The sequence below is a fragment of the Paroedura picta genome, chromosome 4, assembly GCF_049243985.1.
Source record: "Paroedura picta isolate Pp20150507F chromosome 4, Ppicta_v3.0, whole genome shotgun sequence".
NCBI classification, from domain to species: domain Eukaryota; kingdom Metazoa; phylum Chordata; class Lepidosauria; order Squamata; family Gekkonidae; genus Paroedura; species Paroedura picta.
Genome location: NC_135372.1, coordinates 36295487 through 36429105, shown reverse-complemented (window position 1 = coordinate 36429105; position 133619 = coordinate 36295487). Strand labels below are relative to the sequence as shown.

The following is a 133619-nucleotide window of genomic DNA, read 5'->3' as shown; positions in this document are numbered from 1 at the left end:
ATAGAGAATATTACTATTGCTGCCTACCTTTCACTTATATTACATAACATTGTAAAGAGTACACCTTGAACATTTGTTGGAAGTATGGAGAGGCAAAGGGATCTTTTTCTCACCTATCGTAGACCCATCCAGTACTTAAAAAAAATATGCATCATGCATCAGTATCCATAATGAAACTGAAGTTATTCTGCAACATACATCCAATTGTCCACCTCAGATCTTCTTGTCGAACAACTGCTCCACTTGTCAAAAGTGTTTATTATCGCAGTTGACTGTAGCAGCAACAATGGTATTGACACAGATGTGGAAGGACCTGCTGGTGCCATCTTTGTGCTTACATGAAGTTTGGATCATATGGACAATGAGCAAGACACCACGGTACATGTGGACGTGGGAAGGTTGGTCTGCTCCGAAGTTTGCAGATTTTTTGAAATTTCAAATATTGGTATTGGCAGAAAAAAAGGATGGTGCTTACATGAAGTCTGATTTGCATACACAATAAAGATGACATCATTGTATAGGTCTACATGGATGCGGAAATGATCATCTGTTCCTGAAATTTCAGGTATTTGGAAATTATATGTGTTGTATCGAAATAGCCTTAAAGACTATCAGGATGTACAACTATAACTTCCAAAATATGTATAAAAGAGAATATAGTATAGCATTGCGAAACTTCAGAATAAAGCATTGCAAAAGTATAGCATTGCGAAACTTCAGTTTAGGGGTATAGTTTGGTGCTGGAGATGTAGAAATTAGATAGGGGGCTAAAAACAGTGGTTGTTAGTCCTATTTATGTCTACTGTTAGTGGTTGTTAGTACTATTTATGTTTCTTGATGTATAAAAGACATCAAGACATTAAAAAGACATTAGGTTTTCTAGTTGAATTTTTAAAATATTCAGTCTCTAGTCATTTTTAGCGCCTGTATGACAACCTGCAGTGAACTGAAATTTGAAGATGCAGAGATATTCAAAAATTTAGGTTCCTGTTTTTCTTGTTCCTTAGGAGGTGATCTCTGCTATTGAGATGAGGCCTCAGAAAAATTATGTAGCACTTGGGAAGAAAGATGCAGCCCAGGAGACCAGCACCAGAGGCCAGGATGGAGAAGATCTCCACGGCCACCATAGCCTTCCCTTGAGTGCTCAGGTAGGTGGGCAGGAAGGAAACCCACACGCTGCAGAAGACCAGCATGCTAAAGGTGATGAACTTGGCTTCATTAAAGCTGTCAGGCAGTTTCCTGGCTAGGAAAGCCACCACAAAGCTGACCAGGGCCAGAAATCCCATGTATCCCAGGACTGTGTAAAACAAGATGACTGACCCCTCTTTACATTCCACTATTATCTCCTTGGCCAAGGAATGGAAGTCCAAGTTGGAGAATGGGGGAGAGGTTCCTAACCAAATTGCACAGGTGATAACTTGGAAGAGAGGACAGGCCAGGAGAATGGAGTTTGCCCCTTGTCTCCCCAGCATTTCCCTTGCCCTGTTTCCTGGCTTAGTGGCCATGAAGGCCACAACCACCAGGATCGTTTTGGCCAAGATGGACGAAATGGCAACAGAGAAGCAGACAGTGAAAGCAATGTGTCTCAGAAGGCAGGTGACCCTCGTAGGTCGACCAATGAAGAGGAAGGAGGAGAGGAAGGAGAGCAGGAGGGAGATGAGGAGGATGTAGGTGAGTTCTCTGTTGTTGGCTTTGACGATTGGTGTGTCTCGATATTTAATGACAGTTGCCAGGACTAGGACTGTGATCAGAGACAGGAAAAGAGTAAGAGAAGCCAAAACAATCCCCAGAATGTCTTCATAGGAAAAGAAGTTTATGTTCTTGGGGAGACAGTGGTCTTTGTTCTTGTTTGGATATTGATCTTCTGAACATGGGACACAACACTCAGCATCTAGAACATACAACCAGATTAATTCCAGCATAACAAAAATAATATTATTGTAGTAATTAATTGAGCCTTTATCCAAGGAGACTGAATGATGCAGGGCCAAGGTAGTGGCTCTCATGCTGTGGGTCAGAGACTGCAAGTAGATCACAGATCTCTCAGAAGTGGGTCACAAGGCCAGGAGTGAGAAGGAGAAACATGGGCTGATTCTGCACTTACTTTGTTTATTCTGATGCGGATCCTGCTGAATTCAGATTGATTTGAACTTGGATCTTCCTCTATCCCCCACCCTCAATTGAAAAAGAAAGTGTTCTACACGTGATTGGGGAAATTGAGAATGGGGAAAGAATGCAAGCACAGCAGGAGGCTCTTTCTTTCTTTTCTTGAATGAAGGTGGGGGAAAGGATTGGAGACAGCAGAGGAATAAGTCCAAGAGGCATATCTCTGACTAGCAAAGTTAGGGCTGCGGGAGTGAAGTCACTAAGGGAAGCCTTGCAACCGGGAACGAGGAAGTCCTTGAACTGACGCCCTGGCCAATCAGGGAAGACTGCTTTGCTCCCAGCCACGAAGCAGTAAGAGCTGTTTATACATTTACTCATGGCGGTCTTTCAAATATCGAGGCTTACATCTGCTCCAGGATATCACACGGGAAAGGTAGGGTCACTACGAATCAATCATGCATGTTGCAGAGAGAAAATTTAAAGTGCCCAAAATCAAATTGGAAATTGAATTCAGTATAGACTGCAAGGATTCATTCGAACTGGGAGTGGGTAAGAAGGCCCGTGCATATTTCACCAATGAATCCAGAATAGAACACTCAGTGATAGGATTGCATTTCTTGCTGTGAAATATAGCTTGTTGCACAATAACACCCTTATCTGTTCCACTATATATTTCTCGTAAGGCCTTGGAGCAGGAGTGTGTTTCATGTCTTAAGTGCCACAAAGCGCTTATCACCCACTCATTGTGGCTTTCCCACCCCTGAGTGCCTCCTCCTCCAACTGGCTTGCCTGTCTGTCAAGCAGCCAGCCAATTGCCTTCTGTCCCCCACCCCTGACCACCCCTCCTCCTTACACTTCCCTCCGAGGCTGCAGATCCCTGCTGGATGAGAGCTGCTCCTGCCCATGAGTTCCCTAACAGCTGCCTGCAGCCTTTCCAGGTCCTGGAGGGAGGGGAAGGCTGTCTGCAGAGGTCTTCCACTCCACCCCCGTAATCTAGCCCTCACTGTATTCCTGAATGCAATGGGCTTGGCCCCTAGTATATTTATAAATACAGAAACAGTGACCTAGAATACACACTGGTTCACTGCTAACTTGCAATCATTCTAACATTCTAACTTCAGGAGGGGCAAAGTATCATGAAGTCATAGAATCATAGAATCATAGAGTTGGAAGGGGTCATACAGGCCATGTAGTCCAACCCCCTGCTCAATGCAGGATCAGCCCTAAGCATCCTAAAGCATCCAAGAAAAGTGTGCATCCAACCTTTGCTTGAAGACTGCCAGTGAGGGGGAGCTCACCACCTCCTTAGGCAGCCTATTCCACTGCTGAACTACTCTGACTGTGAAAAAATTTTTTTTTCCTGACTGTGAAAAATGTTTTCCTTATACTTCATTTGTTTTCCGATAATGACTAGAAGAGAGCATTTGGCTCAGTTTAGATTGGGGGAAATGTTAAAAAGGCCAATGAAATCTGGAGATTGGTACAGCTGCCCCAAAACAAAACTGATTTTTTTTCCAGCTTTTATTTGGAAACGACAGCTACACAGATCAATTTAGAACTCCCTCTCAGGAAAATGGTGAAAAATCTTTCAGGGTTTGTACTAGAGTGTCATGTTTTCATTATACAGATTATGGTGGGTTATCAGTGGTGATGTCAGGGCTGAGCATTGCATGGGCCCCAAATCAAAGCTGTACCTCCTTATCTAAGGTATACATTACTATCTTAAAAAAATGACAATTACTCTGGAATCTAAACCAAAACAGTATTTGCAGCCACTGTGAATCAATCAGCATCTAGCAACTTTGACCCTTTCACTTGGGGGTTCAAAATATGTTGAACTACCTGTATGGTTAGAAATTGTCCCTTCTGGACAAAGTTGACATTCATAACAACAAGGTGGCTTTTCTTCTATAACTTTTCTGCTGTACCCAGGCAAGCAGCTCTCCACACACTTGGAAGAGGGCAGCTTCTAAGGGGAAGAAAGAAGAACTGGTGAGATTTTCCAAATGAATGGGGTTCCTTCTACACCCTGATGATTTTCCACAGAATTCTCTAGGGATGGGCACAAACCAGAAAAATGTAATGGCTTTGTGGCATGCCTTGTTGGTGAACCATGGGATGTGAAAATATCTTAATCACCTCAGGAACGTTTTCAGTTTGTGAGGCTCCTGAGGTGGTAGAATGGGCCCCTGGCATCTGGAGACACCAGATATGTATAGGATTTCTCTTCTACTTGCCCTCCAAGTTGGGTGAAGATTACATTTGTGGGGTTTGAAGATTAGGTTTGTGGGGCCCCAAAAGTAAGTAGCAGCAGTATTGTCTTTTCAGGAGAAATAACAGCCTGTGCTTACCACATTAGAAATTTTCTTGGGGACAACCTTTGGGGGGAGGCTTTACTTTTGACTGGGTAAATCAAATCCTCACCAAACTAGGAGGGGCAAGTAGAAGAGAGTCATCTGGTGAACCTCTGAGAGATTTGTGCCTCTGGATTGAATGCAATCTGTTTTATAGACTTCTGAACCTTAACCTGCAAAGCTGGCCTTTAGTCTATTCTATAAATGCAACCTTGTTCTCCCAAAAATCCTATTAGCAATTTCTCTACAATTACCCAAGAATGCTGACTTCTTCCCCACCTGGGTAGCCCAAACAACTGCATCTGTGTGAATGATGAAGTCTTTGCCTGGGGGGGCCCGGGGATCCATCCTTCCAACTTTCACTTGAGCGGAAGATTGATTTGGGAAGAAAGCCAAGTTCAGGATATCATAGCCTGCTGATATCTCATCATTTTCACTGAAAAAGACTTCCTCACCAGCAGTGTTGTTGAACTGGGTGCTCCTCAAAGAGGCCAGGATCTGAAAGGAAAGAAATTCTATTAAGATGATGCATCTACAATAGAGGACTGGCTGTTAAGGATGTTGGAACTTGCAGAGATCACTAAATTCACTTTTTTGGTTAAAGAATAGACAATAACTTCATTCCTGATCTTTATTGACTTTTTCCATATAAGGGAAATATGATTTGATGATTTTTATTTGTGATTTTGAGGATCATGGAATGGGGAGGGTAGAATATTTCATAGATTGGATTTGATGATGAGGGATTGTTAGAGATTTAAAATGCAAGAAGATTTTCTGTTATAACTTTGCAATAATAGAATAAATAAGAAATAAAATGGAAAAATAGAGGCAAAGCCACTGTGTATAAATATTAAACACCAAGAATAATATTCAGAAAATCAATGAATATATTACGTATGAACAAACAGTAGGCAATTGAATAACAAAATCCAAATATGTATAAAACTACAAACAATATTAAACAGTAACTGATTAGAAAGAAGGAGCGGGAAAATACAACACACATCCTGAAATCCTCAGTAAATGAAGTACTATCTCATTAAATTAATCCCATTCAAAATTATAGTCTGTTCTAGAGATGCTATAAAATGATTGCCAACATTGAGGGCTACAACACAGCCCACTGAAATGCCATAAGTCTGTCTTAAAAATTGTTTGTTGAAATGAAAAAAAAACATTGGGTTCAAAAATAATGTCTAACATCCAAAAGGAAATGCATTGATGGTAGAGGATCTGGATGGGAGTCTGGAGAAACTTTATTAATGGTATGAGCCTCTTCTAAGGGAATATTGGGATAAAGAGATGGGACATCTAAACTAAGTAGAATTGATTGAGCTGGAACATGGATGCCCTTCGTTTTATGAATGAAGTTCTTAAAATACTTAAGAAAGGCTGGGGTAGAAATGACCTGTTAGACATGATTTTTGAACACAATTTCTTTCATTTCAACAATTTGTAATTCAGATCCATGAGGTTTCAATGGGCTTTGCTGCAGCCCCCAGTGTTGCCAATCTTTGTACGGCATCTCTAGAACAGACAATTTTTTGGAACAGCATTCATCAAATGTGATGGTACTTCATTCAATGAGGATTTCAGGATTCAACCAGTGCTGACTCAACCAGCTCTCTCTCCAGCATTCACTCAAGGACGCTGATAAGATGGGTTTAATGGGAAAGAAATCCAGTGGGACTTCAGGATGGGTTGATACATCTTGCTACAACCTAACAAACCCTAGATGGCGGAAACACTATTTGCAGTTCACACAATTAAAAAAAAATAGAGTAGATTAACAGAGCTACATCACAGTTTTATGATATCACTTCCCTCACCATGCCAGGGAATTCCTTTTTCTCCTGGTCATTTCCCCTCCTCCTGTCCCCTGTTGATTTTCAGGGGGACCTGGGGAACTTACAAGGTTCAGAAAGGGCTGTTTAAGAGATCGGAGAGGTTTCCTTGCTTAGGAGAATGTGGGTCCTGGGTTGTCTCTGGCATTGGATAAAGAAATAGCTATAACAGCAACTGATGCTACTTTTTCCTCACAAAGAACACAACCCTGAGGCAGCTGTTCCTCCTTCTCTATGCCTGAAGAACTACCAGGCCATTTGATGGCTTAGTTTGTTTTGGATGGGTCAGTAGCACATTGACACTTCTTGGCTGACATGGTCTAGATTGTCAAACCCTTGACACAAGACCCATATAGCATAGGTAGGGCATTACCTGCCATGGCTGAACATCCAGAAGATTCTTGCCATTCCTCATCGTTCCACGACTTGGTCCAAATGGAAAGATGGCATGTAGGGCATGTGCCATCAGATAGACAGCATTGTAAACATTATAGCTGTTTCCAGTCATGCTCATTTCAAATAGAAAGGGTGGGAGTTTCCCAATGTCCTCCTTCCCTACACAGGGCTTAAGTATTCCAGGAATATCAAAAAAGGAACAAGTGAATACAAGTTTCCACCAGTCTTTAAGAAAGACATCTTCTTGGGGGTGGTGTGGATCTAAAGTCCGGAGAAAACTCTGGAATCCTGGAATGATACTTGCATGGCCTCTGAAGGACAGGGCACCATGAAAGGCCTCCACAGCTCTCCATTCAAATAGGTTTCCCACTGCAGCAAATTCCCACTGACTTGTTATAATCCAGACCTTCTCAAGAGATGTTTTAGTCCTTATTTTGTATAGTAGTAGGTGCATCATTAAATTCCGTATGGCATTTGAGTCACCAGAAACAACCACAACTTTAGCCTCACTCTCCTTGACAGCTACTGCTAAACTGATATCATTATATATACTTGTATAGTACACTAAGATTTCAGACAAGGTCCGTTTAGTGAATGCAACACAGATGTCGTTCTGGTCAAGCATTGGAGTTAGGGCTTGGATGAAGTTTTCACCGCTGTCATCATCTGGAGCAACAATCCCAATCCAGTTCCAGTGGAAATGAAGCAGCAAGCGGATTATCCCCAAATTCTGTGGGACTTCACTGGGGTCAATCCGGTAGAAGGAAGGAAATAGTGTCCTCTCTTTCAAAACAGGATTGAATGAGCTGTAACCAAGCTGGGGGAAGAAGGAAGACTTTTAATTCAAATACAGATTTCTCAGTGTTCTAGCTATCCTCAGGGCTGCACAAAATCAGGGCTGTGGAGGGAATCGTTCTGGTGACTGGATTTTCCTCCTCTTTCTCAAGAAATAATTTCTGTTGCTGTTTCAGGATCCAGTCAACTGATCTGTCTGGGCTGAAATGGGTGAGGGAAAGAAGGTTCTGGATAGAGCAATGCAGCCAACTGAATTGCTTTGAGAATGAGAAATGATGAATTTGACCGGAGACACACTGTGTGTATATGTATATTTGCCACTTCCAAAATCTTACCTGGCACTCACCAGTTCCTCTCTTTTGTATTTAGCCCACCGGCATCTAAACGCCATCCACTTTCTTTCAAGAAATAAATCTTTAAATGAATGAGCTTGGGTGGTGGTGTTGGTAGGGCTTCTAACCCTTGATGAGCATTTTGATGAGCATTATGCCATCTCGTTTCCAACATTTAAGACCTCCTCCAGGAGGTCTTCCAAGGGAAGTCACTCAGGCAAATGTTTCCACAGAAACACCTCACTGCTAAGAGAACACGTCAGTGGTTTAAAAGAAGTTTGGTGAAGTGTTCATGTTCAAATGGACCCTATCCAAGCAAAAACATGCTCCAGTAGTGGATCAAGATGGGTGGCCATGTTAGTCTTCCAATAACAGTAGAAAACTACAAGAGCAGTAGCCCCTTTAAGGTGAATCCATTTTTGGCAAGGCTGTTAGGTCCCCAGGACTTCCTTGGTAACCCTGTTCCTTCCCTACTTCTGAGGGAAAACTCTTTTGTCAGTCAATCCATCAAGCTGAGCTTCATCCTCCCCTTCATCCTAAGTGCTCAGGGCAGTTTACATGGTGCTTCCCATTCCCGGTTCCTCCTCAAAGTAATAACCCTGCAAGGAAGGTCAGGCTGGGATGAACTGGCCTTAAATCAGCCAGCGTGCCTTATGCCAGAGTGGGGATTGGAGCCCACATCACTCAGATCCCCATCTGATATTCTAACAATGACTGATTATAAATTTAAATCATTATCAAAGCAAATATAGTAGTGAAGGTCCTGCTTCTCCACTCTCACGTTTCCTTGGGCAAGTCCTCTGGCTTCCCCTACCTGTTCACACCACTCCCCAAGCACCCACTTTCATCCCCATGAAAATGTCCTCTTACCTGTGGGATCTTGAAGAGGCCCAAGAGGGAGGCCATTTGCATGGAGATCCTGGAGTAGAGACTTCCAATGACTGAGAGCAGCTTCTGCTGTCTGCTGCACCTGTAGTTAGGGACCATCTGACCCCCCGTGGACAGAAAGGACAGACCTGCCTGGTAGGTCATCCTGGCAAAGTTAGTGTCCTCAACGATTCGGAAGCCCAGCGTGATGTTGGGGAGGAGGGCCGGATCCTTGTTGATCTCTTGGATGGCAAACACGAGGGCCAGGATTTGCTGATAGTTTTTGGCCACTGGGCTGCAATAAGAGGTACATACAATGGACCAGTGGAAAACAAAGACTGTCATGGGAAACCTTCTGGTTGCCCTCAACATCTACTACAACATGCAATTTCTCAGAGAGCCTCCAGGGTTCCCACATGGAAGTTGTAAAGACAATCATCCTTTCCTGCCAACGCCCTCCCTAGCATTAGTCCTTCAGGGATAGATGGTCTCCAACCATGGAAGGTTAGGGTTTAGAAGTTGATAGATCATTCTGTTTACAGCTCCCACGTTTGCAATGGGGTCCTAATAAATAAATAGTTCCAGTGTTAAAATCTGTGGCTTTCTTATTCCACAAAAAAAGCATTTGAACCCAGGAAGATTCAATAACAATGTCAATAAAACCAATTTTATGTGCAATCTAACAATCCATGCCAACTAACAATCCAGTACATTATATGCTTCAGTTTTGGGGGGGGGGGTCATCTTTTTATGATGGCACTTATTTTGAGCAGTAACCCAATTTCCTCTGGAGCTCCAGTTAAAAGGATTCAACAGACTTCACTATTCTTTTGGTGTTTTGTCTGGAATCACTACATATGTAGATGATTATAGACTGGAAAGTTGTCAAAAACATCATGTTCACCTCATTCCCATGCCTGAGTCCTTTCCAGATTCTCATAATCAAACCCAAACTATTCTGCAGGTCAGCCTCAATGGGACTTCAATGAGACATTTGATTGATGTAAGAATCAGATTGATTGCTATATCAGACCAGTGGCCTATCTAGTCCAGCATCCTGTCTTACAGAGTGGCCAACCAGTTCCTCTGAAGTGCCAACAACAGGGCATAGAGGCCGAGGCCTTTCCCTGGTGCCACCTCCTGGCACTGAGGTTAAGAAGTTGACTGAATGTGGAGGTTGCCCTCATTTGACATGGCTAGTAGCCATTAATAGATGTATCCTCTTTTAATCTTTCTAACCCACTTGTAAAGCTGTCTGTGTCTGTTGCCATTACTACATTCTCTGGCAGCAAATTCAACATTATATTCACTTTCTGTGTGAACAAATATTTTGTTTTGGTCATCAGCTGCTTAACATAGGTGACTGTAGAAGTTCTGGTGGAATTTGCTGCCCGGAATTTGCACACCAACCCGGAGCCCTCCTGGCAAAACTTACCGTGCAGGATGGGTGTTCCAGGGAGGTTTTTTAAAGGACGCATGTATAACTGTAGTCTTGAGGTGGGGCAAAATCCCACCAACCAGGTAGTCTCCTGGCCTGTAATATTCTTCTTGGAGCTCAAAGGGTCTGGTCAGGAGGCACCTGGTCCTCAGTGTCCTGTGGACAGCCTGAGGCAGGAACCAAAAGAAGAGAAGCAGCCACATCAGTACCATTTTTGTGCAAAATTCCCTCCTGGATGAGCAATCAAATGACTGCACAAACCTTGAATCGCAGGCAATGGTGTGGACTTTTGATGGTAGGGAGGAAGCATATGGTGTCAATGTGCTCCTTGCCCACCTCAACCCCCTTGGAAACACCTGGACTATATGAAATACTTAATACAAACATGTTTTGATCTGATCTGGAGGTTGTTTGTTTTGAGTTTGGTAGATAGAAAGCATGTGAGGCTCCACAAGAATTACTGAGATTTAGCTAATTTCAGAGGAGAGAGAGAAGTACATCTCAATAGCCCCGGGCTGTATTTGCACCTCAAGCAGAGACAAATGTGTTTGTGTGACTCTTTTTCTCTATGGGGAAGACAGACTTGGTGCTGAACTTAGGCTGCCAGATTCTGAACTTAGTTCTGGGTGAAGAAGAAGAAGAAGAAGAGTTGGTTCTTATATGCCACTTTTCTCTACCCGAAGGGGTCTCAAAGCGGGTTACAATCACCTTCCCTTTCCTCTACCTACAACAGACACCCTGTGAGGCGGGTGAGGCTGAGAGAGCCCTGATATTACTGCTCGCTCAGAACAGCTTTCTCAGTGCTGTGGTGAGCCCAAGGTCACCCAGTTGGCTGCATGTGGAGGAGGAGTGGGGAATCAAACCCAGCTCACTAGATAAGAAGTCCACACTCCTACCCACTACACCAAGCTGTCTCTCAGATCAAAAAGGCATCCAGGGATGGTCCAAAGTGTTTATATGAATTTGACAGCCCTAGGATAATGTGTTACAGGAGGTGAGAAAAGCATGAGACCCTGGATTGATTGAATTGTGGATGGTGTAGGGAAGAGGGGGAACCACAGAAGGCTTGCCCTCTAAGGCAGGGTGCTGACTATCAGAAAAAGGGACATGAACCCTTGTGTTTTTCACTTCCCAAGAATTTTTACTCCCTTGCTGGAATTTGTTCTGATCCCTGCTGCTCCATTTCACGTCAGCCTATAAGTATTCATTTTTCATTTTAGTATTCATTCATTCATTTTACATGACACCACACCAGGAAGCTGACTCAGAGCAGTTAACAATGACAATTTATTTATTTATTTTATTACTCAGCTCTCCCCGAAGGCTCAAGCCGAATTACAATATTAAAACCCCCCAATAAAAATAAAATTACATAAATTTAGAAATATAAGAGTTATACAGTTAATCTGCAATAAAACCAGTTAAGCCATTTCTTTAAAATTCTGTCACCAACCAGTATTTAACAATTGTCAATCAATATTCTTGTCACCAAGGGGAATTTGTCACAGGAGGGGGCCAGTGCAGATGTTACTAGATTATTGGCCCCAACCGAATGTCTGGTGGAAGAGCTCCATCTTGCAGACCCTTTGAAATGGAGCTAACTCTTGAAGGGCCTGTAGCTCTGCTGGGAGTTCAAATGTACCTCTCAAGGGCCAGGGATCACCCGCCTGTTTGTATTGGCTAACCACAGTGCCCTTTGGGGGTATATTCAGTCTTGTGGTCTCTCAGGTATGTGAGGATCAGGTCACATATGGCCTTAAAGGTTTAAACAAGGACGTTTCTGCTGATTTTATTGGTTTACTATTATTATTATGGATATTGTAAGTTTTGTATGCTTTTTAAATGTTGCAAACTGCCCCAAGCCGACTATGCCAGGAGGAGCAGTTATAGAAATCAAATCTATCAGTAAATAAGAACCTCAAAAATCACTGAGTCAAATGGACCATAAATAGCAAGGGGCTCAATAATCCACACACAATAAACTGTGAGTAAGAAAATCTCTTTGAAATTTCTACCTTCACCCCCCCCCTCAAAAAAAAGGGAAGGAAATTTTATCAAAATCTTCCCCAAAGACAGGCCTTGCTGCAGCTTTAAGAAATAGACCTCATTCACCATTCTCTCTGGAAAGATCTCCTCTGACTTGCTGAACCCCCCTCACTTTGCCCCAAAGGCCCTCAACCATGTCTCCAATTGCTATGTTAGCACATAGGAACAGCTTTCCAAGACTCCAGCATCTTCCTTCTCCTGGAAAAACAGTCTGCAGTCAGTTTTTGGTGGTAGATCATTTTCAGCCCACTGAATTATCTAAATGTCACACCACTGCTTATGCCCAAACTGCTGGCAGACAGCAGGCAGTAACTGGCTTCATCTCATCCCTCGAAGCCCTTTCCATGTCCACAAGTCCTAACCCCTACAAACCCCATGCATTCTGCTAAGCTCTGCCAGGATAATCAGTAAGTTGCAGCCCCTTTGCCCTCCTGCTCCATTCAGGGGAAGGGGGGTTGGGGGGAAGGAGGAAAGCCAGGTCTCCCCTTCACCAGCAGCCTCCACTCTCAAATCACCCTTTGGGTAGAGTTTAATGGAGAGTTTTCTTGAAACTGTTTCAAAAAAACTTTATTGTTCATATTGGACATCCCCTCTCCTCAAATAGATAAAGGAGAGTCAGTTTGGTATAGTGGTTAGGAGTACGGACTTCTAATCTGGCATGCCGGGTTCGATTCTGCGCTCCCCCACATGCAACCAGCTGGGTGACCTTGGGCTCGCCACGGCACTGATAAAACTGTTCTGACCGAGCAGTGATATCAGCGTTCTCTCAGCCTCACCCACCCCACAGGGTGTCTGTTGTGGGGAGAGGAATGGGAAGGTGATTGTAAGCCGCTTTGAGCCTCCTTCAGGTAGGGAAAAGTGGCATATAAGAACCAGCTCTTCTTCTTCTTCTTCTAAAGTCTCAGGAGGTCTTGACATTTTTTGAAAGTATGGGAAGGCAAAGGGATCCTTTCCACACCTCTAGTGGATCTCTCCAGTTGCTTAAAAAATACCGGACTACTGTATAGAATGAAACTGAAATGATTTTGCAACATACATATAGTTGTCCACCAAGTGTCTACTTCTTGAATGACTGCCCCATGAGCTTAAGTATGGCTCAAAAGTGTTTATTATCTTAGAGGATTAGAGCAGCAACAATGGTATTCCACAAAAATAGGCCGGTGGTTACATGAGGTTCATAAGGACAATAAAGAAAACTTCACTGAATAGCATAGGGAAACTTCAATTGAAGGTTATAGGGTGGTGCTGGAGATGCAGAAATGAGTGGGAGGGTTAGAAACAGTGGTCATTAGTGCTATCTATGTTTGTTTAATTAAGGTTTCTTTATGTATGAAAAATTCTCTTCAGGTTTTTTAGTTCAGTTTTAAAAATATAAATTCTTTCGGCATTTTAAGCATTTGCATGATAAGCTGTAAAGAATTGAAACAGGAACAAGCAGGGAATATTCAAACGTTTGTGTTCCTGTTTTGCTTGTTCCTTAGGAGGTGATCTCTGCTATTGAGATCAGGCCTCAGAAAAATTATGTAGCATTTGGGAAGAAAGATGCAGCCCAGGAGACCAGCACCAGAGGCCAGGATGGAGAAGACCTCCACGGCCACCATAGCCTTCCCTTGAGTGCTCAGGTAGGTGGGCATGAAGGAGACCCACACGCTGCAGAAGACCAGCATGCTGAAGGTGATGAACTTGGCTTCGTTAAAGCTGTCAGGTAATTTCCTGGCTAGGAAAGCCACCACGAAGCTAACCAGGGCCAGAAATCCCATGTATCCCAGGACTGTGTAAAACAGGACAACTGACCCTTCATTACACTCCACTATGATCTCCTTGGCCGAGGAATGGAAGTCCAAGTTGGGGAATGGGGGAGAGGTTCCTAGCCAAATTGTGCAGGTGATAACTTGGAGGAGGGGGCCTGCCAGGACAATGGAGTTGACCCCTTGTCTCCCTAACAGTTCTCTTGCCCTGTTTCCTGGCTTAGTGGCCATGAAGGCCACAACCACCAGGATCGTTTTGGCCAAGATGGACGAAATGGCAACAGTGAAGATTACAGTAAAAGCAATTTGCCTCAGAAGGCAGGTGACCCGCGTAGGTCGACCAATGAAGAGGAAGGAGGAGAGGAAGCAGAGCAAGAGGGAGATGAGGAGGACGTAGGTGAATTCTCTGTTGTTGGCTTTGACGATTGGTGTGTTTTGATGTTTAAAGACAGCTGTCAGGATCAGGGTTGTGATGAGTGAGAGTAAAAGAGCAAGAGAAGTCAGAACAATCCCTAGAATCTCTTGATAAGAGAGGAAGCTTATGCTCTTTGAGATACACTGGTCTTTGTTCTGGTTCGGATATTGATCTTTTGAACACGGGACACAGGACTCAGCATCTGGAACAAACAACCACTAATTAATTCCAGCATAACACACATAATATTTCAGTGGTACACAGTTGATCCTTTATCTAAGGAGGTGGAATGATACAGGGTTCAGCTAGTGGTTCTCATGCTTTGGGTCAAAGGCTGCAGGTAGATCACAGCTCTCTCAGAGGTGGTTCACAAGGCCAGGGTCGAGAAGGAGACAGGGAATCTGAGATAGGACCCTCAGTGGTAGGATTGAATTTCCTGCTGGGAAATAAAGCTTGTTACACAATAATGCTGTTATCAAATACATAGTGTGGTTTGCTGTTAACTTATGAACATGTTAATTTGAGGAGGGGGGGGGGAAAGCAGCATGAAGTGACACTCCATGTGAGTCCCAAAAATGAGTAGGAGTTAGCATTCAGCTTGGCTTAGGTGGAAAAATATTTTTTAAACCCAAAGAAATGGCCCCAAAAGAAAACAACTTTTTCAGCTTTTGTTTGGGAATAACAGCTACACAGATCAGCTGATAGTTCCCTTTGCATGTAGCTGCTAGAGGTGTCTCCCAGCTTTGTACAGAGTCTGGAGGAGGCTTCTCTGGGGGGGGGGGTTAAACTCCCATCTAGTAAAAGCTCTCCCATTTGGATCTTCAAGTGGTGGGAAGATCCTTCTCAGCCCAATGTACAACTAGTAGATTGATTATTTTTTGTGGGAGGGGGAGAGTATTAAATTTCCCTCTCCAACAAAAGAACATTTCATGGGCCCCGAATGAAAGCTGTATCTCCTTGTCTGGGATACACATTATAATCTGAAAAGCCAGGAAAGACAATTACTCCAGAGTGTAAACCTAAGCAGTATTTAAAGCCCTTGTGAGTCAATCAGTGTCCAGCAAATTTGACCCTTTAACTTGGGGTTTCAAGATGTGTTGAACTACCTGTATGGTTAGAAATTGTCCCTTCTGGACAAAGTTCACAGTCATAACAACAAGGTGGCTCTTGTTCTACGACTTTTCTGCTGTACCCTGGCGAGCAGCTCTCCACGCATCTGGAAGAGGGCAGCTTCTAAGGGAAAGAAAGATGACATGGTGAGATTCTCCAAATGAGTGGAGCTCTTTCCACATCCAGATGATTCTCCATGGAATTCTCTAGAGATGGACACAAACCAGGAAAATGCAGTGCGATTGATGGTTCATGGAGTACCCTGTTTGCAAACCACGGACCAATTTTAATCACCACAGGAACTTGCTCAGTTTGTGAGGTTCATGAGGTGGTTGAATAGCCCTCTGGAGACACCAAACATGTAGGGAATCTCTGGTTGACTCTCTTCTACTTGCCCTCCAGGTTTGGTGAGGATTAGATTCATGGGGTCTGAATTATGGCCCCTAAAGTATGTAGCCCCAGGATAGTGCTTTCTGGAGAAATTATTGCCTAACTTCCCCCAGAAAAAACTTTCCCTGGGGAACTTTTGTGAGGGAGCTGTAGTTTTGTCTCTGTAAATCAAATCCCCACAAAACTGGGTGGGTGAGCAGAAGAGAATTCTCTGGTGATCCTCTTTGAGATTAGTGCCTTCACAGGATCCATTTTGTAGGCCTGTCAGCCTTCTTAACCTGCACCTGCCAAAATAATTCAGAAGTGTAGAGAATGGGTCATGTGTAACCGTAGAGGCATAAAACTAAAAGTGGATGTCCAAATGATTCTCCCCTACCTGCTCCCCAAGATTGGTGCCTCTAGCTTTCCCATGCTCTGTTCTATACACTCCTGAACCTACACCTATCAAAATGACCACAACAATCATTTTAACTGGTGCAGGTTCAGAAGGTTCAGGAGTATATAGAATGGATTCTGTCAAATAGATTCTGTCAAGAATGGATTCTGTCAAGTATATAGAATGGATTCTGTCAAGTATATAGAATGGATTCTGTCATATCCAAGTTGCAGGGGATCTCCCCCGGATGCTCCTCTACATGCCCTCTAAGTTTTTGCTTGGAAATCAAGTAAATATTTTGAGTGAGAGGAGACAGTCTCTCTGGAAATGTCTCTGATTACAAACCTTGATGAACAGCTTGAAGGTTTATGGAATGTTCATGCCACTTGTACTGTCAAGAACATTTCTTTGCAAACTATGAAACGGACAAAATTCATCACGAACGTTAGTTCATGAGCCAGTTTGTGTCCATCCTTTGAGCTTTCATTGATGCTGTGAATATTGATACACTCATATTGCAACAGATCCTCCACAAAGTAGCTTTCTCCTGAGGTTCAGAAGAAAGACAGTTACCTTGACTTAGCCTGGAATGTTTTTCTTGCATTAAAGAATTATTGAAAAGGGTTTACCTTGGCATAGTGAAATGGCATAGTGGCTTTGTTGGATGGGAACTATATGCTTCTGGAGATCAATATCTTAATGTACCTTGCCTTTCATCTGTTCTACAAATGCAGTGTTGTTCTCCCAAAGAATAGTCTGTTCCATAAACCCAATCTTATTCTCCCAGTCTTATTCCTATCAGCAATTTCTCTACCATTGCCCAAGAATGTTGACTTCTTCCCCACCTGGGTAGCCCAAACAATCGCATCTGTGTGAATGGTGAAATCTTTGCCTGAGGGGGCCCGAGGATCCATCCTTCCAACTTTCACTTGAGCGGAAGATTGATTTGGGAAGAAAACCAAGTTCAGGATATCATAGCCAGCAGATCTCTCATAATTTTCACTGAAAAAGACTTCCTCGCCAGCAGTGTTGTTGAACTGGGTGCTCCTCAAAGAGGCCAGGATCTGAAATGAGAGAAATGCTAGGAAGGTGATGCGTCTACAATAGAGGATTCGCTGTTGAAGATGGTGGAACTTGCAGAGACGACTCAACTCACTTCTTTGGTTACAGAAAAGACAGTAACTTCATTGACAACCTTTACTGACATTTTGGATGAAAGGGAAAAACTACTGGATGATTTTGATAACTGGATCAAGGGAGGTGGAAAGACTATTTCATAGATTGGATTTGAGGATAGAGTGATTGCTTGAAAAAGCAAGAATATTTTCTGTTATAGCTTTTCAATAATCTTAGTGTGATCAAGTAATTTTACTATAAGTTTGTTTGAGCTGATTGTTAACTATATGCTTTGGAGAAAGCAGGCCGTACATGCAAAACAGACACCCCATAGCAAGTGTGACTCCTCCCTTACTTTCGTCAGCCTCACCTGGATTCTCTCTTCTGCAAAACTCTCACCTTGAGGAAACAATTGTGATTAGTTACCAAGGGAAACTCCGAGCTTCTGACTCCACTATCTCTCTCTCTCTCCAGCATTCACTCAAGGATGCTGATAAGCTGGATTTCATGGTGATGGGAAAGAAATCCTGTGGGAATGGTGGATGGGTTGATATGCCTTCTATACTAAAGTTCACTTGGTGATCTTACCTCATAGGGTTGTTGTGAGGAAAGCACACAGGGAGTGGTCTAGGGTTACCAGATCTAGGTTGGGAAACTCCTGGAGTTTGGGGGATTGAGCCTGCTGAGGACAGGGTACTTAGTGGGGTACCATGCTAAAGAGTCCACATTTTAAAACATCATTTTCTCCAGGGGAGATGATCTCAGTCTGGAGATGAGCCGTCAGGTGGGGGATTCCCAGGTCCTACCTGGAGGCTAGCATCCTTATGCCCAGGTCTGCTTTCTTCAGGAATGGCAAAATAAGAAATGAAAACCTGTAGAAAGGACCTGCATTGTAATATAAATGAGAACAATAAACATGAAATGATGCTTCTCAAACTTAGTCTTGGTGCTTGAGTATTCTCAACAGAATTCTTGCCAGAATGCAGTCCAGTATAATGATGTTTTCAAATTACTTTCCTCGGTGAGCAAGAATACAACTAACTTTAAGTTATTAACATATGTTCCAAATGTCCAAAAGGCAGTATCTATCTATCATATTTATTTATTTATTTATTTATTTATTTATTTATTTATTTATTTATTTATTTATTTATTTATTTATTTATTTTATTTAGATTTCTATACTGCCCATTTCTTTGCAGCTTTCAGGTAGAACCTTTTTATTCAGTTCTGTAGAAATGTCATTAGGACTGAGAAAACCTCTCCACTGGGGACCAAGCCTTGGCAGATCTTTGTGATCTCTTTGGAATATTTGGATCATATCTTAATGACTTAAAGTTAATTGTATCCTTCCTCACTGAAGAAAGCAATTTGGAAAAAAATCATTGCACTGAATTGTGTTCTGGCAAGAATGTTTCTCCCTCTCTATAGCTGAAGAAATGGCAAACCATGAAAGGAAGCTTAGTTTGTTTTGGATGGGTTAGCAGAACAACAACACTACTTAGATGACCTGCTCTGGGCTTTACGCAAGAGCTACATATCATAGGGAGTGTGTTACCTGCCATGGCTGAACATCCAGAAGCCTCTTGCCATTCCTTATCATTGCACATCTTGATCCAAATGGGTAGATGGCATGTAGGGCATATGCCATCAAATAGACAGCATTGTAAACACTATAGCTGTTTCCAGTCATGCTCATTTCGAATAGAGAAGGTGGGAGGTTCTCAATGTCCTCCTTCTCTATACAGTTATTAAGAATTGCTGGAATATCTTCTGTTGGTTTAAAGGAACATCTGAATACGAGCTTCCACCAGTCTTTAAGAAAGACATCACCCTGTGGGCGAAGTGGATCTAACGTCCGGAGAAAACTCTGGAATCCTGGCACATCACTTGTGTGGCCTCTGAAGGACAGGGCACCATGGAATGCTTCCACAGCCCTCCAGAAAAAGGAGGTGCCCACTGCAGCAAATTCCCACTGGCTTGTCACAATCCAGACCTTCTCAAGAGATGCTTTAGTCCTTATTCTGTATACTAAAAGGGGTCTCATTAAATTCCGTACGGCATTTGGGTCACCAGAGACAACTACAACTTTTGCCTTACTCTCCCTGACAGCTACTGCTAGACTGATATCATTATGTATACTTGTATAGAACACTGAGATTTCAGACAAGGTCCGTTTAGTGAATGCAACACAGATGTTGTTCTGGTCAAGCATTGGAGTTAGGGCTTGGAGGAAGTTTTCACCACTGTCATCATCTGGAGCAATAATCCCAATCCAGTTCCAGTGGAAATGAAGCAGCAAGCGGATTATCCCCAAATACTGGGATGCTTCACTGGGATCAATCCGGCAGAAGGAAGGAAATACGGTCCTCTCTTTCAAAAAAGGATAGAATGAGCCATAACCAAGCTGTTTGGAGGAAGGAAGACTTTTAGTTGAAATACAGATTTCTCATTGTTCTACAGTTATGTTCGGAGCTTCACAAAAATCAGGGCTGTAAAAATCATTTTTCTAAATCATTTTGATTACTTTCAGAGACTGCCTCTGCCTGAGATCTCTGGTCAAGATCCTCTGCCCATATATACAGGTGAGATACTCTCACTCACGCATGGGGTGCCACCGTAATATTTGCTGTGGTGATCAGTGCAGTTCTCAATTCCTTGGTTCAAAAATTTTGAAAAGAAGGGATATGGTAAGGTGGGGATTTAGAGGCACTGGAGTTCACTGCACAGTAGTATTTGGGCAGCTCTGCAGCTATCACTGAAGGTGCCACATCAAAGGATATCTAAAAACAAGAGGCTGCAGTGACTTTCTCCAAAAGAGTACAGACTGGCTTGACTGAAAAGTAAGAGAAGTATATTCAAGTATTGCTCTGAAGCAACAGAACAAAGTTTGAGTCTAGTAGTACTGTTAACATAAAGGTGGTAACAGTACCTTTAAAACCAACAAAGTTTAATTTTGAGTATAAGTTTTCATGTGCAGACTGACTAGATTGAAGAGCCACAGAAGTACATCTAAACTTCCATGTCAAAATCATAAGGCCATTCTCATCAAGCAAATTCTACAGACCAGTATAGTCCAGGATAACTCAAGGTCATCAAATTGAGGAAACTAAGTTGGATCAGCCTTGGCTAGAACTTGGATAGCAGACCAATACCGAGGACCAGGGTCACCGCACTGAAGAAGGCAATGGCAAACCACTTCTGCTGGTCTCTCACCTAGAAATCGCCACTAGGTTGCCAGAATTCAGCTGTGACTTTATGGCACTTTCTATCACCCATGTTGGTGGGAATCAGATGTGCACTATGAGTAGTTCTTGTGTTATTTTTTGTTGTTGCCTGATCCAGGTTCTCTGTGGCTGTTTTGGGGCTGTCATGGGGAAGTTTGGTGGTCTATAGAAGGCAGCCATAATGGATGCCAGGAATTTGAGCATCCAGTTCCAGGGCCCTAATCTTAGCCCTGCTGCTTCCCTCATCCTGACAGAAAATTCCTTTCTCAGTCAATCTATAGAAGTCAGCTTGATCCTCCCCTTCATCCTAAGTGCTCAGGGCAGCTTACGTGGTTCTTCCCATTCTTGGTTCCTCCTCACAGTAAGAACCCTGCAAGGTAAGTGAGGCTGAGAGGAACTGGCCCTAAATCAACCAGTGTGCCTCACGGCAGAGTGGGGACTGGAACCCACATCACATGGATCTTCATCTGACATTCAAATGACCACAAAGTATACATTTATATAAATACATTTATATAATCAAAGCCAATAAATTACTGAAGGTCCTACTTCTCCATTTTCACCTGTTCTCTGTCAAACCCTATGGCCTCCCCTACATGTCCCTGCCATTCCCTGCCAGACACACAAACCTTTATCCCCATCAAAACGTCCTCTTACTTGTGGGATCTTGAAGAGGCCTAGGAGGGAGGCCATCTGCATGGAGATCGTGGGGTAGAGACTTCCAATGATGGGGAACAGCTTCTCCTGCCTGCTGCACCTGTAGTTAGGGACCATCTGACCCCCTGTGGACAAAAAGGACAGGCCTGCCTGGTAGGTCATCCTGGCAAAGTTAGTGTCCTCAAAGATTCGGAAGCCCAAGGTGATATTGGGGAGGAGGGATGGGTCCTTGTTGATCTCATTGATAGCAAACACAAGGGCCAGGATGTGTTGATAGTTTTTGGCCACCTGGCTGCAATAAGAAGTATAGGACACTGGCCAGTGGCAAATAAAGACTGTCATGGAAAACCTTCTGGTTACACTCACCATCTACTACAGCATCCTGCTTCTGAGAGAGCCTTCAGGAAGGATACCCACATGGAAGACAAAGACAATACCTCTTTCCTTCTATTGCCCACCCCACCATCTGTCATTCAGGGTTCTACTTAGCCATCATGGTCTAGAATTTTATAGAACATTATATTTAGACCTCCCATGTTTGCAATGGGGCACTAATAAATAAATTGTCCCAGTGATAAACTCTGTACCAGATTTCTGAATCCATAAAAAGGCATTTAAACCAAGGAGTATTCAATAACAATGTTAATAAAATCGGTTTTATGTGTGGTCTGTCTCACAATTCATGTCAATTTATCTGCTACATTACATAGTTTGATTTGGGGGGATTTCCATCTTTTTATAACTCCACTTATCTGGAGCAGTAACTCAATTTCTTCTGAGTGTCCACTTAAAAGTACTTCACTGATCTTCTGGTGTTTTGTCCAGAATCACTACACATGGATTAGATGATAAATGACTGAAAAGCTGTCCATATCATCATGTTCATCTCATTCACATATCATAGTCCTTTCCAGATTCTCAGAATCAAGCCCAAACCATTGTGCAGTTCTGCCTCCTTGGACCTGACATCATCAAACACTAAATGTACATAAGAAGACTAAAGAAGCCCTGCTGGATAAGACTACTGGTTCATCTAATCCAGCATCTGGTCTCACAGAGTGACCAACCAGATTCTCCAACAGAGCATAGAGGCCAAGGCCTTCCCCTGATGTTGCCTCTTGGCGCTGGATTTGGAGGTTGCACTCAGCCACCATAGTTAGAAACTACAGATAGATATATCTTCTGTTAATCTGTCTAATCTCCTTTTACAGCTGTCTATGCTTACAGCGCACCCTGATTCTGGCAGCAAATTCAACATTTTAATCACTTTCTGTGTAAAGTATTTCATTTTGCTCTTCCACTGCTTGAAACAGGTGCCTGTAGAAGTTTCAGTGGAATTTGTTGCTCTGATTGAAAGCACACCAATGCAGACCCTTCCTGACAAAACCTACCGTCCAGGATGGGTAGTCCAGGGGAGTTTTTCAAAAGATGCATGTATAATTGTAGTCTTGAGGTGGGGCAAAATCCCACCAACCAGGAGGTCTCCTGGCCTGTGATATTCTTCTTGGAGCTCAAAGGGTCTGGTCATGAGGCACTTGGTCCTCAGAGTCCTGTTTACAGCCTGAGGCAAGAGCCAAGAGAAGAGCAGCACCCACATCAGTACCATTTTCATGCAATCCTCTCTCCTAGATCAGGAACAACTGCAGCAGAACTTGAATCGAAGTCAACCATGTGGACTTTCAGTGGTTGGGAGGAAGCATGTGATATCATTGCTCACTCCAAACCCCTTTGAAACACCCGGTCTATATGAAATGCTTAATACAAAATATGTTTTGAGCCGATCTGGATGTTGTTTATTTTGAGCTTGGTAGATAGAAAGCACGAGCAGTTCCATAAGAATTACTGAGATTTTGCTAATTTCAGAGGAGAGAGATAATCACCTAAATAGCCCTGGGCTGTATTTGCACTTCAGTCAAAGACAAATGTGTTTGTGTAACTCTGTTTCTCCATGGGGCAGACAGAGGGATGGATTTAGGCTGCCAGATTCTGAACTTGGCCCTGCAAAAACAAAAATGACAAAGTGTTTGTCCAAATTTGATGGTTAGATTCAAGCCTAATACTTAAAGACTAACACGATCATTGAGCCAGGAACTAGGGTTGCAAGTTTCCCATTGGGGGTGGCTCATCTGGAAGTAATGTCTGTCTTCTCTAAGGATTGTCAGAAACTCTATGCTTTTATCATAAACATTCCAGTGATTACAAGAGAGATCTCTGTATCTGTCTCCACCCGTTCCCATTTCCCTCTTCTCCTACTGATTGCACAGTTGGACTTGTCTCCTAAATATTGTTGGAAGAGCATTTAACACTGCAATGATGCACAACCTATTAAAAAGTGGCTAAATGTTCATTTAGGAACTAATATACTTGATAGGAAAGTGGGAAGAGAAAGATACGTCCCTCAGGTCATCTTTAATTGAGAAAGGATAAGACTGAATGTTGGGGAAGGCACTGGCAAACCACCTCATATTGAGTCTGCCATGAAAACGCTAGAGGGCATCACCCCAAGGGTCAGACATGACCCGTTGCTTGCACAGGGGATATCTTTACCTTAAGACTGAATGTGGCAGTTCTGAGAAGAGAGAAATTGCCCTAAGAGTAGCAATCTGGAGACAGACCATGAATGACCCTTAACAGGAAAGAAGGTGCTGTCCTTGCTATCCTAAATCATTGTCTTCTTGCTGCTCCCTTCAAAGTCTTCTTCTTTGTGCACCTCGTCTTTTCTAAGACTTGTTCTCAAAATCTAGTGTACAAAGTCCACAAGATACATCTTTCAAACCTTTCTCGAGAAAATGTTTTGGTGGGGTCTACAAACCAGCTCACAGGCCTTTGTTCATAATGTGTTGGCATTCATTATTCATGAACTGAAATGTCCACTATAGTTTGTGAACTGGAGTCTGGCCATGAGCATCCACGAAGTTTTAAGGTAGGATCATGAGGAGCAAGATCCACCAAACTCCTGCCCACAAAACCACCAAAATATAAGAAAGCCATCACAAGATTGATACAGCTGAGTCACAGGGGCAGGCTGCTCCAATGGCTCAGAAGTTTGGGAAACAAAACCATTGAATCTGCTCCCATTACTTCTGGTTAAAGGGGCCATCCTGGCTACCCATTTCTTGGAGTGACAGAATTAAAACTGAATATTCTGTCCTGGACTCACATAAGAAATCAAACTTCTATAATAAAAATTGTTGAGGCACTAATTAAGGCACTTAACTCCTCTAATAGTCAAATATTCTGGAAACACTTAAAGCCCTGAGCAACAACATAAATAATTCAGCACATTTAACTGAGGCCTCCAAATAGGTAGACCATTTTTCGATTGTAGGCAAACTCTATGCCTAATATTTGGCTACTAAACTTTAAAAAATGGACTGTAGACAATAACATCATAGGGCCTGAGCATGCTGGTTTTAGAAAGTGGTGTTTGATGCTATGGCGGTATCCTTTCTCATTAAGAAATGTATAAAACTTAAGAGGGGCAAATTATTCGCCGCATTAATTGACTTAAAAACAGCATTTGACAATATTCCAAGGGAGAGGCTCTGGTCCAAATTAACCAACCTGGGAATCTACCATCTTCTGTATAATTTAAAACAACTACATAGGACAGGCAGTTATAGAAACTTGTGGTACACTTCTAGAAAATCTCTGCATGTCTTTCTGCTTCAACATTCCAGTATGACCTCCTTGGCCCAGGAATGGAAATCTAAGTTGGAGAGTGGGAGAGAGTTTCAGGCCAACTCTCTGCATTTCAAGATCTTCAACTGAGACATGGGATGCTCTTATTATGGCTATGAATGTCTTTTGGGCATTAAACAGTAGTGAGAAAATATTGGGCAAGCACTGTCATTCTAAAGAGTTTTTATCTTTCATATTTGATTCCCCAACAAAAATTGGCTGAAGTTTCAGGAGGTCCTGACATTTGTTGAAAGTGTGGAAGGCAAAGGGATCCTTCACTCAGCTATAGTGGGAAGCTGCTTAAATAATGCTGGACTGCTGTTTATAATGAAACTGATGTTATTTTGCAACGTACTTTTAATTGTCCACCAAATATCGACTTACTGAATGACTACCCCAGTCATCTGAATTTGGCTCAAAAGTGTTTATTCTCTCAGGGGGTTAGAACAGTGACAATGGTATCAGCATGGAAACAGGAAGGTGCTTACATTAAGTATGGACTGCATGGACAAATGACTTGTGTGCATGTGGAATGGTTGGTCTGCTCCTAAATTTGCAGGCATTTGGAAATTACATGAGTTGTATTGGAATAGCCTTAAAGGCTATCAGAATGTGCAGCTATAGCTTCCAAAATCTGTATAAAAGATAGTTCTCTTTATTGAGAATTTGGAAAAGTATAGCATTGTGAAACTTTCCTTCAGTGTGGTAGGGTGGTGCTAGAGATACAGAAATTAAGTTAGAGGGCTAGAGACAGTAGTGGTTTATGATTATGTTTGTAAGGTTTCTTTATATATACAATGAACCTATAGCTATATAGTTGTAATGTTTACCTTTTTGAGTTGAATTAAGCAAAGTATATATATAAGATTCCCTTTCGAGATCTCTAGTTGAATTTCTGAACATTTAGACATTTTAACCACCTCCATGTGGAACTATAATGAATTGAAACTTTGAACAAGTAGAGAATATTCAAAAATTTAGGTTCCTAGTTTTCTTTTTCCTTAGGAGGTGATCTCTGCTATTGAGATCAGGCCTCAGAAAAATTATGTAGCATTTGGGAACAAAGATGCAGCCCAGGAGACCAGCACCAGAGGCCAGGATGGAGAAGACCTCCACGGCCACCATAGCCTTCCCTTTAGTACTCATGTAGGTAGGCATGAAGGAGACCCACACGCTGCAGAAGACCAGCATGCTGAAGGTGATAAACTTAGCTTCGTTAAAACTGTCAGGCAGTTTCCTGGCTAGGAAAGCCACCACGACGCTGACCAGGGCCAGAAATCCCATGTATCCCAGGACTGTGTAAAACAAGATGACTGACCCCTCCTTACACTCCACTATGATCTCCTTGGCTAAGGAATGGAAGTCCAAGTTGGGGAAGGGGGGAGAGGTTCCAAGCCAAATTGCGCAGGTGATAACTTGGAGGAGGGGGCCTGCCAGGACAATGGAGTTGACCCCTTGTCTCCCCAACAGTTCCCTTGCCTTATTTCCTGGCTTAGTGGCCATGAAAGCCACAACCACCATGACAGTTTTTGCCAGGATGGATGAAATGGCAACAGAAAAGCTTACAGTAAAAGCAATTTGTCTCAGAAAGCAGGTAACCCTCGTAGGTTGACCAATAAAGAGGAAGGAGGAGAGGAAGGAGAGTAGGATGGAGATGAGCAGGACATAGGTGAGTTCTCTGTTGTTGGCTTTGACGATTGGTGTGTCTCTGTGTTTTATGACTGCTGCCAGAACCAGAGTTGTGATGAGAGAGTGTAAAAGAGTAAAAGAAGCCAAAACAATTCCCAGACATTCTTGATAGGAAAGGAAGCTTATGCTTTTGGAGATACATTGGCCTTTCTTCTTGTTTGGATATTGATCTTCTGAACATGGGACACAGCACTCAGCATCTGGAACAAACAACCCCTAATTAATTCATTCCAGCACAGTTCAACAATGTGTATTATTCAGTTGAGCCTTTATCCAAGAATATGGAATGATACAGGGTCCAGCTAGTGGTTCTCATGCTCTGGGTCAGAGGCTGTAGGTAGATTACAGCTTTCTCACAAGTGGGTCACAAGGCCAATATATAAAATTTATTGTACCAATTGCCTTGGAAAGGTTCTGCTTTTCTCAGGAGTGAGAAGGGGCAGGAAGATCCGTTCCAGCTCCTAGCATAGCCTGATTGATTGATTATTTATTACGGTCATTGACCAGCATCAAAGGATCTACAGACTACATACATTATCACAGCATTTTAACAGGACACTCGGCATCAGGGAGTTAACAAAGGCACAAAACATTAATACAGCCTTTTGACAGTCAGGTCACCTAGCATAGCCTGCAGATGCCTTCTGCTGCCTGAAGGTTTAAAGAACCCCCAGGCAGCAGAAGAATTTGTAGCCAGGTGTTAATTATTCAATTTGATGAGCTACAAGTAACAGGCCTGGGCAGGGGAAATGGACACCTGGGGCTGGGAAATGCCTTCTCCACTCCAAGCCAGCAACTTGCCTGGCTTGAACTGGCTCCAAGGCATTAAAATGGATCGGTCCCTTTAACTGCCTAGGAGCCTTGGACTCAGACTTAATTGGAGTGGAAAAGGGAAAATGCCCTCTCCACTCCAATAAAGTATGATTGGCCCCTTTAACTGAATTTCAGTTCACTCCAAGTTGCATGACATTCCTGTTAAACTGAGAAGTCAAGTGGAATTGAGTGAACTAGGACTCTCAGACATGAAGTTATCTTGGTCCTTATAAATGCCCCAGAATCAAAAAATCGGGGCATTCCTGAACATTTTCTTAATCCCTAGAGTCAATCTAAAAGTGCAAATTGCCTTTGATGTCCCTTTGTTTCTACTTTTGCAACTTTGTTGAGAAATCTACATAAGAAATGTATGATAAAGACAAACAATTCATACCTCAAAGGTTCAAAACTAAACATAACAGAAAGAAGTTCTAGAAAAGAATTATCCAGATTATCTCCCCAAACTGAACTGAGTACTCAAAAAAGAAATTTCCCTCCCAAAATAATCATTTTTTTCTTTATATGTATTGTGGGGGGTCATCAGTGGTCATGTCAGGGATGAACATTGTATGAACCCCTTAAGAAAGCTGTACCTCCTTATCTAAGTATACATTATCATCTGAAACGGAGGGCATAAGTTGATTCCACCTGAGTCTAAACCTAAGTGGGGTTTACAGCCCATGTGAGTCAATCAGTGACCCATTATGCACGGGACAGAATGCCCAAAGTGGTGGCGACAAGGATTTGGAGAAAATCCCCGATTATGCCTGATGTCGCCGCCATCCAGGGCCCAGCCTGGCCCAGGGCCACGGAAGGCCCGCGTTCCTGATACTGTGGACACCTGCAAGGGCTGGGGTGGGCCGGCGCTGTGCATAATTACTAGCACTGGGCCTTTTGGCCCGCCTGGCCCAGACCTACGGTGTCCCTTTAGGGACACCACATGCCCCTGTGTGCTCTGCGGAGCCACGGAGCCGGCAGAGGCATTCCCCTGCCCCCATCAATGCATGTGCAGGGGGCCCGGGAGCCCCACTCCCCCTGGCCCCTCCCCACCTCCCCCCTCCCGGCCGCTGCTTACCCCTCTGGCCACGGCGCAAAGCACATGTTTGCGTACTATGCTGGGCAGCCCCACATGTCCCACCCCCTGTGCGTTCACGGGGAACGGTGGGGCATCGTGCCCCACTGCAATGGCAGCATAAAGGATCAGTGTCAAGCAACTTTGATCTGTTAAATTAGGGTTTCAAGATATGTTGAACTACCTGTATGGTTAGAAATTGTCCCTTCTGGACAAAGTCCACAGTCATAACAGCAAGGTGGCTCTTCTTCTATAACTTTCCTGCTGTACCCTGGCAAGCAGCTCTCCACGCACCTGGAAGAGGGCAGCTTCTAAGGGGAAGAAAGAAGAGCTAGTGAGAATTTCCAAACGAGCGAGGCCATTTCCACATCGTGATGATTCTCTATGGTTCTCTATCAATGTGTACAATGTGTACAGACCAAAAGAATGCACTTTGGTTGATGGTTCATGGCCTGCCTTATTTGAAAACCATAGACAGTCAAACTGTCTTAATCACCTCAGGATCTAGTTCATTTTGTGAGATTCATGAAGTGATAGAATGGCCCCCTGGTGTTCTGGGGACACCAAAAATGTAGGGGATTGCTGGCTGACTCTCTTCTACTTGCCCTCCACGTTTGGTGACGATTAGATTTGTGGGAGAAAGCGAAGAGGAACTAAAGAGCCTGTTGATGCGGGTGAAGGAGGAGAGTGCAAAAGTTGGCTTGAAACTCAACATCAAGAAAACAAAGATCATGGCATCCGGCCCTCTCAATTCCTGGCAAATAGAGGGGGAAGAAATGGAGGTAGTAACAGATTTTTGTTTTCCTGGGCTCCAAGATCACTGCAGATGGGGACTGCAGCAAAGAAATTAAAAGACGCTTGCTCCTGGGGAGGAAAGCTATGGCAAATCCAGACAGCATCCTAAAAAGCAGAGACATCACCCTGCCAACTAAAGTGCGTCTAGTCAAGGCTACGGTATTCCCAGTTGCAATGTATGGCTGTGAAAGATGGAACGTAAGGAAGGCCAAGCATCAAAGAATTGAGGCTTTTGAACTCTGGTGCTGGAGAAGACTCTTGCGAGTCCCTTGGACTGCAAGGCGAACAACCCGGTGAGTCCTAGAGGAGATCAGACCTGACTGAACCTTAGAAGGCCAGATCCTGAAGATGAAACTGAAATACTTTGGCCACCTTATGAGAAGGATGGACTCCCTGGAGAAGAGCCTAATGCTGGGAGCGATTGAGGGCAAAAGGAGAAGGGGATGACAGAGAATGAGGTTGCTGGATGGAGTCACTGAAGCAGTAGGTGCAAACTTAAATGGACTCCGGGGAATGGTACAGGACAGGAAGGCCTGTAGGATCATTGTCCATGGAGTCGCGATGGGTCATACACGACTTCGCACCTAACAACAACAGATTTGTGGGGTATGAATTATGTCCCCCAAAGCAGGTAGCCCCAGTATAGTGTTTTCTGGAGAAATTACTGTCTGTGCTTACTCTTAAAAAAATTCTTGGGGGCAACTTTGGGAGGGGACTTTAACCAATAAATTGACTCCACACCAAACTAGGTGGCCAAGTAGAAGAGAGTTCTCTGACAGACCTTTGAGAGATTGGTGCCTCTGGATTACATGGAATTCATTTTATAGACTTCTGAACCTGTAGCTGCCAATATGATTCAGGAGATTCAGAAGTTTAGAATGAGTCATGTGCACACTAGAGGCACGAAACTTCCAGGAGAACTTGAGATGATTCTTTTCTACCATCCCTCCAGGAATGGTATCTCTAGCTTGCATACAATTGTTCAATGTACTCCTGACTCAAAATGACACAGCAATCATTTTAACAGGTGCCGGTTTGGAAGGTGAGATTTCCAAATAAGTATGGTTCCATCTGCACCTTCATTATTCTCCCTGGATTTCCTAATGATGGGCACAAATTGGAGAAATGTAGTTGGCTTCATGGTTCATGGCACACCATGATCACAAACAAATGACCATCACCAACTTTTAAATTGCCTCAGGAATTGGATCCGTTCTTGAGGTTCATGAAGTGGTAGAATGGACCCCCAGTGTGCTGGAAGTACCAATCTCTCAGTGGATCATGGGTACCTTACTTCTACTTTTTCAACTTTGGTGAGGTTTAGATTAATGGGGGCTGAATTCTATCTCCCAAAGTAGGTAACCCTGGTAAATTGCATTCTGGGGGAACTTCTATGGGGAGCTGTAAGTCAGATTTTCTAAATCCAATCGTTACCACACTGGGAGTGTAGGGCAGAGTGAGCTGCAGATCTCATACAAGTTTGGTCTCTCTAGTTTTCACAGACTCCATTCTATTCACTACTGAACGTACACCTGTCAAAATGATTCAGGGAGTTAAGGAATTTAGAGAACGGATCATGTGCAAGCTAGAGGCACCAAACCTCCAGGGGATTTTCAGATAACTCTCCTCTATCTGGTCTTCAAGATTTGTGTTTCTAGCTTGCACAGGATCTGCTCAATAAACCCCTGAACCTGCACTTGTTAAAATGCCCACAACAATCATTCTAACAGGTGCAGATTCAGAAAGTTCAGGAGTATATAGAATGATTCTGTCAAGCTAGAGGCATCAAAGCTGCAGGTTACCTCCCCTGGATGCTTCTCTATATGCCCTCCAAGTTGTTGCTTGGAAATTAGATATATATATTTTGAGAGACAATCTGTCTGGAAATGTCTCTGCTCACAAACTGGTACAAACCTTGATGAACAGCTTGAAAGTTTGTGGAAAGCTCATGCCATTTGACCTGCCAAGAACTTAACTTTGCACACCATGAACCTATCAAAAGTCAACATGAACCTTACTTCAGGAGCTGATTCCTGCCCAGCCCTCAAGCTCTCATTGCTGCTGTAAATGAAAATGCACTCATATTGCACCAAAGTCTTCACAATGTAGTTTTCCCCACCGTTTTTTAAAATGTATTTATATTGATTTTTATACCACCCCTCACCACAGACCATCTCATGGCGGTTTACAGTATAAAATCAATAAAAATACAATATAAAACACCATAAAACCTCTTAATCATACAAATAAAAAATGGAAGCCAATCAACAGTTATCTTGACTCAGCCTGGAATGACTTTCTTGCATTAAAGTACTACTGAAAAGGGTTTTCTTTGGCATGGTCCAATGGATTGCGAGTTTAGCAGGATCACATCTTTCTAGGAAATGTGTATGTTTTACTACAATCACTAGAATAGAACTTCAGGTGGTGGAACTATGCCATTCTGGAGACCAACATCTGCACAAAGTTGGCCTTTCATCTTTTTTATAAAAGCAATCATATTCTCCAAAAGGTTCTATCAGCAAATTTCCCTACCATTACCCAAGAATGTTGACTTCTTCCCCACCTGGGTAGCCCAAACAACTGCATCTGTGTGAATGGTGAAATCTTTGCCTGGGGGGGCCCGGGGATCCATCCTTCCAACTTTCACTTGAGCTGAAGATTGATTTGGGAAGAAAATCACGTTCAGGATATCATAGCCAGCTGATCTCTCATCATTTTCACTGAAAAAGACTTCCTCGCCAGCAGTGTTGTTGAACTGGATGCTCTTCAAAGAGGCCAGGATCTGAAAGGAAAGAAATGCGAAAAAGATGATGGATCTACAATAGAGAACTGGCTGTTGAAGATGTTGAACTTGCAGAGATGGATAAATTTACTTCTTTGGTTAAAGGAAATACAAAAACTTTATTCCTAACCTTTATTGATTTTTTTAAATAAAAAGGAATGATGATTTGAAGGGTTTGATTTGTGGTTTTGGGGATGAAGGAAGGAGAAAGACTATTTCATAGATAGGATCTGATGGTAAAACGAGAGACTGCTAAGAGATTTAAAAAGCAAAAATTTCAGTTATAACTTTGCAATAATCTTATAATAAATCTGCAATTTATTATACGTTTTTTTGGGCTACCTGGTTATTACCACTAGCAAGGCTTGTTGTATGTTTTGGTGACTGTGGTTATAGAGCTCCCATTCCCTCCATCATCAGGCCCCCTCCTTATACCCTCCTCCCTCCTCCAACTGCATGTCTTGCCCCTACCCACTTGTAAAACCTTCTATCGCCTAAGCTCACAGCAGTCTGACCACCTGCAGCCTTTTCCCTGGCAATGACAGTGTGTGTAGCTGGGAAAATTGCTAGCAAGAGAGTGGTCAAGGGGAGGGGTTGAGAGCAATGGGTCTCTGCTGGAGCCCTAGCAGCTGCCCTTCCTCAGGTTCTGCTTACACCAGCACCCACTATTAGGTGCCCTTCCTCAAGGGTGGTTAAGGACTCAACTACCCTAGACAATTATGCTGGGCATGAGCTAGCGGATGCAACAGCATAGAATTCTTGCTTCACAGATTTCACTGCCATCTCATAGACTTTCATAAGCATCCTATAAGATGTTCTTGAAGCTTCATCGAAAATCTTCCTCCAAACTTGCTCTATATATCTCAGTTCCCATTTTCTCTTGTGAAGCTCCTCTGAGTACCAGGGAGCCCATTTCGGGAAGGGGTGGAGAAGTTGTCAGGTAGTGATCCCATTGATGGCGGCCAACCCCCAGTTATTCCAGTCATTAACCAGCTCATCTAGTGAAGGTATCAGGTCCCTCAGAGCATTCAGGAATCCATCTAGATCTATATGTCTCCACAGGCAGATCCAAATATGCCCACCGCCCACATGGGGAGGAGATGGTATACCAAGTCAGGACTTCAGGGCATTGTGATCTTACTGTGGCACAACATTCGTCTCTATCAGATCTACATTCACTTCAACCCAAAGATCAAGTCCAGGGTTTGACCTGCCTCACTGACATGACCGAAAATCTAGGAACGATGATGGCTGTATAATGAAAGTTTATTCAAAGTTCAATAAGTTTTCTGTGTATAAAGTAACAGTAAGGCTTCATCAGAATGGGGTCCAGATTCTCACTCTTGTTTTCTGTGATAATTTCCTTTTCACCAGTGACAAAGCTCCTGTAACTCGCTCTACACTGGCCTGCCTTTGGGCTTGATCACGGCTACACCTTGGAGGGCACATATCCAGCCAGTGCTGAGGCAGCTGCATTGGCTACCGGTTATCTTCCGGATCAGGTTCAAGGTTTGGGTTTTGACCTTCATGGCCATCCGTGGTCTCGGCCCAGTGTATATGAGGGACCGCCTATCGCCCTACACCCCCCGCAGGGCCTTACGCTCTGCGGGGGCTAACCTATTGGTCATTCCCGGTCCCAAGGAAGCTCGCCTGGCCTGTACCAGGGCCAGGGCCTTTTCAGTCCTGGCCCCAACCTGGTAGAATGAGCTCCCGGAAGAGCTGCGGGCCCTGCGGGAATTGTCATCATTCCACAGGGCCTGCAAGACCCTCATGGTCTTCCGCCAGGCTTTCGGTTGAGGCTGGGCTGCAAGAAGATCTAGCCCCCCTCACAAATGTGACGGTTGCGCCTGTCACCTTCCCCCTCCCTTTCCTTTCTTAGTGGGTGTGAAATTGGGTTAGCTATATTGAATTTTGCCGCCATTCTTGTCTTAACTTTTGTATTAATTGTACTATGTTTTATTGTGCTTCTATTGTTTTAGGGGATTGGTTTTTATGCGACCCACCTTGAGCCTCCGGGGGGAGGCGGGATATAAATTAAATAATAATAATAATAATAATAATAATAATAATAATGATGATGATGATGATGATGATGATGATGATGATACAGAATTTTACATATTATAATGGGACCAGCAACAAACTGTGAAAGGAACTAGTGCTGCCATGGATGACATTGGGTCTGGGCCAATTCTGGAGGGTGGCAGCTCTATGTGGACATTAAAGCCCCCCAGAGCTAACACTCTGGGGTACTAAAGTGCCCAAGTGGCCACCACCAACTCCCCCTCCTCTTCAGATATTCCCTATGCTTGCTGCATAAGATGACTTCACATACATCTTATGCAACAATTCGATTCGCACAATTTTCCCCAATAGTTTTTGCCAAGACAACACAGCATTGTACCTACATCACAACTTTATAACATCACTTCCTCCACAACACCAGGGAATTCATAGCCTGGGCATTCCTTTCTCTCCAGGTAAGTTCCTCCCCCCAGTCCTGTACTCTCCTAGAAAGGAGAGCTTAAGAGAAGGGAGAGATTGCCTAGCTTGGGAGAATGAGGGCCCTGGGTTGTCTCTGGCATTGGACAAAGAAATAGTTATAACAGCAACTGATGCCACTTTTTCCTCCCAAGGAAAACAACCTGTAGCGGCTGTTCCTTCTTTTCTATGGCTGAAGAAATGGTAGGTCATGAAAGGCAAGATTAGTTTGTTTTGGAGGGGTCAGTAGTAGACTGACACTTCTTGACTGATATGCTCTAGGCTGGCCATCTCTTGACACAAAAGCTACGTAGCATAGCGAGGATATTACCTCCCATGGCTGGACATCCAGAAGCCTCTTGCCATTCCCCATCATTGCACGTCTTGATCCAAAAGGGTAGATGGCATGTAGAGCATGTGCCATCAAATAGACAGCATTGTAAACGTTATAGCTGTTTCCGGTCATGCTCATTTCAAACAAAGAGGCTGGGAGATTCTCAAGGTCCTCATTCACTGTACACTTCTTAATGATCCTAGGAATAGCATTCAGTTTTTTAAAGGAACATTGGAATACAAGTTCCCACCACGCTTTAAGAAAGATGTCTCCCTGGGGGTGAAGTGGATCTAAAGTCTGGAGAAAACTCTTGAATCCTGGCACGTCACCTGCATGGCCTCTGAAGGACAGGGCACCATGGAAGAACTCCACAGATCTCTGGAGAAAGGCGGTGCCTGCTGCAGCAAATTCCCACTGGCTTGTCACAATCCAGACCTTCTCGAGAGATGTCTTAGTCTTTTTTTTGTATCTAAGAAGCAGCAGCATTAAATTCCGTATGGCATTTGAGTCGCCAGAAACAACTACAACTTTGGCCTTACTTGCCTTGACAGCTGTCGTTAGACTGTCATCATTATACATATCGGTATAGAACACTGAGATTTCAGACAAGGTCCGTTTAGTGAATGCAACACAGATGTCGTTCTGGTCAAGCATTGGCGTTAGGGCTTGGAGGAAGTTTTCACCACTGTCATCATCCGGAGCAACAATCCCAATCCAGTTCCAGTGGAAATGAAGCAGCAAGCGGATTATCCACAAATACTGGGGGACTTCACTGGGATCAATCCGGTAGAATGACGTAAATAGGGTCCTCTCTTTTAAAACAGGATTGAATGAGCTGTAACCAAGCTGGTGGAAGGAAAGAAGAGTTTTAGCTGAAATACAGATTTTTTCCAGTGTTCTACAGTTATCTTCAGAAAAAAATCAGAGTCCAATAGCACCTTTGTTGGTCTTAAAGGTGCTTTGTTGTTGTTAGGTGCGAAGTCGTGTCCGATCCATTGCTACCCCATGGACAATGATCCTCCAGGCCTTCCTGCCCTCTACCATTCCTCAAAGTCCATTTAAGTTTGCACCAACTTAAAGAAGCTACTGGATTCTGATTTTATTGTGCTACTTAAGACCAATACGGCTACCAAATTGAAGTTATCTTCAGAGTTTCACAACATTTAGGGCTGTGGAGGGAATCCCTTGTCCTGGTGACTGGATTTTCCTTTTCTTCTTCAAGAAATAATTTCTGTTGCTATATCTTGCTGTTTCTGGGCCCATTCAGAAGGCTCTGGGCTCAGCAATGCAGCCAACTGGGCCATAAACTGCTCCCGAGAAAGAGAAATAAAGAAACACTGTGTGTTGACATGTATGTGTCCATATCTGCCACTTCAAAAATCTTACCCAGAACTCAACAATTCCTCTCCTTTGTATATAGCCCACCAGCATCTAAACAATGCATTTGCTATCTTTCCAGACAGAAGTCAATGTATGGCTGAGCTAGTGTAGAAGTGGTGATAGTGCCTCTGAGCATTGATGAGAATTTGAATGAGCCTGTTGCAATCTCCTTCCTGACATTTAAGCCCTCCTGGAGGACTCTTCCCAAAAAAAGTGCTTCTATAGAAATAGCTCATTGCTCAGAGAACAATCTCATTGGCTTGAAGGAACTTCAGTGAACTGGTTAGGTTCAAATGGAACCCATCCCAGGCAATAACATATTCCAATTGTAGATCAAGATGTTCGTCTTCCAGTAGCAGTAGAAAAAGGCAAGAGAAGTAGCTTGTTGTGGCAAGGTTGTTAGGACCTCCTTTGGTGTGCACTAGAAGGACTGTGTCTGCAAACCTCCACTTGTTATTTCTGGTACTCTTTAAGCAAGGATGGTTAGACCAGGGACCCTGCCCAGAAATCTTTGCATATCAGAAATAGGTCAGCCTCATCCAAGGGAATTACTGACTATCACAGGAGTGTTGCAATTTGTCTGCACAAATAAAAGGTCCAGGCCATTAACTGTTCCCTCATCCTGAGGCAATGTGGACCAAGGAGGCATCAGTAACTGACCGTTAGCTAATCCCTCTCAATGATGCTCCCATTGACAAGGTGGCTCTGCCACACCCAGAGCACCCATTCAGATCAGAATATTGCAGGCCTGAGAAATTTCCCTTTTTATTACCTTAAACTGGAGGTTTCCCAGTAATACAATCAAAGGTTCTATGTTAAAGACTAGCTCACTCACAAGGTCTCAATTACTTTGTCTCATGCCAGTAACTAATCACCCAAACCTGGCCCCAGAATACATTTTGGCTGTTTGTACCAATGTTCCATCCCCTGTCTGTGTGTGTAGATTTGATCTGATGCTCAGCTGGCATAATTCGCTGGTATGCATCATAGAAGAGTGGAGATTGGAACCCAGAACACTCTGATCCTTGTCTGACATTCTAACTAGCTTTGGCTTTAAATTTAAATCGTTCTCAAAGCAAATATATAACTGATGAAGGTCCTGTTTCTCTACTCTCACATGTCCTTCAGCAAGCTCCATGGACTCCCCTACCTGTTCATGCCACTCCTCAACCTCAAACACACACTTCTATGCCCATCAGAAGTGTCCTCTTACTTGTGGGATCTTGAAGAGGCCCAAGAGGGAGGCCATCTGCATGGAGATCCTGGAGTTGAGACTTCCAATGACTGAGAGCAACTTCTCCTGTCTGCTGCACCTGTAGTTAGGGACCATCTGACCCCTTGTGGACAGAAAGGACAGGCCTGCCTGGTAGGTCATTCTGGCAAACTTAGTGTCCTCAACGATTCGGAAGCCCAGGGTGATGTTGGGGAGAAGGGACGGGTCTTTGTTGATCTCATTGACAGCAAAAACAAGGGCCAGAATTTGCTGGTAGTTTTTGGCCACTGGGCTGCAATAAGAGGTACAAGAGATAGACCAGGGGCAATATAAGGAGTGAAATGGAAGACCTTCTGGTTGTACTCACCATCTACTACAGCACCCTGTTTCTGAGAGAGCTTTCAGGATACCCACATGGAAGATGTAAAGACAATACCCCTTTCTAGTCTTCACCCTTCTCAGCATCTGTCAATCAGGGATAGACTGTCTCCAACCACAGCAGTTCTATTAAAGTATCATGGCTTAGAAGTTGATTCAACATTCTTTTTATAGCTCCAATGGTTTCCTTGGGGCCATAATAACTAAACTGTCCCAAAGATAATCTCTGTGGCTATCACATTTCTTAATCCATTAAAAGGCATTTGAACCAAGGATTATTCAAGAACAATGTCAGTAAACTCAGTTTTTTGTGCGATCTGTCTCACAATCCATGTCAATTTATCTGCTACATTACACACTTTGATTGGGGGGGGGTTCCATCTTTTTATAGTTCCGCTTATCTTGAGTAGTAACCCAATTTTCTCTCGGTGTCCAAATATAAGTAATTAACAGCCTCGCTGATCTTTTGGGGCTTTAGCCAGGATCACTACACATGAATCAAATGATCAACTAATTGAAAGTTGTCATCAACTTCATGTTAATCCCATTCACATGTCAAAGTCCTTTCCAGATTCTCATAATCAAACCCATGCTATTGTGTAATTCTGTCTCCTTCGACCTGACCTCATTGAACACTAGATGCACATAAGAACATAAAAAGAGCCCTGCCAAATAAAATTAGTGGTCCATCTAGCCCAGCATTTGGTCTCACAGAGTGACCAACAAGTTTCTTTGGAGGACCAACAACAGGATATAGAGGCCAAGGCCTTCCTGATGATGCCTCCTGGCACTGGGGTTAAGAGACTGACTGCCTCTGAACGTGGAGGTTGCCCTCAGTCACCAGTAACCACTGATAGACGTATCTTCTGCAAATCTAACCAACCCACTTTTAAAGCTGTCTATGCCTGTGTCCATCACTGCATCCTCTGGCAGCAATTCCACAATTTAATCACTTTCTGTGTAAAGTATTTCCTTTTGCCCTTTTGCTGCTTAACGCAGGTGACTGTAGAAGTTCCGGTGGAATTTCCTGTCTGGATTGAAAGCACACCAACCCAGAGCCCTCCTGGCAAAACTTACCGTGCAGGATGGGTGTTCCAGGGAGGTTTTTCAAAAGACCCATGTATAACTGTAGTCTTGAGATGAGGCAACATCCCACCAACAATGCAGTCTCCTGGCCTGTAATATTCTTCTTGGAGCTCAAAGGGCCTGGTCAGGAGGCACTTGGTCCTCAGTGTCCTGTGGACAGCCTGAGGCAAGAGCCAAGAGAAGAGAAGCACCCACATCAGTACCATTTTCATGCAATTTTCCCTCGGGATAAGCAACCAAATGACTGCACAGAACCTGAATCACAGTCACCTGTGTGGACTTTTGGATGGGAGGGAAGAGCATACGGTGTTAATGTACTCCTTGCCCACCCCAAACTCTTTGGAAGCACTCAGTCTAATAGAAACCAACATGTTTTGATCTGATCTGGATGGTGTTTATTTTGAGCTTGGTAGATTGGTAGATAGATAGTACCAGGAGCTCCCTAAGAATTACTGAGATTTCGCTAATTTCAGAGGAGATAATCACCTCTCAATAGCCCTGGGCTTTATTTGTACCTCACGCAGAGATAAATGTGTTTGTGTAACTCTGTGTTTCTCAGTGGGGCAGACTGACTCAGGGGGTTGGACTCAGACTGCAAGATTCTGAACTTGGGCCTGTGTGAAGCTTACTAGCAAAATCCAAAATGGCATCCAGGGATGGTCCAAAGCATTTATCCCAATTTGATGGCTAAATTAGAGCCTAATACTTTAAAAAAACCCAACTAGATCATTGTAGTATAAGCTGACGAAAGTCAACACCCCTTCTTGAGATCTAATGTATAAAGGTCACCAGATATATTTTGTTATGTAGACTTTCAAACTGTTCTCGAGAAAATGGCTTGGGGAGTGTACCAACCTTCTCACAAGTCTTTGTTTATGATGAACTTAAATGTTCATGAATTTAAGTGTCCACTGTAGTTTCTGAACTGCGGCCTTTCAATTACATCTCACAATTTTAATTCCCTTCAGCAGTAGCAACAGAAGAAGAAGAGTTGGTTTTTATATGCTACTTAACCACGAGTCTCAAAACAGCTTAACAATTGCCTTCCCTTTCCTCTTCCCACAACAGACACCCTGGGTGGTATGTGAGGCTGAGAGAGCCCTGATGTTACTGCTTGGTCAAAGCAGTTTTCTCAGTGCTGTGGCGAGCCCAAGGTCACCCAGGCTGGCTGCATGTGGGGGAGCAGGGAATCAAACCCGGCTCACCAGATTAGAATCTGCTGCTCTTAACCATTATACCAAGCTGGTATAGTTTGTTGTTCTGCTTTATTGTTGGTATTTGACCCTCATAAGATTGACTGAAGTTTCAAAAGGTCTTGACATTTGTTGAAAGCATGGGAAGGTAAAGGGATCTTTTCCTCACCTATAGTGGACCTGTCTAGTTGCTTAAAAAATACAGACTAGTGTCCTGAAAATTATTTTGCAATATACTTTTCATGGTCCACCAAAGATCTACTTCTTGAATGACTTTCCTGCTATTCTGAATTTGGCTCAAAACTGTTTATTATCTCAGCTGGTTAGAGTACTGACAAAGATATTGACACAAACATGAAAGGTCCTGTTGGTGCCATCTTTGGGACTGTGTTTACATGAAGTATGGTTCCCATGGACATTGAACAGCAGCTACCTGTGGATCTGGAAAGGATGGTCTATTACTTAAATGTGTGGATATCTGGAAATTATATGCCTTGCAGCAGAATAACATTACAGGCTAACTGGAAGTGCAACAACAACACTGGAATTTGTATGGATAATGGTTGTATTGATGAAAAGTTTGGAAAAGCATGACAATGTGAAATTTCAGTTTAGGGTTATAGTGTGATAATGAAGACACAGAAATTAATTAGAGGGCTAAAGACAGTCATCGGTAGTGTTATTCAGGAACATTTAAGTAAACTTTCTATATGTTAGGCAATGACCTCGGTATAGTTGTGATGTTTACCTTTCTTATGTTTTTAATGCTCAAACTTTAGTCATTTTAACAGCCTGTATGTGAAGCAATAATGAACTGAAACAAGAACAAGCAGATTACATTCAAAAATTCAGGTTCCTGTTTTTCTTGTTCCTTAGGAGGTGATCTCTGCTGTTGAGATCAGGCCTCAGAAAAATTATGTAGCATTTGGGAAGAAAGATGAAGCCCAGGAGACCAGCACCAGAGGCCAGGATGGAGAAGACTTCCACGGCCACCATAACCTTCCCTTGCGTGCTCAGGTAGGTGGGCAGGAAGGAGATCCACACACTGCAGAAGACCAGCATGCTGAAGGTGATAAACTTGGCTTCGTTAAAGCTGTCGGGCAGTTTCCTGGCTAGGAAAGCCACCACAAAGCTGACCAGGGCCAGAAATCCCATGTATCCCAGGACTGTGTAAAACAGGACAACTGACCCTTCATTACATTCCACTATGATCTCCTTGGCCAAGGAATGGAAGTCCAAGTTGGGGAATGGGGGAGAGGTTCCTAGCCAAATTGCACAGATGACAACTTGGATTAGGGGACACACCAGGACTATGGAGTTGACCCCTTGTTTCCCCAACAGTTCCCATGCCCTGTTTCCTGGCTTAGTGGCCATGAAGGCCACAACCACCATGATAGTTTTTGCCAGGATGGACGAAATGGCAACAGAGTAGTTTACAGTAAAAGCAATTTGTCTCAGAAGGCAGGCGACCCTCGTAGGCCGACCAATGAATAGGAAGGGGGAGAGGAAGCAGAGCAGGAGGGAAGTGAGGAGGACATAGGTGAGTTTTTTATTGTTGGCTTTGACGATTGGTGTGTCTCTGTGTTTAATGAAAGCTGCTAGGACTAGGGCTGTGATGAGGAAGAGTAAAAGAGCAAGAGAAGCCAAAACAATCCCCTTAATTTCTTGATAGGAAAGGAAGCTTATACTCTTGGAGAGACACTGGTCTCTCTTCTGGTTTGGATATTGATCTTCTGAACATCGGACACAACGCACAGCATCTGGAACAAACAACCACTAATTAATTCATTCCAGCACAATACAGCCATGTTTTGAATTATTCAATTGAGTCTTTATCCAAGAAGATGGAAAGATACTTGTCAAGCTAGTACTTGTCAAGCTGCAAGTGGATCACAACTCTGTCAGATGCAGTTCACAACATCCAGAGAGAGGAGGGGATCTAGGACAGGACACTCAATGGTAGGAGTGAGTTGCACAATAATGCCGTCAAATATTTATGAATACTGAAATTTTGACAAAGAATAGAAACTGATTTGGTTTTAACGTATGAACATTCTAACTTAAGGAGGGCAGAAAATAGCATGAAGTTATACTCAAAGTGGGTTTCAAAAAATAACTAGGGATGAGCATTCAGCTCAGTTTAGCTGGAAAAAAAATATAGGGAAAAGTCCAAAATATTTTTGGGTATTAGGACAGCTGCCTTGAAATAAAAATGTTGCTATAGTGCTAAACTCCAGAATAGATTTTAAGGTACATAGGGTCCTAACAGATCCAAATGGCAGTTTTGTTTTTGTTAAAGGGAGGTTGGGTATTTCCCAGTTAGTCACATTGGTTTCAGTTTATTCCCCTAATACAAGACAAATTCAATTTGCTCATAATTTTTTTTAGAGGATTGGACATATTTTCATCATCTATTAAAATTAAAGGGGGAGATAGGAATATTAATGTATAGGATGTGTCTTCACACACATTTTGAAAGGGTAACGAAACAGGAAAAAAGAGGAAAAAGGAATTTAAACCCAACCTTCATAAAACATAATCTCCTAACTATAATAGATCAATACGTGTCATATGAAGTACAGTCAGATTTACATTACATCCTTATGATAATTATGGTACCTTCTTAAGGTTAGATGCAATTATTATATCTAAGGAACCCGTGCAAGGGGTTAGAGATGTGTCAACTGGATTGCTTAAAATAACTGATCATGCCCCCATCACAGCTAAAATTGCTACAATGCAAAAATAATTGTAAAAATACATTGTGTTTTAACTCAATTCTCTTAACAGATTATGGCAGTAAACAAAATTTGAAAATTACTTTCAAAAGATATTTTTTGAGAAAATGTGATAGCTCTATATCTAATTCAACAAGACGGGAAGCAAAGAAATCTGTAATTAAGTGTGCATGCATTAAAAAGGTATCAATAATAAACAAAAAATTAGCAAATTAAAAATATTGAATCAGAAATTAATAACAATGGAAAGATATAAAACATCCAAGTCCATTAGGGATAAAATTAGATTAAAAACTGAAGAATTATAAATATTAGATATAAATAGAACAATGTAAAATTATGGTATATAAAACCAAAATATCTGTGAAATAGAAGAAAAATATACCAAACTACTGGCAAATGGGATTAAAGGAATTCATAAAAGTAGGTGGAACACAGTAATAAATAAAATTCTTAATTCAATCATTAAGAATTCTGAAGGGAGGTTAATTAATAAACTTAAGGAGATATTAGATTTTGGAATTTTATAAGAATATATATATATATGGAGGAAAGGGTATGAATTCCAAGATGATTGATGAATATGTTCATAATGAAATATTTCCCAACTAGTTTCTGAGGACAGAGATAGATTAGATAGCCAAACAACAATGGAATTGACACATAAAAAATAGGAGCAGTCCTAGGATGGATAGAGGTACTGGTACCTTATCTGTATAGAATACTAGAGACTAAGCCTGTTGCACCCAGGAATACAACGGGTGCTAGCACATACACCTGCAGGGCCCCCTCCTTCCCACCCTCCACATCTCCCGAAGGCCAGGCTGCATGGGGAAGGCTGTGGGGGGTGGGCTGCCTTCTTCTTATCCACTGCATCTCCTAAAGGACAGGCCTGGCAGGGAAGGCTGTGGGGGGCTGACTCCTTCATGCCCCTACCCCACATCTCCCAAAGGCCAAGCTTGTTGGAGAAGGCCACAGGGGGCCTCATTCCCACACATACACCCACATCTCCCAAAGGCCAGGCTATATAGGGAAGTCCATGGGGGGGATTCCTCCTTCCCACCCAACCCACATCTCTCAAAGGCCAGGCTGCTTAGCCAAGCCAGATGGTCAACAGGCCGAGAGCTCTGAGTGAGGACTGAGAGGCTGCTGACAGCCTATAAACTTGAAGCTGGGAGGCCTGGTTGTGGATCTGTTCCTGATACCCTTGGACTGCTGGAACAAAACCTTGACTCCCTGGACTAAGTTAAGATGCTCATTGCATTCTGACTGTCCCTTGTCATTCTGTTTTTGAATATGGATTCTCTCTGCCTTCCTGTGTCAGCTCATCTATGCTTCTGTCCAGCAGAGAGCTGAAATCTGGGACCAACACAGGAGGAAAAAGAAGCAGCTGGTTCCCTTCACTTGCCTGGGTGAGATGGAGGGTGGGAAGAGGCTGAGAACAAAAAACTTACCAGCAGCAGAACCTTTCAGAGAGGCCAGCACCTCTTACACCCAACAAGCAGCAGGAAGAGGAAGAAGAGGACAGATAACTCCCACAATTGGTCCTAACTGGGAGAGTGCTCTCATCCTATTGGCAGCACCCCCAGGGAGGGCCAATCAGGTAGGGAGTGAGGTGCCTGCATACAATTTGAGCTGATTAGCCCTGAATGGGACAGTGCTCTCTCCTTATTTGCCTGCAGTTTGAACTGATTGGCCATAATTGGGTCAGTGCTTTCTATCTGAATCCAATTTGAACTTATTGGCCCTCATTGGCACAGTGCTCTCTCCCTATGAACAGCACAGGGAGGGCCAATCAGGTAGGGAGTGAGTTCTCTGTATGCAACTTCAACATTATAATGTTTAGTTTATATGTGTGCATATGTATATATGTGTGTGTATATATGTATATATGCAATGGTCATCTCTCTCTCCTACATGTTAATACTTATTCCAAAACCACACAAGAGCCTGACATCTAGGAGACCATATAACTCAAAATCTATAATGAATATAGATTATAAAATCTTTACAAAAATTCTGGCCTTGATATTAAAATCATGTGTCTCCAGTTTAATGAATAATGATCAATATGGTTTTGTCCCTTAATGATATATTACTGATGCAGTTCAGAAAGTAATTCTATAATGAGAATTCTCCTCTTACACCTAGTTTTTTACCCTGACTTTTATGTGCTATGGACTTTAAAGAATATCCCCGCAAACAATTATGCCGTAACGTAAAAATATTTAAAAGACACTGGGAAATGATGAAAAAAGAACGTTATTATATATAGGAAGATTTCCCTCCTGAGTATGTTGTTTCTGAAATATCAATTACATACATTAAAAAGGTTAGATAAGGGACAGCCAATCTCTCTATCCTTAAAGAAGGTATTGGAATATGAATATTAAAGATGAGGAATGAGATAAAATATTTGAGCAAGTTCCCTTTAACTCAATATATAGGAATGTTCAGGAATATGGCATACATCAATTTAATTATCTTATTTAAATCACTCTTGAGGTAAAAATGGTTGGAGAGGATTTCCAGAGAGCTAAATATGGGAAATAATTTATGTATTAAGCATTTTTTCTGTTTGTTCTAATCATCACTGGTTATGTTATATTGCATTATCTGTCTTCCTTTATTTGTTAATAAAATTTTAAAAATTAAATAAAGTGGTCTTGGGCCTTTAAATGCCATGGAGTCAAAAGAAATTTGGCATTCCTAATTATTATGGGCTATGTTGTTTTATTCTGTAAGCCGTCTCAAGGTGACAATGTCAAGAGAGGCGAGATATAAATCCAAAAATAAATAAAATAAAATAAAATAAAATAAAATAAAATAAAATAAAATAAAATAAAATAAAATAAAATAAAATAAAATAAAATAAAATAAAATAAAATAAAATATTTCCTGAATCCCAACAACATACTGGTATTGGAATTCAGGTATATCAGGTAATATCAAGACCTAAAAATACCATTTTTTTTGCATATGCCTAAAACAACACCTGAGTATAAGCAGGCCCACTTCAAAATTTTCCAGGATGACTAGTGTCAATCTAAAGGTGCAAATTCCCTTCGATGTCCCTCTGTTTCTACAGATAAAGACAAAATGCATATCTTTTGCAGAATTCTCAACTGAGTTGCAAAACCATTTTTGGAATTTATATCTCAGCAGTTCAAAGCTAAATATGATAGAAAGAAGTTCTAGAAAAGAAAGAATTATCCGGATTATATCTCAAAACTGAATTTAGTGAAGAGAGGAAATCTTTTAAGGTATATTCTAGAAAATTAGGTATTTCATTATACAGACTGTGGGTGGTTAACAGTGGTAGGGTTAGGACTGAACACTGCATGGGCCTAACAGAAAGCTGTAGATCCATTTCTGTTCTAGAAAGGTGGTCATAAGTCCATTAGTCCAGAGCTTTAAATCTAAGCAGTGATTTCAACCCATGCAAACCAATCACCGTTCAGCAATTTCAACCCTATAACTTGGGGTTTCAGGATCTTAAACAACCTAAATTAGGCTTAATCAACCAAGGTTTTGTCATGTCAACCCACCCACTCAAGGGCCCATGTTGGGCCTGCAGGAGGAAGGATGGGGAGAGGGCCCTGGGTGAGTGTATACACAGCTATGCTTCTCCACCATATTTAATACAGCTGCCACTTCTGGGGTTTCTCGAAGCCTGAAGATTGTTTCAGGGGTTTCTCAATGGAAAAAAAAATTGAGAACAACTGACCTATATGGCCAGAAATCATCCCTTCTGGACAAAGTGCACATTCATAACAACAAGGTGGCTCTTGTTCTATAACTTTTTTGCTGTACCCTGGCAAGCAGTTGTCCACACACCTGGAAGAGGGCATTTTCTAAAGGAAAGAAAGAACTGATGAGATTTTCTGAATGCATGACATTGTTTCCAAACCCTGATGATTCTCCAAGGAGTTCTCTTGGGATAGGTACAAAACAGAAAAATGAGGTTTGGATGATTGTCCATGGTGCACCCTGTTTGCAGACCACGGACCATCACCAAGTCTTAATTGCCACAGGAACAGGTTCAGTTTGTGAGGTTCATGAGGTGGTTGAATAGCCCCCGGGAGAAACCAAACATGTAGGGAATCTCTGGTTGACTCTCTTCTACTTGACTTCCAAGTTTGGTGAGCATTAAATTCATGGGTTCTGAATTATGCCCCCCAAAGTAGGTAGACCCTTTATAGTTTTCTGGATAAATGAGTGCCTGTGCTTATCCCAGAAGGAACTTTCTTGGGAGTAATTTTTTAGGAAATGTATTTTTGACCTTGTAAAGTTAATCCTCACCAAATATGGGGAGCAAGTAGAAGAGAGTACTCTTGTGATCTTATGCTAAATCGGTGCCTCTGGATTTTAAGGGATCTGTCCTATATGTTCCTGAACCTCCTGAACTTGCACCTGTCAAAGACCGTTTACGCACTGGAAACTTCACTGCCCCAGCTCCTGTGCAGGAGCACAGATTGGGGGCAGATGAGGTGCACCAGGCCAAATGCTCCCCCGTGTGGGTGCAGGAAGAGGTGGGGCAACCTGCCACGACTAAAACTCAATCCTGCAGCCCAGCATGAAACCTCCAATGCATAAACAGTCAATCTGATACAATCTTTGATAAACTGCTTTATGGAATGTTCAAGCCAGTTGACCTGCCAAGAATTTGACTTTGCAAACCATAAGCACATCAAAATTAACCATGAACCTGACTTCATGAGATGGTTCATGCCCAGCCCTCAAGCTCTCATTGCTACTGTAAATGTTGATGTATTCACATTGCTACAGAGCCTGCACAAATTAGTTTTCCCCACAGTTATCTTGATTCAGCCTGGTATTACTTTCTTTCATTAAAGAACTACTGAAAGGGGTTCTCCTTAGCATGACAAAAATTATCACAAGTTTAGCAAGAGCATATCTTTCTAGGAAATGCATATGTTTTACTACAACCAATAAAATAGAGCTTTTTTTGGGGGGGGAGAACTATGCCACTCAGGAGGCCAACATCTGAATGAAGATGGCCTTCAGTCTTTTCTGAAAATGCAATTCTCTCCCAAAGGTTCTATCAGCAAATTTCTCTCCCATTTCCCAAGAGTATGGATTTCTTCCCCACCTGAGTAGCCCAAACAATTGCATCTGTGTGAATGATGAAATCTTTGCCTGGGGGTCCCCGAGGATCTATATTTCCAACTTTCATTTGAGCGGAAGTTTGATTTGGGAAGAAAGCCACGTTCAGGATATCATAGCCAGCTGATCTGTCATCATTTTCACTGAAAAAGACTTCCTCGCCAGCAGTGTTGTTGAACTGGGTGCTTCTCAAGGAGGCAGGGATCTGAAATGAAACAAATGCTAAAAATGTGATGGATCTACATTTGAAGAGTAGCTTAAGAAGATGTTGGAATTTACACGGATGGCTCAACTCTTGGTTAAAAAATAGACAATAACTTCATTGCAAACCTTTACTGACATGTTGCATGAAAGGGAAAAAATGGCGTGATGATTTTGATTTGTGGTTTTGAGGATTAAGGGGGGAGAATATTTCATAGATTTGATGATAATTGGATTGTTAGAGATTTAAGTAGTTAGATGTTCAGTTATAACTATGCAATAATCTTAGAATGCGTAAGTAATTTCTGTCTAAATTTGTTTCATCTAATTGTTAACTAGTATGTTTTTTGTCACAAAGAAACTCAAAAGATTGTTATTCTTTTTTCTTTTATTCATTTATCTTTTTCATCCTACTGATCTTTCAAAAGTGTTTATCTTATGTTTTTTGCTTTAAATTCGCAATAAAAATATAAAGAGAAAATGATGCACTTGGTTATGACCACTTAGCAGGGCTGGTTGTAGGTATTAGTGACTGTGGGTCCCCATTCCCCCCACCCAGGGTCCCCATTCCCCCCACCATCAGCCCCCCAATGCCATCCTATCCTGACCATCTGCATATCACTCACCTAGTGGTATATCTTGCCCCTGCCCACTTACTAACAATTCTATCACCTACTTCTCAGCTGCCTGACCACTTGCAGCCTTTTGCTTGGAAATGGCAGCATGTGTACCTGGGAATCTGGGCTGCTAGCAAGAGAGTGGTCAAGGGGAAGGACTGAGAGCAGTGGATGCCAGCAGAAACCCAGCGTCCTGGCAGCTGCCACTCCTCAGGTTATACTGATGGCAGCCCCCACCATTAGGGGACTGGTGCTTTGGACTTTGTGACAGGGGGGTCAAATGAACATAGATTGGTTTCTGTAGTGGTTTCCATAATGGAAAAGCCAAGCGTGAATTCTCAGTGGGCACTTATGACCAGGTGACTTCTTTATGTCTCTGCACTAGGAGGCTTCTCATGGCAGACACTCCATATGCTTGGAGGGAGGCTGGAAGCCACTGGATTAGAGATTGACCAGAAGTTTAAGATGGTGGGTCTGGCGATCGAGAGAGAACTTGGGGGAATCTGGATGCATGCCCTTTGCATCTGGGTGACTTTCCAGATTGTCCAGCAATGTCCCCTCTTCATTTTCTATATGTGAATGGCTGCAGTTCTCTAGCTGTGGTACGAAAGACGAGAAGGCAAGAAGGCATCCCAGTGCAGATAGCGCTTCACCCAAAGTATGACCTTGCTAACACAGGCCCAGACAAATCCATGGAAGGGTGTCCATTGTTGACACTGGGCAATCAAGTCAGCCCATGAAAATGACGTACTTCTAATTGTGTGATCTGGTTTTATTGCATAGTTGATTGGATCTATTGCATACTCTTATAAATGCATTCTTTTCATTTGTGTGGTCTGCTTTGGGTCCCAGCAGAAAAATCATAAATAACAGAAATAAATCCCATACAAAAGGCCCAGAAGGAGAGCTGGCCATACAAACTCAGCAATAGTCAGCACTGATGTCAGGACTTACCAGGATAAAGAGGAAGGCCCAAACTAAATTATGGCATCACACAGCAAGTGACGTCACCATGTAATGATTTCTGTATTTGGCAAAAATTACCAAATAAAAGGGAGCTGCCAGGAGTTTGGTTGAGGCTGGATCTTGGGGTATAAGATTGGGTCCCCCCCTTTGGGCCCCCAGGCTCCAGTGCACAGTATTAGACAGTGCCAGGTGTCGTTGGAGGATGGCCCCCTATTATTCATTCATTTTATTGTTATCTATTGTGTTATTCTGAACGATTCCAATGATTTGTTGCATGGAGATGAATTCTTACAGTATACTGCCATTTTTATCTGTTGTTGGGGATTGTTTAGTTGTTCTTAATGGTGTTGTATAGTTTTATATTGTATATTGTTTTTATGATATTGTTGTAACCCACTTCAAGCCAGCTTGCTGGGAGTGGCGGTATACAAATTCCAAATAGACAAATAAATAAAGTTTTTATCCAAATAACAGGGAGTTGTAGCTACATCACAGCTTAATGATGTCACTTCCCTCACCATGCCTGCCATGTGGCCTGGGCATTCTCTTTCTCCTGATAACCCCCCCTCCCCATTCCCTACCAATTGACAGGGGGGACCTGGGAACATCACAAGGCTCAGAAAGAAGAACTTAAGAGATGGAGAGCATTGTCCTACTTTGGAGCACAGGCGCTGTGGATTGTCTCTGGCATTGGCAAAGTACTTATAACAGGAACTGATGCTACATTTTCCTCACAAAGAAAGCAAGCCTGTTGTAGCTGTTCTTCCTTCTTTATGGGAGAAGAAGTGGCAAGCCATGAAAGACAAGCACATTGCATGGTTTGGTTTATTTCCAAAGGGTAGCACACTGACCCTTCTTGGGTGGCATGCTCTGGACTGTCAATCCCTTGACACAAGATCCAATAGCATAGGAAGGACATTACCTGCCATGGCTGGAAGTCCAGATGCCTCTTGCCATTCCCCATCATTGCATGTCTTGATCCAAAAGGGTAGATGGCATGTAGAGCATGTGCCATCAAATAGACAGCATTGTAAACATTATAGCTGTTTCCAGTCATGCTCATTTCGAATAGAGTGGGTGGGAGTTTCTCAATGTCCTCCTTCTCTGTACAGTTCTTAAAGCCTTCAGGAAAATCACTTGGTTTTTTAAAGATACATATGAAGACAATTTTCCACCAGTCTTTAAGAAAGACATCTCCGTTGGGCTGGCGTGGGTCTAAAGACCGGAGAAAACTCCGGAATCCTGGCACATCAGCTGTGTGGCCTCTGAAGGACAGGGCACCATGGAAGACCTCTACAGCACTCCAGTCAAAGAAGTATCCCATTGCAGCAAATTCCCACTGGCTCGTCACAATCCAGACCTTGTCAGGAAATGTTTTAGTCTTTGATTTATATAGAAAAAGAGGTATCATTAAATTCCGTATGACATTTGAGTCACCAGAGACAACTACAACTTTGGCCTTACCCTCCATGACAGCTAGTTTTAGAATGATATTGTGATACGAACTCGTATAGTACTTTGAGATTTCAGACAAGGTCCATAGGGTGAACTCAACACAGATGTCGTTCTGGTCAAGCATTGACGTTAGGGCCTGGATGAAGTTTTCACCACTGTCATCATCTGGAGCAACAATCCCAATCCAGTTCCAGTGGAAATGAAGAAGCAAGCGGATTATCCCCAAATACTGGGGGACTTCAGAGGGGTCAATCCGGTAGAAGGAAGGAAATACGGTCCTCTCTTTTAGATCAGGCTTGAATGAGCCATAACCAAGCTAGTAGAAGGAAGGAAGACTTTTAGTTGAAAAACAGATTTCTCAGTGTTCTATTGTTATCTTCAGGGCAACACAAAACTCAGGACTGTGGAGGGAATCATACGTCCTGGTAACTGGCTCTTTCTCAAAAAATATTTCCTGTTGACAGACCAACAAAGATTTATTCAAGGCATGAGCTTTCGAGTGCAAGCACTCTTCCTCACTAAGAACTCCCTACATGACAGTGGGAATATATAGCAAGAATTCTGTTAAAATAAAGTTAACTTAAATTAGTAAACACAGTTAAATTAGTAAACACAGTTTACTAATGTAACAGAATTAATTTTTGCTATATATTCCCTCTGTCATGTAGGGAGTTCTTAGTGTGAGGAAGAGTGCTTGCACTCGAAAGGTTACGCCCTGAATAAATCTTTGTTGGTCTTAAAGATGCTCCTGGGCTCTGATTTTATTGTGCTACTTCAGACCAACACAGCTACCCATCTGAATCCAATCAACTGACCTGTGTGGGTTGAAATGGCTGCAGCAAAGACAGCCCTGGGTTCAGCAGTGCAGCCAGGTGGGCCATGAACGTCTTCCGAGAAATGAAGAAAGTGCTCTGGGATATGCTGTGTGTGTAGGTTTACGTGGGAGTGCATCTCTGCCGCTTCTGAAATCTTATCCAGAAACTATCAGTTTCTGAAAGAAATTATATGCTCTGTTGAGATGCTGGTGTCCAAAATACAAAGGATTTTGGACACCAGCATCTCAACAGAGCATGTAATTTCCTTCAAGAGAAGAAATCATTATGCGGTTGAGCTGGGGTGGGGGCAGTGGTTGTTCCTCTCAGCCTTGATGAGCATTTTCACAAGCATTCATCATCATCATCATTATTAACATTTCTAGTTCACCTTCCTCCTTGGACTTGAGGCAGATTACATAATAGAACCCTATAAAACCCCTGTAGAAACCCCATTCTTAAAACCAAGAACCTCAGATGGCAGAAAAACCCTCCAGTCCTCCCCACAGTCATCCACAAATGTTTTGTCTGATGATGTAATGTAGCCTGAGGGGGGCCCAATGATCTAAAAAGACTCGGCCTCAACAAAAAAGACCTGATAGAAGAGCTCCATTTTACAGGTCCTGTGGAACTTTGGGACCTTTTCCACATGAGGAATCTGCCTCTGGACAGCCTTCAGATATTGGAGCCCCCTCCACATGAAGTCACCTGCATCCCAAGGCTGTCAAGGAGCAGTCATAATAGGTCTAAGGGCCCCCACTATTTTGGCTGTCCAACTTTCATGTTCTAAGATAGCATTCCTAGTTCAGTTTACCTTTTTGCCCAAGTTGAAGGGTTCTGACTTTAACCTGTTGACTCATGGAAGGGAATAAAGACAAGACTTAATCAAAGGTTGTACTCCACACCTCAGAACAGTTGGAAGTAGAGAGGACTTAGATTTCAGAAATGTTGTTTGTGAAAATGGGGTGGGTGGGGGGAGCAATAAGAATCTGGAAGTTGAGGGGATGTGTAAAGGAAGCTATGATTCCTCCAGTAATATCTGCTGTGATGTAAAGTGCAGTTCTCAATTCTTTGATTCAATAATTTTGAGGGGAAAGGAGAAGGTGGAGATTTAAAGGCACTAGAATTCAGTACATAATATAATTTGTGAGACTACAAAGCTATCACTGAAGGTGCTACATCAAATAAGAGCTAGAAACAATACCTCAGTGACTTCTCCAAAGAGAGTACAGACTGGCTAGACTGAAGAGTAATAGAAGTATATTCAAGTGCTGGTTGGAAGAAAATACACATAGTTTGTGTCTAATGATTCCTTTAAAACCAACACATTTTGAAGGATCCAGGTCACAGAATTACAGAATCATAGAGTTGAAAGGGGCCATACAGGCCATCTAGTCCAACTCCCTGCTCAACGCAGAATCAATGCAGGTCCTCTATAGCTATTTTGGGGTAAGTTGGTGATCCTCTGGAAAGAATCCATAAAAGACAGCCAGGCGGCCAGGAATATCAGTATCCAGTTCCAGGGTCCTAATAGCAGCCCTGATGCTTCCCCTGTCCTGATGGAATCCTCTTTTCCCAGGCAATCTATTAAAATCACATTCATCCTCACCTTCAGTCTCCCGAGCCTGTCGGGAGAGGCGGGAAATAATAATAATAATAATAATAATAATAATAATAATAATAATAATAATAATAATAATAATAATAATAATAATAATAATAATAATAATAATAATAATAATAATAAGTGGTCAGGGCAGCTTACATGGTTCTTCCCATTCCCAGTTCCTTCTCACAGTAAGAATCCTGCGAGGTAGGCAAGGTCAAGAGAAACTGGCCCTAAGTCAGCCAGCATGTGTCTTCGCAGAGCAAGGACTGGAACCTGCATCATTCAAGTCAACTGACATTCCAACCATCATGGCCTATAAATTTAAATCATTATCAAAGCAAATATAATACTAGTCCTGTTTGTGCACTCTCACCTCCCGTTCAGCAAGTGTTATGGCCTCCCCTTCCCTTTCATGCCACTTCCCAAACACACAATTCTATCCTCTTACCTGTGGGATCTTGAAGAGGCCCAAGAGGGAGGCCATCTGCATGGAGATCCTGGAGTAGAGACTTCCAATAACAGAGAGCAGTTTCTGCTGTCTGCTGCACCTGTAGTTAGGGACCATCTGACCCCCAGTAGACAGAAAGGACAGGCCTGCCTGGTAGGTCATCCTCGCAAAGTAAGTGTCCTCAAAGATTCGGAAGCCCAGAGTGATGTTGGGGAGGAGGGCCGGGTCCTTGTTGATCTCATTGACAGCAAACACAAGGGCCAGGATTTGTTGATAGTTTTTAGCCACTGGGCTGCAATAAGAGATACAAGAGATGGGCCAGGGGCAAAATAAGGAGGGAAATGGAATAATTTCTGGTTGCTTTCACCATCTACTACAGCATCCTCTTTCTGAGGGAACTTCCCTTGTCTCTGGCCTGGAAATTACAGCTGGCGCAGAATGCAGCTGCTAGGGTCCTCATCTTGGCTATGCTGCATTGGTTGCCGATCAGGTTCAAGGTCTTGGTACTTACCTTTAAGGCCATCCACAGCCTGGGGCCCACTTATTTGAGGGACGACTTGTCTCCTTATGCCCCTAGCTCTTTGTTCTGCAGGTAGATATTAGCCCCTGGAACATAGCTGTAGCTGCTCCCTGGGGGACTTGCGACTGTTAGATGTGGGGGCTGGGGGTGGGTACGGTTGTTGTGTTTTTACCATCATCTTGTGTTTTTATTGGCATCTTGTTGTTCTATGGGTTTTTAGATTTATGTAAACTGACATGAGCCAGTGTCAGCAACATCAGTATTATGGGTCTAACTATCCAGGTCAACGTGGCTGTGACTTTATATATACTTTATTTGTATATATGTTTTCTATGCTTTTACGACTCCACTTATCATAAGCAATAGCCCTATTGCCTCTGGGTGATAAGATAAAAGTCTTGACTTTACTGTTCTTTTGGTGTTTTGTACATAATCACTACACATTAATTAGATGATCAATGAGTGAAATTTTTGTGCATATCATTATGGTCAGACATGCAACACCAAAATACTGTGTAGTTCTGTCTTCATGAGACCTGACTTCATCAAATATAAGATTCACATAAGAACAGAAGAAGAGCCTTGCTGGATCAGACCAGTAGTCCATCTAGCCCAGCATCTGGTCTCATAGAGTGGCAAACCAGTTGGTCCCATAGAGTGCTAAGGCCTTCTCCCAGCACTGGGGTTCAGAGGTTTACTGACTCTGGATACGGACGTTGCCCTCAGTAACCATGGCTAGTAGTCTCTAAGAGATGTATCTTCTGTGAATCTATCTAATCCCCCTTTAAAAGTGTCTATGCCTATAGCCAACATTGCATCTTCTGGCAGCAAATTCAACATTGTAATCACTCTCTATAAAGAAGCATTTCCTTTTGACCTTCTGCTGCTTAACAGAGGTGACTGTTTCCAGGAGTAACAAGTGGAATTTGCTGTCTAGACTGAAAGCACGTCAACCTAATGCCCTCCTTGCAAAACTTACCATTCAAGATGACTGTTCCAAGGAGGTCTATTAAAAAATGCATGTTCAATTGAAGTCTTGAGGTGGGGCAAAATCCCACCTATGACATGGTCTCCTGGACTGTAGTATTCTTCTTGGAGCTGAAAGGGCCTGGTCAAGAGGCACTTAGTCCTCTGTGTCCCCTGAACAGGCTGAGCCAAGAGCCAAGAGAAGAGCATCAGCACCATTTTGATGCAATCTTCCCTTTGAGAACATTTGGTAATGACTGCACAAAACCTGAATCGCAGTCTACTCTGTAGACTTTCAGATGGTAGGGAGGCAGCATATGAGGTCAATGTGCTCATTGCTCACCTCAGACCCCTTGGAAATACCCACTCTAAAGCACATGCTTAATGCAAACATGTTTTGTTCAGATCTGGATGTTGTTCATTTTGAACTTGGCAGATAGAAAACATCTGGGGCTAAGAATTACTGTGATTTTGCTAATTTCTCAAGAGAGAGATAACAGCATCTCTATAGCCCTGAGCTTAACTTGCACCTCAAGCACAAACAAATGTTTCTGTGTAACTCTGCTTCTTCACGGGGCAGAAAGACTCAGGGGGCTGGACTTAGGTTGCTGGACTCAGAAGTTAGGCCTGAGTGAAACTGATATGCAGAAACCAAATGGCATCTGGAGGTGGTCCAAATTTGATCCAAATTTGATGGCCAGATTGGATTCCAGTACTTAAAGACCACTGAACTCTTCAGGGTATAAGCTTTTGAGAGTCAACACTCCCTTCATTGGAAAACAATTTCATGGTTGAATCAGGAACTAGGGTGGCAAGTTCCCCAGCGGGGGTGGGTGAGCCCCCATCCCAGCTCCTGTTTCCCCAACACCACTCAGATGGCAGCAGGAGAAAAGAATATAAGAAATGGCTGTCAAGCCTATGGAATCATCTGAAAAGGATGTTTGCTTTAAGTATTCTCAGAAACTCTGGGGTTTCACCATAAAATTTCTAGCTATTACTTGAGAGGACTGACAATCCTTCCAGTGGTTTTCTGGAAGTGATGTTGCACTATAACTGCCTTTCCATTCCCCTTGTCCCCGTTTGTTGCATAGCTGGAATTGCATCCTACATATTATTGGCAGAGCAATTAACAAAGCAACGGTGCACAACCTGATTTGTTGTTGTTGTTGATGTTGTTAGGTGAGAAGTCATGTCCGACCCATCGCAACCCCATGGACAATGATCCTCCAGGCCTTCCTGACCTCTACCATTCCCCGGAATCCATTTAAGTTTGCACCTACTCTTTCAGTGACTCCATCCAGCCACCTCATTCTCTGTCATCCCCTTCTTCTTTTGCCCTCGATCGCTCCCAGCATTAGGCTCTTCTCCAGGGAGTCCTTCCTTCTCATGAGGTGGCCAAAGTATTTGAGTTTCATCTTCAGGATCTGGCCTTCTAAGGAGCAGTCAGGGCTGATCTCCTCTAGGACTGACCAGTTTGTTCGCCTTGCAGTCCAATGGACTCGCAAGAGTCTTCTCCAGCACCAGAGTTCAAAAGCCTCAGTTCTTTGATGCTCGGCCTGATTAAAGAGTAGACAACCTGATTAAAGAGTAGATAAAAGTTTAATTGGTAATTAATATACTTGATAGGAAAGAGAAGATAGGTTCCTAACTACATCTTTAGGTGAGAAAGAGAGTCAAACTGAATGTGGCACTTCTCACTCAAAGGGGGAAATTGCCCTAAGAGTAGCCCTGGTTGCCCAAGAAAGCCCCTTTAAACAGTTGAGCCACTGGGTAAACCTGATTCCATTGTTCAGCTTTTGAGAGGCTGTAACGAGTTAGCCCAGGGAACATTCTGCCCACCCACCTCAGCATTTTGGGGTATGAACCTCAAAAAAACATTTCAGTTTATATGTGAGCTGGTTGGTGTGTTTCGCTCACAAATCACAAATCGAATTGCATTATTTGTGGTGCGTGCCCATCCCTCATCATAACTTCGGCCTATCCTGCTCACTTCAAATACAAAGCCTGGGAATTTCTCACTGTTCTCATACAGTTTGTTAAACCTTGAATGAATCTAATTTGAGAATCACACAGTTCAACGGAAGTTTCCACAAGCTGCTGAGAAAGACATCTCCCTGTGGCTGGTATCGATCGAAAGTCTGGAGAAAACTGAAATCCTGACACATCCCTTGTGTAACTTGGGAACAACAAAGCAGCATGGAAGACCTGTATGTCTCCATGTTGAATTATGTATCTGATGGCCACAAACTCCCATGGATTTGTCAAAATTTAGATCTTCTCAAATTTGATCTTGGTCTGTTTCTGGTAAGCAAAAAGTGGGTTCATTAAGTTTTGTATTGCACTCAGGGATAAACACCAATTTGGCCTTACTTCACAAAACTTTTAAAGCTAGTCTAAATAAGCTGACTTCTCGGTAGAACAGAAAGGGCGAGTTATTTGATGAAGTCCTTTTAATGAACACAGCCTAGTCATTGTTCTGGTCAAACACTAAGCTACAAAGAATGATTTCAACCTGTCCCCAAATACAGAATGTGAAACAAGTCATTGACCGTTTATGCACTTGGAACTCCACTGCCCCAGCTCTCATACAGGAGCAAAAATTGGGGGCAGATGAGGCGTACCAGGCCAAATGCTCCCCTGTGTGGGTACAGGAAGAGGTGGGGCAACCTGCCATGACTAAAATTCCAGCCTGCAGCCCAGCATAAAATCTCCAGTGCATAAACGGTCATTGTGAGGCAGAACCTCCTTGGGTACTCCTGGCAGAGAAAGGCTCATTACGTCTAGTTCCAGATTGCTTCTGGCCTCTGTTGGAAAAGGACCTAGTAGAGGTAGGCTGAAAGGACTGTTTAGGGTCAGTATATTTAAATGACCTGTAACCACAATATCTATGTTGGGATCGACCATACTTTGGTTTGGATTGTTGGGAAGAACCTGAATTACTCCCCAGTGTTTTAGCAGGCAGGGTGCACTTTCTCATGGTATGTAAGGTGTCATCAGTTTGGGAACTCCAGTTCCATCCCCTCAAATGGGAGGTCTTCTACTCATGCTCTGGTATTGTTTTGGAGCATGGAAGATCTAAGCCAAGCATGGCGGAAGAAGACTATTGCTGATGACATCACCCTAGTATGGCAGTCCGCCGGTTGATGTGCTGCATTTAACTGATGCTTTGTCAACCCCATGCCTTTGTTAATCATGGCCTTAGCTTGCAGTTTGTGAATGGAAGGCAACATGTCCAATAATGGCGTCATTCTCTACCATAACTATGTATGTTATCGGCTCATTGTAGCCTCATAGTTTGCTACCTGAAGCCCCATAGCCGTAGAGGAATAAAGCTTTTTTGCTATCAAATCTATTTTCCTCCCCTCTTTATCCAGAGGTGAGGAGTGTACTGGTCTCCGTCCTCTAGAGGGAAGGACTGCTGGAATAATAGAATTTGCCTTCAGATGGCACAACAAATACAGGCAATCACAATCTTGAACTTCATACATTACCTCGAAATTTCTAGGAGATACAGGCACAGAGGCCACTCTATTAGCCATGCAGAGAAGATGTTTAGTTATGCAGATTAGTGACTGCATTAGAGAACAAAGCAGAATTGGCAAAACTACAGGGGGCAGGGCTATGAATTGTTTCATGCAGAGAGCATTGCAACGTAGTTTTTCAATAGATTATATTCAGTGCAGAACAACAATTTTAATATAATAAAGCGGTCTAAACTGGTTGTGTTTTAAACTGTTTTATTTGGCTCCATGCAGAATGCCTCCAGATTGAAGTCTCTATCCTCCAAAACACCCAGCTCTGAAGGAGCATTTGAATCCCTGGGGTCGTACTGACACTGACGGCGATCAGAGTCAAGGGCTGATGTTTCCAATGGCAGATGAGGTGTCGACCCTCAATGGCTATGATGCCAGTCATTACAGTCAGAAGTTATCATCATCGATATTGACACCCATGATGACGAGCATCTTTCTGACACCTCTGAGGATGAGCGTCGCGGTCTCTTTCTTGAAGGACCTTCAGGTACGATAAGTACTTCGTCCTCTGACATGAATCAACATGCTGACTCAGCGACGTGATTTGTTCTGTGTCAAGGCTGTCCTTGGTCTTGTTTCACTGCTGAAGTCAAGGTCATTGCCATCTGTGTATGGTGTTGAGGTGGAGGACAGGGCAACTGTCGACATCAAGACATCTTGCAGGCCCGCAGAAGTTTTTCAGTCTTCGCCTCTGAGGAAGACTTAGTCTTTTTTTTAGCCTTTTCGGAGGCAGCTTTAAGGTAGTTCTTTTTTCATGAGCTGGTTCTTCTTGCCCTGATCCTTGTGGGGGAGGCAGGGATGAGATCAAGGGGATATGAGGGTACTGAGAAATGGCCTTATTCCCCTCAGGAGTTCTCGGTGAGACTGCTTTAAGGTGCTGTGATCTTCCATCCTTAGTCTTGCAAGTCATATTCTTACATGCTGTAAAGGCCCCAGTAATATAGCCTTCACCAAAACTAAACTCGACAACTCGACAACTCGAATGACTGTCATTCTGGGCCATGTTGGCACCGCATTTTCCACATTTCTAAAAAAGTGCCATTTTAAGTGATTTGAAGAGAAAAATTAACTCAGAAACCTATACTACTCGCCTGAGGTAGCTATAATGAAGCAGCTCGCTGTATAATGTTCTCTCTCACGGTGGCAAGAGAAGTACTAAGGAAGGAGTGCTAGCTCTCCAATGTCACATGACTTTGGGGTGGGTAGCACTCATGGGAGTGTAATACACTTCTAAATAGCTCACTAGGTCCTCTCTGTGGCAGGCCTGCTTCAATGCAGATTCCATGTGGGACTGCATTGAAGCCACAAAGATTATTGATATATTGATACATACACACACAGAAACTTGTTTATGCAGACAATATTCAAGAATTGAGCTTCATATTTTTCTTGTTCCTTAGGAGATGATCCCTGCAATTAAGAGCAGGCCTCAGGAAAATTATGTAGCACTTGGGAAGAAAGATACAACCCAGGAGACCAGCACCGGAGGCTAGGATGGAGAAGACCTCCACGGCCACCATAGCCTTCCCTTGAGTGCTCAGGTAGGTGGGCAGGAAGGAGACCCACACGCTGCAGAAGACCAGCATGCTGAAGGTGATGAACTTGGCTTCGTTAAAGCTGTCGGGGAGTTTCCTGGCTAAGAAAGCCACCACGAAGTTGACCAGGGCCAGAAATCCCATGTATCCCAGGACTGTGTAAAACAGGACAACTGACCCTTCATTACATTCCACTATGATCTCCTTGGCCGAGGAATGGAAGTCCAAGCTAGGGAATGGGGGAGAGGTTCCTAGCCAAATTGCACAGGTGATAACTTGGAGGAGGGGACAAACAAGGACAATGGAGTTGACTTGTTGTCTCCCCAATAATTCCCTTGCCCTGTTTCCTGGCTTAGTGGCCATAAAGGCCACAACCACCATTATTGTTTTGGCCAAGATGGATGAAATGGCAACAGAGAAACTTACGGTAAAAGCAATTTGTCTCAGAATGCAGGTGACCCTCGTTGGTCGACCAATGAAGAGGAAGGAGGAGAGAAAGCAGAGCAGGAGGGAGATGAGGAGGACGTAGGTAAGTTCTCTGTTGTTGGCTCTGATTATTGGTGTGTCTCGATATTTAATGACAGTTGCCAAGACTAGGACTGTGACCAGAGACAGGAAAAGAGCAAGAGAAGCCAAAACAATCCCCAAAATCTCTTGATAGGAAAGGAAGGTTAGGTTCTTGGAGAGACATTGGTCTTTGTTCTTGTTTGGAGATTGATGTTCTGAACATGGGACACAACGCTCAGCATCTGGAAAAACCAACCATTAATTAATTAATCCCAGCACAACACAAATAATATTTCTATAGTACCCAGTTGAGCCTTTATTCAAGGAGATGGAATTACACATCATCCAGCTAATAGTGATATTATTGTGGACCAGAAGTTACAAGGTCTCTCACAGATGGATCACAAGGCCAGGAACAAGAAGGAGTGAAGTCTGACTCTGAGGTGTTTAAAGGAGTCTCAGTCCCTTCGAATGCCTTGAAGTGAGAGAAAAAAAATAGCATTCCCGAATATTGTCTGAATCTTTATACCCTACCAGTATTTAGTTACAGGTATATCAGGAAGCATTGATATCTTTTGGCTTCATTATATCCACGTGCTTTAAAACAACACCATTTCAAAATCTTTCAGAATGACTAGTGCCAATTTCATGGTGCAAATTCCCTTTGATGTCCCTCTTTTTCTACTTCTTTGCCTCAGTTGAAGAGGAAACCTAAAAGAAGTTATTCTATTACAAAGGATTTTCAAGAAGAGACTGGAAAGAGAAATTGCTGAATTGCAAGTTATTACAGCACTCAAAACAAGGGAATCAGTTGGGGGAAGGGGATCCATGTAGATGTTAAATGTCATTGGGAGGAAAACAGCTCCCTCTACGACACTCCACATAACAGATACATCTCTCCTCTAGTGTTATCCTGTCACCATTTAAAGGCCAACGTATTGAGCTAAATGCCCGTGGTCAACTGTATCGAATACTGCTATGAGGTCTAGTAACAACAGTAGCGCTTGTCTTTGGAGATTGTCTGTGAGGGAAGCCAGAGCCATCTGCACCAGGTCAGAAGCCAGGCTGGAATGTATTAAGAGCTGATGCTTCCTACAGAAAACTCTGTAGCTGTTTAACCATCTTATCCAGAAACAGCAGATGCGAAACTGGGCAGTAGCTGGCAAGGTCATAGGGATCCCTTGATGGTTCCCCCACCCCTTTCGAAATTGACCTCACCACTGCCTCCTTCAGCCTTTCCAGGTACATCCATGAAGAAAAGTAAATGTTGATGATTTCCCAAAGGGGGACCCAGGCACGAGGGCCACGTGTTAGGCCGAAGAGATGTCAGAGTTCTGTCCACATTGGCTAAGGACAGCAGTCTGCAGTGGTCCAAAATAGGACCCCGAGAAAGCAAAAGGGCCTCCGGTTCGATTACTGCACTAAATCAGCAGTTAAGTTTAGGGTTATGTGCGTTAGCATCCAAATAGGCCATTTCAGACCTACGCAGCCTGCACCTCACTGCAGGGGGGAGGGAAGGCACGGGTGCTGGTGTGCAGCTCAGCACGCACACGCATGCATGGAGCTCCACGCCTGCATGTGTGCGCAGACTGATGCACCGGTACTCGCACCTCCCCTCCCCCTGCAGCGCGACACTGGCTGCGTCGGCCTGGAACAGCCGATTCGGACACCACTGCGCACAACCCTGGTAAGGCATGGTGGAGTAACAAGATTTTCTCTGAAAAAAAGCTTGCAAATGCCTTACTTTAATGCCCAGTTGCATAATTTTGGAGTGTCCTGTAGTTAAGGATGTCAAAGAATGGACTGTTTTGAATAATTGCTTTGGGCAAGAGCTAGTGGGTGCAATATTAGCCACAAGATAATCCCTTTTTCTGGTTTTATTGCTGTCATAAGTTTTCATAAACATTTAAATGTTGTTTGTTTGTTTGTTTGTTGACACATTTCCATACTACCCTCACCCCTTTCAATAATACCGACTCAGGGCAGTCCACGTCATATAAAAGCAAGATAAAACAGATAAAAGTTATTACCGTATATACTCAAGTATAAGCCGAGTTTTTAAGCACATTTTTTCACACTGAAAAGCCTCCCGCGGCTTATACTTGGGTATATATGGTAATTGAAATAAATTCTTTTAAGCAGCCTACTCAGGCTGTGGAATGCCAGCCAATTGTTGCTTTGCGTTTTGCAAATGTCATGCAAGCTGAGCTTGCTCTGGCAGGATTAACTGAGAAACTCTGATCTTTTTTTCCTCTTGCCTTCATTTTTCTTCTTCCTCTTCTTAATCACTTCTTCCAAACTATTCTTTTGGTTTCTGTGGATGGGGTGGGGTGGGTTTTGGTGGTGCTTTGGGATTTACTATTTCTTCCTCCTAGTGTTTCTTTCTTCTTTTATCTGAGGGGCAGCATCGTTTGGCTTTTCTTCTTGGGGTTGTGTTCCTTTTAAAAGTTGATTTTTACTGTTCTTTCTTTCAGTTTTCAGTTTTACAGTTCTTTATTTCAGTGTCTTGGTCTGGCGGGGGTAATGTTGTAGTCTATTCTCCCAGTTTGGTAGCTGTTGTACTTGTTGTAGTAGGTTGCCAACTTTGGGTACTGTTGTTCTGCTCTGGTTTGCTGGCCTAGGGGGCACTGTTTGGTTCTCCTGCCAGAGCTGTTCTCACAGAGCAGTTCTGTCAGAGCTCTCTCAGGGTGTCTGGCATGAAGAGAGGAAGGAAAGGCGATTGTAAGACACTTTGAGACTCCTTTGGTTAGTGAAAAGCGGGGTACAAAAATCAGCAGCTATTCATCTTGTAAAGGTAAAGGTAAAGGTATCCCCTGTGCAAGCACCGAGTCATGTCTGACCCTTGGGGTGACGCCCTCCAGCGTTTTCATGGCAGACTCAATACGGGGTGGTTTGCCAGTGCCTTCCCCAGTCATTACCATTTACCCCCCAGTAAGCTGGGTACTCATTTTACCGACCTCGGAAGGATGGAAGGCTGAGTCAACCTTGAGCCGGCTGCTGGGATTGAACTCCCAGCCTCATGGGCAAAGCTTTCAGACGGCTGCCTTACCACTCTGCGCCACAAGAGGCTTCATCTTGACTTTTCTGTATTTGTTGGAGGGGAGGCTGGATAGGAGAGCCTGTGATGATGGAGCATGGATTAAGCGCTTAGGCCAGCCTGAGCTCCTTCACTGGAGGTCAGTAGGGTAAGTTCACATGATAATCCTGCTGAGGAGGAGGAAGGTGTCCATGTGACACTCTCCCTTGCTTTCTGATGCTATGGATGGCAGTAAAGACAGCGCTTTGTATGAGAACTCCAGCAATGGTGTTGATCAGTGGTCCCCAACCTTTTTTCGGCTGGGGACCGGCAGACGATGGCCACGCCCGCGCAGCGTATAATATAAAATTATACTTGGTAAGAGCTTATTACTAAGGATTAATATTTTCAAACAATATTTTCAAATGATAATAGATTTATAAATCTATAAATTTTAAAACAGTGTTATTTTATTTTAGATCCTTTTGAAGGACTTCATTAACAATACAATAAGTTGGTAAAACTTGGCCCTTTAGTATAATTTTTATAATTTTTACAATAATAGCCAAAAAGCTGGCTTTTGATTTATATATATATATATATATATATATATGATACTTAAAGAAACAAGGACTGTATGTTTATAAAAATTATAGGAGGTATGCACTATTGCAGACTGGAATAATGACTGTGTTCAGTTAAATATGTTCTCTTCTGTTTTGTAAAAATGGTTGATAAGCCTGTATTAATTGTATGCTTTTATATTTTAGAAAAACAACCACTGAGGAAAACCCACTTGAAAACGGTTCAATCTAGAGGCCGTTCTGGTTGTTCTAATATACATATATCTTTAAACCGCCCGTGGCGCCACGGGCGCCACGGACTAAATAATTCAGTAAGGGGTGTGGAGGTGGGATTAGTCCGTGATGAAGAAGGGTCCGGATTGGACCCTTCCTCACGACAGACAATCGGAGGGACCAATCGGCAGGCGCTTCGCGCCTGCCGATTGGTCCCTCCGATTCCCAGCTCCAGCAACTGCGAGCCGCGCACAGCGCGGCTCACAGTTCCTCCCAGCCTGACGCGGCGAGAGGCGCGAAGCGCCTCTTGCCGCATCAGGCCAACCGACCCAGGGAGCCCCCGGCAGTCGCGCAAAGCGCGGCTGCCGGGGGTTCCCTGCCTGGCGCCCTGACGTGGTGAGAGGCGCAAAGCGCCTCTCACCGCGTCAGCCCACCCCCGCCGACGAAGGAGCCGCAGACCAGCCCGCCGACGACTAATGTAAGGACCTAGCGCCCGCTGCATTCCCCTGCAGCGGGCTTGATTACTAGTATACATATAAGATCCCCCTTCAAGGATCGCTGCCTTGTTGTGGCAAGGGGGCTTGCGTAGCTCAGTGAAGCTATGAGCTATGCCGTGCAGGGCCACCCAAGATGGACAGGTCATAGCTGAGAGCTCTGACAAAAGGTGATCCACTGGAGAAGGCAATGGCAAACCACTCCAGTATCTTTGCCATGAAAACTCTATGGACAGTTCCAATAGGCATAACGATATGACGCTGGAAGATGAGCCCCTCAGGTCGGAAGGTGTCCAATATGCTACTGGGGATGAGCAGACAGCTAGTACGAGTAGCGCCAGAATGAATGAAGCGACTGGGCCAAAGCCAAAAGGACGCTCAGTTGTGGAAGTAACTGGTGGCGAAAAGACAGTCCGATGCTGTAAAGATTTTTATTCCATAGGAACCTGGAACATCAGATCCATGAATCAAGGCAAGCTAAACGTGGTTAAACAAGAAATGACAAGACTGAACATCGACATTTTAGGAATCAGTGAACTAAAATGGACAGGAATGGGTGAATTTAATTCAGATGACCATCAGGTATACTACTGTGGACAAGAATCTCGCAGAAGAAATGGAGTAGCCTTCATAATCAATAAGAGAGTAGGAAAAGCAGTCTTGGGATACAATCCCCCAAATGACAGAATGATCTCAGTTCGAATCCAAGGCAAACCATTCAACATCACAGTGATCCAGGTCTATGCCCCAACCACTGCTGCTGAAGAGGATGAAGTTGATCAGTTCTATGAAGCCTTACAACACCTTCTAGAAGCAACGCCAAAAAATGATGTGCTTATCATCATGGGGGATTGGAATGCTAAAGTAGGAAGCCAAAAGATAACCGGGATAACAGGCAAGTTTGGCCTTGGAGTACAAAATGGAGCAGGGCACAGGCTGGTAGAATTTTGTCAAGAGAATACAATGGTCATAGCAAACACTCTTTTCCAACAACCCAAGAGACGACTCTACACATGGACATCACCAGACGGTCAACACAGAAATCAGATTGACTATGTGCTTTGCAGCCAAAGATGGAAAATTCTATCCAGTCAATAAAAACAAGACCAGGAGCTGATTGTGGTTCAGATCACGAGCTTCTTGTTGCAAAATTTAGGCTTAAATTGAAGAAAGTAGGGAAAACCACTAGGCCACTCAGGTATGAACTAAATCATATCCCCAACGAATACACAGTAGAGGTGACAAATAGATTTAAGGAATTAGATCTGATAGACAGAGTGCCTGAAGAACTAAGGACGGAGGTTCGCGACATTGTACAAGAGGTAGCAACTAAAACCATCCCAAAGAAAAAGAAATGCAAGAAATCAAAATGGCTGTCTGAGGAAGCTTTACAAATAGCTAAGGAGAGAAGGGAAGTGAAAGGCAAGGGAGAAAGAGAAAGATACACCCAACTGAATGCAGAATTCCAGAGAAAAGCTAGAAGAGATAAGAATGCCTTCTTAAATGAACAGTGCAAACAAATAGAAGAAAACAATAGAATGGGGAGGACCAGAGATCTTTTCAAGAAAATTGGAGATATGAAGAGAATGTTTCATGCAAAGATGGGTATGATAAGGAACCAAAATGGTAGGGACCTCACAGAAGCAGAAGAGATTAAACAAAGGTGACAAAATTATACAGAAGAACTATACAAGAGCGAGCTTAACATCCCTGATGACTACAGTGGGGTAGTTACTGACCTGGAGCCAGACATCCTGGAATGTGAAGTCAAATGGGCCTTAGGAAGTCTGAGCAACAATAAAGCTAGTGGTGGTGACAGCATTCCAGTTGAACTATTCAAAATCTTAAAGGACGATGCAGTAAAAGTGCTACACTCAATATGCCAGCAAATTTGGAAAACACAACAATGGCCACAGGATTGGAAAAGGTCAGTTTACATTCCAATCCCAAAGAAGGGCAATGCCAAAGAATGTTCAAACTACCGCACCATTGCACTAATTTCTCATGCTAGCAAAGTTATGCTCAAAATCCTACAAGCTAGGCTCCAGCAATATGTGGACCGAGAACTTCCAGAAGTACAGGCAGGATTTTGAAGAGGCAGAGGAACTAGAGATCAAATTGCCAACATACGCTGGATCATGGAGAAAGCTATGGAGTACCAGAAGAACATCTACTTCTGCTTCATTGACTATGCTTGTGGCAAGTTCTTAAAGAGATGGGAATACCAGAGCATCTTATTTGTCTCTTGAGAAATTTATATGCAGGTCAAGAAGCAACAGTGAGAACTGAACATGGAATCATTAACTGGTTCAAAATTGAGAAAGGAGTTCGGCAAGGCTGTATACTGTCGCCTTGACTATTTAACTTGTATGCAGAGCACATCATGAGAAATGCGGGATTAGAGGAGTCACAAATTGGGATCAAGATTGCAGGGAGAAATATCAACAACCTCAGATATGCAGATGATACCACTCTAATGGCAGAAAGTGAAGAGGAACTAAAGAGCCTGTCGATGCGGGTGAAGGAGGAGAGTGCAAAAGTTGGCTTGAAACTCAACATCAAGAAAACAAAGATCATGGCATCCGGCCCTCTCAATTCCTGGCAAATAGATGGGGAAGAAATGGAGATAGTGACAGATTTTATTTTCCTGGGCTCCAAGATCACTGCAGATGGGGACTGCAGCAAAGAAATTAAAAGACGCTTGCTCCTGGGGAGGAAAGCTATGGCAAATCTAGACAGCATCCTAAAAAGCAGAGACATCACCCTGCCAACAAAAGTGCGTTTAGTCAAGGCTATGGTATTCCCAGTTGCAATGTATGGCTGCGAAAGTTGGACCATAAGGAAGGCCGAGCGTCAAAGAATTGAGGCTTTTGAACTCTGGTGCTGGAGAAGACTCTTGCGAGTCCCTTGGACTGCAAGGCGAACAAACTGGTCAGTCCTAGAGGAGATCAGTCCTGACTGCTTTTTAGAAGGCCAGATCCTGAAGATGAAACTCAAATACTTTGGCCACCTCATGAGAAGGAAGGACTCCCTGGAGAAGAGCCTAATGCTGGGAGCGATTGAAGGCAAAAGAAGAAGGGGACGACAGAGAATGAGGTGGCTGGATGGAGTCACTGAAGCAGTAGGTGCAAACTTAAATGGACTCCGGGGAATGGTAGAGGACAGGAAGGCCTGGAGGATCATTGTCCATGGGGTCATGATGGGTCGGACACGACTTCGCACATAACAACAACAAATATATACCTTCCCTTTACAAACTGCTATTGTATAGTAGTGCTTCAAAAATTTTGGTCTAAATGACCGTAAATAAATAAAGTAAGTATAAGAAGAGATAAGAAACGTTTATTTATATTTATTGTGAAATTGTTTAGTATAGCCCGGGATAGGTTCTGTTTTCTATCAAAAAGAGGCTCAGCAGGGCATCTCCATGTTAGGTGATCAACACACCAGCAAAATGGCCAGACTCTCTTCTGGACCACACATTCAATACCTGGGATTGTGAACGAGAATGACTCATAGATGAATAGTGATTGTAATGTAACAATGTATAGTAGGACACAATGTAATTTAGAATGGGAGATGGAAATTTAATTCTCACATCTGGGGACAGAACTCTCCATGCTTGGATGGAGACAGATTCAGCATAGTGACAGGTTCTCTTTCAATTACTCCCCGGTTCCACAACTGGGTCCAAGAATCTTTAATCTTGACATTTTCATTCCCTTACAAAAGTTTTTCCCAGAGTTGAACCCAAATGAAAGATGACCTTAGTCTGTTATTCCTGTAAGGCCTGTGTATCCGGTAAACATCTTCATGATTCTGTGTACTCATCCATGACCAACTTTCTCCTTATAAATGTGGTCTGGTGATTTCCATTTCATTGTCTGATGATGTGTGCTATGCACACAAACGCTTACAACTTGAATAAAACTTTACTGGTCTTAAAGGTGCCAAGGGTCTCAATATTTGTTCTGCTACTTCAGACCAACTTAGCTATCTACTCTACTCGGCTGAAAATAATTCTACATAAGAAAAGCATGATAAAGACAAATAAGTTTTTGAAATTCACACCTCAAAGGTTCATTGCTAAACATAAGAGAAGGAATTTGTATAAGAAAAAGATTTATCCAGATTGTATCCCAAAGCTGAAGAGAAAAAAAAATATCAAGGTTTGTTCTAGACTAGAGAATCAGTTTTTCCATTATACAGACTGTGGGTAGTGCCAGGGCTGAACATTGCATGGGCCCCAAAAGAAAGGTCTAGCTTCTAATCTGAGTTATACATTATTATCTAAATTGGCAAGCATAACTCCATATCCTCCAAAGTCTAAACTTAAACAATTTTTATAATCCTTGAGAGCCAATCAGCATCCAACAAGTTTGACCCTTTAACTTGGGGTTTCAAGATGCCTTGAAACTACCTGTATGGTTAGTAATCGTCCCTTCCGGACAAAATTCACAGTCATAACAACAAGGTGGCTCTTGTTCTACGACTTTTCTGCTGTACCCTGGTGAGCAGCTCTCCACGCATCTGGAAGAGGGCAGCTTCTAAGGGGAAGAAAGAAGACATGGTGAGATTCTCCGAATGAGTAGGGATGCTTCCATATCCTGATGATTCTCCATGGAGTTCTCTAGGGATGGGCACAAAAGTAGTTTTTTGAGGTTCATGAGGTGGTAGAATGACCCCCTCCCCTCGGTGTGCTACAGATACCCAACTTATAGGGACCTCTGGTGACTCTCTTCTACTAGTCCTCCAAGTTTGGTGAGGATTGGATTCATGGGCATTAGTATGTAGCTCCCCAGTAAAGAGCTTTCTGAGAGAATGGCGACCTATGCTTACCCCAGAAAGCACCTTATTTGGATGATCTTCTTTGGGGAGCTGTAACTTAGACCCTGTGAATCCTCAACAAACCTGGAGGGCAGGTAGAGGAGAGTCAGATAGTGATCCCTTGCAAGATTGACGCTTCTAGCTTTCACAAGCTTCTTTCTATAGTATATGAACCTCCTGAATCTGGACCTGTCAATATGATTCAGGTGCAGGCTCAGGAGTGTAGAGAATGGATCTTGAGCAAACCACAGACATCATAGTGCCTCTTGCTTCCATAAGATCCATTCTCTACATTTCTGAGCCTGCACCTGTCAAAATGACCACAGCAATCATTATAACAAGTTCAATAGATTCAAGAGTGTATAGAACAGTTTCTCTGCAAGCTGGAGACATGATGGTTGCAGGGAACCTCCCCTGGATGCTCTACTACATGTCCTCCAAATTGTTGCTTTGAAGTTATGTAAGTATTTTGAGTGAGAGGAGACAGTCTACCTGGAAATCTCTTTGCTCAAAAACTGGCACAAACCTAGACAAAAATATGAAAGTTTATGGAAAGTTCATGCCGGTTGATCTGCCACAAACATCTTTGCAAACAATGAACCGGACAAAATGAACTATAGTTCAAGAGCCGGTTCATGACCATCTCTCAAGCTCTCTGCTGTGAAGGTGGATGTAGTTACAACGCAACAAAGCATCCACAAATTAGTTTTCCGCACAGTTATCTTACCTCACCCTGGAATGACTTCCTTGCACTGAAAAACTATTGAAAGGAGTTTTCTTTGGCATACTGAAATAAATCACAAGTTTAGCAGGATCACATCTTTTTAGGAAACGTGCATGTTTTACTACAAACACTAAAACAGAGCTTCAGGATGGGGGAGGGGGGCTATCCCATTCTGGAGACCAACATCTCAACAAAGTTGGCCTTTAGTCGGTTCTGTAAATTATCCCAAAGGTTCCATCAGCAAATTTATCTACCATTACCTAAGAATGTGGACTTCTTCCCTACCTGGGTAGCCCATACAATTGCATCTGCGTGAATGGTGAAATCTTTGCCTGGGGGCGCCCGAGGATCCATCCTTCCAACTTTCACTTGAGCTGAAGATTGATTTGGGAAGAAAATCACATTCAGGATATCATAGCCAGCTGATCTCTCACCATTTTCACTGAAAAAGACCTCCTCGCCAGCAGTGTTGTTGAACTTGGTGCTCCTCAACGAGGTCAGGATCTGAAAGGAAAGAAATCCTAAGAAAATATTTATGATACTAGTTATGACCACTCACAGGGTCGGTTGTAGGTTTTGGTGGGCTGTGAGCATAAGAGGGTGAATTCTCAGTGGACATGAATGACCAGAAGACTTTTTAATTTTCCGGTTTGGGGGGCATCTCTCATGGTAGCTACTTCCTAGGAAACACACTCCATTTGCTTGGATGAAGGCTGGAAGCAATTGAAGGAGAGACAGCAAAGAAGTTTAAGATGGCTGATCGGGTTATCGAGAGACAATGGATGAATGCTCTTTGCACCTGAGTGACTTTCCAGATTGTCCAATCATGTCCTCTCCTTATTTTGTGTATGTGAATGGGCAGAATTCTCTTGCTATGGTGAGAAAATCTAAGGAATGAGAAGTCAACTCAAGGCAGATAGCACTTCAGCAAAATATGACCTTGCTAACACAGGCTCACTAGCCGTAATGGGGGTCCAGAAGGCAGCCCATCACTGACACTGAGCAATCAAGTCTGCCCATGAAAACAACGTACTAAATGTGTAATCTGGTTTTATTGCATAGTTGGTTGGCTGCATTGCCTACTGTTCTAATATCAATCTTTTCACTTATCTAGTTTGCTTTGAGTCTCCATGAAGAAAAGTGGATCGTAAATAGAGGAAATAAATTTCCATGCGAGAGATCCAGAGGGTCGGCTGGCCTTGCAGATTCAATCTTGGTGTGGAGACATACCAGGGTAAAGAGTAAGGACTAGGCCACATGACCAGCATCACACAGGAAGTAATGTCATCATGCCACAAATGTCTGGATAACACTATGGTATTTCAGCAAAAACTTTATGGTAGAAGCTGTTTTTACTGTAGAGTTTTTGCCCAAGTACCAGAGCACTGTAACAACATCACAGCTTGATGGCATTACTTCCTACCTGCCAGTCATGTGGCCTGGGCCTTCCTCCTTCTCCTGGTAGGTCTCCCCATCTCCTGCCGATTGGCTGGAGGGACTTGATGAGAACTTCACCAGACAATATTAAGAGATGGGGGAGTTTGCGTTGCACAGGAGAACATGGTCCCTGGGATGTTTCTGGCATTGCACAAAGAAATAGCAATAGAGATGCGACTTTTGTTACTTTTTCCTCACAACAAAAACAACCATGTAGCAGCTGTTCTTTGTTCTCTGTGGCCATAGAAATGGCAAGCCATGAAATGGAAGCATATTAGATTGCTTAGTTTATTTTGAATGGGTCAGTAGCATGTTGACACTTCTTGGCTAACATGCTCTGGACTGTCCATCGTTTGACACAAGAGCCACACAGCATAGCGAGGATATTACCTGCCATGGCTGGATGTCTAGAAGCCTTTTGCCATTTCTCATCACTGCATGTCTTGATCCAAAAGGGTAGATCGCATGGAGAGCATGTGCCATCAAATAAACAGCATTGTAAACATTATAGCTGTTTCCAGTCATGCCCATTTCAAATGCGAAATGCGGGAGGTTCTCAAGATCTTCCTTCTCTGTACAGTTCTTAAAGCCTTCAGGGATAGCACTTGGTTTTTTAAAGATACATAAGAATACATGTTCCCACCACTCTTTAAGAAAGATATCTCCCTGTGGGTAGCGTGGATCTAAAGTCTGGAGAAAACTCTTGAATCCTGGCACGACACCTGCGTGGCCTCTGAAGGACAGGGCACCATGGAAGGCCTCCACAGACCTCCAGACAAAGAAGTTTCCCACCGCAGCAAATTCCCACTGGCTCATCACAATCCAGACCTTGTCAAGATATCTTTTAGTCCTTTTTTGGTATCTAGAAAGGGGTATCATTAAATTTCGTATGGCATTTGAGTCACCAGAGACAACTACAACCTTGGCCTTACCCTCCATGATAGATAAAGCTAGACTGATATCCTTAACTGGAGTAGTATAGTACACAGAGATTTCAGACAAAGTCCGTTGGGTGAACTCAACACAGATGTTGTTCTGGTCAAGCATTGGAGTTAGGGCTTGGATGAAGTTTTCACCGCTGTCATCATCTGGAGCAACAATCCCAATCCAGTTCCAGTGGAAATGAAGTAGCAAGCGGATTATCCCCAAATACTGGGATGCTTCACTGGGGTCAATCCGGTAGAAGGAAGGAAATAGGGTCCTGTCTTTCAGAACAGGATTGAATGCGCCATAGCCAAGCTGGTGGAAGGAAGGAAGACCTTTAGTTGAAATACAGATTTCTCAGTGTTCTATTGTTACCTCCAGGGCTCCACATAAATCAGGACTGTGGAAGGAAACTCATGACCTGGTAACCGGATTTTCCTCTTCTTTTGCAAGAAAAATAATTTCTGTTGCTCTGTCTTGCTGCCTGAGGGCCCAATCAACTGATCTGTCTTGGTGGAAATGCTTGAGGCAAAGAAGGCACTAGGTTCAGAAATGCAGCCAGATGGGCCATGAATTTCTTCTAAGAACAAGAAATGGAAAAACTCCTCTGGGACACACTCTGTGTATATGTGTTTGTTTGTGAATAATTAACACATTAATTTCACTGCCACTGGAAGTGGTACGAGCTACACACATAGACAGCTTTAAGTGGGAATTAGTGCAGAGGCCCACCAATCGCTATGATGAAGTTGGAATACTGTGTCTGGGACTTTGAATTTTGAAGTGATGCTTTGAAGTCTTCGTGCTTGGGGGCAATAGCTTTTGGAGTTCTGGCCCTGCTGGTAGACCTTTTGATGGCACCTGGGTTTTTGTCCACTGTGTGCTAGACTGGATGGGCCATTGGCCTAATCCAACACGGTATCTCTTATACTCTTATGAGAACATCTGTCAGCAATTGTTTTCTTTCCAGACAGAAATCATTGTTTGATTGAGTTGGAATAGCAGTGGTGGTAGAAATGTCGGAACCCCCCATCCTTGATGAGCATTTTGCAGTCTGTGTCCTGTCTACTGAGACCTCTTGGAGGACCTTCCAAAGGAACTCACCCAGGCATATGTTTCCATTGAAACCTCTCACTGCTCGGAGGACGAGAGTGGCTTCAAGGAAATTTGGTGAACCAATTAGGTACAGCTGGAACCCGTCCAGGCAATAACATACTTAAATAATAGATCCAGATGGGTAGCCATGTTAGTCTGCTTGGAGTAGTGGAAATGAACAAGATCCCAGTAGCAACTTTAAGACTATCCATATAAAGAAACATTATTGGTTTCTCGTAGAAATACACCCAAAAGCAAACAAAACCAATAGGCAAAAAGTGGTATCTTCTTGAGATTTATTATCCTAGGTTGTTTAAATAATTTTGCAACCAACCTAGGATAATAAATCTCAAGAAGATACCACTTTTTGCCTATTGGTTTCATTTGCTTCAAGATCCCAGTAGCAGCTTTAAGACTATCCATATAAAGAAACATTGTTGGTTTCTCAAGAAGATACCACTTTTTTGCCTATTGGTTTTGTTTGCTTCAAGACTATCAGCAATAAAAAAAAATGAAACCGTGTGGCTCAACAATTACTGATATTCCAACAAAGTTGACTTCAAACGCACTAGAAGTATAGCAGTCTATCATTTAATCTGGATGAGAAAATGCTTCTTTGCAGTTTAAAGCAGAATATGATGAAAAGGGATGTCTTTGCTTTAACATCATAGAAACAGAGTGAGTCAAAGAACTACCACCTTTGATGCAAGCCAGTTTTGCAAGTCTTCCTCAGCTTACATATCAGTTATATGCAACCAGACAAATTCAACTCAGCATATAGTCTCTTGGACAGGAAACACAGCTGTATAGTACAATGTAAGGATCTTAAGTGATCACTGAGCCACACAATTTCCTTTTATGTTTGCTGTAGCATCCTGTGTGACTTCCCTGTGCTGTTTGGCTTTTCAAGCTTAAGACCAACAGCTGCATGTGTTCAAACAAAAGTTAAAGTCACTTCTATCCAGCATTTTTATCCTGCCTTTCATTCAAGTACTCAGGGCAGTGTACGTGGTTCTTCCCATTCTTGGATCCTCCTCAATGAAATAACCCTTGCAGGGTAGGTGAGGCTGAGAGGAACTGGCCCTAAGTCAGCCAGCATGCCTCATGGCAGAGTGGGGACTGAAGTCCACATCACTCAGATCCTCGTCTGACATTCTAACCACTTCTGGCTGTAAATTTAAATCATTATCAAAGCCAATAGACTGTTGAAAGTCCTGTATCTCCACTCTCACCTCCCCTTGGGCAAGTCCCTTCTTGTTCACGACACTCCCCAAACATGCACTTCTATCCCCATGAAAACGTCTCTTACCTGTGGGATCTTGAAGAGGCCCAAGAGGGAGGCCATCTGCATGGAGATCATGGGGTAGAGACTTCCAATGACTGAGAGCAACTTCTGATGTCTGCTGCACCTGTAGTTAGGGACCATCTGATTCCCCATGGACAGAAAGGACAGGCCTGCCTGGTAGGTCATTCTGGCAAAGTAAGTGTCCTCAAAGATGCGGAAGCCCAAGGTGGTGTTGGGGAGGAGGGCCGGGTCCTTGTTGATCTCATTGATGGCAAACACAAGAGCCAGGATTTGCTGATAGTTTTTGACCACCGGGCTGCAATAAGAGGTCCATGAGACGGGCCAGGGGCAAAACAAGGAGTGTCATGAAATACTTTTTTTGTTGCATTCACCCTCACTTAAAAACAAAACCCTGCAGATCTAAAGACTGTTTTTAGGACCATTTGACGGATAAAGGTAAAGGTATCCCCTGTGCAAGCACCGAGCCATGTCTGACCTTTGGGGTGACGCACTCCAGCGTTTTCATGGCAGACTCAATACAGGGTGGCCTTCCCATTTTACCCCCCAGCAGCAAGCTGGGTACTCATTTTACCGACCTGGGAAGGATGGAAGGCTGAGTCAATCGAATTCCCAACCTTATGGACATCGCTTCAGACAGCATTTCTGCTGCTTACCACTCTGCGCCACAAGAGGCTTATTATTTGACAGATATCTGCATTTAAATGCTCTGCCTCTTCACACAGCACTGCTACATTTATAAGAATATAATTTGGACCAAAAGTCTGTCTACTACAGAGCCTTCAGAATAGCCAGGAGGAATGCGTAATGATAATACCTCTTTCTTACCATTAGCCTCCCCAGCATGGTCTGGCCATGGATGGTCTATTTAGCTATTGTGGATTAGCATCTGATAGAACATTATTTTTATAACTCCATGTATGTAGTGAGTCCCAAATAACTAAATTGTCCCAGAGATGAACACAGTACCTATCAGATTTTTTAATGCATAAAAAAGACATTCAGACCAAGGATTATTCAGTGTCAGCAACTTCAGTTTTATGTCCAACTCATCTAACAATCCAGGTCAATTTAGCTGTTTCATTACATACTTTAATATGTGGTGTTTTCAAACTTTTTCAACTCCACATTTCTTGAGCAGTAGCCCAATTTCCTCTGGTTGTCCAGATAAAAGTATTTAATAGACCATGCTAATCTTTTGGCACTTTGTTCAGAGTCCCTAAACATGAATTAGATATTAAATTGGCCCATGTTTGTCTTATTCAAATATCCTGCACCTTAGCTGTTTGAGAGCCAGTTGGGTGTAGTGGTTAGGAGTGCGGACTTCTAATCTGGCGAGCCGGGTTCGATTCTGCGCTCCCCCCCATGCATCCAGCTGGGTGACCTTGGGCTCCTCACAGCACTGATAAAACTGTTCTGACCGGGCAGTGATATCAGGGCTCTCTCAGCCGCACCCACCTCACAGGGTGTCTGTTGTGGGGAGAGGAATGGGAAGGCGACGCTTTGAGCTTCCTTCGGGTAGGGAAAAGCAGCATATAAGAACCAATTCTTCTTCTTCTTACCAGATTCTTAACATAAAACTTAAGCTATTGCACACCTCTCTCTGTGGGAGCTGACAGCATCTAACACTAGATTAATGTTAGAAAATAAGGAAAGTCATGCTGGATCAGACCAGTAGTCCAACTAGCCCAGCATCTGGTCTCACAGAGACTAGTTCAGAGCAACTAGTTGCTCTGAAGGGCTGACAACAGGATTTAAAGGCCAAGGCCTTCCCCTGATGTTGCCTTTGGGCACTGAGGTTCAGGTGTTGATTGCCCTTGAATATGATTGCCCTCAGTCACCATGGCTGGTGGCCACTGATAGATGTAGTGTATGTAAATCTTACCTAATCCCCTTTTAAAGCTGTCTATGCCAGTGGCCATCACTGCATCCTCTGGCTGCACATTTCAATCAATCTCTGTGTAAAGGATAGAGTCAAGTGGGTAGCCGTGTTGGTCTGAGGTAGCACAACAAAATCAGAGTCCAGTAGCACCTTTAAGACCCACAAAGATTTATTCAAGGCATGAGCTTTTGAGGGCATGCACTTTTCCTCTGACTCTGATTTTGTTGTGTAAAGGAGCATTTCCTTTTGCTCTTCTTCTATGTAACACTGGTGCCTGTTTCAAGAGGTTCCAGTGGAATTTGATGATCATACTGAAAGCACATCAACCAAATGCCCTTCTCAGAAAACATACCGTTCCAGATGGATGTTCCAGGGAAGTTTTCCAAAAGATGCATGGATAACTGTAGTCTTGAGGTGGGGCAGAATCCCACCAACAAGGTGGTCTCCTGGCCTGTAATATTCTTGGAGCTCAAAGGGTCTGGTCAGGAGGCATCTGGTCCTCAGTGTCCCCTGTATAGACTGAGCCAAGAGCCAAGAGAAGAGAAGCACCCACATCAGTACCATCTTCATGCAATCCTCCCTCCTGGATCGGCAACCAAATGACCACACCGAATGACAGTCAGCTGTGTGAACTTTCAAGTGGAAGGGAGGAAGCATATGGTGTCACGGTGCTTCTTGCCCACTCCAAACCCCTTTGTAAACACCCAGTCTATAGGATATGCTTAATACAAGCATGTTTTGTTCAGATCTGGATGTTGTTCTGAGCTTCAAAGACAGAAAGCATCAGGGGCTCAGCAAGAATTACTGTGATTTTGCTAATTTCACGGGAGAGAGATAATCACATCTCAGTAGCACTTCAATTTGCATCTCAGTCACAGACAGACTCAAGGACTTAGCTGCCGGACTTAGAAGTTATGCCTGGGTGAAACTGACCAACAAAAAACAAATGGCAGCTGGTGGTTGTCCAAAGTGATTGATCCCAATTTGATGACTAGTTGTTGTTGTTGTTGTTGCTAGCTGCGAAGTTGTGTCCGACCCATCGCGACCCCATGGAAAATGATCCTCCAGGCCTTCCTGTCCTCTGCCATTCCACGGAGTCCATTTAAGCTCACACCGACTGCTTCAGTGACTCCTAGATTGGAGCCCAATACTGAAAAGCTAATGAACTTTTTGCGGTATAAGCTCTTGAAAGTCAGAGGTCCCTTCATTGGATACCAATTTGATAGTTGAGTCTGGAACTAGGGTTGCAAGTTCCCCAGTGGGGGGTAGGTCCTGCGTTGAGCAGGGGGTTGGACTAGATGGCCTGTATGGCCCCTTCCAACTCTATGATTCTATGATTCTATGATTCTAGGTAATCCCTCCCCCAGTTCCTGTTTCCCACCATTACTCAGATGGCAGGAGGAGAACAGTATATAAAAATGACTGTCAAGCCTATGGAGTCATCTGAAAGGGATATTTTTGTTCTTTAGGTATTTTCAGAAACTCTAGTTTCACCATGAAATTTCCAGCAATTACTTCCAAAGGTTTCCTGGAAGTGATGTCACACTGCCTTTACCCCCAACCCCCCTTCTCATTCCCCTTGTCTCCCATTGGTTGCATAGCTGGAACTGCATCCCACATATTATTGGCAGAGCGATTAACACAGCACTTGTGCACAACCTGATTAAAGAGTAGATAAATGCGTATTTAGGAATTAACAGATTCCTAACTACAACTTTATGTGAGAAAGAACTGAATGTGGCACTTAACAGAAGGAGGAAATTTCCTTCAGAGTTGCATTGGCTGCTCAAGAAAGCCCCTTTAAACAGCTGAGCCGCTGGGTTAGCTTGCTACCACGGTTCAGCTTTTTAAAGCCTGAAACAAGTGAGCCTAGGAAGTATCCCCCCCCCCCCCCCAGCATTTTCAGGTATGAATCTCACAAACCCGGTTCAGTTCGTATTTGAGCTGACTGGATTGTTTTGTTTCATGGTTCACTCACAAGCCACAAACTGAATTGCATAACTTTGGCCTATCATGCTCACCTCAGATATGAAGCCTGACAATTTTCTCAATGTTAAACCCCAAATGAATGAATCTAATTTCACAGTCATACACTTAAACAGAAATTTCTATCAGTTGCTGAGAAAGACATCTCCCTACAGTTGCTACGGATTTAAAATCTGGAGAAAACTGAAATCTAGACACATCCCTCGTGTGACTTCTTAAGGACAAAGAACCCTAGAATAGCTGTACGGCTCCCTATTGAAATACGTAACTCATGTCAAAATCTAGATCTTCTCAAGTAAGATCTTCTTTCTTTCTGGTTAGCAAAAAGTAGATTCATTGAGTTTTATATAGCATTGTAGTCCTCTGAGATATCCACCACTTTTGCCTCATTGTGCTTAACGGCTAAACTAGACTAAATAAACCAACTTTTTGGTAGAACAGAGAAAAAAACAACCAAAAGAAAAATAGTTATGGTATTCGGTAAGTGGCCTAGATCTAGGTTGAGTCTGCACTGGGCTTTTTATCCTCTTCTAGCTCAAATACCCCCTCCCAGCTGCACTTTATCCATTTCCATTTTGATTTTGGGCACTTATATTTTTCCCTCTGCAACGTCCATGATCGTGACTCTACCTTTTCTCCACGATATCCAGGAGTGGATATAACTTACTACATCTGAGAAAAATGCTCTGGAAGCCCCAGTATTTCAAGTGTAAATGTTGGCATTTTGCTGGATTAACTTCCTTCCCCTTCTCCACGGCTCCAATGCTGACGTGGCATGGTTGTCACTGATTGGTCAGGGCATCAAATCAAAGACTGCCAGAAAACTGGGGTTCTCAGCTGCCATTCCCTTGCAAGTCTAATTTTTGCCTTCATGGTTGGAATTGTTTTTAAGTGACTGTGCTCCAAAAGCCCAGTCCTCTATGAGCAGAGATTTGTCTTATGGCCGTGGTCCCCAAATCCCGGTCCGAGGACCGTACCGGTCCGAGGACCAGTCAATACTGGTCAGCAGCTCCTCCTTGTCCTTCTCCCCGGCTGCTGCCTTGGAAGCTGCCCTGCCACTCTGCTGATGGCTCATCTTTGGTGCTGTCCAGCGGACACCATGGCTGGGGCTCCCCCATGGTGTGGCACTGTGCAGCTACTGCTGGCAGTGTCCCCCAGCAGGCGACAGGAAGTCAGGGGTACCAGCGGGAAAGCAAGTGGAGCAGGGGCTCAGGCAGCAGCAACGTCCCTCAGCAAAAGACTAGCCCCCCCCCCCCGGGCCTCAGTAAAATTGTCAAGCATTGACCGGTCCCTGGTAACAAAAAGGTTGGGAACCAGTGCCTTATGGAGTCTCCCCCCCACACCAGTTCTCTCCTGATGCTCCACCCCACTCCACTCCACCCCACCCTGCTCACTCACGGTGCAGGAAAAGAAAACTAAACAAGCAGCCTCATGCTCTACTTGCTTACCCTAGATTGCTTGACAAAAGGCAGGAAATAAAGCACTCTCTAGCCTTGTGCTTCTTCAATGCTGACTGGAACTTCATACAACCACCACTTCCCCCTGCCCCATCAACCGTAAGGAGACAAGAGACTGGCAATTGGGACAAAATACAGCGCAGAAGGCAGAAACTTGGGACCTGTTTCAGGTCGAGAAAAAGGAAGGCTGCAGATCTGTTGGAAAAGCCAGCTTCAGAGCTGTCAGAATTCAGCAGAACCAAGGGGGGGGGGGAGAGAATAAAAGTGCAGATAAGGCCCTAGACCTTGGAAGCTAAATGGCTTCAAAGTCTAACAGGTGACCAAATGTAAGTATTTAGAGGTATACATCCAAGCCTCAGGAGCTAGGAGCATCCATTATTCATATGCATCTGAAATGGGGCAAAGGGCAGCAAATAATATTGTAAAATTCTACTGTACTAAGGGCAGATGTTTTTGTTCCAGTAGCCTTAAAACTATACGCTGCCAAAACTTTAGCCCAACTCACTTATGGTGCATTTTTGGGTGCTCCAATCTCAGACTAACTTGAAGGGGCCCAGTCAAAATTTCCCAGAGCACTTCCCCCAACTCCCCAGCTGTTTAACAAATTCTATGGTGCAACTGGAAACAAGAATTCTAATGGTCAAGGATAAAATCTGCCAGTCATCAATAGTAATATGGTTGAAACTGTCTCATAGGCTTCTTTAGCCCTGAAATATAACTTTCAGCTATCTCGTGTTGTCACTGCTCAGATTAAAATTCAAAGTATGGGCTTTTCTATGCTCTCTATGTAAATTAACCTATGATCAAGCAGTAGCATCAGTCAAGCAATGAAAGAAGGATATTTGGCATCAATCAGATTTGAGGAAAACTCCAACATTCTTGGCCCCAGACAAATCTAGGTATGTGCTGACCTCTTCCACTTATTTGTCTTCTGTGGTAATAAACAAACAAAGAAGGGCATTTTTCTCTTGCTAGATGCTCCACTTTGCCTTCAGGTCTATTGGAAGGTCATTTTATGAATACTCCCTACTTACAGAGATACTGTTTTTGTGGTAGTGGCCAAATTAAAACTAGAGAATACACACTTTTCTATTATTCAGCTTACGATGCTATCCAAGGCAAATCAATTGACCCACTAGTTAAAAGGATCCCAGAATGATCAGCTATAGGTTGGTCAATGAGATTGTTGGACCAGAGATCTCCTGCTATTACAACTCATTGAGGCTGGGAGACCGAAGATCCCCCACTGTTACAATTTACCTTCAAGGAGCAGAGATTATTCCCACTGGAGAAAATGACCGCTTTGGAAGGTGGACTCAGAATCAGAAATCCTATATACCGGCATATAAAACTAACACAATGAAATTAAGATAAAAGGATGTCAAGGTCAACGTTTAATAAAATTACAGAATGAAGACAAGAGAACCCAAAGGAATATAATAAATATAAGCTACAAGTTGCCCCTAACACGTATCCCAGCAAAACTTCATGGCACCTTGCAAAAACTTTTACACGCTTTGTTATTTCAGTGTTGTTATTATTCAAAATGAAAGAAAACTTCCCATCTTATTTAACAAAATGGAGCTTTAGTATTTGGTTTGGTTATCTGCACAGAAGGGACAATAAACACACATGCAAGATGGCTTCAGTGTTGCTTGTTTTATATGGGCAGTGTCTGTTTGAATATGATGCTTTTGAAAACCTTCCTAAAAGGATTGCTAAGGGTAAAGCGTTGCATCTGGACAAGGGAAGGGCTCTGTGTTGATTTATTTCATTTTATTATTAGACTTGTTCACTGCCACTCCTGGGCTAGCTGGCTCACAGCAGTTCACAACAGAATACTTAAACCACCATAAAATCACAGTAACAACAATAACACTGTCCCTAATAACCCCATTCGGCTTGAGTAAGCTAACCGAGCTCTATGCCTCAAGGTAGATGTTAAGATGTTTGAATATTTGGAGGAGGGGCCATAGAGATCTTCCTTGTCCTGATCTCAACCAAATGCCTAGTGGCAGAGCTCTGTCTTGTAGGCCCTGCAAAACTCTAATAGCTCACAGGGCCCAGACTGTGAATGGCATTAAGGGTGAAAACCAAAACCTTGAACCTGATCCAGAACTCCATTGGCTGCCTCAGCACAGACTGAATAGGGGTTCTCTTGGGTGTTCTTCTGAGAACCTTTGCAGCCACATTTTGTACCAGCTGCATTTTCTGGGTCAGGAACAACGGCAGGCCAGTGTAAAGCGAGTTACGGAAATCTAACTTAGAGGTGACCTTTGTGTGGATCACTGTAGCTAGGTGCTCCATGGCCAGGCAAGTATTTGAAGATGATATAAATATGGAGTTCTTTGACCTGCTTCCAATGAAATCCGCAGAATGAAGGGTGAAGGCAGATGGAATCTATGACATTATACCATGCTGAGGTCCCTTCTCTACCCAAATCTTGCCCTCCTCAAGGTCCATCTCCAAAATCTCCAGGCATTTCCCAGTTCAGGGCTGTCAAACTTAAACCAAAGTTTAAGCATGGTTTTATGGCTGAGCCACAAGAAGACTTGGCTGTGGCCAAGTGGCACTTCAATGTAATACCAACAACTAGGAAGCACAGTTGACACGAGGCCCACAACTTTCAGGCCTAAATAGAGTTTTGAATTAAAGCCCAAATGCCTAATGAAATTTTAAACTATTAGGTTGAAAGCATAAGGGAGCTGTTGCTTAAATATTGGGATAGATATGTTAACTGGTTAGGAATCTTAGAATCATAGACTTGGAAGGGATGTCCAGGGTCACCTAGTCCAACCACCTGCACAATGCACAATAACTACTCCTTTAAAACAGGCCAAAGAACTTCAGAATCTACTAAAGAGGGGAATTTAGATTGGCGGGACCTAATTGGGTTAGTAAGATTCATGGATTTGAGACGGAAGAGGGTTTTTTTTGTATTTTTACTTTGGGAATATTGAAGATTAGAGTTCCAGGACAAATCCTCAGATTTCAATATGTTCAACTGAGATACAGTATTTTGTCCTTATTATGGACTATGACTGTTTTTGGTCATTAAACAGCATTCCGAAAATACTGGACAAACAGGTTGACACATCTCACGAATCGAATGGGAGAAATCATTTTATATGGAACTGATGCAGGATATTGTATATGTAATCATTTAGGATTACCTTTCAGCCTCCATTGTTGAAACTGGTTCCTTCTAGGTTAGTCCAGCTATGTATCTAGCAGAAAACAAAGGAGATGTGAATGGAGGGGAAACATAGACAGTGTGATGTCACTTCCAGGTAACCCCTGGAAGTAAATGTCAGACATTGGTAGTAATCACTAGAAATTTTATGGTAAAGCCATAGAATTTCAGACAATACCTACAGGAGACAGAAATCACTGGCAAATGACCCCTGGAAGTGATATCATGACATAGGCAGCCATTTTGATTTCATTTTTCTTCTGCTACCACTGTGAATAGTGGTAGAAAACTGGGGTGGGGGATTACCCAATTCCACTAGGGAACTTGCAACCCTCATTCTAGATTCAACCAACAAATTGGCATCCCTGTTGACTTTTGAAACTTTATACCACAAAGATCTTGTTCGTCTTTTAGTTGCTGCCACTTTGGACCATGCCTAGATGCCATTTTGCTTTTTGCTGGTCAGCTTCACACAGGCTCAAGTTCAGAATCTGACAGCCTAAGTTCAAACTCCTGAGTCTGCCCCATGAAGAAGCACAGAGTTACACAAACACATCTGTCTCTGCTTGAAGTACAAATACAGCCCAGGGCTACTGTGATGTGATTTTCTTTCTCCTCTGGAATTAGCAAAATCACAGTAATTCTTGCTGAGCGCCAGATGCTTGCTATCTACCAAGCTCACAATAAACAATATCCAAACGAGAACAAAACATGCTATAATTAAACATGTCTTATAGACTGGGTGTTTCCAAGGGGTTGGGGTGCAGGATGAGCGCACTAACATCATATGCTTCCTCCCTACCACCTGAAGGTCCACACAGTAGCCTGCGATTCAGGTTCTGTGCAGGCATTTAGTTGCTGATCTAGGAGGGAAGATTGCATGAAAATGTTACTGATGTGGGTGTTGTTCTTCTTTTGGCTTTTGCCTCAGGCTGTACAGGGGACACCGAGTACCAAGTGCCTCCTGACCAGACCCTTTGAGCTCCAAGAAGAATATTACAAGCCAGGAGACTTCCTCGTTGGTGGGATTTTGCCCTACTTCAGGACTACAGTTATACATGCATCTTTTGAAACACCTCCCAGGAACACCCATCCTTCACGGTAAGTTTTCCCAGGAGGACATTGGGTTGGTTTGTTTTCAGCCAGGCCAGCAAATTCCACTGACTCTGCTAGAAACAGGCACCAGTGTTAAGCAAGAGAAGGCAAAAGGAAATACTTCTGTACACAGAGAGTGATTGAAATGTGCAGCCAGAGAATGCAGGGATAGTCACAGGTATAAACAGCTTTAGAAATGGATGTGATAGATTCACAGAGGATGCTGGTGAATGAGGGCAATCTCCACAATCAGACGCAGTTGGTCTCTGAACCTCTGTGCCAGGAGGCAACATCAGGGGAACATTTCAGCTTCTGTGCCTTGTTGTTGGCACTCCAGAGCAACTGGTTGGCCAGTCTGAGACAGGATGCTGGATTAGATGGACCACTGGTCTGATCCAGCAGGGCATTATGATATTGATAAAAGTTTCTGTCATTTATTATCTAATTCATGTGTAGTGGTTCTGAACAAAGCACCAAAAGAACGTCTGTTCAGTGCTTTTATGGAGACACCCAGATGAGGCAACTAGAGGGAGTCTGTAGGAAGATTTTTGATGAAGTTGCGAGAACATCTTATAAAATGTAGTAAAGAGCTTATGAGATGGAGGTGAAGTCAGTAAAATCCAAATTTTACTTGACTGCAATCGCATCTGCTAACTCACGGCCAGCGTAATTAGGACAGTTTGATATCTTACCACCCTGGAGGAAGGGCGCCAAAAAAATAACCAATTAGACATCAGCTGTGATTCAGTTTGCAGACAAAAATTTGATGCTCCACCAAGACTTCCCTCCAACTTTAGACACAGAAAGCAAACTGGAGGTCCCTTGGCTGACTTTGGAGAGTACACTGAGTAACTTCAGATGTACAATAAAATCAGAGTCCAGTAGCGCCTTTAAGACCAACAAAGATTTATTCAAGGCCAACAAAGACCAACAAAGATTTATTCATTTGAATCTAAATTCAGATGTGTCACACTGACCTAAGTGGACAAGATGCTAAAGGCAGCAAAGCCGACCACTAACTCTCTAGGCCCTTGTCCATCATGGCTGCTGAAATAATCAAGCTCTCCCTCTCAACAGGAGAATTCCCAGAAGGGCTAAAAGAGGCAGTGGTTCGACTGCTGCTCAAAAAACTATCTCTGGACCCACAACAGCTTATCAGCTATCGCCCCATCTTGCACTTAGCGTTTCTGGGGAAGATACTTGAAAGGGCTGTCGTGGAACAACTGTCAGCATTTTTGGAAGAAACTTTGGTCTTAGACCAATCCCAGTCAGATTTCCGGCCAGGGCATGGGGTAGACACAGCTCTAGTCGCCCTGATGGATGACCTCCATCACCAGATGCACTGGGGTGGATCGACGCTGCTTGCATTACTAGACTATCAGCAGCATGAGACACAATTGATCATGAGCTTCTAGCCTGCCTTCTCACCAATGCCAGGATTGAAGGAACTGCCCTTCAATGGTTGATCTCCTTTTTCCAGGATCACGGACAGAGGGTATCAGTATGACTGGGACAATTTAGTTATTAGTGACCCACTGCAAACATAAGAGCTATAGAGAGTGTTCTGTCAGCTGCTAAGCCATGACAGCATAATATAACTTCCATAGAGGCAGTCTACCCCTGAATGACACATGCTGGGGAAGGTGATGGCAGGAAAAGATTATTGTTTTTATATATTCCATGTGGATATCCTGAAGGTTCCTTCAGAAGGAGGATACTGCACTGAGTGCAACCAGAAGGTTTTAAATTACACTCCTTATTTTTCCTGTACCTCTTATTGCAGCATAGTGCCCAAAAACTATCAACAAATCCTGGCCTTCGTGTTTGCCATCCATGAGATCAACAAGGACCCAGCACTCCTCCCCAACATCACCCTGGGCTTCCGAATCATTGAGGACACTTATTTTGCCAGAATGACCTACCAGGCAGGCCTGTCCTTTCTGTCTACGGGGGGTCAGATGGTCCCTAACTACAGGTACAGCAGACAGCAGAAACTGCACTCAGTCATTGGAAGTGTCTACTCCAGGATCTCCATGCAGATGGCCTCCCTCTTGGGCCTCTTCAAGATCCCAGAGGTAAGTGGAGGTGAGAGTAGAGATACAGGACCTTGAGTAATCTATTGGCTTTGTTAATGATTTAAACTTATTGTCAGCAAGGGTTAGAATGTCAGATGAGGACCTGAGTTCCTCTCAGCCTGACCTTCCTGGTAGGGTTCTTACTGTGAGGAGGAACTAGGAATGGGAAGCATCATGTAAGCTGCCCTGAGCACTTAGGATGAAGGGGAGGATAAAACTGAGCTTGGTTGACTAAGAAAAGAAGTTCGCACCAGGAGGGAGGAATCAGCATGGCTGCCATTGGGGCCCTGGTCATGGATGCTGAAATTCCTGACTTCCGGCCTGGTTGCCTTTTATGGACTCATTCCAAAGAACCACCAAACTGGCACCCTCCCAACCTACCACAAAAACAGATATAGAGAACCTGGACCACGCAATATTTTAAATCAAATGAACTACTCATAGAATTCAGTGCACATGTAAATCCCACCAACGTTGGTGATGGAAAGTGCCATCAAGTCACATCTGACTTCTGGTGACTTTGTATTCTAGGCAAAAGATTACTGGAGGTGGTTTGATTCAAGTGGGTAGGTGGTTTGCCATTGCCTCCCTCTGTGCTTTAACCTTGGACTTCCCTGGTGGTCTCCCTTCCAAGTGGTAGCCAGGGTCAGCCCTGATTAGCTTCTGACAACGGAGGAGAGTGAGCTAGCCTGGGATTCCCAGGTCAGGCTCCACCAACATTATGGGTCTGTAAAACTGCTTTTTGAGAATGCTCTTTGCACCACAACATATTAGTTTACAAGTACTTCTATTGCTCTTCAACCTAGTTAGTCTGTACTCTCTTTGGGAAAGTCACTGTGGTCTCCTGTTTTTAGCTATCCTGGCACCTTCAGTGATAGCTGTGGGGCCTCCCAAATTCTATTGTGCACTGATCATCATCATAGCAAATATTACTGAAGGGACCATGGCACTCCTTGTATTTCCCTCGGCATCCAGATTCCCTTTGCTCTCCCCCCCCTACCCCCACCCAGTTTTACCGGCACCCTCTTTGAAATCTCAGATTTCTGATTCCAACTATCCTGAGATGTGAATAATGACTTTTGATAAAGCTTAGTCTTCATTCTCAGGCATGAGGCAACAGCGCCCAGGTCAGAATCAGAACTCTGCAAATAAAGCAAGAAGATCCATTCTTGGAGTGTGTCATGGCCTGGTTGGATTCCAATTAAAATTAACCAGTTCACCAAACTTCCTTCAAGCCACTGACATTGTTCTCTGAGCACTGAGACGTTTCTGTGGAACCATTTGCCTGGGTGAGTTCTCTTGGAAGAGTCCTCTAAAAGGTTTCAAATATTGGGGAGACATTGCAAAATGCTCATCAAAATGCTCTCAAGGCTGAGAGGAATTAACACTTCGACCACCACCGCTACCCCAGCTCAGCTGCACAATGATTTCTGTATGGAAAGAAAGCAAATGCCCTGTTTAGATGCTAGAGGGCTAAACACAAAGGAGGACTGACAGGTTCCAGGTAAAATTTCAGAAGTGGCAAACATGTGCCAATGCATATATGCATACCCACAGTGTGTCCCTGAATTTGTTTCTCCATTTCTCTCTTTCGAAAGCAGTGCATGGCACATCTGGCTACACTGTTGAACCCACTTACATGGGATTCCCTCCAGTCCTGAGTTTTGGGGAGCTCTGAAGATAGCTCTACAATATTGAGAAATCTGATTATCAACTAACAGTTTTCCTTCTTTCCACCAGCTCGGTTATGGCTCCTTCAATCCTGTTCTGAAAGAGAGGACCCTATTTCCTTCCTTCTACCGCATTGACCCCTCTGAAGTCCCCCAGTATTTGGGGATAATCCGCTTGCTGCTTCATTTCCACTGGAACTGGATTGGGATTGTTGCTCCAGATGATGACAGCGGAGAAAACTTCATCCAAGCCCTAACTCCAATGCTTGACCAGAACAATATCTGTGTTGAATTCCTTCAACGGACCTTGTCTGAAATCTCAGCGTACTATACTATTATAACTACAGATATCAGTCTAGCTTTAGCTATCAAGGAGAGGAAGGCCAAAGCTATAGTTATCTCTGGTGATTCAAATGTCATACGGAATATAATGATGCCACTTTTTAGATACCAAAGAAGGACTAAAAGATATCTCGAGAAGGTCTGGATTGTGACGAGCCAGTGGGAATTCGCTGTAACGGGATACTCCTTTTTCTGGAGTGCTGTGGAGGCCTTCCATGGTGCCCTATCTTTCAGAAGCCATGCAAGTGATGTGCCAGGATTCAAGAGTTTTCTCCAGACTTTAGATCCACGCCACCCCCAGGGAGATGTCTTTCTTAAAGAGTGGTGGGAACTTGTGTTTGTATGCCGATTAAGAAAACCAGGTGATTTTCCTGTAGGCCTTAAGAACTGTACAGCGAAGGAAGACCTAGAGAACCTCCCACCTTCTGTATTTGAAATAAGCATGACTGGAAATAGCTATAACATTTACAATGCTGTCCATTTGATAGCACGTGCCCTACATGGAATCTACCCTTTTGGATCAAGACATCCAATGATACAGAATGGCAAGAGGTTTCTTGATGTTCAGCCATGGCAGGTAACATCTTCCCTGAGCTAGGTGGAAAGGGATGGACAGCTTAAAGTATGTCAGCCAACAAGAGTACGTGTCCTCCAAAATAGACTAAGCAATCTGATGTGCTGCATTTTGTGATTTGCCATTTCTTTGGCCATAGAGAAGGAGGAACAGCTGACTCATGTTGTTTACCTTGTCAAGAAATCATAGAAAAAGCAGCATAGGTTCCTGTTGTAACTATTTCTTTGTTCAATTCCAGAGACAAGCAAGGGCACACATTCTCCTAAGCACGGCAATCCCTCCCATCTCTTAATCAGCTCTTTCTGGACCTTGTGGAGTCCCCAGGTCCTTCTTGGCAATCAGTAGGGAGTGGAGGGACAATAGGAAAATAAGGGAGGTCCAGGCATGCAAGGGACGTGATGTCATCAAACTGTAATGTTGCTGGAGCACTCGTTTTGGCTAAAACTGTACAGTAAAAGCAGCTTCTACCATAGGGTTTTTGCAAGATACCAGAGCTTTGCCCAGATATTGGTGGTGTGATGACATCACTTCCTGGTTGATGATGGTAAGGAGGCCTGTGCCTTGCTCTTTCTCCTGGTAAGTCCCACCCCCACCCCCCACTGGTCAGCAGTGGAGGGTGGAGCCTAGCAGGGGGGGTTCCCCTAACTCCTCCAGGGGGGTGGAAACTCTAGGACTTTGGTGTCAGTTGGCAGGGTTTTACAACTTCCAATTCCCCTCAAGCTCTCCATCTCTCCTGGATCCTATCTGGTGTGGCAAGAGGAGTCTTCCATGGTTTTTGCTGGGTCTGCTATATATGGCTATGCATTGCCAGCTCCCCTTCTGGGCCCTGAGCTGGTAACAGAGAGTCAGCTGTCAGCCAGTATCTGTCTCCCTAGAACGTCAGGAATGGCATAGGAGGAAGACAAGAAGGGAGCTACAAGACTGAAGGCAAAGTGCCAGGTGCCAGCACGGCACAGATTCCACATTCCCCATGAGAATGAGTCTTTGCAGGAGCAGGGCTGCAGTGCCCGGCAGGTGTTTAGCCTCATGTATAAAAGCAGCAAAAAGGAGGGACTGTGTGGAAGCAATATGTCTGTTTGTTTTTGACCTTGCAGCCTGTATTGCTAGTTGACTCCCTGGACACTGATCATGGCTGGGGTTCACCAATACCCAGAGTTGCTACTTGGGCCCACTGCTATCAGCCCCTCCCCCTGACCACTCTCTTACTAGCAACCCATACTCTCAGCAACACACACTACCATTGCCAGGGGAAAGGTTGCAGGTAATCCGGAAGCTGTGATCGTAGGTGAAACACAGCTTGGCAACTGGGTAGGGAGAAGACTCACAGTATACTATTAAATGAGAGGAGAGGGCATAAGTGATTTGGGAGGGAAAAGGGACCCTGGAATCTCCATGACTGCAGCCCACCAAAACCTACAACCAGTCCTGTAAGTGGCCATAACCACTTACATCATTTTCTTAGGACTATGTTCATTTCAGATTCTTGCCTCTTTGAGGAGCATCCGGTTCAACAACACTGCTGGTGAGGAAGTCTTTTTAACTGAAAACGACCAGAGATCAGCAGGCTATGATATTTTCAACTTGGCTTTCTTTCCAAATCAATCTTCCACTCAAGTGAAAGTTGGAAGGATGGATCCTAGGAGTCCCCCAGGCAAAGATTTCATCATTAATCCAGATGAAATTATTTGGGTTACTAAGGTAGGGAAGAAGTCCATATCTTTGGCTAATGGTAGAGGAAATAGGAGATAGGAGCTTTGGGAGAATACTACATTAATGCAACAGACTAAAAGCCAGCTTCATTCAGATGTTGGTCTTCAGAAAGCTATACTCCTCCCCCTCCCTCCGAAGCTCAGTTTTAGTAGTTCTAGTAAAATATACCCATTTCCTAGAAAGATCTAAACCTGCTAAATTCCACACTGCCAACGAAAACCCCCTTTAATGCAACAACTTCATTTCACGTTGAATCAGGATAACTGTGGGGAAAACTAGTGTGTTATCATGTGTGTGCCTCCACAGTCACACAGCAGTGAGAGCTCTAGGGATGGGCATGATCTAAAGTTTGTGGGAAATTTTGGGCAGTTCATGGTTTGTGAAGTCAAGTTTGTGGCAGGTCAACCAGCATGAACTTTCCACAAACTTTCAAGGTGTTTGTGGAAGTTCATGACAGTTTGTGAGCAGAGACATTTCCAGACATACTGTCTCCACTCACTCAAAATATTTACTTCAAACCAACATGTAAGGAAACATCTGAGAAATGTTTCCTGTGACTTTGATATTTCTATCTTGCAGAGGATACATTGTATACATTCCTGAATTTTCCGAAACTGCATCTGTTAAAATGACTGCTGCAGTCATTTGGGCAGGTTTAGGTTAGGAGTGTATAGAATGGATACTGTGAAAGATAAAAACGCTAAACTTGGAGAGTATATAGAAAAGCACCCAAAGAATGTCTACAGGGAGTGTGGTGTCCCTACCTTGCACAGAATACATTTAATACAGAACTTCCTAAATCATTTTGACAGGTGCAGGTTCAGGAGTGAATAGAACACAACCTTTGCAAGCTGGAGGCACCAAGCTTGCAGAAGACCTCCAGTCCACTGTCCTCTACCTGCCCTCCAAATCTTGGAAGGATTGGAGTTATAGGGTTAAAGTTATGGCTCCCCAAATAAAGTGCCCCTGGAAAGTACACCACGAACCATGAACCAATTGTATTTTCTCTGGTTTGTGCCCAAGCCAAGAGATCTCCACAAAGAATCATCAGGGTGTGGAAGCAACCCTACTTATTTGGGAATCTCACTAGTTCTTCTTTCTTCCCCTTAGAAACTACCCTCTTCCAGGTGTGTGGACAGCTGCTTACCAGGGTACAGCAGTAAAATTATAGAAGAAGAGCCACGTTGTTGTTATGAATGTCAACTTTGTCCAGAAGGGACAATTTCTAACTTTACAGGTAATTAGCACATCTTAAATCCCAACTTTAAGAGTAGAATTTGCTGGAAACTGAATGTCTCACAAGGGCTATAACACCAAAGATTTAGATACTGGAGTAATGGATTTATAAGTCACCTATTAGGATGATAATATATACCTCAGGTAAGAAGCTACAGCTTTCTTTTGGGACCCATGCAATGTTCAAAGCTGACAGTACTACTGATAACCACCCACAGTCTGTAAAAAGGGGAAAAAACCTGATTCTCTAATAAAGACTTTTTAAAAAATCTCTCTTCTTCACTAAGCTCAGTTTTGGCATAGAATCTGGATAATTCTTTCTTTTTGAGAACTTTCTGTTTAGATCTGAACCTTTGAGGTATGAATTTCAAAAATTTGTTAATCCCTATCATGCATTTCTTATGTAAAATTCTCACCTAAGTTGCAAAATAAAAACAGAGGGACATCAAAGGGAATGTGCAGCTTTAGATTGACACTAGTCATAGAATCATAGAGTTGGAAGGTCTCTCTTGGGTCATCTAGTCCATCCCCCTGCACAATGCAGGAACATACAGCTACAAGTCCTCTTGAAAGATTTTGAAATGTCCTTACATCTAAAGAGGTGTCCTTTTTGGGATCCACTTGGAGTATAGCTTCACGCCACTTCCCTCTGTCTCCTCGGGTTAGAATGTCACCATTGCTCATAGGTTCAAAGTGAATAAGTTTCTATTCTATGTATTTAGTATTTATGAATATATAACATTATTATGGTTCAATAGGCTATGTTTCACAGCTTCTGACCCACATATATTGCAGCTTCTGATTCACAGCATGAGAACCGCCAATGATGAACTGTATCATTAATTCAAGTTTATTTGTTCCAGATGCTGAGCGTTGTGTCCCATGTTCAGCTCATCAATATCCAGACAAGAACCAAATCCAATGTCTCTTCAAAAACATCAGTTTCCTTTCCTACCAAGAGATTTTGGGGATTGTTTTGGCTTCTTTTGCTCTTATCCTGTCTCTGATCACAGCCCTGGTCCTTACAACTGTCATTAACCATCGAAACACACCAATTGTCAAAGCCAACAATAGAGAACTTACCTATGTCCTCCTTATCTCCCTCCTGCTCTGTTTCCTCTCCTCCTTCCTATTCATTGGTCAACCTACAAGGATCACCTGCCTTCTGAGACAGATAGTTTTTACTGTAATCTTCACTGTTGCCATTTCATCCATCTTGGCCAAAACAATCCTGGTGGTTGTGGCCTTCATGGCTACTAAACCAGGAAACAAGGCAAGGGAATTGTTGGGGAAACAAGGGGTAAGCTCCATTGTCTTGGTCTGTCCCCTCCTCCAAGTTATCACCTGCACAATTTGGCTAGGAACCTCTCCCCCATTCCCCAACTTGGACTTCCATTCCTCGGCCAAGGAGATCATAGTGGAATGTAATGAAGGGTCAGTTGTCCTGTTTTACACAGTCCTGGGATACATGGGATTTCTGGCCCTGGTCAGCTTTGTGGTGGCTTTCCTAGCCAGGAAACTTCCTGACAGCTTTAACGAAGCCAAGTTTATCACCTTCAGCATGCTGGTCTTCTGCAGCGTGTGGGTCTCCTTCCTGCCCACCTACCTGAGCACCCAAGGGAAGGCTATGGTCGCTGTTGAAGTCTTCTCTATCCTGGCCTCTGGTGCTGGTCTCCTGGGCTGCATCTTTCTTCCCAAGTGCTACATAATTATTCTGAGGCCTGATCTCAATAGCAAAGATCACCTCCTGAGGAAGAAGAAATACAGGAATCTTGATTTTTGAATATTTGTTGCTTCAAGTCATTATAGCTCCTCATGCAAGTGGTTAATATGGCTGAAGGATGAACAATAATTTCAACTAGCAGCCCCAAAAGAGAATCTTTTTTTTTTACATTTTTTCCCTACTTAAAAAGGTAAACATCACAACTATTTGGCTATAGGTTCCTTAAATTACATTTATTTATTTATTTATTTATTTATTTAGATTTATATACCGCCCTCCCCGAAGGCTCAGGGGAGGACATATAGAATCAATCCTTATTGAAACATATATGAATAACACTACCAACCTCTATCTCTAGCCCTTTAATTTCAATATATCAGCCACCATCCTATAACCCTCCTCTGAAGTTCACATTGGCATACTTTTCCAAACTCTAAATACACAGAACTGTCTATCATACTAATTCCAGAATCTGTTGTTACGCATCCTGATAGCCTTTAAGATTATTCAAATACAATGCATGTAAAATACCTGCAAACTTTGGAGAAAACCAACCTTTTCATGTTCGCCTTTACCTGTATGATGATGTCTTATTCAATGTCCATATTTCATGTAAACACAGTCCCATAGAAACCCTATAGAATGCTTTCTCCCAAGTGAAAGAAGGAATTGCTAGATTTAAATAAAAAGCATCAGAGACTAAACACTCAAAATTGAGCCGTATTATTTGCCCAGGTGGCCTGAATTAACTGGTCCCATTGTTTTTAAAATGGTATCATTTCTTGTTAGATTCAAGTGGCTAGCCATATGGGTCTGAAGTAGAACAACAAAAATGGACTCCAGGGTCTTTGTAGGTTTTAAAAGTGCTATTGGACTCAATTTTCGTTGTATTATTTCTTGTTTTAATTAAAGTGTTTAGCTGTTACTTTATTGAAAATATTCACCTGGAAGAGAGGACACGTTAGAACCACAATATTAGTGAGCAAAGTTCTCAGCTTATTAAAAGAGATTCAATAACAAATACTTTTGGGCCTTTTGATACTAAATTATGAAGCCATGGAAGCTTGGATGTACTAGACAATTCACTTGTGTCTCCTAGTTATTTCATATTGAAGTTCAGTTTTAATGGTTGAAACCAGGAGAAAGTGGTCACTGTCGCTCCAATCTCCTATGAAGAAATCTGAATTTTTATCTGTAAGTTTAAAGGTAATTGAGATGTAATCCATGACACTACTGCCTCTTACAGATGCAAAAGTAAATTCACCTGATCGTAGAGCATTGACCTTTTTAAAGCTTCTCTATCAAATTGGATATCTCCAGACTGCTACTCTTAGGGAATTTCCCTCTTCTTCTAGGAAGTGGCACATTCTTTCTCAGCTAGAGATGGCATTAGAAGCTTATCTCTGACTCTCCTCTTTCCTATCAACTACGTTCGTTCCTAAATAAACTTTTATCTAATTGCTAATCTGGTTGTGCTCCATTGCTGTGCTAATTACCCTGGCAGCCACATGTAGGATACAACTCCAGCTATGCAATCAGTGGGAGTCAAGGCAGATGGTAAGGGGTAGAAGGCAGACACAGAGTGATGTCACTTCCAGGAAACTCTTGAAAGTAATATCAATCCTCTCTAGTCATTACAGGAACTATTATGGTAAAACTGAAGAGTTTTTGACAACTCCTAGAGAGGACTGAATTACTTGCAGATGAACCCATAAATCTGGCAGCCATTTTTCTTTTCTTTTTCACCTGTTGCCACCCTGAATAGTGGTGGGGAAAAGGCAGCGAGTCAGGGGATCACGTACCCCCACTGGGGATCTTGCTACTCTAGTTCCAGACTCAACCATAGCATTGGTATTCAATGAAGCCACCTTTGACTCTGAAAAGCTTATACCCAGTGATCTAACTTCTAATTTGATTTCTATACCACCCCTCTTAGACACGCCATCTTGGGGTAGTGCACAACCCATTCCAACAGTGGGTACAGGATAAAATGATAAAAATAGTATAAAATTTAAAATTAACAAATATGTACCAATCACCAACACTGATAATAATTAAGTTCTGGCCTATAAGTGTTACAAGGTGAGAAGGTGATGGAGTGGGGGGGGGAGAAGGGGGGTTCCATCAGCTATATTGATGGACTTCCTGCTGGCCTCAACCATAAGCCTTGTGGAAGAGCTCCATTTTGAATGCCCTACAGAATTTGGTATGCTCCATCAGGGCCCTGATCGCTCCAGGGAGTTAATTCCACCCCAAAAGTCATTAAGGGTTGTCTTTCAATTTAACACACAATCAGGATAAATCACACTAAACCACCCTGAGATGCCATTTTAATTTTTGTAGGTCAGCTTCACACAGGCCCAAGTGGAGAATCTGGCAACCTAAAGTCTGTCTGCCCCATGGAGAAGCATAGATTTACACAAAGACTTCTGTCACTGCTTACAGCTACTGAGATGTGATATTCTCTCTCCTCTGAAATTAGCAAAATCACAGTGATTCTTACGGAGCCCCAGATGATTTCTATCTACCGAGCTCAAAATAAACGACATCAACATTAGAATAAAACAACCCTATTTTAAGAACATATTTCCAAGGGATGGGGGTGAGGAATGAGCATATGGACACCATATGCTGCCTCCCTACCACCTGAAAGTCCACACAGTAGACTGTGATTCAGGTTCTGTGCCGTAATTCAATTGCTGATCTAGGAGGGAAGATTGCATGAAAATGTTACTGATATGGGTGCTGTTCTTCTTTTCATTCTTGCCGCAGGCTGTGCACAGGACCAAGTGCCTCCTGACCAGACCCTTTGAGCTCCAAGAAGAATATTACAAGCCAGGAGACTACCTCGTTGGTGGGATTTTGCCCTACTTCAGGACTACAGTTATACATGCATCTTTTGAAACACCTCCCAGGAACACCCATCCTTCACGGTAAGTTTTCCCAGGAGGACATTGGGTTGGTTTGTTTTCAGCCAGGCCAGCAAATTCCACTGACTCTGCTAGAAACGGGCACCAGTGTTAAGCAAGAGAAGGCAAAAGGAAATGCTTCTTTACACAGAGAGTGATTGAGATGTGCAGCCAGAGAATGCAGTGATAGTCACAGGTATAAACAGCTTTAAAAATGGATGTGATAGATTCACAGAGGATGCTGGTGAATGAGGGCAATCTCCACAATCAGACGCAGTTGGTCTCTGAACCTCTGTGCCAGGAGGCAACATCAGGGGAACATTTCAGCTTCTGTGCCTTGTTGTTGGCCCTCCAGAGCAACTGGTTGGCCAGTCTGAGACAGGATGCTGGATTAGATGGACCACTGGTCTGATCCAGCAGGGCATTATGATATTGATAAAAGTTTCTGTCATTTATCATCTAATTATCATCTAATTCTGGACAAACCACAGCAAAGTCTGTTCAATAGTTTTATCTGGATACCAGATAAACATGGGCTACTTGTCAAGATAAGTGGAGTCGTAAAAGTATGGAAACTCCAAATATTACAATATGTAATGAAGCAGCTAAACTGTCCTGGATGATTGGATGAGTTGCATATAAAACCGCCTTTACTGACATTGGTACTGAATAATCCTTGATTTGAATGCCTTTTTTCTAAATTAAGAATACGGGTAACTACAGTAATTACCAATGGGACAATTTAGTTATTAGTGACCCACTGCAAACATAGGAACTTTGTAGAGAATGTTCTGTCAGCTGCTAAGCCATGACTGGGTAATAGACCTTCCATGGTCAGAGTGAATAACAGATGCAGGTGAATGACAGACGCTGGAGAGGTCGATGGCAGGAAAGGGGTATTGTCTTCTTGTCTTCCATGTGGATAAACTGAAGGTTCTATCAGAAACAGGATACTGTAGTAGAGGGTGAGTGCAACCAGAAGCTCTTTCACTACACTCTGTATTTTGCCCCTGGCCCCACTCATGTACTTTTTATTGCAGTCAGGTGGCCAAAAACTACCAGAAAATCCTGCCCTTCAATGGTTGATCTCTTTTTTCCAGGATCATGGACAGAGGGTACCAATATGACTGGGACAATTTAGTTATTAGTGACCCACTGCAAACATAAGAGCTATAGAGAGTTTTCTGTAAGCTGCTAAGCCATGACAGCATAATATAACTTCCATAGAGGCAGTCTACCCCTGAATGAAAGAGGCTGGGGAAGGAGATGGCAGGAAATGGTTATTGCCTTTATGTATTCCATGTGGATATCCTGAAGGTTCCTTCAGAAGGAGGATATTGTAGTGGAGGGTGAGTGAAAGCAGAAGGTCTTCTATTACACTCCTTATTTTTCCACTGGCCAGTCTCCTGTACCTCTTATTGCAGCATAGTGCCCAAAAACTATCAACAAATCCTGGCCTTCGTGTTTGCCATCCATGAGATCAACAAGGACCCAGCACTCCTCCCCAACATCACGCTGGGCTTCCGCATCTTTGAGGACACTAACTTTGCCAGGATGACCTACCAGGCAGGCCTGTCCTTTCTGTCTACAGGGGGTCACATGGTCCCTAACTACAGGTGCAGCAGACAGCAGAAGCTGCTCTCAGTCATTGGAAGTCTCTACTCCAGGATCTCCATGCAGATGGCCTCCCTCTTGGGCCTCTTCAAGATCCCACAGGTAAGAGGTTGTTTTTATGGGTATGGAATTGCCTGTTTGTGGAGTGGCATGAACAGGTAGGGGATGCCATGGGGCTTGACAATGGTGAGGTGAGAGTAGAGATACAGAACCTTGAGTAATCTACTGGTTTTGTTAATGATTTAAATTTATCGTCAGCACTGGTTAGAATGTCAGATGAGGACCTGAGTTCCTCTCAGCCTGACCTTCCTTGCAGGGTTCTTACTGTGAGGAGGAACTAGGCGTGGGAAGCATCAAGTAAGCTGCCCTGAGCACTTAGGATGACGGGGAGGATAAAACTGAGTTTGGTTGACTAAGAAAAGAGGTTCTGATCAGGAGGGCGGAATCAGCATGGCTGCCATTGGGGCCCTGGTCATGGATGCTGAAATTCCTGGCTTCCAGCCTGGTTGCCTTTTATGGACTCATTCCAAAGAACCACCAAACTGGCACCCTCCCAACCTGCCACAAAACGGACAGAACCTGGACCAGGCAATATTTTAAATCAAATGAACTACTCATAAAATTCAGTGCACATGTAAATGTTTTGGGAATGCTCTTTGCACCACTACATATAAATTTACAAATACTTCTGTTGCTCTTCAACCTAGCCAGTCTGTACTCTCTTTGGGAAATCACTGTGTTCTTCTGTTTTTAGCTATCCTGGCACCTTCTGTGATAGCTGTTGAGGCTACCAAATTCTATTGTGCAATAAATTCCAGTGGCCCCTAAGTCCTCACCTTTGATAAAGCTTAGTCTTCATTCTCTGGCATGAGGCAACAGCACCCAGGTCAGAATCAGAACTCTGCAAATAAAGCAAGAAGATCCATTCTTGGAGTGTGTCATGGCCTGGTTGGATTCCAATTAAAACTAACCAGTTCACCAAACTTCCTTCAAGCCATTGACATTGTTCTCCGAGCACTGAGACGTTTCTGTGGAACCATTTGCCTGGGTGAGTTCTCTTGGAAGAGTCCTCTAAAACAGTGGTCCCCAACCACCGGGCCGTGGCCTGGTGCCGGGCCGCGGCTCCTCCCCCCCGCCCTCTCCCCACAATGAGAAACTTCCCAGGCCGCAAACAAATCTGCTGCCAAAGCGGCTGATTAGCTTGCGGCCCAGCAAGCTTCTTTTTGTGGGGGGGAGGGGGAAGTGCATTCACGCATGTGCGGAAGTGCCGCGCACGTGTGTTTGCAGCCGCGCATGGCACGAACATGCATGTGTGGAACGGTCGCGCATGCATGGACCGGCAGCGCATGCACGGCTGCTGAAACTTCCTCCCACAGCCACCGGTCCACAGCCTACAAAAGGTTGTGGATCACTGCTCTAAAAGGTCTCAAATATTGGGGAGAGATTGCAAATTGCTCATCAAAATGCTCTCAAGGCTGAGAGGAACTGACACTTCGACCACCACCGCTACCCCAGCTCAGCTGCACAATGATTTATGTCTGGAAAGAAAGCAAATGCCCTGTTTAGATGCTAGAGGGCTAAACAGAAAGGAGGAGAACTGACAGCTTCCAGGTAAGATTTCAGAAGTGGAAAACATGTGCTGATGCATACATGCACACACAGGGTGAGTCCCAGAACTGTTTTCTTCATTTCTCTTTCTCAGAAGCAGTGCATGGGCCATCTGGCTACACTGCTGAACCCACTTACATGGGATTTCCTCCAGCCCTGAGTTTTGAGGAGCTCTGAAGTGAACTCTACAACACTGAGAAATCTGATTATCAACTAACAGTTTTCCTTCTTTCCACCAGCTCGGTTACAGCGTATTCAATCCTGTTCTAAAAGAGAGGACCACATTTCCTTCCTTCTACCGGATTGACCCCAGTGAAGCTCCACAGTATTTGGGGATAATCCGCTTGCTGCTTCATTTCCACTGGAACTGGATTGGGATTGTTGCTCCAGATGATGACAGCGGAGAAAACTTCATCCAAGCCCTAACTCCAATGCTTGACCAGAACGACATCTGTGTTGAGTTCACTCAGCGGACCTTGTCTGAAATCTCAGTGTACTATACTATTACAACTACGGATATCAGTCTAGCTTTAGCTATCAAGGAGAGCAAGGCCAAAGCTATAGTTATCTCTGGTGACTCAAATGCCATACGGAATATAATGATGCCACTTTATAGATACGAAAGAAGGACTAAAAGATATCTCGAGAAGGTCTGGATTGTGACGAGCCAGTGGGAATTTGCTGCAATGGGATACTCCCCTTTCTGGAGGACGGTGGAGGCCTTCCATGGTGCCCTGTCTTTCAGAGGCCATGCAAGTGACGTGCCAGGATTCAAGAGTTTTCTCCAAACTTTAGATCCACACCACCCCCAGGGAGATGTCTTTCTTAAAGAGTGGTGGGAACTTGTGTTTATGTGCCGATTAAGAAAACCAGGTGATTTTCCTGTAGGCCTTAAGAACTGTACAGCGAAGGAAGACCTAGAGAACCTCCCACCTTCTGTATTTGAAATGAGCATGACTGGAAATAGCTATAACATTTACAATGCTGTCCATTTGATAGCACATGCCCTACATGGAATCTACGCTTTTGGATCAAGACATGCATTGATACGGAATGGCAAGAGGCTTCTGGAAGTTCAGCCATGGCAGGTAACATCTTCCCTGAGCTAGTTGGAAAGGAATGGACAGCCTAAGGCAGGGGTAGTCAAACTGCGGCCCTCCAGATGTCCACGGACTACAATTCCCAAATGCTGGCAGGGGCTCATGGGAATTGTAGTCCATGGACATCTGGAGGGCCACAGTTTGACTACCCCTGGCCAATAAGAGTCCACACCATCCAAAATAGGCTAAGCAATCTGATGTGCTGCATTTTGTGACTTGCCATTTCTTTGGCCACAGAGAAGTAGGAACAGCTGACTCATGTTGTTTCCCTTATCAAAAAATCATGGAAAATGTTCCTATTGTAGCTATTTCTTTGTTCATGTCCAGAGACAAGCAAGGGCACACATTCTCCTAAGGAAGGCAATCCCTCCCAACTCTTAAGCAGCCCTTTCTGGACCTCGTGGAGTTCCCAAGTCCCTTTAGGCAATTGGTAGGGGGTGAAGGGTCTTAACAGGAAAACAAGGAAGGCCCAGGCCATGTTGCTGGCATGCAAGGGAAGTGATGTCATCCAACTGTAATTTTCCTGGGGCAACTGTCTGGTAAAATCAGCTTCTACCACAGAGTTTTTGCCAGATACCAGAGCTTTGCCCAGACATTGGGGGTGTGATGACATCACTTCCTGTTTGATGATGTAAAGGAGACCTGTGCCTTCCTCTTTCCCCTGGTAAGCCCTCCCCCCCCCCCGCTAGTCAGCCGTGGAGGGTTGAGCCTGACAGCAGGGGTCTCCTAACTCCTCCAGGGGGGATGGAAACTCTAGGACTTTGGTGTCAGTTGGCAGGGTTTTACAACTTCCAATTCCCCTCAAGCTCTCCATCTCTCCTGGATCCTATCTGGTGCGGCAAGCAGAGCCTTCCATGGTTTCTCTAGCTGGGTCTGCTATATATGACTATGCATTGCCAGCTCCCCTTCTGGGCCCTGTGTTGGCTGTCAGCCAGTACACTTCCTGCCTCTCTAGAACGTCAGGAATGGCATAGGAGGGAGACAAGAAGGGAGCTACAAGACAGAAGGCAAAGTGCCAGATTTCCACACTGCACAGATTCTACATTCCCCATGAGAATGAGTCTTTGCAGGAGCAGGGCTGCAGTGGCCGGCAGGTGTTTAGTCTCATGTATAAAAGCAGCAAAAATGTGTGGAAGCAATATACCTATTTGTTCTTGGCCTTGCAGTCTATATTGCTGATTGACTCCCTGGACACTGAGCATGCCTTGGGCAGCTACCAGTGTCCAGAGTTGCTACTTGGGCCCACTGCTATCTGCCCCTCCCCCTGACCACTCTCTTACTAGCAACCCATACGCTCAGCAACACACACTACCATTGCCAGGGAAAGATTGCACATAGTCAGGAAGCTGTGAGCATAGGCGAAAGAAGGCTTGGCACCTGGGTAGGGAGAAGATTCACAGTGGTATGCAATTGGATGAGAGGAGATAAGTGATGGGGGAGGGAAAGGGACCCTGGGATCTCTATGACTGCAGCCCACCAAAACCTACAACCAGCCCCGTAAGTGGCCATAACCACTTACATCATTTTCTTAGGACTATTTTCATTTCAGATCCTTGCCTCTTTGAAGAGCACCCAGTTCAACAACACTGCTGGTGAGGAAATCTTTTTAACTGAAAACGACCAGAGATCAGCAGGCTCTGGTATTTTCAACTTGGCTTTCTTTCCAAATCAATCTTCCACTCAAGTGAAAGTTGGAAGGATGGATCCTAGGAGTCCCCCAGGCAAAGATTTCGTCATTAATCCAGATGAAATTATTTGGGTTACTAAGGTAGGGAAGAAATCCATATCTTTGGCTAATGGTAGAGGAAATAGGAGATAGGAGCTTTGGGAGAATACTACATTAATACAACAGACTAAAAGCCAGCTTCATTCAGATGTTTGTCTTCAGAAAGCTATACTGGTCTCCCCCCCCCCCCCAAAGCTCAGTTTTAGTGGTTCTAGTAAAATATGCCCATTTCCTAGAAAGATCTAAACCTGCTAAATTCCACTCTGCCAATGAAAACCCCTTTTAATGCCAGGACTTCATTTCATGTTGAATCAGGATAACTGTGTGGAAAACTAGTGTGTTGTCATGTGTGTGCCTCCACAGTCACACAGCAATGAGAGCTCTAGGGATGGGCATGATATAAAGTTTCTGGGAAATTTTGGCCAGTTCATGGTTTGTAAAGTCAAGTTTGTGGCAGGTCCACCAGCATGAACTTTTCTCAAACTTTCCAAATGTTTGTGGAAGTTGGTGTCAGTTTGTGAGCAGAGACATTTCTATACGGACTGTCTCCACTCACTCAAAATATTTACTTCAACATGTAGAGGAACATCCTGGAAATGTTTCCTGTGACTTTGATATTTCTAACTGGCAGAGGATACATTGGCCCATTCTGCACCAGTTAATTGTAGCAGGAGTGTGACAAATTGTAAACGCTACTAATTTGCAGTTATGCATGACGTCGCACACAATCTGCCACACTCCTGAAACAGACCCGCGAAAAGCGCTTCGTTGTAGCGCTTCCAGGGAAATCCCAAAAAGTGGATTCACCCTCTGGAAAGCGCTACACTCTTGCAAACAATCTGCAACACTAGCCAAAAAGTTCTGTGCTATACCATTGCTGTGGTTTCAGCAAAGTCCCTCCCCCTGGCTCTCTCCTCTGAACTTCCAGCAAAGCGATCGCCTTTTTTTTTTCTCGGAGCGAGCAGAGAGCAACAAGCCGGCGAGCCTTCATTCACCCAGCGAGGCTTCTCCGGCTACAGTCCCTCCACAGAAGTGCTATAAAGCTCCCCTCAAGTCACCAAGCACAACACAGTCCCTTTTGAAAGTTCCCTTTATTTTCGGGGGGGGGGGGATTTTTTTTCACTCGGAGGAGCATGGCAACGATGAAACAGCAGCTCACACGCCAGCTGCCAGCTAGATGGGTCTCTACGTTAGGAGGAAGCAAGGAATCAAGGTATATTCATTGCAACATGTGTTTTTCTTTTTTTTGTAAAAAACCCTGTTCTTAAAGGGAAAGGAGCATCATAACAACTGCCCATTGGCTGCTCATTTGATTGACGGCCAGGGGCGGAAAAGCACGGAAAAAATCGCTTCCTTTCTAGCGATTTTTGGTGAGACCGGAAACCTGTGGGAAACGATTGAAACGCAACTGGATTCCACTACAAAGGCAGGAATGCGTTGCGCCAAATTCCACTATTTTAAATTCTGTTTTTTCTTTCTGTAAGCAATTTGCCACATTGATCCTTGTGTGGAATGGGCCATTGTATACAGTTCTGAACTTTCCAAAACTGCATCTGTTAAAATGACTGCTGCAGTCATTTGGGAAAGGTTAGATTAGGAGGGGATAGAATGGATACTATGAAAGATAAAAACGCTAAACTTGGACAGTATACAGAAAAGCATCCAAGGAATGCCTACTGGGAGTTTGGTGTCCCTACCTTGCACAGAATACATTTAATACAGAACTTCCTAAATCATTTTAGCACATTGAGGGCTATTCTACCACCTCGTGAACCTTGCAAACTGAACCAGTTACTGAACTGGTTAAAACTTCCTGATGATCCCTGGTTCACGAATGGGACACAACACAAACCATGAACCAATTGTATTTCCTCTGGTTTGTGCCCAATCCTAGAGAGCTCCGCAAAGAATCATCATGGTGTGGAAATCTCACTAGTTCTTCTTTCTTCCCCTTAGAAGCTGCCCTCTTCCAGGTGTGTGGAAAGCTGTTCACCAGGATACAGCAGAAAAGTTATAGAAGAAGTGCCCCCTTGCTGTTATGAATGTGGACATTGTCCAGAAGGGACAATTTCTAACTATACAGGTAATTGGCACATCTTAAAACTCCAATTTTAAGACTAGAAGTTGCTGGAAACTGAATGCCTCACAAGGGCTATAACCACTTAGATTTAGATTCTGGAGTAATGGATTTATAAGTCACCTATTAGGATGATGATATATACCTCAGGTAAGAAGCTACAGCTTTCTTTTGGGACCCATGCGATGTTCAACCCTGACAGGACAACTGGTAACCACCCACAGTCTGTAAAAAAGGGGGGGGGAAACCTGATTCTTTAATAAAGACTTAAAAAAAAATCTCTCTTCTTCACTAAGCTCAGTTTTGTCATAGAATTTGGATAATTCTTTCTCTTTGAGAACTTTCTGTTTAGATCTGAACCTTTGAGGTATGAATTTCAAAAATTTGTTAATCCCTATCATGCAGTTTGGTATAGTAGTTAGGAGTGCGGACTTCTAATATGGCACATCAGGGTTCGATTCTGCGCTCCCCCACATGGAGCCAGCTCGGTGACCTTGGGCTTGCCACAGCACTGATAATGCTATTCTGACTGAGCAGTGATATCAGGGCTCTCTCAGCCTCATCCATCTCACAGGGTGTCTGTTGTGGGGAGAGGAAAGGCAAAGTGACTGTAAGCTGCTTTGAGACTCCTTCGGGTAGAGAAAAGTGGCATATAAGAACCAACTCTTCTTCTTATGTAAAATTCTCAGCTAAGTTGCAAAATAGAAAGAGAGGGATATTAAAGGGAATGTGCTGCTTTAGATTGACACTAGTCATAGAATCTTAGAGTTGGAAGGTCTCTCTTGGGTCATCAAGTCCATCCCCCTGCACAATGCAAGAACATACAGCTACAAGTCCTCTTGAAAGATATTTAAATGTCCTTACATCTAAAGAGGTGTCCTTTTTGGGACCCACTTGGAGTGTAGCTTCATGCCACTTCCCTCTGTCTCCTCGGGTTAGAATGTCACCATTGCTCACGGTGAACAAGTTTCTATTCTATGTATTTAGTATTTATGAATATATAACATTATTATGGTACAATAGGCTATATTTCACAGCTTCTGACCCACGTATATCGCAGCTTCTGATTCACAGCATGAGAACTGCCAATGAACACTGTATCATTAATTCATGTTTATTTGTTCCAGATGCTGAGCGTTGTGTCCCATGTTCAGATCATCAATATCCAGACAAGAAGCAAGTCCAATGTCTCTTCAAGAACATCAGCTTCCTTTCCTACCAAGAGATTTTGGGGATTGTTTTGGCTTCTTTTGCTCTTATCCTGTCTCTGATCACAGCCCTGGTCCTTACAACTGTCATTAACCATCGAAACACACCAATTGTCAAAGCCAACAACAGAGAACTTACCTATGTCCTCCTTATCTCCCTCCTGCTCTGCTTCCTTTCCTCCTTCCTCTTCATTGGTCGACCTACAAGGGTGACCTGCCTTCTGAGACAGATAGTTTTTACTGTAATCTTCACTGTTGCCATTTCATCCATCTTGGCCAAAACAGTCCTTGTGGTTGTGGCCTTCATGGCCACTAAACCAGGAAACAAGGCAAGGGAATTGTTGGGGAAACAAGGGGTAAACTCCATTGTCTTGGTCTGTCCCCTCCTCCAAATTATCACCTGTGCAATTTGGCTAGGAACCTCTCCCCCATTCCCCAACTTGGACTTCCATTCCTTGGCCAAGAAGATCATAGTGGAGTGTAATGAAGGGTCAGTCGTCCTGTTTTACACAGTCCTGGGATACATGGGATTTCTGGCCCTGGTCAGCTTTGTGATAGCTTTCCTAGCCAGGAAACTGCCTGACAGCTTTAATGAAGCCAAGTTTATCACCTTCAGCATGCTGGTCTTCTGCAGCGTGTGGGTCTCCTTCCTGCCCACCTACCTGAGCACTCAAGGGAAGGCTATGGTGGCCGTGGAGGTCTTCTCCATCCTGGCCTCTGGTGCTGGTCTCCTGGGCTGCATCTTTCTTCCCAAATGCTACATAATTATTCTGAGGCCTGATCTCAATAGCAAAGATCACCTCCTGAGGAAGAAGAAATAGAGGAATCTTGATTTTTGAATATTTGTTGCTTCAAGTCATTATAGCTCCTCATGCTAGTGGTTAAAATGGCTGAAGGATGAACATTAATAAGTTCAACTAGCAGCCCCAAAAGAGAATCTCTTTTTTAAAAAACAAAGTACATGTCTTTTTTCCTACTTAAAAAGGTAAACATCACAACTGTACAGCTATAGGTTCATTAAATAACATATAGAATCAATCCTTAATGAAACATACATGAATAACACTACTGACCACTATCTCTAGCCCTCTAATTTCTATTTATCAACAGCCATTTATCATTTCTTGTTAGATTCAAGTGGCTAGCCGTGTTAGTCTGAAGTAGCACAACAAAAATTGATCTTTGTTGGTCTTAAAAGTGCTATTGGACTCAATGTTTGTTGTATCATTTCTTGTTTTAACTAAAGTGTTAAGCTGTTGCTTTATTGCAAATATTCACCTGGAAGAGAGGACATGTTAGAACCATGTGAGAGCAAAGTCCTCAGCTTATTAAAAAAAGGTTCAGTAATAGATACTTATTGGACTTTTGATTCTAAACTATGAAGCCATGGAAGATTGGACATAGTATACAATTCACTTGGTAAGCTGTGAGCCTCCTAGTTATTCCATATTGGAGTTCAGTTTTAATGGTTAAAATCAGGGGGAAATTGTCACTGTTGCTCCAGTCTCCTATAAAAAAAATCTGATTTTTTATATTTAAGTTTAAATGTAATTGAGATGTAATCCATGACACTACTGTCTCTTACAAATGCAAAAGTTAATTCACCTGAACATAGAGCATTGAGCTTTTTAAAACAACCCTATCAAATTGGATATAAAATTTACTAAATAAAAGGTTTGCCTTGTTAAAACAGGAATCATTGAATTCTGCCACAAAGGAGAAGAATATTGGCAAGGGATCATCAAAATCCAATCCAAGAGCTACAGTTAATTCACAGCCATCTTTAATCTTGCATTTAGACCACTTGCAGTTCCTTTATAAATACTGCTAGGTGATCCCAATGCGTAAGCACGGTAGAATATATAGATTAACCAAATAACAGTAGAATTGGAGAGGCCTAACAAAAAAGCCTGTGTTCTCAGAATAGTCTGTGTTCTCAGTTGAAGCTGTAACCTTGAGATTTATCTGCTGTGTAATCAGGAAAGTTAAACCACCTTGGTAATGGACTTTAGAATTATTTTTGTATGCTGAAATGGACTAGAAGTCATAGCTGTCGAAGTCAATTTCTTCTTGGCTCCATGTCTCCTGCAATAAAATAATATCAAACACTTTAATATAGCCCAGGATATATTTGGCCACCCAGCTATGTTCTATATGGCACTATCTTTGTATTCAGAAAAACCCGGACCAGAAAGATCCATTTTGCACCCAAAAAGGTTTCTTATGGAGCAGCAACACTCATATTTTAAGGCTGTGAAGAGACAATAAAACCTTCTGGTCTTGATTGCTATTGTTCAAAAGCTCCACATTATCTAACTCCACAAACTTCATCTCCAAGGAATATTCTTAGATGTCTTTTAGCCTGTAATTTATGAATCCAAGAGGTAATGTTTCCTTTATAGCTGCAGATTGTTAAACTAACTTGATGTGGTTGTAACACCAACTTAACCTGGGTTGAACACTGGAAATTTGCTATGAACATGCAAAAAAGAGTGCTTTAGCAGTAACTTTTTAAATACAAAAGACAATCAGTATGTGCCCTCAATAATTAAGATTTTTATGGCCAAGTTTTGTTCCCGGTTGTTATATGGAATTCCATTATGGATTCATGCTTTTAACCAGGATATAGGAAGTTTTCAATCAAATTTTCTGTGCAAGATATTACAAATTCCAAATTGACTGGCAGGCTGGCGATTGAACCAATAAAACGCGACTCAACCGTTGTTGGCAATGAAATGGCCATAGCCTTTATTACAAACCTCCCTCGGAAGGTTGGCCCAGCACAGATAAGGAGCCTGACCCCGACAGCCATTCGGCTGCATTGGTAACAGGGTTCATGGACGCCTTGGAACCCGCTACGTTCCCAGCTGGGAGAGCTGATCCTTCATGTCATGGAATCCCTTCCATGGAAGGCGACTTATCATGGGCCAATAGGCTGCCGCCTCCTGGCTCCTGGCTGCAAGACCTTGGCCTCCTAGCCAGATAGGCCACGCCTGTTCATCAGCCAGTCTTGTTAAGGAGACCCCCAACCCCAAGGAGTCCAGTGTGCAAACTGGACTCCCTGCCCACAGGCTCCTTATCGTGCTTGAACCGCAGCTGCGACAACATATAACATAACGAAAGGGAAGCACTTGAGTTATAATCAACATCCTAATTAACTGTAAGGGCCTCTTGTGGCGCAGAGTGGTAAGGCAGCAGACTTGCAGTCTGAAAGCTCTGCCCATGAGGCTGGGAGTTCGATCCCAGCAACCGGCTCAAGATTGACTCAGCCTTCCATCCTTCCGAGGTCGGTAAAATGAGTACCCAGCTTGCTGGGGGGTAAACAGTAATGACTGGGGAAGGCACTGGCAAACCACCCCGTATTGAGTCTGCCATGAAAACGCTAGAGGGCGTCATTCCAAGGGTCAGACATGACTTGGTGCTTGCACAGGGAATACTTTTACCTTTAATTAACTGTGGAGGGGGAGGGAAGTGGTTCAGGCAGCAAATGGTGCAGAGAGGCTGGGCCGGCATATGTGGTACCCCGCCCCTTTGCATGCTGCTGCGTCGCCACCCATACGTGCAGGCCAGTGCATGCAGCTGTGTGGATTGGACGCCCTCCATGGCATCAGTGGCAGTTGCGCTTAATCGTGGCCCCTAATTGTGTACCACATGCAGCTCTATGTCTGGAATGTAACCAAAAATGACAAGCAACTAAAGCATGGTTGATAACAATCAAATTCTGGTGTGACTTACTTTTAAGTTAATATACAACTAGCCTTACATATTTAATGTTTGTAGAAAACCTATCCAAATGATTAAATAGTGTTGAACATAAAATCAAAACTTTTGGAATATCCTTAGGCTTGTTATTCTTGGAATCTGCCAGGTCCGGTTATCAAAAAATTCAGCTTAAATTTTTAGATATTAAATTTCAAGAATTAATCTGTGCAGCTGGTATAACATGTTCCCATGCTTGGTATAGAAATCTTGCCTCATTCAGACCTCCTAGCCCCATATCTTTATCATCTAATTAATCCACAGCATAGAACAGCTTCTATGTTAATGAGGTTAAATGTTCTACCTTCAGTATTGCTGAGAAATATCATAATATTCCTTATTTAAACAGAATCTTCCCCTGTGGGCAAAAGTGTATATTTGTTCTGCTCGTTTTATTGGTTTGCCTGTGTTAGGAGGAGATTTGAGATTAAAATGTCCATTTTTAACCAGGATAGCTAGATCTTAGGACCACATTAAGATCTAGACAGATTTTTATTAAATAGTCAGAATACTGCCTTGATTGAGAAGGAGCAAGAAAACGTAATCCCTTCGATATCAAAAAGCCAGGAAACCGAAAATATAGAACAACGTGGATGGTTGAATGAATAACTCTGCTCTAATATAAGCTTGTATAATACAAGACTCAGTTGCATTAATGGACTTTCTGCTGGCCTCAACCATAAGCCTTGTGGAAGAGCTCCATTTTGAACGCCCTGTGGAATTTGGTAAGCTCCATCAGGGCCCTGATCTCTCCAGGGAGTTAATTCCACCCCGAAAGTCAATAAGGGTTGTCTTTCAATTTAACATCCAATTAGGATAAATCACGTTGAACCACCCTGAGATGCCATTTTACATTTTGCAGGTCAGCTTTACACAGGCCCAAGTGCAGAATCTGGCAGCCTAAGTCTGTCTGCCCCATGGAGAAGTCACTGCTTGACGTACAATTACAGCTCCTGAGATGGGATATTCTCTCTCCTCTGAAATTAGCAAAATCACAGTTATTCTTACGGAGCCTCAGATGATTTCTATCTACTGAGCTCAAAATAAACAACATCAACATTAGAACAAAACATCCCTATATTAAGAACATATTTCCAAGGGGTGGGGGTGAGGAATGAGCATACGGGCACCATATGCTGCCTCCCTACCACCTGAAAGTCCACTCAGTAGACTGTGATTCAGGTTCTGTGCCATAATTCAATTGCTGATCTAGGAGGGAAGATTGCATGAAAATGTTACTGATATGGGTGCTGTTCTTCTTTTCATTCTTGCCGCAGGCTGTGCACAGGACCAACTGCCTCTTGACCAGACCCTTTGAGCTCCAAGAAGAATATTACAGGCCAGGAGACTACCTCGTTGGTGGGATTTTGCCACACCTAAGAACTACAATCATACATGCGTCTTTTGAAACACCTCCCAGGAACACCCAACTTCCATGGTAAGTTTTCCCAGGAGGACACTGGGTTGGTGTGTTTTAAACAGGCATGTGTTAAGCAGCAGAAGAGCAGAAGGAAATATTTCTGTACACAGAGAGTGATTGAAATGTGCAGCCAGAGAATGCAGTGATAGCCACAGGTATAAAATGGATGTGATAGATTCACAGAGGTTGGTGGTGAATGAGGGCAGTCTCCGCATTCAGAGGCAGTAGGTCTTTGAACTCCAATGCCAGGAGGCCTCAGCCTCCCTGCCCTGTTGTTGGCCCTCCAGAGCAACTAGTTGGCCACTCTGTGAGACTGGATGCTGGATTAGATGGACCACTGGTCTGATTCAGCAGGCCATTTTGATATAGATGAAATTTCAGTCATTTATCATCCAATTCATTATCATCTAATTCTGGACAAACCACCAAAAGAACAACAAAGTTCAATACTTTTACCTGGATACCAGATGAACATGGGCTACTTGTTCAGATAAGTGGAGTCCTAAGAGAATGGAAACTCCAAATATTACCATTAGTAATGTCCTGGATGATTGGATGGGTCGCATATAAAACTGCCTTTACTGACATTGGTATTGAATAATCCTTGATTTGAATGCCGTTTTTCTAAATTAAGAATACTGGTAAACACAGCAATTATCAATGGGACAATTTAGTTATTAGTGACCCACTGCAAACATAGGAACTAAAGAGAGAATGTTCTGTCAGCTGCTAAGCCATGACTGGGTAATAGATCTTCCATGGTCAGAGGCAGTCTACACCTGAATGACAGATGCTGGGGAGGGCGATGGCAAGAAAGGAGTATTGTCTTCTTGTCTTCCATGTGGATATCCTGAAGGTTCTATCAGAAACAGGATGCTACAGTAGATGGTGAGTGCAACCAGAAGATCTTTCATTAAACTCTGTATTTTACCCCTGGCTCATCTCATGTACCTTTAATTACAGTCAGGTGTCCAAAAACTACCAGCAAATCCTGGCCTTCGTGTTTGCCATCCATGAGATCAACAAGGATCCAGCCCTCCTCCCCAACATCACGCTGGGCTTCCGCATTTTTGAGGACACTAACTTTGCCAGGATGACCTACCAGGCAGGCCTGTCCTTTCTGTCCACGGGGGGTCAGATGGTCCCTAACTACAGGTGCAGCAGACAGCAGAAGTTGCTCTCAGTCATTGGAAGTCTCTCCCCCACGATCTCCATGCAGATGGCCTCCCTCCTAGGCCTCTTCAAGGTCCCACAGGTGAGGATATTTATTTATTTATTTATTTATTCAGTTTCTAGCCCACTTTCTTCCTTGGATTCAAGACGGGTTTCATCCTCAGGTTTTCATGGGGATGAAAGTGTGTGTTTTGGGAGTGGTGTGAATAGGCAGGGGAAACCACGGGACTCGCTAGAGAGAATGGAGAAATAAGAACTTCAGTAATATGTTGCCTTTTTAATGATTTAAAGTTATAGTCAGTGGTGGTTAGAATGTCAGAGGAGGACGTGAGTGACACACACTGGCTGACATCTCTGCCTGACCAACCTTGCAGGTTTATTGCTGTGAGGAGGAACCAGGAGCACTTAGGATGAAGGGGAGGATATAAGTGATCTTGATAGATTGACTGTGGAAAAAAGATCCCCATCAGAAGGGGGGAATCAGCATGGCTGCCATTGTGGCCCTGGTAATGGATGCTGAAATCCTGGCTTCTGGCCTGGTTGCCTTTTATGGACTCATAACCTGCCACAATAACAGATATAGAGAACCTAGATCATGCAATATTTTAAATCAAATGAACTACTCATAGAATTCAGTGCACATGCAAATCCCACCAACGTTGGTGGGTGGAAAGAGCCATCAAGTCACTGCTGACTTCTGGTGACTTTGTATTCTAGGCAAAAGATTACTGGAGGTGGTTTGATTCAAGTGCATAGGTGGTTTGCCATCGCCTCCCTCTGTGCTTTAACCCTGGACTTCCCTGGTGGTCTCCCTTCTATGTACTAGCCGGGGTCAACCGTATTTAGCTTCTGAGGACTGAGGAGAGTGAGCTAGCCTGGAATTCCCAGGTCAGGTTCCACCAACACTATAGGTCTGTAAAACTGCTTTTTGAGAATGCTTTTTGCACCACTACATATTAGTTTACAAGTACTTCTGCTGCTCATCAATCTAACCAGTCTGTACCCTCTTTTGGAAAGTCACTGAGATCTACTGTTTTAGCTATCCTGTCATGTGGCAACTCCATCAATAGCTGTGGGGCCTCCCAAAGTATATTGTGCAGTAAATTCCAGTGCCCCTAAATCCCCACCTTATCATATCCCTCCTCCAGCAAAATCTTTGAACCTCAGAATTACAATCTGCACTGATCACCACAGCAAATATTACTGGGGGAACTGTTTGAAATTTTTGCTTTATGCTTTGCAATTTTAGGCCAATTATGCCAATTTTATGCCAATTTTATATTCTGAATCTGGAGGAATCATGGCACCCCTTGCATTTCCCCTCGACATCCAGATTCCCTTTGCTTCCCCCCACTTACAGTTTCACCCACATTATCTCTATAATCTCAGACCTCTCTGATTCCAACTACTGAGATGTGAACAACAAGCTTTGATCACGCATAGTCTTTATTCCCTGCCATGAGGCAACAGTGCCCAGGTTAGAATCAAAACCCTTGACACATGGCAAGAAGGAAGAGTGAACTAGGAATGTTACCATAGAGCATGGAGGCTGGGAAACCAGAACAGTGGGGTCCATTACTGGAGTGTATTATTACTTGGACAGGTTCCACTTGACTCTATCCAAGTTGCCAAACTTCCTTCAAGCCACTGACTTTGTTCTTCAAGCTGTGAGAAGTTTCAGGAAGGAGATCTGGTCGGGGGCCCCCTCTAGAAGACACACCACCTGTTGGAACATCATGGGTGATGATTGGCTGACGTAGCCCTCTGCTTCCCCGGTTGTAGGCATACTGTTATGGGGAAGGGTTGGTTTTTACCACCATGCTGTTTTTGTTATGTTTTTAATTGAGTTTTAATGGGATTTTACTGATGTGGGGTTTTATTCTGTAACCCATCACGAGCTGGTGTGCTAAGAGTGTTGAGTAACAAATTTAAGAAAAAGAAAAAGAAAAAGAAAAAGAAAAAGAAAAAGAAAAAGAAAAAGAAAAAGAAAAAGAAAAAGAAAAAGAAAAAGAAAAAGAAAAAGAAAAAGAAAAAGAAAAAGAAAAAGAAAAAGAGAAAAAGAGAAAAAGAGAAAAAGAAAAAAGAGAAAAAGAAAAAAGAGAAAAAGAAAAAGAAAAAGAAAGCTGAGACTCACAAAGACTCCTAGCGTGCCACAAAATTAATTCATCTTAAAGGTGCTACTGGACTCTTGCCATTTTCTACTGCTACAGGCAGCCTAAAATGGTTACCCATCTTGATATGTTATTGAATCAAACCAGGTCACCAAAATTCCTTCAAACCACTGACATTGTTATCCAAGCTGTGAGACGTTTCTGTGGAAACATTTGCCAGGGTGAGGTCCCTTGGAAGAGTCCTCCAGGAGGGTCTAAATCAGCAGGAAGAGGATTGCAAAATGCTCATTAAGGCTGAGAGGCCCTGACAAACTTAGACCACCACCACTACCCCAGCTCAGCCACACAATGGACTTCTGTCTGGAAAGAAAGTCCATGCCCTGTTAAGATGCTGGAGGGCTAAATACAAAGGAGAGGAACTGGTGGGTTCTGGGTAAGATTTTTGAAGTGGCAGACACGTGTTCACACATACATGTCCACTTGTCCCAGAGCAGTTTTTTTTTTCATTTCTCTTTCTCAAAAGCAGTTCATGGCCTAACTCAGTGGTAGTCAACCTGTGGTCCTCCAGATGTTCATAGACTACAATTCCCATGAGCCCCTGGCCTAACTGACTGCACTGCTGAGCCCACTGCCTGCTTTCAACCACTTCAGCCCAGACAGATCAGTCAATTGGACCCTGAGACAGCAAGAGCTAGGAACAAAAATTATTTCATGAGAAAGAAGGGGGAGATCCTGTCACCTGTACATGAAATTCCCTCCACAGCCCTGGTTTTTGTGGAGCCCTGAAAATAACTAGACAACATTGAGAAATCTGATTCTCAACTAAAATTCATCCTTCCTTTCCCCAGCTCGGTTATGGCTCATTCAATCCTGTTCTGAAAAGGAAGACCATGTTTCCTTGTTTCTACCGGATTGATCCCAGTGAGGTCCCCCAGTATTTGGGGATAATACGCTTGCTTCTATATTTCCACTGGAACTGGATTCAGATTATTGCATCAGATGATGACAGCGGTGAAAATTTCATCCAAGCCCTAGCTCCAATGCTTGACCAGAACAACATCTGTGTGGAGTTCACCAAACGGACTTTGTCTGAAATCTCAGTGTATTATACAAGTTTAAATAACGATATCAGTCTAGCTGTAGCTCTCAAAGAGGGCAAGGCCAAAGTTGCCATTGTATTTGGCGATTCAAATGCCATACGGAATTTAATGATGTCCCTTTTAAGATACCAAAGGAGTACTAAAACATCTCTTGAGAAGGTCTGGATTGTGACGAGCCAGTGGGAATTCGCTGCAATGGGATACTCCTTCTTCTGGAGTGCTGTGGAGATCTTCCATGGTGCCCTGTCCTTCAGAGGCCACACAAGTGACGTGCCAGGATTCCAGAGTTTTCTCCAGACTTTAGATCCATTCCACCCCCAGGGAGATGTCTTTCTTAAAGAGTGGTGGAAACTTGTATTCATATGTTTATTTAGAAAACCAGGTGATCATCCTGAAGGCCATAAGAACTGTACAAGTAAGGAGGACATTGAGAGCCTCCCACCCTCTCTGTTTGAAATGAGCATGACTGGAAACAGCTATAACGTTTACAATGCTGCCCATTTGATAGCACATGCCCTACATGGCATCTACCCTTTTGGATCAAGACGTGCAATGATGCAGAATGGCAAGAGGCTTCCTGATGTTCAGCCATGGCAGGTAACATCTTCCCTGTATTATGTGGCTCTTGTGTCAAGGGACGGACAGTCTAGAGCAGGGGTAGTCAACCTGTGGTCCTCCAGATGTTCATGGACTACAATTCCATGGAATTCCATGGAATTGTAGTCCATGGACATCTGAACAACCACAGGTTGACTACCCCTGGTCTAGAGCATGTCAGCCAAAGAGGGTCAGTGTGCTATTCATAGAATCATAGAGTTGGAAGGGGCCATACAGGCCATCTAGTCCAACCCCCTGCTCAACGTAGGATTAGCCCTAAGCATCCTAAAGCATCCTAAAGCACCCTATTGACCCATCCAATACAAACTAAGCCATCAAATGTACTTGCCTTTTGTGGCATGCCATTTTGTCAGCCACTGAGAAGGAGGAACACCTGCCTGGACTTGTTTTCCTTATGAGAAAAAAGGAGCATCAGTTACTATTTCTTTGTCCAATACCAGAGACAGCCTACACTTTCCTGAGAAGGCAATCCCTCCCATCTCTTAAGCTACCCTTTCTCGACCTTTGGAGTTCCCAAGTCCCTTCTGGCAATCGGTGGAGGATTGGGGAATTTACCAGGAGAAAGAGGAAGTCCAAGGTCATCTCACTGACATGGCAGGGGATGTGATGTCATCAAACTATCATGTTGCTGGAGCACACAGTTTTGGGCAAAAACTTTATGGTGAAATCAGCTTCTTCTAGGGTTGTGTGCTTCAGCTGCCTGTGTGCGTGCGCCGACTGGCATGCCAGCACCAGCGCTGCCTTCCTCCCCGCCACGCGCCATGGCGCTGCCTGCTTCATGCTGCGACAGCTGCTTTGGCGGCTAGAGCGCGCAACCCTAGCTTCTACCACAGAATTTTTGCCAAATACCAAAGCGTTGCACAGATATCGCTTCCTATCTGATGCTGGTAAGATATCCCGTGCCTTCATCTTTCTCCTGGTACTCCCCCTGCTGGCCAGCTGATCAGCAATAGGGAGTGGATCCTGGCAGGAAGGGACCCTAATTCTACTGGGGGGCTGGAAACCCTAGGGCCTTGGTGTCAGTCAGCAGGGGTTTACAACTTTCATCTTCCCCTTGAGTTCTCCATCTCTCCCAGAATTTATATGGTGCTGCAAGGAGAGTCTTCCATGGTTCTTCTTGCCGGGTTTGCGATATAATTTGTTTTTCAGTTTATTACCCACCACTCCCAGTTGCTCACTGACTCGAGGCAGGTTACAGTACTTAACTGTTAACCCGGTAGTTCCGGGCCCTCGGGACGCTAGTCTGGCCTCGACCCAGGCCAGGGCCTTTTCGGTCCTGGCCCCAACCTGGTGGAATGAGCTCCCAGAAGAGCTAAGGCTCCTGCCGGACCTGTCAACTTTCCACAGGGACTGCAAGAAAGTCCGCCAGGCATACGGTTGAGGTCAGGGCATGGTCCTGCTATTCAGTCTGGCCCCCCATGTCTATTGTATCCATCAATTGATCTGTTCCCCACTCTCATGAGAAGGACAGTAGGAATGTTGGCCCTGGCTGGTTGAGGGGGTGAGTTGCTAGTGGGTTTTCTTTCATCTGCCGTCTTATTGTTTAATAATGTATTAAGGGCATTATGGGGTTTTTATTCTTTTACTATGTAAACCACCGTGAACCCAATTGGGAACGGCAGTATATAGATTCAATAAATAAATAAAATTAATTAATTAATTTTTAAGGGCACAATAAAAAGCATAAAAGATTTCACTCCTGCAAAACAACTAGTGGCATTCAATCCAAGCCAACCCCCACCCACTTTCCATAGTTCAAGCATCCCCTTCTACCTATCTTGTGCCTCAGGAGGGGAAAAGGGTATGTATGAAGAAGAAGAATTGTTTTTAATATGTTGCTTTTCTCTACCAGGAGTCTCAGAGCAACTGACAATAACCTTCCCTTTCCTCTCCCCACAACAGACACCCTGTGAGGTGGGTGAGGCTGAGAGAGACCTGATATTACTGCTCAGTCAGAACAGCTTTATCAGTGCTGTGGCGAGCATAGCTGGCTGCGTGTGGAGGAGGAGCGGGGAATCAAACCCAGCTCACCAGATTAGAATTCATCACTCTTAACCCCTTCACCAAGCAGGTCAGCATGTTGTCCTAGCTGAGGTAAGGAGGGGCCCATAGATCTTAATTGGCCCGGCCTCAACCAAATACTTGATGGAAGAGCTTTGTCCTACAGGCCCTGCAAAAGCTTCTGCAGGGCCCTTAGCTCTTCTGGGAGCCCATCCCATCAGGCCGAGGCCAGGAGCACTTTCCTTGGGCTGGAGACCACCAACACATTTGTACCTGCAGAGCAAAGAGTCATGCAGGGGGCATGAGGCAATAGGTGGTCCCCCAGGTATGTAGGGGCCTAGACTGCAACTGGCCATGAAGGTCAACACTAACACCTTAAAGTTGATCTGAAACAGGGAGAAAAAAGTCCTGCCTCCCTGAGATAAGGGGTGAGAAACGCCCAAGTTGTCTTCCACCTCTGGGAGAGAATGAGTCTTTGTAGGAGCAGGGCTGAAATGGCTAGCAAGTGTTTACCATCATTTATAAAAGCAGCAAAAAGGAGTGATATGCCTATGTTCTTGACCAGGGGTAGTCAAACTGCGGCCCTCCAGATGTCCATGGACTACAATTCCCAGGAGCCCCCTGCCAGCAAATGCTGGCAGGGGGCTCCTGGGAATTGTAGTCCATGGACATCTGGAGGGCCGCAGTTTGACTACCCCTGTTCTTGACCTTGCAGCTTTTGTTGCTGATTGACTCCCTGGACACTGATCATGGTTGGGGCAGCTACCAGTGCCCAGAGTTGCTACTTGGGCCCACTGCTGCCAGCCCCTCCCCCTGACCACTCTCTTACTAGCAACCCATACGCTCAGCAACACGCACTACCATTGCCAGGGGAAAGGTTGCTGGCAGGAAGCTGTGAGTATAGATGAAAGAAGGGCCTAGTCTGCATACAATAGATAATGCACTTTCAATGTGCTTTCGCGGCTGGATTTTCCTGTGCGGAACAGGAAGATCGACTTCTAAAGTGCATTGAAAAAGTGCATTGAATAAAGTGCATTATCTCTTGCGTGCAGACTAGGCCAAGGTTTGGCAACTGGATATGGCGAAAACTTAGAGTGGCATGCCATTGGATGAGAGGGGATACGTGATGGGGGAGGGAAAGGGACCCTGGGATCTCTATGACTGCAGCCCACCGAAACCTACAATCAGCCCTGTGAGTAGCCATAACTAGTCACATCATTTTCTTAGGACATCTTTCCTTTCAGATCCTTGCCTCTTTGAGAAGCACCCGGTTCAACAACACTGCTGGCGAGGAAGTATTTTTCACTGAAAATGACCAGAGATCAGCAGGCTATGATATTTTCAACTTGGCTTTCTTTCCAAATCAATCTTCCACTCAAGTGAAAGTTGGAAGGATGGATCCTAGTAGTCCCCCAGGCAAAGATTTCATCATTAATCCAGATGCAATTATTTGGGCTATGAAGGTGGGAAAGAAGTCTATATTCTTGAGTAATGGTAGAGAAAGTTGCTGATAGGACCTTTGGGAGAATAAGATTGTATTCATAGAACTGCCTAAGGCCAGCTTCATTCTGTTGTTGGTTTTCAGAAGGCTTTACCCCCCTACACCGAAAGCTCAGATTTAGTGGGAGTAGTAAAACATGCACATTTCATAGAAAGATCTGAACCTGCTAAATTCCACTCTACCAAAAAAAAACCCCTCTTAATTCAAGAAAGTCATTTTCAGTTGAGTCAAGATAATTGTGGGGAAAACTACTGTATTGTGATGTGTGTGTGCCTCTACATTCACGGCAGCAATGAGAACTCTAGGGATGGGCATGATCTAAGTGTGTAGGAAATTTTGGACAGTTCACGACTTGTGAAGTCAAAACTGTGGCAGGTCAACCAGCATGAACTTTCCACAAACTTTCAAGGTGTTAGTGGAAGATTTGTGAGCAGAGACATTTCCAGACAGACTGTCTCCACTCACTCAGAATATTTACTTCAAAACAATATGTCGAGGAGCACCCGAGGAAGGTTCCTTGGGACTTTGATGTTCCTAGCTTGCAGAGAATGCATTGTATACAGTCCCGAACTTTCTGAAATTACATGTTAAAAGGACTGCTATGGTCATTTGGACTGGGGCAGGCTTAGAAGTGTATGTAATGCATCCTGTGCAAGATAGAAACACTAAACTTGGACAGCATGTAGGGTATCCAAGGGATGCCAACCGGGAATGTGGTGTCCCTAGCTTGCACAGAATACATTCAGTACAGAAACTCCTAAATCACTTTGATAAGTGCAAATACAGGAGAGTATAGAACAGATAGTTTGCAAGTTGGAGGAGCCAAACTTGCAAGATAACTCCAGTCAACTCTTCTCTATCTGCCCACCAAATTTGGGTAAGGTCTGGAATTACAGGGTTCAAACTATGGCTCCCCAAAATAAGGTGCACATTATTTGGGGAGCAGACCCTGTTAAACCAATCCTCACCAACCTTTGAGGGCAAGTAGAAGAGAGTCATCTGGCAGTCTCCTTTGTTTGGTGTCTCTAGCAAATTGCGGACCAATTCTACCACCTCATGAAGCTTTCAATCCAAATAAGTCACTGAAGTGGTTAAAACTTCCTAGAATCATAGAATCATAGAGTTGGAAGGGACCTCCTGGGTCCTCTAGTCCAACCCCCTGCACTATGCAGGACACTCACATCCCTATCGCTCATCTACTGTAACCTGCCACCCTCCTTCACAGAATGAGCCTCTCCGTCAGATGGCTATCCAGCCTCTGCTTAAAAATTTCCAAAGATGATGGTCCCTGGTTCATGAATGGAACATGCCATGAACCACGAAGCAATTGTATTTTTTTCTGGTTAGTGCCCAATCCTAGAGAGCTCCACAGAAGAATCACCAGGGTGTGGAAGGAACCCCTTTCATTTGGGAGATCTCATTAGTTCTTCTTTCTTCCCCTTAGAAGCTGCCCTCTTCCAGGTGTGTGGAGAGCTGCATGCCAGGGTACAGCAGAAAAGTTATAGAACATGAGCCACCATGTTGTTATGAATGTGGACTTTGTCCAGAAGGGATGATTTCTAACTGTACAGGTAATTTCACACATTTTAAAATCCTAAAGCAAAGGGTCGAAATTATAAACACTGCTTAGTTTAGACTCTGGAGTAATGGATTTTTACCCACCTTTTTGGATGATAATGTATATCTCAGATAAGAAGCTACAACTTTCTTTTGGGGACCATACAATGTTCAACCCTGACAGTACTACTTGTAACCACCCACAGTCTATATAATGAAAAAAAACCCTGATTCACTAAAGACTTAAAAAAAAATCACTCTTCTTCACTGAGGCCAGTTTTGAGATATAATTTGGATAATGCTTTCTCTTCAAGAAATTTGAATCTTTGAAGTATGAATTTCAAAAAGTTGTTTGTCTCTATCAAGCATTTCTTATGTAGAATTCTCAACTAAGTTGCAAAGTAGAAACAAAGGACATCAAAGGAAATGTGCAGGTTTAGATTGACACTAGTCATCCTGAAAGAGTTTGAAATGGCCTCCTATCTACACAGGTGTCCTTTTTTCTGGGACCCACTTGAAGTGTAACTTCATGTGACTTTCCTCTTCCTCATGTCAAAATGGTCCATAAGTTCACAGTGAACAAGTTTCTGTTCTCTGTTGCATGTTTAACATTTAAGAATATGAAACATTATTATGACACCATAGGCTATATTTCACAGCTTCTGACTCATAGCATGAGAATTGCCAGCTGAACACTGTATCATTAATTCATGGTTATTTCTTCCAGATGCTGAGCGTTGTGTCCCATGTTCAGAAGATCAATATCCACACACAAACAAAGAACAGTGTATCTCCAAGACCATAAACTTCCTTTCTTATCAAGAGAATTTGGGCATTGTTTTGGCTTTTCTTGCTCTCTTCCTGTCTCTGATCACAGCCCTGATCCTGGCAGCTGTCATAAAACATCAAGACACACCAATCGTCAAAGCCAACAACAGAGAACTCACCTATGTCCTCCTCATCTCCCTCCTGCTCTGCTTCCTCTCCTCCTTCCTCTTTATTGGTCAACCTACGAGGGTCGCCTGCCTTCTGAGGCAGATTGCTTTTACTGTAAGCTTCTCTGTTGCCATTTCGTCCATCTTAGCCAAAACGATCCTGGTGGTTGTGGCCTTCATGGCGACTAAGCCAGGAAACAGGGCAAGGGAACTGTTGGGGAGACAAGAAGTCAACTCCGTTGTACTTGCCTGTCCCCTCCTCCAAGTTATCACCTGTGCAATTTGGCTTGGAACTTCTCCCCCATTCCTCAACTTGGACTTCCATTCCTTGGCCAAGGAGATCATAGTGGAGTGTAATGAAGGGTCAGACATCCTGTTTTACACCGTCCTGGGATACATGGGATTTCTGGCCCTGGTTAGCTTTGTGGTGGCTTTCCTAGCCAGGAAATTACCTGACAGCTTTAATGAAGCCAAGTTCATCACCTTCAGCATGCTGGTCTTCTGCAGCGTGTGGGTCTCCTTCATGCCCACCTACCTGAGCACTCAAGGGAAGGCTATGGTGGCCGTGGAGGTCTTCTCCATCCTGGCCTCCGGTGCTGGTCTCCTGGGCTGCATCTTTCTTCCCAAATGCTACATAATTTTTCTGAGGCCTGATCTCAATAGTAGGGATCATCTTCTAAGGAACAAGAAAAACAGGAACCTGAATTTTTGAATATTTGCTTCAAGTCATTATAGCTTCTCATGCAGGGGGTTAAATAACTGAAGAATGTATATTAATAAGTTCAACTAGTAACCTCAAAAGATAATCTCTTTTTCTAAAACAAAGTATGTTTTTATTCTACTCAAAAATGTAAACATCACAAATCTACAACTATAGGCTAATTACATAAGAGATAGAAATCTTACTGAAACCTGACTAATACTACCGACTATTGTCTCTAGCCCTCCAATTTCTACATCTCCATCACCACCACACTATAACCCAACACTGAAGTTTCACAGTGCCATACTTTTCCAAACTCTAAATCCACAGGACCATCTTTCATACAAATTTCAACATTTGCTGTTGCTCACCCCGATAGCCTTTAGGTTTATTTCAATACAATGCATGTAATTTCCAAATATCCGCAAACTTAGGAGCAGACCAACCTTTTCATGTCCACCTTTACCTGTATGGTGATGTCTTGTTCAATGTTCATACTTCATGTAAACACAGTTCCAAAGACACCAACAGGCCCTTCCACGTTTATGCCAATACCATTACCACTGGGATAATAAACTCTTTTGAGCCAAATTTAGACAACTGGGCCAGTTAAAGAAAGGCGATGCTTTCATCTGCTCATATTTTTGAACTATAGCCCTGATATCCCACGCAAATAAATCTTATTGAAGATCATCCAGAACCGTCTCAAATCAACCACTGATGCTCAGCTACCAGATGTCCAGGCTGGTTTTCGACATGGTCGTGGCACCCGAGACCACATTGCAAATTTGCGCTGAATTCTTGAAAAAACACGTGAACATCGACATGATCAAAGCCGATACAGGGATGACCATGAACCAATAAAATGAAGCAGTCAGAGACAGGGACGCATGGTGAAGACTTTCCTATAGAATCACCGAGGGTTGGACACGACTGAACAGATAACATCATCATCATCATCATCATCATCATCATCATCAATTAAATATTACTTATTGAATAACTGTCCCACTGAAGGGCAATTAAATATATGTTGCAAAATAAATTAAGTTTCATTATGTACACTAGTTCAGCATTATTTTAAACAACTGGGCAAACTCACTTTGGATGAGAAAGGGATCTCTTTGCCTTCCTACACTTTCAACAAATGGCAAGACCTCATAATACTAGTTTATTTGTTTTATTTTACTTTTTAATTTATATCCCACCCTTCTCAGCATTGCTGGCTTGTGGTGGCTTCCAACAGAAACATAAAAACATATATGATAAATAAGTTATAAGCAAACATTAACATTTAAAATAATCCAAAAATAATCAATCAATAATCAAGCAGCTGCAAAGCATGAAAACATATACGATACCCAGGTGGTGATTAATCATCTAATGTTCATTGTCCCCAACCAAATGCCTGGCAAAAGAGCTCCTCTTACACGCTCTGTAGAACTGGCCTAGTTCCATCAGGGCCCTCAACTCTTCGGAGCTCATTCCACCTGAGATCAGGGTTGAAATTGCCCTGTCCCTACTTGAGGCCAAATGTACTTCTTTGAAGCCAGGGATCACTAATTGATTCCTATTGGACATTCCTTGCGGGGGAGTGATCCCTTCATCTTGTGGGGTTCAAATACTAACAACAATGCATTCTGAAACAATTTTCTCTGATTATAAACCCTAAAAAATGCTTTCTTCCAAGAAGGAATTACTGAATTTAAAAGGTTTTTAAAATAAAAAGAGACTAGACCCCCCAAAATTGCCCCATATTATTTACACAGGTGGCCTGAATTAACTGGTCCCATTGTTTTAAAAAAATTATCATTTCTCATTGTTTTAATTAGTGTTTAACTGTTGCTTTATTGAAAATATATTCACATGGAAAATTTACTTTTATTGAAACTAAATATACTTTATTGAAAATATTCACACGTTAAAACCACAGTGATAGACTTTCATATTTCATCATTCTTCATCAAACCAGTTATACACTATATTATATCAAGGTTTGGTTGTTAAATCAGTTTGCAGAGTAAACTGACCCCACAAAATATTCATTAGATCTTCATATGAATGAATGGCTTTAGCAGGGTCTTCTGTGTTAGTTCTCAGTTCATTAAAAGATTCAGTAACAAAAATTGTTGCACTTTTGACACTAAACTATGAAATCATGGAAGCCTGGATATACTTAGGGGGCTTTCCGCACCGGGATCTTTGTAGCAAATTGGTTGCTGAATGAAAAATCGCCATTTAAAATAGTGGAATTCGTCGTTATGCATACCTGCCTTTGTAGTGGAATCCAGTTGCATTTTGTAGCGTTTCCCACAGGCTTCCGGTCTTGGCAAAAATCGCTAGCCAGGAAGCGCTATTGCCAAGCTCGTCCCGCCCCTGGCCATCAAGCAGCCAATGGGCGGCCGTTAGCATGCTCCCAAACAGCCCCTTTCCCTTTAAGAAAGTTTTTTTTTTAAAACACACCCATTGCAACGAATCTGTGTTGATTCGTTGCAACGGAGAGACCCATCCAGCTGCCTGGTGTGTTTGAGCTGTCGTTTCATCGTTGCCACGCTCCCTCTGAGTAAAAAAAAAATCCCCCCCCCTCTCACGGGCCCGATTTTCGGCCGAAAAAAGTGTAAAAAATAAAGGGAAAATACATCAGCAAACGGGCTTCTCTGTGTTTGTGCTTAGTGACTCTGGGGAGAGACTGAAGCCGGGGAAGCCTCTAAACAGAAAGAGGCTCGCTGGTGCGTTTATCCCCGCTCGCTCGGAGAAAAAAAAATGGCGATCGCTTCGCCAGAAGATCAGAGGAGAGAGCCAGGGGGAGGGACTTTGTAGAAACCGCAACAATGTTAACGCACAGGTCTTTTTCGCTAGTGTTGCAGATTGGTTGCAGGAGTGTATCGCTTTCCGGAGGGTGAATCCACTTTTGGGGATTTCCCTGAAAGCGCTACAACGAAGCGCTTTTTGCGGATCGGTTTCAGGTGTGTGGCAGATTGTCAACGACGTTGTGCATAACGGCAAATCAATAGCGTTTTCAATTGGCAACCATTGTGCGATTTTGAAGGCGTGCGAAAAGCCCCTAGGCAATTCACTTGTTGTAGCCATGTTCCTCCTAGTTTTGCTTGGGAGAGGCGAGATATAAATTGAAAAATAAATAAAATAAATAAATAAATATTGGACTTTTAATGGTCCAAATCAGAGAAAGTGGCCACTGTCAATTCAATCTCCTACAAGGAAATCCCAAATGTTATCTTTAAGATTAGGGGTAACTAAAATACAGTCCATGATCAATACAAAGTAAATTTCACTTGATCATACAGCATTCAGCTTTTCAAAACCTTCCTATCAGGTTGGATGCAATATGATACAAAATTGGATACTAAATTTATCAAATAAAAGGGCTGCCTTATGAATATGGGAATTTTTTGAGTATGTCACAAAGGAGAAAAAAATTGTAAGGATTAATCAGGAACCAATCCAAGCGCTGCAACTAATGCATAGTAATCGTTACCTAATCTCAAAATTAGATGACCTGCTATAAGATTACTAATAGAGGGAAATTTCTTTTCCTCTATAAATACTGCTAGGTGAATCCAATGTATAAGCATTGTAGATTTATCTCTGCATGGTAAAATTTATACATTAACCCAAATAGCTGTGGAATTGAAGAGGCCTAACAAAAAAGCAAGTTCTCTTGGATTTCATACAGTTAAAACAGTAAACTTGATATTTGTCCACTGTGTAATCAGGAAAGTTAAACCAGTTTGGTAGCCCTTCTCTAACGGTAAAAATATTGAGGGTTATACTGTGAATTTGATATCTATCAATATTTGAATTGTAAAAATTTGACAAATCTTTGTAAAATTTGATTAACTTGCATTAACCTCCCAGTCAGAGTTTACTCAGCAGAATTATTTATTAAATCTGCCAACTTTCTTGGCTATTTTCTTCTTATTTAAAAATAAGCTATATAGCCTTCTTTACTAAGAAAAAATGGTTTATTTATCTACTAAAATGTTCAAACATAACTTTCCATTGAGTTAAAACTGGTCTTCTGAGATGCTCCCCCCCTCCCCATTTACCTCAAGCTACACTTTTGGTTCTGTTATACCAGTGGTCCCCAACCTTTCTGAGGCTGGGGACTGGCAGGGCATCTGGCCGCGCCCACGCGGACCACGCCCACGCATTGGCCCGCGCCTGCGGGCCACACCTGTGCGAATGCGTCATGCGCGGCCGATTTCAGCCTCGCACGGCGCATGCGCGGCCCATGTGGGCGCGGCCCGCGGGCGTGGCCCGATGCGCGGGTGTGGCTCGGCCCTGATTCCCTCTCCCCGCCCTCCCGCAGTAAGAAGCTTCCAGGACCGCAAGCTTGCGGCCTGGGAAGTTTTTTACTGCGCGGGGGGGCGGGGAGAGGGAGCCGCGGCCCGGCTCCATGGCCTTTGCGGCCCGGCACCGGGCCGCAGGCCGCAGGTTGGGGACCACTGTGTTATACGGCTTCTTTTTGGACATTTACAATACAGAAGCAGAGATTATTTCACATTTTCTGACAGACTTCTAAAAACCTGAGCAGAGTGATTCTCCACCTAGCTTAAGGTGACCAGATTTTAACATTGGTAAAGCGGGACACCATTGACCGGGGGGGGGGGGGGTTCTTGATTAAAATTTGGTCTATATGGAGCAACAAAAATTTTCATAGAATGCATAGAATGCAAAAATAGTATTGTAATATATATATTTTAAATTTCAACATAAGTACAATTTGCCAGGTGCTCCCAGATGTCCCTCCAAAAGTGGGACAATCTGGTCACCTTAACCTAGCTCTAACTTTCTCACACACCAAAAGAACAACTCACCAACTGTCAAACGCTAATTGAACTGGACAAGGGGTGGGTGATTCACTACAATGGGATTCAGCAAACCAGTCTGCCCGTTGATTGATTGCATTGAGACAAAGCCTTTTGCAAATTAAAACAAGCAAGTGTGGTACTCTTCCCAGAACCTGTCCAGAGGGAGTTGGCAGCAGAGCAGAGAGAGTTGCACAGAGCCACCACTGTTATTAGGACTGCTTATTGCGATCTCGTTTTCCCCCGCTGAGCATTGCCTCCAGGGCACAATCAATTTAGAAGCCCGTGAAGGACACTACATCAATCTGACATGCTGCTGGGCCAAGGGGAAGATTTCCAGGAACAAGATTATTTGTGGGCCCAAGCAGGAAGGAGAATTAGCAGGTGGAGCGACTGGAAAGGTCCCGGGGGAATCCACCCTCTGGCAATCCCGAGGTGCTGTGTCCTTCCAAGGTGAGAAAAGCAAGCCAAACACCTCTGCTCAGGTTGGACTTGCTGCCTAATAGGGCTTCCAACTTGTGTTTCTTTTTTTAAAAGGAGATAGATGGGAGGCAGACACCTGCCCTACCAAGTGGGGATAGCTCTGGTTTAGCTAAAGGTCCTTAGGTTGTTTTAACAGCTGAATGGATACTCCAGAGTTCAAAAGCAGCTTGCCTCTCAAGCCTTCAGACAAATGAAAAAGCAGGGCCGTGTATGCCCTACTGAGGGTAACTCCTGGTCTTCCAAACTGTCTGATGAATAGGGTGGGGGGAACTTCTGGTCACTTCCAGTACTACAAATTCTATGAGCTTCTCAGGATCAAAACAGACTATGATTCTGCCTAAGGCTGAAGAAGAAATGACCTATTGGCCCTTAAGAAAGCCTCTCTTCCATGAAGGCCTGAGGCCTTGCGTCAATTTTGCAATAGACCAGGCTTTCTCAACCAGGGTTTCATGAAACATGGCCCTGGAAGGTGCCCCACAGGAAACAAAGCAGTGGCAGATTAGTTCCGCCGTGCAGGGGGGGGGGGTGTACCGGAGGGTTATTTTGCAGCCCCACCTTCCTGCAAAATAAAAATGAATGTTCCAGTCCACCCCGCAGTGCAACAAAACACAGCAAAGACGACCAGGGCATACTTTGCCTCCTCTGGGCCACTGTAGGGCAGGGAGGAGATAGGCCAGGAAGACCCAGTTCTTCCCTGTTCACACAGGCCTGCTGCAGGACAGGCACTGTTTGCCCCCCTCTCCAAGCGTCTAAAGGAACGTGGATTTTCCTGCATTCCCTTAGCCTGGGGCAACTGAGGCCTGATCCGTGGCAGGCACGGGATGTGGAAGCAGGGATTTGCTCCACTTCCATATGACTGTCCTCTTGGCCTTTTCCACCCATGTGGAATCGGCCCAGGTGGAATATCCTTCTCTCAGGGCCAGTTGTAGCTCTTTCTCAGGATTCCACGCACCCCCTTCCCTTCAGGCCTGCTGTGAGGGAATTCCAGCAAGAGGGACCCGTCAGCCGAATAACCAAGGACAAGAATGTGACCAAGCGGACAATGGCAAATCCAACAAATGTTACCGCCACCTCCGTCACATTTCCCTGCTATGAGGGAAGTCCCTAACAGCAACTGACTGAGGCAAGAAATATGTTGAGTAATTCTGCACATTAAAAAAATTAGCGTTAAGCCAGTTCAATGGCGTAACGCTAAAAAAAACCGCACCTCTGGGAATTCCTCACCATCTGGCTCCTCTGCTGCTGTCTTGCACGTCTTGCCACTTCGCACACCTGCTTGAAATGGCGGAAGAGGGGAACGCTCTATCCACGCTCCTCTCTTCCGCCTATCAATCAAGACAGGCAGCCAATCACCTTTCTCTGTCTTTTAAAGGGACCATGATGTGAGCCAATTTTTAAAATAAAGGTAAAGGTATCCCCTGTGCAAGCACCAAGTCATGTCTGAGCCTTGGGGTGATGCCCTCCAGCGTTTTCATGGCAGACTCAATACAGGGTGGCCTTGCCAGTGCCTTCCCCAGTCATTACTGTTTTACCCCCCAGCAAGCTGGGTACTCATTTTACTGACCTCGGAAGGATGGAAGGCTGAGTCAACCTTGAGCCGGCTGCTGGGATTGAACTCCCAACCTCATGGGCAGACAGCTTCAGACAGCATTTCTGCCGCTTACCACTCTGCGCCACAAGAGGCTCTATAATTTTTTAATAGAAGTTCCCTATTCAAAAGTGTGTCTATTCACAGACACAAAGGACTGTTTTTATAGCCACCCCTCTTGGAATAATGAGCCTTGAAGTTTTTTAAAAACGATCTGTTTCCGGATTTTTTTTGGGGGGGGGGGGGGGAGATGCATGCTTTGTGTGCAAACATGGGGGAAAGGTTTTTTTTATTATTATTATTTATTTTTTTGCTCTGCCAGGGCGATTGTACACCTATTCGTTGCTCCAGGAATTTTTAATAATAATAATAAGCCCCGTCCCTAGGAGAAGGGAGAGGGAGGCGGGGGTGGGCTCTGGAGCCGGAGCTAGTGCTACTTCAGCTCCACACATTCCCTTGGCGTATGGCTTGCTGGTTGCTCTCTTCCTGCTCGCACCAAATAGCTGGGGGAATCCAGTTTATGCGATTCCCCCACTAGCGCTTTAAAATAGCTGCCGATTTGCTGCTGGGTTGCTGGATGAGGACAACGACGTGCAAAGCGCCCAAAATATGGTGTTTGTAAAAGGTAAGGATTTCACTATATTTCTCTCTATTGCTGGCAGTGCTCCAGAATAAGTTAACAATCTTAATTCCACCGCACCTGGATGTATATTACTCAGAGGATTAATTTCACTTTCCATAAATTAAATCAGTGAAAAGATCAACTGAAGAAGTTGCAATGTATTCAATCTGCAATTTCCATTGCCTTGAGGTTAATGATCCTTTTCTGGTTTATTGAACTTGTTCTTTCACCTTTAGAATTTTGAAAGGCTAAAAGCAGGCAATGCGGTTGTGCTTCAGCAGCAAGCCTGTTATGTGTTCAAAATGGAAACGCTCATTATTAACTATGATTGAAGAATGAGGGATAAATTGGTAAAGCTGGCAGAAACAACTAACCTTGTTTATTCCATTGTTAATCCTGTTGAATTCAGATCGATTTGAACTCGGGTCTTCCTCTTCCCCCTCCCTCCCCATTGAAACAGAAAAGTGTTCTGCACATGGTTGGGGTAGTTCAGAAGGGGGGGCGGACCCTCTTTCTTTTCTTGAAGGAGGAGGAGGAGCCAAGCAGGGATCCTCTTTCTTTTCTTGGAGGGGGGCAGAGAGGATCGAAGAAGGCAGAGAAGGGAGAAAAAATCCAAGACTGACAGAAATTGAGAGAAATTAGGGGCTTCTCCTTTAAGGGAAGCTTGTCATATGACCAGCTTTGGCCAATCAGAGTGTCTCTACCACGGAGGAGAGGCCAGATTCAACACAGCCTGCTTTCTCAATCCGAATCTTGAAATATTGAGCATTAAAAGCACTCTAAGATATCGCACAATAAAGGTAGGGTCAGTCCAGATCAATCCTTCTTGCTGTAGAAGGAAAATTTAAATCACCCAAAATCAAAATGGAAATCGCATTCTGTGTAGACGGCAGGGACTGAATCGACCTGGGATTGGAATAAAAGCTCCATGCAGTTTACACCCTTTTTACCTTAAGACAACTACAATATTTGGAGCTATTTGGAAATCATTTATGGACTTTCTGCATGAGGCAAATAAAAATGAAATGATGGTTTTGAGTACTAAAGGGGGGAAATATGAAAATATTGGGAAAAAAGTATTTTAGCATAGTGGAACAGATGACAACTTGATTTATAATTGGAAGCCTTGTTTTTTCTATTTTGTCTATGTTGTACCTTTTACAAATCTCTGAATAAAAGTTTATTTTTAAAAAAAAGAATTTTGAGCAGCTTATTGTCTCAAAGGATTCTTATGAGGGAGCAAGAGGGTTCTCTCAATGTTTCTGATGTGTGTACAATATCATCATATTCCCTTAACCAATCTTGCCTCTAGGGCTATGGAAAGAGAGAACTAATTGAACCTGGAATTTTATTAAAATACTGTGGGTCAATAGCTGTAGGGTATCTATTTAGCAAGTGTCCTAAATATCTTTTAATCATCAGTTTACTGTCCCATTTAATAGCATGACCATGAAAAGGGTGAATATTCATTACCAAACTACTGGGTTCTAGACAAAATCTTGCTTGATTTATATAAACTATTTTCCAGCTCTACTTAATGTGGGGTTCTTCTGTCTTTCCTTTTCCTTAGGTCTAATTCCTTCAGGCTTTTTCCATCCATAGGTGTACTCAGGATACAAAAAAAAAAAAATCAAAGGTCAGGTTTCTCGTAGATTTTTTGAAAGAGTCTCAACAATTAATATTGTCTGCCTTCCTAGTGAATACAAAATTTCTGGCACTGGTCTGTCTCCCTTCATTTGGGCATCCAAATTAGAATATGCAACAGAGGACACCATAGTATTGTCATCCAAAGACCAGGGGCATCATGCGCTGCCTTCCTGTACATCCTACATCAAGTTAAATTTCCACATTGGTTAAAAAATCAGAATCAAATTTATCCCGCAAAATAAAAAGGCCCGAACTAAAACTGAGTCTGGTAGAACCTTTTAAGGCCAACTAAGTTTCATTCTGAGTGTAAGCTTTCATTTGCATGCACACATTTCATCAGAACTTTTTGGTCTTCGGGGAGTCACTGGTCTCAAACTTTTTCCTGTGTCTTCAGATCAACACGGCTACCCATGTGAATCAAACTACAGGGCTGTTATCATCAAAAGGGCACTCTTATATGCAGCTCAAATTATCTGTAATTGTGATCTAAATATATATACACGCATATATCACCAAGTAAAATCTCTACGGCGCTCTCTATGCGCTTGCTTCTCTCCCTTGGCTATGATCAATGATTACCAACCCATAATTAAGTTAGCATCTGCTCCTCAGAAAC

At 43.4% G+C, this 133619-nt stretch overlaps 8 protein-coding genes across 8 annotated transcripts; 3 read left to right on the top strand and 5 right to left on the bottom strand.

The window, feature by feature from the left end:
- Positions 1–971: 971 nt before the first annotated feature.
- LOC143834718 (vomeronasal type-2 receptor 26-like) lies at positions 972–10347 on the bottom strand. The gene is made up of 6 exons (XM_077331396.1): positions 10133–10347; positions 8701–8992; positions 6681–7520; positions 4740–4958; positions 3949–4075; positions 972–1891 (listed from the first exon to the last, which is right to left on the bottom strand). Exons 1-6 carry the CDS (start codon positions 10345–10347, stop codon positions 972–974), a joined length of 2613 nt encoding a protein of 870 aa, XP_077187511.1.
- Positions 10348–13626: 3279 nt separating this feature from the next.
- LOC143834717 (vomeronasal type-2 receptor 26-like) lies at positions 13627–21589 on the bottom strand. Its single transcript, XM_077331395.1, has 5 exons — positions 21221–21589; positions 18895–19743; positions 17066–17284; positions 15451–15577; positions 13627–14546 (listed from the first exon to the last, which is right to left on the bottom strand). Exons 1-5 carry the CDS (start codon positions 21587–21589, stop codon positions 13627–13629), a joined length of 2484 nt encoding a protein of 827 aa, XP_077187510.1.
- A 1529-nt stretch (positions 21590–23118) lies between these two features.
- Positions 23119–39133, bottom strand: LOC143834716 (extracellular calcium-sensing receptor-like). Its single transcript, XM_077331394.1, has 7 exons — positions 38919–39133; positions 37464–37755; positions 34868–35716; positions 31837–32055; positions 28660–28786; positions 26468–26790; positions 23119–23218 (listed from the first exon to the last, which is right to left on the bottom strand). The coding sequence occupies exons 1-7, from the start codon at positions 39131–39133 to the stop codon at positions 23192–23194; spliced, it is 2052 nt and encodes a 683-aa protein (XP_077187509.1). The 3' UTR covers positions 23119–23191.
- A 1827-nt stretch (positions 39134–40960) lies between these two features.
- LOC143834715 (vomeronasal type-2 receptor 26-like) lies at positions 40961–55798 on the bottom strand. Its single transcript, XM_077331393.1, has 6 exons — positions 55593–55798; positions 54094–54385; positions 50692–51540; positions 47972–48190; positions 46586–46712; positions 40961–41880 (listed from the first exon to the last, which is right to left on the bottom strand). The coding sequence occupies exons 1-6, from the start codon at positions 55796–55798 to the stop codon at positions 40961–40963; spliced, it is 2613 nt and encodes an 870-aa protein (XP_077187508.1).
- Positions 55799–60476: 4678 nt separating this feature from the next.
- On the bottom strand, positions 60477–78217 carry LOC143834714 (vomeronasal type-2 receptor 26-like). The gene is made up of 5 exons (XM_077331392.1): positions 78006–78217; positions 75778–76069; positions 71298–71516; positions 69882–70008; positions 60477–61396 (listed from the first exon to the last, which is right to left on the bottom strand). The coding sequence occupies exons 1-5, from the start codon at positions 78215–78217 to the stop codon at positions 60477–60479; spliced, it is 1770 nt and encodes a 589-aa protein (XP_077187507.1).
- An 11387-nt stretch (positions 78218–89604) lies between these two features.
- LOC143836750 (vomeronasal type-2 receptor 26-like) lies at positions 89605–94910 on the top strand. Its single transcript, XM_077336281.1, has 3 exons — positions 89605–90048; positions 92866–92992; positions 93855–94910. Exons 1-3 carry the CDS (start codon positions 89914–89916, stop codon positions 94772–94774), a joined length of 1182 nt encoding a protein of 393 aa, XP_077192396.1. The 5' UTR covers positions 89605–89913; the 3' UTR covers positions 94775–94910.
- Positions 94911–97310: 2400 nt separating this feature from the next.
- On the top strand, positions 97311–108241 carry LOC143834712 (vomeronasal type-2 receptor 26-like). The gene is made up of 6 exons (XM_077331391.1): positions 97311–97316; positions 97487–97647; positions 99048–99339; positions 101085–101495; positions 105628–105754; positions 106876–108241. The coding sequence occupies exons 1-6, from the start codon at positions 97311–97313 to the stop codon at positions 107775–107777; spliced, it is 1899 nt and encodes a 632-aa protein (XP_077187506.1). The 3' UTR covers positions 107778–108241.
- Positions 108242–112297: 4056 nt separating this feature from the next.
- Positions 112298–123843, top strand: LOC143834711 (vomeronasal type-2 receptor 26-like). Its single transcript, XM_077331390.1, has 5 exons — positions 112298–112359; positions 113099–113390; positions 120383–120601; positions 122084–122210; positions 122924–123843. Exons 1-5 carry the CDS (start codon positions 112298–112300, stop codon positions 123841–123843), a joined length of 1620 nt encoding a protein of 539 aa, XP_077187505.1.
- The last annotated feature ends 9776 nt before the right edge of the window (positions 123844–133619 follow it).

Bases quoted from the DNA above. Each gene is read 5' to 3' on its own strand.
- LOC143834718 (XM_077331396.1), bottom strand. From the start codon at position 10,347: ATGGTACTGATGTGGCTGCTTCTCTTCTTTTGGTTCCTGCCTCAGGCT. The intron at 8,993-10,132 runs GTAAGTTTTGCC...CTCTTATTGCAG, and splicing joins TGGAACACCCATCCTGCACG to CCCAGTGGCCAAAAACTATC. The intron at 4,959-6,680 runs GTAATGCCCTAC...CTTTCCTTTCAG, and splicing joins TGGATGTTCAGCCATGGCAG to ATCCTGGCCTCTTTGAGGAG.
- LOC143834717 (XM_077331395.1), bottom strand. From the start codon at position 21,589: ATGGTGAGTGTAACCAGAAGGTTTTCCATGACAGTCTTTATTTGCCAC. The intron at 19,744-21,220 runs GTAAGAGGACGT...TCCTCCAAACAG, and splicing joins GCCTCTTCAAGATCCCACAA to CTTGGTTATGGCTCATTCTA. The intron at 15,578-17,065 runs GTGGGGAAGAAG...TCTTTCCCTTAG, and splicing joins CGATTGTTTGGGCTACCCAG to AAGCTGCCCTCTTCCAGATG.
- LOC143834716 (XM_077331394.1), bottom strand. From the start codon at position 39,133: ATGGTACTGATGTGGGTGCTTCTCTTCTCTTGGCTCTTGCCTCAGGCT. The intron at 28,787-31,836 runs GTGGGGAAGAAG...TCTTCCCCTTAG, and splicing joins CAGTTGTTTGGGCTACCCAG to AAGCTGCCCTCTTCCAGGTG. The intron at 26,791-28,659 runs GTAGTTCAACAT...TGTTTGTTCCAG, and splicing joins GACAATTTCTAACCATACAG to ATGCTGAGTGCTGTGTCCCA.
- LOC143834715 (XM_077331393.1), bottom strand. From the start codon at position 55,798: ATGGTGCTGATGCTCTTCTCTTGGCTCTTGGCTCAGCCTGTTCAGGGG. The intron at 51,541-54,093 runs GTAAGAGGATAG...TCCTTCTACTAG, and splicing joins GCCTCTTCAAGATCCCACAG to CTTGGTTATGGCTCATTCAA. The intron at 41,881-46,585 runs GTCAGTTGTTCT...TGTTTGTTCCAG, and splicing joins GATGATTTCTGGCCATATAG to ATGCTGTGCGTTGTGTCCGA.
- LOC143834714 (XM_077331392.1), bottom strand. From the start codon at position 78,217: ATGGTACTGATGTGGGTGCTTCTCTTCTCTTGGCTCTTGGCTCAGTCT. The intron at 71,517-75,777 runs GTAAGAGACGTT...CTTTCCTTTCAG, and splicing joins GCCTCTTCAAGATCCCACAG to ATCCTGACCTCGTTGAGGAG. The intron at 70,009-71,297 runs GTAGGGAAGAAG...TCTTCCCCTTAG, and splicing joins CAATTGTATGGGCTACCCAG to AAGCTGCCCTCTTCCAGATG.
- LOC143836750 (XM_077336281.1), top strand. From the start codon at position 89,914: ATGACTGGAAATAGCTATAACATTTACAATGCTGTCCATTTGATAGCA. The intron at 90,049-92,865 runs GTAACATCTTCC...TCTTCCCCTTAG, and splicing joins TTGATGTTCAGCCATGGCAG to AAACTACCCTCTTCCAGGTG. The intron at 92,993-93,854 runs GTAATTAGCACA...TATTTGTTCCAG, and splicing joins GACAATTTCTAACTTTACAG to ATGCTGAGCGTTGTGTCCCA.
- LOC143834712 (XM_077331391.1), top strand. The intron at 99,340-101,084 runs GTAAGAGGTTGT...TCTTTCCACCAG, and splicing joins GCCTCTTCAAGATCCCACAG to CTCGGTTACAGCGTATTCAA. The intron at 105,755-106,875 runs GTAATTGGCACA...TATTTGTTCCAG, and splicing joins GACAATTTCTAACTATACAG to ATGCTGAGCGTTGTGTCCCA.
- LOC143834711 (XM_077331390.1), top strand. From the start codon at position 112,298: ATGGATGTGATAGATTCACAGAGGTTGGTGGTGAATGAGGGCAGTCTC. The intron at 113,391-120,382 runs GTGAGGATATTT...CTTTCCTTTCAG, and splicing joins GCCTCTTCAAGGTCCCACAG to ATCCTTGCCTCTTTGAGAAG. The intron at 122,211-122,923 runs GTAATTTCACAC...TATTTCTTCCAG, and splicing joins GATGATTTCTAACTGTACAG to ATGCTGAGCGTTGTGTCCCA.